The sequence below is a fragment of the Nerophis lumbriciformis genome, linkage group LG25 (genome assembly GCF_033978685.3).
Source record: "Nerophis lumbriciformis linkage group LG25, RoL_Nlum_v2.1, whole genome shotgun sequence".
Taxonomy (NCBI): domain Eukaryota; kingdom Metazoa; phylum Chordata; class Actinopteri; order Syngnathiformes; family Syngnathidae; genus Nerophis; species Nerophis lumbriciformis.
The window spans coordinates 13,905,863-14,050,041 of record NC_084572.2 but is presented as its reverse complement, the minus strand read 5'-3'; the positions used below and the strand labels follow the sequence as shown (position 1 = coordinate 14,050,041).

Below are 144,179 nucleotides of genomic sequence, written 5' to 3'. Positions count from 1 at the left end.
ACCACACTTTATGTGTGTGTGACAATCATTGGTACTTTAACTTTTTAACTTAACTTTAATTTAGTCCTGCCTTTTCGCCTCACTCATTCTGGTGCTTTTATTTGCTCTCATGCAGGCCGATACAGGCCGATATTATCGGCCGATAAATGCATTAAAATGTAATATCGGAAATTATCAATATCGTTTTTTTTATTATCGGTATCGGGTTTTTGGGTTGTTGTTTTTTATTAAATCAACATAAAAAACACAAGGTACACTTACAATTAGTGCACCAACCCAAAAAACCTCCCTCCCCCATTTACACTCATTCACACAAAAGGGTTGTTTCTTTGTGTTATTAATATTCTGGTTCCTACATTATATATCAATATATATCAATACAGTCTGCAAGGGATACAGTCCGTAAGCACACATGATTGTGCGTGCTGCTGGTCCACTAATAGTACTAACCTTTAACAGTTAATTTTACTCATTTTCATTAATTACTAGTTTCTATGTAACTGTTTTTATATTGTTTTACTTTCTTATTCAAGAAAATGTTTTTAATTTATTCATCTTATTTATTAATTTTTTTTTTTAAAGTACCTTATCTTCACCATACCTGGTTGTCTAAATTAGGCATAATAATGTGTTGATTCCACGACTGTATATATCGGTTGATATCGGTATTGGTTGATATCGGTATCGGTAATTAAAGAGTTGGACAATATCGGAATATCGGATATCGGCAAAAAGCCATTATCGGACATCCCTAGTTACGGTTATTCCTTGTGTTTCTTGCACTAAGTTCCGCCTTAGTTTTTCCTCTGTAGCTATCCCGTTAGCTTCCAGTGCTATATGCACGCTTATTTTGTTTGTTTTCTTGTGTTTGTTTGTTCCGGCCTGATTTATGACAATAAATCACACACGCCGTTTCCTGTCGTTCCGTCTGCGCCATGGAAGAACAATCCGCGCATCACCATGCGACCCACCCGTTACAACTTTCTGTATAACGCCATTTTGAAGAGGCGGGCCACCGACATCGCATCCTGTTTATGTTTTGCTCGAGGTACTAGCCTTGCAGTGCCACCAATGAGATATGGATTGGCTCACATGTATGGCAAAAACAAGTCGACATTTGCAACCGTTATCAAAAGGGACGTTAAAATGGTTGCTGGCTTTGTCGAAGGAGTTAAATAACGCAAGGACGGAGAGAATGCGCAAGACAATGTACAAAACACAAAACCAGTGAAGTTAGTAAATAAGAATACAATAATTTAATGATAAATCCCTTTCAACCTATTTTCAATTGAATAGACTGCAAAGACAAGATAATTAACGTTCAAACTGGTAAACGTTGTTATTTTTTGCAAATATTAGCTCATTTGGAATTTGATGCCTGCAACATGTTTAAAAAAAGACTGATAAAGTTGAGGAATGCTCATCAAACACTTATTTGGAACATCCCACAGGTGAACACGCAAATTGGGAACAGTTGGGTGCCATGATTGGGTATAAAAGCAGCTTCCATGAAATGCTCAGTCATTCACAAACAAGGATGGGGCGAGGGTCACCACTTTGTGAGCAAATGCGTGAGCAAATTGTCGAACAGTTTCAGGACAACATTTCTCAACGAGCTATTGCACGGAATTTAAGGATTTTACCATCTACGGTCCGTAATATCATCAAAAGTTTCAGAGAATCTGGAGTTTAGCAGCATGCCCATGACCTTCGATCCCTCAGGCATTACTGCATCAACAAGCGACATCAGGAACACTTCAGAAAACCACTGTCAGTAACTACAGTTCGTCGTTACATCTGCAAGTGAAAGTTAAAACTCTACTATGCAAAGCCAAAGCCATTCATCAACAACACCTAGAAACGCCGCCGGCTTCGCTCGGCCCGAGCTCATCTAAGATGGACTGATGCAAAATGGAAAAGTGTACTTTGGTCTGACGAGTCCACATTTCAAATTGTTTTTGGAAACTGTGGACGTCGTGTCCTCCGGACCAAAAGAGGAAAAGAACCATCCGGACTGTTATAGGCGCAAAGTTGAAAAGCCAGCATCTGTAATGGTATGGGGGTGTATTAGTGCCCAAGACATGGGTAACTTACACATCTGTGAAGGCACCATTAATACATACAGGTTTTGGAGCAACATATGTTGCCATCCAAGCAATGTTATCATGGACGCCCCTGCTTATTTCAGCAAGACAATGCCAAGCCACGTGTTACAACACTGTGGCTTTATAGTAAAAGAGTGCGGGTACTAGACTGGCCTGCCTGTAGTCCAGACGTGTCTCCCAATTAAAAATTTGTGGCGCATTATGAAGCGTAAAATACGACAACGGAGACCCCCGGACTGTTGAACAACTTAAGCTGTACATCAAGCAAGAATGGGAAAGCATTCCACTTGAAAAGCTTCCAAAGTTGGTCTGCTCAGTTCCCAAACGTTTATTGAGTCTTGTTGAAAGGAAAGGCCATGTAACACAGTGGTAAAAATCCCCCTGTGCCAACTTTTTTGCAATGTGTTGCTGCCATTAAATTCCAAGTTAATGAATATTTGAAAAAAAAATTTAAGTTTCTCAGTTCCAACATTAAATATCTTGTCTTTGCAGTCTATTCAATTGAATACAAGTTGAAAAGGATTTGCAAATCGTTGTATTCTGTTTTTATTTACGATTTACACAACGTGCCAACTTCACTGGTTTTGGGTTTTGTAGATAAGCTGTTCCTAGTGCAGCTAAATGAGAAGCAGCTGGTCGGTGATAACATTTCCGAGGCTATCATTTGAGAGCATGTTTGCCATTTATGTGGCAACTTGATGTCCAAAAGTGAGCATGCTGGAACCAGCACGGAAGAACCAATCGAGGCGAGTTTGGGAAAGTTTCAAAAGCTCAGCCGGGTGCCGCATGCCCGCTAATGGCGAAGCTGCTCAGACAACTTAGATTTTATCGGCAAAGGGGGATATCTACCAATCTTTGAGGATAGTGATAAGACCGAACTTTTTGGAAAAATATGCCAAAGGGGATGTTAATTACAGCGAAGGAGAATGCAGTACCGATAGAAACTGCAGGTTTATGCTAACTCCAGCGGTGGTTGGAACATGTCCGGGGTGACACTATGCTTGTTTACCTCCCCCAGACTGTTCAACAAATGTTACAAATATACAAAGTGAAAGGATTTTCCTCTTTTGTTTTTTTATTGTACAAACGTAGAAACATGTTTGGTAACATTTTGAAGTGCCCCAAACGGGACTTGTGCGTGTGTGTGTGTGTGTGTGTGTGTGTGTGTGTGTGTGTGTGTGTGTGTGTGTGTGTGTGTGTGTGTGTGTGTGTGTTCTGGCAATGCTTTCTTAATGGAGACATCACTCTGTTTACACATGCAGTCACCCTTAGGGGACCTCTGACGGTATGGGGACAAAAAAACAGGTCCCCTAACGGGAAACCTTTTTAAATGATAGTCAGATCCATTCTGAAGATGCCCAAGTGATTTGTAAGCTTTGGCCCATAAAACATGTTTACTGGTTAGTTTGAGTGTGAGACATTATTACCTTAAAGTATGATTCACATTCAGAATTGTCCATCCTTCTATATATGGTAGTTGGAGTTGCAGACAACTTCATTACTGCTAAATAGCAGTTTTCAGTAATGTCACAGAAGATGCAGGAGTTGCTTTAACATTTAAGTGGTGAAACTTCCTATAAGAGGACAGCTGTAGTGCTGTATTCTGAGGATCATGTCATATTTAATTTGAACTTTTTTTTTTTAATGGTTCTCAGTAGTCACGTACAAATTTGTGTGAATTATGCAAAATTATTTAAATTTGGTCCCCATGAACCATATTAACTCTTTTCCCCCAGGGTGCCCAGTAAGAATGATCAGCACATTACTTCATCAATCCAGAGAAAATTAAGACGTGCATGAGCTAACCTTTTAGAACCTTTTAAAACATCTATTGGTGTCCGCCAAGGCTGTCTCCTCTCCCCTGTCCTATTTAATGTCTTCCTGGAGAACATTATGGAAAAAGCACTCCAAGAATTCCACGCCTCCGTTACCATCGGAGGAAGACCCGTCTCCAACCTTCGCTTTGCGGATGACATCGACCTTATGGGGAAAAGTGAGGCTGAACTCCAGGAACTGACCACCAGACTGGAGGAGGCGGCGAGAGCTTATGGAATGGAGATAAGTGCAGAGAAGAGCAAGATCCTGGTCAACAGTCACAATCACTTACCACCACCGAACATCACATTGAATGGACAAACCCTGGAGGAAGTAAAGGACTTAAAGTACCTCGGGTCCTTTGTGAGTGAAGATGGCAGCGCCACAAAAGAGATCAGAGCAAGAATCGGCATAGCAACATCAGCCATGACAAGACTGACCAGTATCTGGAAAAGCAATACCATCAGCTTCCAGGTGAAGGTCAGACTCTACAAGTCACTTGTTCTTTCCACCCTACTCTATGGTTGTGAGAGCTAGACGCTGACAGCGGACACTGAGCGCAGGATACAGTCCTTTGAAAGCAAGTGTTACAGAAGAATGCTACATATATCATACAGTGAACACCGGACAAATGATTATGTTAGACAGCTAGTTACCACCCATGCTGGCGAACAGGAACCTCTACTCTCAACAGTTAAACGTCGCAAGCTGACCTGGTTTGGTCATGTCACAAGGCACACCTCCCTGTCAAAGACCATCCTGCAGGGAACAGTAGAGGGGAAGCGGAGACGAGGCAGGCAGAGAAAGGCCTGGATGGACAACATCAAAGAATGGACTGGCTGCAGCTTCCAAACCCTGCTATGAACAGCAGAAGATTGTGAGCGCTGGAGATCCCTGACTGCCCAAGCATCCACCATGACACCCCTACGGCCTCCTAGGCCATGGGATGAGTGAGAGTGAGTGAGAGATGAGCTAACTGGGCAGTGGCCATTTTACCTCATTTTTTTATGCCTCCACAACCTGTAGAAAGAGTGGTCCCCAAAAGTGATGATCAAAAACTTGGTCCCCAATCCAAATGATAACCAGTATGTGTGTGTGTGTGTGTGTGTGTGTGTGTGTGTGTGTGTGTGTGTGTGTGTGTGTGTGTGTGTGTGTGTGTGTGTGTGTGTGTGTGTGAAATTGTATTTCTTCTCAAATTTGGTGGGTGCTTCTTAAATACTGGTGCGCTTTATAGCTCGGAAAATACGGTATCCTTGAATAATTTCTGGACGTAATGCGGGTTTTGCATGACTTAGTTTTCCCCGAAGAATTTTCAGGTTTCCTTTCGCTCATTCATGTTTGAGGGTTATGATGCAGAAGCGGAAATAACACACCAAAAAACTAATAAAATGCACATTTACAAAGTTAATCCTTAATCTTGCAAGATTTGAGGACATCATGCATGTTTTTTTTCCAGAAAATGTTAACATCTTTATGGTTGTCGACTTTGGAGGTTCCGCTGAAAAAAACACCAAAAAGTTTTAAAAAAATAATCCGGTAAATTTTGTTTAACTTTGAGGCATTTTCCGCCCAGAAAATGTTCTAATGTTAATCAGGTTGTTGGAGCTCTTGGAGCAGTGGTTCTTAACCTGGGTTCGATGGAACCCTAGGGGTTCGGTGAGTCGGGCTCAGGGGTTCGGCGGAGGTCAAAACACACCCGACTCATCGTGTAAATAAAAACTTCTCCCTATCGGCGTATTACGGATACGGCAACAGCAGAAGTCAGACTGATTTGCAGGTGTGTAATATGTTGTGAGTTTATGCACTGTGTTGGTTATGTTACAGCTAGAATTCACCAAGTCAAGTATTTCATATACACATATATATATATATATTAGAGATGCGCGGATAGGCAATTATTTCATCCGCAACCGCATCAGAAAGTCGTCAACCATCCGCAATCCACCCGATCTAACATTTGATCAGAACCGCATCCGCCCGCATCCGCCCGGTGTTATATATCTAATATAGACGATGCAAGGCATTAGTGAGGTTATAAAGCTTTTGCCTGTTAAAGAAAGGAGACTGATCCAATGCAGCACAGACATTCGCGTGCCACGCTGTCACGACCCAGACGCACACCAGTGCGCAATCATATGGGAGCCGCGCTGAGCGCACCTCCAAGCGCGTCTCGCTGCAGGCGACGGCCGGGTATATGGGCCCGACGCTCCAGCGCCATCCATTTTCAGGGCTAGTTGATTCGGCAGGTGGGTTGTTACACACTCCTTAGCGGGTTCCAACTTCCATGGCCACCGTCCTAGCTGCTGTCTATATCAACCAGGGTGAGCCCCACCCCTTTCGTGAGCGCACTGCGCGCGGAGTGACCCCTGTTACGCGCCCCCGGCAACAGGGGTGGCGGGCAGGTAAGCTGCGCGGGCGGAGCGCGCGGAGTGACCCCTGTTACGAGCCCCCGGCCACGGGGGTGGCGGGCAGGTAAGCTGCTTACCTGCTGCGCGTGACGCCGGCCGCGGCGACGGCGGACGAGGGGAGGTGTCGGTGCGGTGGACGCTGTGGTGACCCTGGACGTGCGTCGGGCCCTTCTCGCAGATCGCCTCAGCTACGGCTCCCGGTGGGGCCCTCTCGGGGGAAGGGGCCTCGGTCCTGGACCCCGGCGAGGCGTCCCTTCTCCGCTCCGTAAAAGTGTCCATCTCTTCTTTTTTTGTTCTTCTTTTGTGGCATATGCTGCAGGTGCCTGCTCGTTTTTCGTATGTGGGTAACAACATTTAACTATGTATATATATTTCCGAATTGGTTTAACTGCCACCCGCCTGAATCTATTTAAAATCTAATTTTTTTTTAACCACCCGACCCGACCCGACCCGCGGATAAAATCTAATTTTTTTAAATTTCATCCGCCCGATCCACGGATAATCCGTGGACTCCGCGTTTGTGCCCGCAAACCGCGCATCTCTAATATATATATATATATATATATATATATATATATATATAAGAAATACTTGACTTGACTTGAATTCTAGCTATGTATATATATATATATATATATATATATATGTATAAAATAAATACTTGAATTTCAGTGTTCATTTATTTACACATATACACACACATAACACTCATCTACTCATTGTTGAGTTAAGGGTTGAATTGTCCATCCTTATTCTATTCTCTGTCACTATTTTTCGAACCATGCTGAACAGTCTCTGGTGATGCATTGCTGTGTGGCACGCACAAAAGTGTTTTCATCAAATGCACTAGATGGCAGTATTGTCCTGTTTAAGAGTGTCACAACATTGCTGTTTACGGCAGACGAACTGCTTTACGGTAGACAAAAACGTGACTGCTGTTGTTGTGTGATGTTAATGAAACTGCCTAACAATAAACCCACATAAGAAACCAAGAACTCGCCCTCCATCATTCTACAGTTATAACGTGATTGGGCAGGTACGCTGAGGACCTGAGTCCGCCTGAATTTCGGGAGATTTTCGGGAGAAAATTTGTCCCGGGAGGTTTTCGGGAGAGGCGCTGAATTTCGGGAGTCTCCCGGAAAATCCGGGAGGGTTGGCAAGTATGTGCACGGTTCATTTTGTGCACCAGTAAAAAAACATGGTAACACTTTAGTATGGGCAACATATTCACCATTAATTAGTTGCTTATTAACATGAAAATTAGTAACATATTGGCTCTTAACTAATCATTATTAAGTACTTATTAATGCCTTATTCGCCATGGCCTTATTATAACCCTAACCCTCTAACCCTGGCCCTAACCCTCTAACCCTGGCCCTAACCCTCTAACCCTAACCCTAAACAAATAACTCTAAATTAAGTCTTTGTTACTTAGAATATGTTCCCCATACTAAAGTGTTACCAAAAACATATAACTTTGTTTTGAATTTGAAAAAAAACAACATTTTATTTTTCACTAAAGAAGGGTTCGGTGAATGCACATATGAAACTGGTGGGGTTCGGTACCTCCAACAAGGTTAAGAACCACTGTCTTGGAGCTTCAATTCTGCAATCAAGATTCGTACAGTAAATATGGTGTTTACTGTACGTGTTTCCTCCAATCAGGTCATTGGATGAAAGTGGGAAAGTAACTGTCGGGTGTAAAACTTCACCCCCTCTGTTACAGCTCCAGACAGACATTTGCCAAGACGACTTAAAATCCCAAATTCTGTGTTGGTTTGGGTGCGACTGGATGAAAAAAACGCAAAAGAAATGCCGGTTTTTACAGGATGTGTAAAAGAGGCTTAACCCCTCCAGCCCCAACATTAGTGACCTGTGATCTCACAAATAGTCTTCCAGATGAATGGACACAAATTCCCACAGTCAGACTCTGATATATGTGTCCTATGATTAACTGGCTCGCCTTTTTTGCCTGAAGTCAGCTGGTAGGCTCCGTCACCCTAATGATGCAAGAACGTGCAAAGCAATGATACAATTGGGCGGATGACAGTAAACTTGTATCTAAATGACATGAAATGTTTGTTAAACAGGCGTCGCTACACACCTTGAAAAAAAAACTTATGACCAGTGTGAATTTTATCATTTTTTGATCTTCCGCAAATAGGCCGGGAATATTTGTCTATCTATGTTGGCCCTGCGATGAGGTGGCGATTTGTGCAGCTGGGATAGGCTCCAGCACCCCCCGCAATCCCATAAGGGACAAGGTGTAGAAAATGGATGGATGGATGTTTTGAGTTGGAGGAGCGCTCTGCTGTTTCCAAGGACGTACTGCAAAAATTCGAGTCTCTCACAAGTTTTTTTTAACTGAACTCTCGGGCCTCCAGTTGAATGGCGCAAATAATGAAAAAGAGAGGACCTAAAACAGACCTTGAGGAACACCACTAGTAAAACTAAAGAAGTTAAACAAATGATAATTGACTGCATCTGAGGCAAACGGGATACAGCAACACCCGAGTCACATAAATCACAATATGAAAAACATGTGTAACTGCCAAAAAGAAGAGGACTTAAAGGGGTGCCTTGAGGAACGCCTCAGTTATGTAAATCACAAGTTTGGACCCCGGGATTCTATGTTTGCTAGCAAGGTTAAAATGTCAATGGAATAATCTAGCGATGTTTTCACAGTAGGCTCAATATTCGGTACTACACCACCTCTGAAAAGTACCGGTCCACACCCTCCTCAGGAAATACTGTATGTCTCTGGACACATGAGGACTTTGAATATGACCAATGTATGATCCTGTAACGACTTGGTATCAGATTGATACCCAAATTTGTGGTATCATCCAAAACTAATGTAAAGCATCCAAACAAAAGAAGAATAAGTGATTGTTACATTTTAACAGAAGTGTAGCTAGAACATGTTGAAAGAGAAAGTAAGCAGATATTAACAGTAAATGAACAAGTAGATTAATAATGCATTTTCTACCACTTGTCCTTAATAATTTTGACAAAATAATAGAATGGAAAATGACACAATATGTTACTGCATATGTCAGCAGCTAAATTAGGAGACTTTGTTTGCTTACTTATTAATAAAAGACAAGTTGTCTTGTATGTTTACTATTTTATTTAAGGACAAACTTGCAATAAGAAACATATGTTTAATGTACCGTAAGATTTTTTGTTAAAATAAAGCCAGTAATGCAATTTTTTGTGGTCCCCTTTATTTAGAAAAGTACTGAAAAGTGCCGAAAAGTATCGAAATAATTTTGGTATCGGGACAACACTAGTTCACAGTGATCCAAGTTCCTCTATACGACAGAAGCACTCTAGTGTTTTTAGGAATTTGCTGCAAACATGTTTGTATCCCAAGTGAACCTGGGGGCCAGTATGGTGTCATTCCCGAGCCAGATTTGGCCCCGGGTTTGCCAGTTGAATAGCCCTGTATTAATGTCGAGACAGCGTGACGCAAGAGTACACACCAGGCTTTAGGCTAACCTAGCATACTGTTTAATGTGATTGACCCCAAAAGGGACAAGCGGTAGAAAATGGATGGATGGATGGATGGATGTACTGTTAGCGCTGCCGTGTTAGTGTTGCTAACGTTTCTCTCAATTTAATGGTTATTCAGGTCTGCTATTGTCCACACCAAAGAATTTTGGATTTAAGTGATAGGCCCCCAAAGCCCCCCCGCACCCTCCCTTGCAGCAGACAGTGTGGGGGCGGAAGGGGCTTTTATGAAGGACGCACCCAAGAGCAGGAAAAAGACTTGTGTCTGACCTTTAGAGTCACCCAGTATGATGCAAGCAGGCTGCAACCTGCTGCCGTCACTGCGTGAAAACTTCCCAGAATGCAGAGGCAGCTCCCATCTCTACCAGCAGCACAACAACATCAGGTAGGTTGAATTGCATCCACACAGAATAAAGCCGCTCTGCCTCTTAGAGTCCTCAAAAGCGCTAAAGTCCGAGTGACATGCCAACTTGGAGGGACAACAAGGAGTCGTGGTTGGTGTTGAGTGAACTTCTGGGAATTGAGGCCTTAAAGTTGAGGGCGGGGTGAAAGTAAAGGTCTTGTTTTAACAACGTTTTAAAATAGTGAGAGGTTGCACACAGTACCTTTATTCCAGCCAGTTTTGCAGGTAGTAACTAACTGAATATATTCATTCAACGACACAACAGCAAACACCAAAATCAAACATGATCTTGTCCCATTTCCATCATCATCATCATCATCATCATCGCAGATATATTTATTTTGAAAAGGTAAGAAAAAAAAGCAAATCCTATATATTTATATATAAAGTTAAAAAGTTACAGTACCCATGATTGTCACACACACACTAGGTCTGGCGAAATTATTCTCTGTATTTGACCCATCACCCTTGATCACCCCCTGGGAGGTGAGGGGAGTAGTGAGCAGCAGCGGTGGCCGTGTCTTATAATAACATATTGGCTGTTGTCGGGCTTGTGATCAAGTAGTTTGGCTAAATATATATTGTGGGTGCTGGAGCCTATGCAAAAATGTGCATAGGGACCCATTGCCTCCCTGCTTGGCACTCAGCATCAAGGATTGGAATTGGGAGTTAAATCACCAAAAATGATTCCCGGTGATTTAACTCCCAATTCCAATCCTTGATGCTGAGTGCCAAGCAGGGAGGCAATGGGTCCCTATGCACATTTTTGCATAGGCTCCAGCACCCACAATATATATTTAGCCAAACTACTTGATCACAAGCCCGACAACAGCCAATATGTTATTATAAGATGTCTATTAATAAATATATATGAAAGATAGAATACAAATTAATAAATGTATATATGGTTGTTTTTTTTTTATCCAGAATTCAATATTTTAAAGGCATAAAATAGTGTTTCAAAATACTGATTCATTACTTTAAATATATACATAATCATATGTAATATATATATATATATTTATGTATATATATTATACATACATATATAGGTATATATACACTATACATATATAAAATAAAAACAAAAATATCAAAATATACATATTATATGCATATCAAGTATACTTATATAATTTATTTTGTATATTTTCATTTATTTATATATATATATATATATATATATATATATATATATATATATATATATATATATATATATACTATATATATATATATATATATATATAGATATTATATATATATGTGGGTGTGTATATATATATATATATTTATATATGTATGTATATATATGTATATATACACTATACATATATATTTTACATACATACTTATATGTGTGTGTGTAATATATATATATATATATATATGTATATTCTAATTTAATTTCAAAATATACAAATCATATGCAATATATTTTGTATATTTCCATGTATGCATATACTGTGTATATATACAGTATATAATATTGTAAAATGTAAAATTGTGGGTTTTATTGTGTTAATGAATACAAATATGAATAACTATTAACTATATATATATATATATATATATATATATATATATATATATATATGTATATATATGTGTGTGTATATATATATATGTATATTATTTATAATATAAGGCTTTTATTCATGAAATGACAACGTGCAAGATTATTTTTAAATTTTATTTTAATATTACATTTAATTTAAAAAGTTCCCAAAAAATGTATATTTCTATTATGTATATTAAGCATGCATAAAACATCAACATTTTTGTATTATTATCATTGTTTAATTTAAACAGTAAACATGTATTTAATATATGGCATAAGCCAGAGTTCAAGGTGGTGATTAATTGCTATACACTCAGGTTATGAAACATCATTACTTAAACTATTTAAAAAAGTAAAACATAACATTAGTAGTAGTAGTAGTATTGTAAATATTGTTATTATTATACAAACGTTATTGGGACACAGCTGTTTAGTTCCACCACCTGAATCGTATACACCAAGAGGGGAAGATGACACCTTTTTGTTCATATGGTGAATATGTTACAATATTTTATGAATGTGATGATACTCTATATGTTAACCTGGTAATAGTAATATGAAATGAGACGTGTATTATAAGACACATGTGAGTGATGAGGTCTTGTTTGTTTTTTACCTCCAAAACGTCAGCTTCTCCTAGCAGACAGCCTCCTCTGAAGATGCTTCCAACGACACAACAGCGAAAAACACCAAAATCAAACGTGATCTTGTCCCATTTCCATCATCATCATCATCATCATCATCATCATCATCATCATCATCATCGCGGATATATTTATTTTGAAAAGGTAAGGGAAAAAAGCAGATCCTTCCGCGGAGGACTCGTTGATGATGAGAAATACTACTTAAGCGAGGAGTTTTCACGAAAGAAAACCTTGTCCAGGAGATGATTTATGTCAAAGAAGCAAAAGTCAATGCCGATGAAAAAAAAAGCGAGGTGAGGAGGAGGAGAAGAATTTAAAAAAAAGAATAATCTTCCCCGCGGAGGAGCGACGCTCAGTTGCGACGCTGGTCAACTGAGCGTGTAGGGGCGGTGATGAGGGAAGAGGCTGCCTGGGTGGAGACTGACGCTCCAAATTATAATGTTTTTTTTACATTTTGAATGAGGTGACGTCCCACAAAAGTGTAAACGAATTGTGTTGTCCAAAACTAAGTATAGATCGGTAGTCCCCAAACTATACAGCCTGCGGGACATCCTAAGTTTTTATGTTTTTTTTGTTTTTTATTCATCTGTCCTGTCCTGTCCTGTCACTCATGCAAATCATATTGTTGATGTCTATGCCCATATCTGCTGTATAGATATACTTTAGAAAAGAAAAATGTGGGATACTTCTCTTGTCGCCTTTTTTTGTATTTGACTTTATTAAATGTTTGAATATATTTAGTGTTTGGCTAGTAGGGGATAGAAAGAAGAAAAAATAAAGAGAGGGGGAGATTGTGGGGACCTTTTTTGTATGTATATATATATATATATATGTATGTTTATATGTATATATGTATACATGTATTTATAAATATATATATATATATGTATATACATATATATAAATATATATATGTATATACATATATATATATATATACATATACACATATATATATATATGTATAGATATATATATATACATATATACACATACAGTATATACATATATATGTATATATATGTGAATATGTATGTATATACATATATATATATTTATATATGTACATATATATGTATATATGTGTATATATCTATACATATGGGGGGCAAAAAAGTATTTAGCCAGCCACCGATTGTGCAAGTTATCCCACTTAAAATGATGACAGAGGTCTGTAATTTTCATCATAGGTACACTTCAACTGTGAGAGACAGAATGTGAAAAAAAATCCAGGAATTCACATTGTAGGAATTTTAAATAATGTATTTGTAAATTATGGTGGAAAATAAGTTTGGTCACTTCAAACAAGGAAGATCTCTGGCTCTCACAGACCTGTAACTTCTTCTTTAAGAAGCTCTTCTGTCCTCCACTCGTTACCTGTATTAATGGCACCTGTTTGAACTCATTATCTGTATAAAAGACACCTGTCCACAGCCTCAAACTGTCAGACTCCAAACTCCACTATGGCCAAGACCAAAGAGCTGTCAAAGGACACCAGGAAAAGAATTGTAGACCTGCACCAGACTGTGAAGAGTGAATCTACAATAGGCAAGCAGCTTGGTGTGAAAAAATCAACTGTGGGAGCAATTATCAGAAAATGGAAGACATACAAGACCACTGATAATCTCCCTCGATCTGGGGCTCCACGCAAGATCTCATCCCGTGGGGTCAAAATGATCATGAGAACGGTGAGCAAAAATCCCAGAACCACACGGGGGGACCTGGTGAATGACCTGCAGAGAGCTGGGACCAAATTAACAAAGGTTACCATCAGTAACACACTACGCCGGCAGGGAATCAAATCCTGCAGTGCCAGACGTGTCCCCCTGCTTAAGCCAGTGCATGTCCAGGCCCGTCTGAAGTTTGCCAGAGAGCACGTGGATGATACGGCAGAGGATTGGGAGAATGTCATGTGGTCAGATGAAACCAAAATAGAACTTTTTCGTATAAACTCAACTCGTCGTGTTTGGAGGAAGAAGAATACTGAGTTGCATCCCAAGAACACCATACCTACTGTGAAGCATGGGGGTGGAAACATCATGCTTTGGGGCTGTTTTTCTGCTAAGGGGACAGGCCGACTGATCCGTGTTAAGGAAAGAATGAATGGGGCCATGTATTGTGAGATTTTGAGCCAAAACCTCCTTCCATCAGTGAGAGCTTTGAAGATGAAACGTGGCTGGGTCTTCCAGCATGACAATGATCCCAAACACACAGCCCGGGCAATGAAGGAGTGGCTCCGTAAGAAGCATTTGAAAGTCCTGGAGTGGCCTAGCCAGTCTCCAGACATCAACCCCATAGAAAATCCTTGGAGGGAGTTGAAAGTCCGTGTTGCTCGGCGACAGCCCCAAAACATCACTGCTCTCGAGAAGATCTGCATGGAGGAATGGGCCAAAATACCAGTTACTGTGTGTGCAAACCTGGTAAACACCTATAGTAATCGTTTGACCTCTGTTATTGCCAAAAAGGTTATGTTACAAAGTATTGAGTTGAATTTTTGTTATTGACCAAATACTTATTTTCCACCATAATTTACAATTAAATTATTTAAAAATCCTACAATGTGAATTCATGGATTTTTTTTCACATTCTGTCTCTCACAGTTGAAGTGTACCTATGATGAAAATTACAGACCTCTGTCATCATTTTAAGTGGGAGAACTTGCACAATTGGTGGCTGACTAAATACTTTTTTGCCCCACTGTCTGTGTATATGTATATATATATGTACTGTATATACATGTATATTTATACATACGTATATATGTATATGTATGTATACATATACAAACCCCGTTTCCATATGAGTTGGGAAATTGTGTTAGATGTAAATATAAACGGAATACAATGATTTGCAAATCATTTTCAACCCATATTCAGTTGAATATGCTACAAAGACAACATATTTGATGTTCAAACTGATAACGTTTTTTTTTGTTGCAAATAATCATTAACTTTAGAATTTGATGCCAGCAACACGTGACAAAGAAATTGGGAAAGGTGGCAATAAATACTGATAAAGTTGAGCAATGCTCATCAAACACTTATTTGGAACATCCCACAGGTGAACAGGGAAATTGGGAATAGGTGGGTGACATGATTGGGTATAAAAGTAGATTCAATTAAATGCTCAGTCATTCACAAACAAGGATGGGGCGAGGGTCACCACTTTGTCAACAAATGCGTGAGCAAATTGTTGAACAGTTTAAGAAAAACCTTTCTCAACGAGCTATTGCAAGGAATTTAGGGATTTCACCATCTACGGTCAGTAATATCATGAAAGGGTTCAGAGAATCTGGAGAAATCACTGCACGTAAGCAGCTAAGCCCGTGACCTTCGATCCCTCAGGCTGTACTGCATCAACAAGCGACATCAGTGTGTAAAGGATATCACCACATGGGCTCAGGAACACTTCAGAAACCCACTGTCAGTAACTACAGTTGGTCGCTACATCTGTAAGCGCAAGTTAAAACTCTCCTATGCAAGGCGAAAACCGTTTATCAACAACACCCAGAAACGCCGTCGGCTTCGCTGGGCCTGAGCTCATCTAAGATGGACTGATACAAAGTGGAAAAGAGTTCTGTGGTCTGACGAGTCCACATTTCAAATTGTTTTTGGAAACTGTGGACGTCGTGTCCTCCGGACCAAAGAGCAAAAGAACCATCCGGATTGTTATAGGCGCAAAGTGTAAAAGCCAGCATCTGTGATGGTATAGGGGTGTATTAGTGCCCAAGACAAGGGTAACTTACACATCTGTGAAGGCGCCATTAATGCTAAAAGGTACATACAGGTTTTGGTGCAACATATGTTGCCATCCAAGCTACGTTACCATGGACGCCCCTGCTTATTTCAGCAAGACAATGCCAAGCCATGTGTTACATCAACGTGGCTTCATAGTACAAGAGTGCAGGTACTAGACTGGCCTGCCTGTAGTCCAGACCTGTCTCCCATTGAAACTGTGTGGCGCATTGTGAAGCCTAAAATACCACAATGGAGACCCCCGGACTGTTGAACAACTTAAGCTGTACATCAAGCAAGAATGGGAAAGAATTCCACCTGAGAAGCTTAAAAAATGTGTCTCCTCAGTTCCCAAATGTTTACTGAGTGTTGTTAAAAGGAAAGGCCATGTAACACAGTGGTGAACATGCCCTTTCCCAACTACTTTGGCACGTGTTGCAGCCATGAAATTCTAAGTTAATTATTATTTGCAAAAAAAAAATTAAGTTTATGAGTTTGAACATCAAATATCTTGTCTTTGTAGTGCATTCAATTGAATATTGGTTGAAAATGATTTGCAAATCACTGTATTCCGTTTATATTTACATCTAACACAATTTCCCAACTCATATGGAAACGGGGTTTGTATATATACATATATATATATATATATATATATATACATATATATGTATATACATGTATATATATACATATACAGTATATATCTGTATACATATATACATGTACAGTATATATGTGCATATATATGTATGTATAGATATATATGTGTATATATATATATATATACATTTACATATATATATATATATATATATATATATATATATATATATATATATATATATATATATATATATATATATATATATATATATATATATATAAAATTTTGTGGTCTCCTTTATTTAGAAAAGTACCGAAAAATATCGAAATAATGCATACCAATACACTAATATATATATATATATATATATATATATGTCCGCTTTGAGATCGGTAGGTCATGAGTTCAAACCGCGGCCGAGTCATACCAAAGATTATATAAATGGGACCCATTGCCTCCCTCCTTGGCACTCAGCATCAAGGGTTGAAATTGGGAGTTAAATCGCCAAAAATGATTCCCGGGCACGGCCACCTCTGCTGCTCACTACTCCCCTCACTTCCCAGGGGGTGATCAAGGGTGATGGGTCAAATACAGAGAATAATTTCGCCAGACCTAGTGTGTGTGTGACAATCATGGGTACTGTAACTTTTTAACTTTATATATAAATATATAGGATTTGCTTTTTTTTCTTACCTTTTCAAAATAAATATATCTGCGATGATGATGATGATGATGATGATGGAAATGGGACAAGATCATGTTTGATTTTGGTGTTTGCTATTGTGTCGTTGGAAGCATCTTCAGAGGAGGCTGTCTGCTAGGAGAAACTGACGTTTTGGAGATACACAAAAAACAAAACCCCATCACTCACATGTGTCTTTTAATAAACGTCTCATTTCACATTACTATTAACAGGTTAACATATAGATTATCATCACATTCATAATATATTGTAACATATTCACCATATGAACAAAAAGGTGTCATCTTCCCCTCTTGGTGTATAAGATTCAGGTGGTGGAACTAAACAGCTGTGTCCCAATAACGATTGTAGTGTGTATATAATAATAACTGTATAATAACAATATTAACAATACTACTACTACCAAATGTTATGTTTTACTTTTTAAATAGTTCAAGTAATGATGTTTCATAACCTGAGTGTCTAGCAATTAATCACCACATTGAACTCTGGCTTATGCCATTATGTTTACCAGTACCAAAATTATTTCGATAGTTTTCGGTACTTTTTTAAATAAAAGGAACCATAAAAATATTGCATTATTGGCTTTATTTTAACAAGAAATCTTACGGTACATCAAATATATGTTTCTTATTGCAAGTTTGTCCTTAAACAAAATAGTGAACATTCAAGACAACTTGTCTTTTATTAGTAAGTAAGCAAACAAAGGCTCATAATTTAGCTGCTGACATATGCAGTAACATATTGGGTCATTTTCCATTCTTTTATTTTGTCAATATTATTAAGGACAAGTGGTAGAAAATGAATTATTAATCTACTTGTTCATTTACTTTTAATATCTGCTTACTTTCTCCTTTAACATGCTCTATCTACACTTCTGTTAAAATGTAATAATCACTTGTTCTTCTGTTGTTTGGATGCTTTACATTAGTTTTGGATGATACCACAAATTTGGGTATCAATCCGATACCAAGTAGTTACAGGATCATACATTGGTCATATTCAAAGTCCTCATGTGTCCAGAGACATATTTCCTGAGTTTATAAACATAATATACATTTTAAAAAAGCAAAAGATGTTGTGATGCCAAAAACTACTTTTAAGAGGCGATATATATATATATATATATATATATATATATATATATATATATATATATATATATATATATATATATATATATATATATATATATATATATATATATATATATATATATATATATATTATAGGCCAAAAATTTGGACACACCTTCTCCTCAGTCAATGCGTTTTCTTTATTTGCATGACTACTTACATTGTAGATTGTCACTGAAGGCATCAAAACTATGAATGCACACATGTGGAGTTATGTACTTAACAAAAAAAAAGGTGAAATAACTGAAAACAGTATATTCTTGTTTCTTCAAAATAGCCACCCTTTGCTCTGATTACTGCTTTGCACACTCTTGGCATTCTCTCCATGAGCTTCAAGCACACCTGGGAAGTGAAAACCATTCCAGGTGACTACCTCTTGAAGCTCAGCAACTGCCCAATCACAGGCAAGATAAGGTGGGTCATCAAAACCAGTAAGCAAATTCTTAACAGCCACAAACTCATGTCACATGACGACGAGGGAGTCAGAGACAGAGGGACGCTTCAAGCTGACAACTCAAAAAAAAAATTTAAAATGGATGAGATTAGATAAGATTTTCCCTTTAGTGATGAAGATGACATGCAGGAAACCCACAATAATGCGTGTCATTGGCCATGTTTAGGCATATGTATCGTTTAGAGAAAACAATGCCCAAAACCTTAGTTCTTAGTTGTTTACTCTGTAAATCAAAAGCATAACTGCTGTCTTCATCCAAGACGTCCAACACAAATTTAGGAACACACATTGAGGTGAGTTGAATTCATGAAAAGTTTTACGACTTTCCGCTCGGGGTGGTCTCCTGCTGGCCCCACTATAGACTGGACTCTCACTATTATGTTAGATCCACTATGGACTGGACTCTCACAATATTATGCTATATCCACTCGACGTCCATTGCACCGGTCGCCCTAAGGGGGGAGGATCCCCACATCTGCGGTCCTCTCCAAGGTTTCTCATTGTCCCATTGGGTTGAGTTTTTCCTTGCCCTGATGTGGGATTTGAACCAAGGATGTCGTTGTGGCTTGTGCAGCCCTTTGAGACACTCGTGATTTAGGGCTATATAAATAAACATTGATTTATTGTTTGATACTGCACATAGCCATTACCAACTGTTCCAAAACAACACACAAGTCATTTTTTTAGTCAAGATATAGATAGATGCTGGGTTTTTTTTTTACTATAGATAGAGAAAATCAATAACAATGTAGGAGTGGGCCAAAGAAAAGGCAAACTAGATAAATACATACAGTGGGATGCGGGGACTCCTAGAGGTAGTTGTAGGGTGTCCATCCATCCATTTTCTACCGCTTGTTCCTTTTGGGGTCGCGGGGGGAGCTGGAGCCTATCTCAGCTGCATTCGGGCGGAAGGCGTGGTACCCCCTGGACAAGTCGTCACCTCATCGCAGGGCCATAATTGTAGGGTGTCCCCAGCTAAATGACAGATAGTTAATAGTATGGACCCTTAGTTACATTAATATTGATACTATACATGTGGGTTCAAAATGTAGCTTTGCTTTAGCAAGCTACTTTGGCTGTGTAGCTTGTAGTGTAGCTTAGCTACATCTAATCGAGAGTAGCTTGTAGCTGAGCTTACTACATTTTGCCAGTAGGTTGCCCATCACTGCATGCATCCTTCCATACATACATACATACATACATACATACATACATACATACATACATACAAATTGGTAGCTCGGCACCCAGCCAAATTCTTTTAACCTAATGTGGCCTTCGAGTCAAAAAGTTTGGGGACATGCTGAAATTTAGACAAATTATAGTTTGTAATAAAAAATAATAATAAATAGTGGTTAATAAAAAAATAGTTGTTGTTTTTCAAGAAAGCACTACTGGGAACACTTCCTGTTGTGTGTGTGTAGCTTTAATGCACAATAGCTGGAGACAGTGTCCATAAACGAACTGCTATAGAATTCCCTATTTAAAAAAAAAAAAAAAAATGTTGCTCCCCCATTGGCATCTGTTGCTGTTTTACCTATTTTTTTAATTTTGGAATCATTTTTTAAATTGAACATTTAACACTGAGTTGTGCTGTTCAGTTGTTATATATTGTTTCCTTAAACATGTGGTTAATTTTTCAGTATCATATAGTAAACGTTGCCAGCAGTTGCAATTCCTAAACATTAGATGGCAGTAGTGCATAGACAATGTTGTGTTGTCTTGGCTAGAAAGTAGTCTGTGCCATTACCGTAAGTTGAACATGCCAGTCTTTTGTTGTTGTTGAGCCCTCGGCAAGGCAAGGCAAATGTATTTATAGAGCACAATTTGTACTCAATGCAATTCAAAGTGCTTTTCATCCATCCATCCATCCATTTTCTACCGCTTAGTCCCTTCGGGGTCGCGGGGGGCGCTGGAGCCTATCTCAGCTACAATCGGGCGGAAGGCGGGGTACACCCTGGACAAGTCGCCACCTCATCGCAGGGCCAACACAGATAGACAGACAACATTCACACTCACATTCACACACTAGGGCCAATTTAGTGTTGCCAATCAACCTATCCCCAGGTGCATGTCTTTGGAGGTAGGGGGAAGCCGGAGTACCCGGAGGGAACCCACGCAGTCACGGGAGGACATGCAAACTCCACACAGAAAGATCCCGAGGCCGGGATTGAACTCACGACTACCCAGGACCTTCGTATTGTGAGGCAGACGCACTAACCCCTCTTCCACCGTGCTACCCCAAAGTGCTTTTCAGAAAATTAAAAATATTTCCAATTAAATTTAGAAAATACAATCATAATAATTAAAATTAAAATCAATCAGTGTAGATAAAATACTTTCAGTTGTCATATGCACAATTCAATAAAAGTATTTTATTAGTGATTCCCAGAGCCCAAAAAAAAGTCTGCGGGCTATAGAGCGTTTTCTATTCGGGCTCCAGTACTATGGAATGCCCTCCCGGTAACAGTTAGAGATGCTACCTCAGTAGAAGCATTTAAGTCCCATCTTAAAACTCATTTGTATACTCTAGCCTTTAAATAGACCGCCTTTTTTAGACCAGTTGATCTGCCGTTTCTTTTCTTTTCTCCTCTGCTTTCCCCTATCCCTTGTGGAGGGGGAGACACACAGGTCCGGTGGCCATGGATGAAGTGCTGGCTGTCCAGAGTCGGGACCCGGGGTGGACCGCTCGCCTGTGCATCGGTTGGGAACATTTCTGCGCTGCTGACCTGTCTCCGCTCGGGATTGTTTCCTGCTGACCCCACTATGGACTGGACTCTTACTATTATGTTGGATCCACTATGGACTGGACTCTCACAATATTATGTCAGACCCACTCGACATCCATTGCATTCGGTCTCCCCTAGAGGGGGGGGGTTACCCACATATGCCGTCCTCTCCAAGGTTTCTCATAGTCATTCACATCGACGTCCCACTGGGGTGAGTTTTTCCTTGCCCTTATGTGGGCTCTGTACCGAGGATGTCGTTGTGGCTTGTGCAGCCCTTTGAGACACTTGTGATTTAGGGCTATATGAATAAACATTGATTGATTGATTGATTGATTGATATTTTCAGCCTGGATTTGAACATTACCAATGTTGAAGCCTGTCTTACATTTTAAGGAAGACTATTCCAGATTTCAGGAGCATAAAACTGAAACAGAGTTTCACCATGTTTGATCCTGACTCTAAATGGCACCAGCAGAAGATCCCACCCTGAGGTTCTCAGAGCTCGAGATGGTTCATATGGCTCTAACATGTCAAATATGTACTTTGGCGCAAGACCATGAAAAGACTTGTACCCAAGGAGAGCTGTTTGAAAATAAAGAAGTATTTAAACAGTAAGTATTGTATTATTACACACCAGCTGTTTGATTATAACATGTACCTTAGTTATAGTTTTCCTGTGTGAAGTTGCTATTGCTAATCTTTAGCGTGTCTATGGCAAATCTAATGTAAATTCGCATCGAGCTTGCGCATTTTGAAAAGTGGAAACTTACTGTACTTTTAAGCGCCTTTGTCTCATTTTGTTGTAACGGAAACTTGTAACATTACAGAGAGGCAGTCCGACTGAGTCCGCTGTGAGTGCTTGACCGCTTGTTTCCCAGCCAAATGTTTGAGTTGGTGCAGAGTTTGCGACTGGACGTGACGTCACAAGCAACAAAGACTTAGACTTCCTTTACAGTACAGATAAGAACAACATTTCGTTGCATTAGCTTGTTGTAGTGCAGGATAAAAAATCAATAAGGTGCAGATATAAATAAATAGATAACTGTACAGATAAATATATCGCACTTTTGCATATGCATCCACGTTAATGGATGTATGTTATATTGTCTTTATATTCCAGCGAGTTAATCCATTTTTGGGGGGGATTGAGAGGGATTATTATGATGCGTTCAAGAGTCTTACGGCCTGAGGGAAGAAGCTGTTACAGAACCTGGAGGTTCTGCTACGGAGGCTGCGGAATCTCTTTCTAGAGTCCATGTTATGGTTGGACTAAGGGGAGGTGACGGCAAACAGACACCAGGGGGAAGTATATACAATTATTTATTATATATATATATATATATATATATATATATATATATATATATATATATATATATATATATAGTCAACATATATATATATATATATATATATATAAACAACAATAAACAATACTACTAAACTAAGGAAATGGAGTGTGAACTAGAATACAAGAGTGTGTGGTGTAAGACTATGTGTGTAGTTAACTGAAGTGCGTGTTACCAACGTGTTGAACGAGATACGAGGAAGTCCATGGGGCAGGCAGGTTATCCGGGGCGAGAGAGAGGCGTCGGAATCCAGGGGCGAGCAAGAGGTCGAGGAACGAAGGAAGCAGTCAGAGTCCAGAGGGAGATCCAGGGGAAAATGAGACGCACAGCTCACTTTCCAGGCGACGGAGGGTACTGCGGGGACACGGGAGAAGACAAGGGACAAATCAAGGCACGGAGAGGAAACACGAATATAGCATAAAGCTTGTTGCTTACGGTACACCATGAGAAAGCTAAGTTCCCGCCACGATCCTTGGGTCCACTGGTCCTTTATTGATCTCGCCCTCATCAGTCGCAGGTGTGCAGGCTTGTCGCTGCGTGGGCGTGCTGCGTGGGCGTGCTGCGCTCAACGCGAGCAGGGGCGTGTCCGAACGCGCTGTCAACGGCTCCTCCAAGTGCTCCCGCAGAGGAGGGAGAAGTAGACTGCGCGTGTGCCGTAACAGTATCCCCCCCCTATGGACAGATTCCAGATGTCCAACATACTCACGAAACAAGGGAGGGTGGAGGGGAGAACTGGTGGTGGGTCGCCGGCCCCAGTGTCCCCGAATCCACCGAGGACGAGTCTGATGGCGGCGGCGAGAAGAACGCCGCTGAAGCCGGCGAGGCGGGCGACCAAGGGACGGCCACCATCTTGGCCGTCGGGAAGGCGGACGTGATTGGCGCCATGGTGCGTCTCGCCGGAAACGAGGATAAGACGTCGGCGGCGGCGTGGAAGCGGCAGACGTCGGCGGCGCCGTGGAGGAAGACGTCATCGGCGGCGTGGAAGCGGCAGACGTCATCGGCGGCGTGGAAGCGGCAGACGTCATCGGCGGCGTGGAAGCGGCAGACGTCAAAGGCGTGGAAGCAGCGGACGTCAAAGCCGGAGACGAGGAGGGCAGCTGAGGAGCTGGCCGAGGTGCTGAAGTCGGCGGAGCAGGCCGAGGTGCTGGAGTCGGCGGAGCCGGCAGAGGTGCTGGAGTCGGCGGAGCCGGCAGAGGTGCTGGAGTCGGCGGAGCCGGCAGAGGTGCTGGAGTCGGCGGAGCCGGCAGAGGGGCAGAGGTCGAGGCCAGCCTGGGAGCTGGTGGAGACGTGGGGGCCAGCCTGGGAGCTGGTGGAGACGTGGGGGCCAGCCTGGGAGCTGGTGCTAGCTCAGAGGCTAGCCTGGGGACTGGTGCTAGCTCAGAGGCTAGCCTGGGGACTGGTGCTAGCTCGGAGGCTAGCCGAGGGGCTGGTGCTAGCTTGGAGACTAGCCGAGGGGTTGGTGCTAGCTCGGAGACTAGCCGAGGGGTTGGTGCTAGCTCGGAGGCTAGCCGAGGGGCTGGTGCTAGCTTGGAGACTAGCCGAGGGGTTGGTGCTAGCTCGGAGGCTAGCCGAGGGGCTGGTGCTAGCTCGGACGCTAGCCGAGGGGCTGGTGCTAGCTCGGACGCTAGCCGAGGGACTGGTGCTAGCTCGGGCGCTAGCCGAGGGACTGGTGCTAGCTCGGCCGCTAGCCGAGGGACAGGTGCTAGCTCGGACGCTAGCCGAGGGACAGGTGCTAGCTCGGACGCTAGCCGAGGGACAGGTGCTAGCTCGGACGCTAGCCGAGGGACAGGTGCTAGCTCGGACGCTAGCCGAGGGACAGGTGCTAGCTCGGACGCTAGCCGAGGGACAGGTGCTAGCTCGGACGCTAGCCGAGGGACAGGTGCTAGCTCGGACGCTAGCCGAGGGACAGGTGCTATCTCGGACGCTAGCCGAGGGACAGGTGCTAGCTCGGACGCTAGCCGAGGGACAGGTGCTAGCTCGGACGCTAGCTCGGGGACAAGTGCTAGCTCGGACGCTAGCTCGGGGACAAGTGCTAGCTCGGACGCTAGCTCGGGGACAAGTGCTAGCTCGGACGCTAGCTCGGGGACAAGTGCTAGCTCGGACGCTAGCTCGGGGACAAGTGCTAGCTCAAACGCTAGCTCGGGGACAGGTGCTAGCTCAGACGCTAGCCAGGGGACAGGTGGTTGCGGCTGGGAAAAGCGGAAGACAGGTGGAATTAGTCTGGCAGAGGGTAGCCTGTCTTGGTGCAGCTGCGCCACCCCATCAGCACAGCCACCAGTACTACCCCCCCTCTCCGAAAGCGGATGCCAGACGCTTCTTTCTGGCTGAGGAACAGTCACTATGGGTGGGAGGAGGGTGTCCAGGCGACGGGTAAATTCCTCCTTGCTCACATCACTGCTAAACATGCCTTTCCACAACAGTTTGGCAGGACAAGACAACTCCTCCAGTGTGGAGCGAAAAAAAGAAAAAGACATGGTGAATGGGGCAAGAGGCAGAGAAAAAAAAAAAAAATTGTCACAGGGGGCGGAACGAAAGTCACTAGGGGCGGGGCTAAGGAACTGTGCCGTCAGGTCCTTAATAATTTTGGCGGGAACTTACTGTTATGGTTGGACTAAGGGGAGGTGACGGCAAACAGACACTAGGGGGCAGTATATACAATTATTTATTTTATATATATATAGTCAACATATATATATATATATATATATATATAAACAACAATAAACAATACTACTAAACTAAGGAAATGGAGTGTGAACTAGAATACAAGAGTGTGTGGTGTAAGACTATGTGTGTAGTTAACTGAAGTGAGTGTTACCAACGTGTTGAACGAGATACGAGGAAGTCCATGGGGCAGGCAGGTTATCCGGGGCGAGAGAGAGGCGTCGGAATCCAGGGGCGAGCAAGAGGTCGAGGAACGAAGGAAGCAGTCAGAGTCCAGAGGGAGATCCAGGGGAAAGTGAGACGCACAGCTCACTTTCCAGGCGACGGAGGGTACTGCGGGCACACGGGAGAAGACAAGGGACAAATCAAGGCACGGAGAGGAAACACGAATATAGCATAAAGCTTGTTGCTTACGGTACACCATGAGAAATCTAAGTTCCCGCCACGATCCTTGGGTCCACTGGTCCTTTATTGATCTCGCCCTCATCAGTCGCAGGTGTGCAGGCTTGTCGCTGCGTGGGCGTGCTGCGTGGGCGTGCTGCGCTCAACGCGAGCAGGGGCGTGTCCAAACGCGCTGTCAACGGCTCCTCCAAGTGCTCCCGCAGAGGAGGGAGAAGTAGACTGCGCGTGTGCCGTAACAGTCCAGCAGTGAAAACAGTCCTTGGTGGCCGTGAGAGGAGTCTCTGCAGATTTTCTGAGCCCTGGTCGCGGCTTTTTGCGATCTCCTGGTTTCACTTTAATCAGTCCCCGGTAGTACCGACACACTTCGGTCGGTACCTATAAAAGCACAGAATTCGATACCCATCCCAAAGGGCACCCCTGCGGAGAGGCCTCATTGAACTGCGATACGTCAGCATGTCTTCCAAATTATGCTATTGTTAAATGATTTTTCTAAAGAAAAATGATTAAACGTACAGCTCCCACGTTTGCAGCTCCAGGGTTTATTTTATGATGCGTAGCGAAGCCTGCTCAAAGTTACATGTCATGGAAGCCATCTTACTTAGCTGTGCTATAGTAGCCATAATTTTTTCTACTGTGCTTGACTCTCGGTCCTTGTGTGGTCGTAGGTTCCAAACCCAGGTGTATGCAGAGCTGGGTAATGTGGTATGACCACTGTTACGTCTGCCATTACGTCACTAAAATTTCAAAAGCAAGCATGGTTAGAGTGTCCGGCCGAGTCATACCAAAGACTATAAAAATGGGACCCATTACCTCCCTGCTTGGCACTCAGCGTCAAGGGTTGGAATTGGGGGTTAAATCACCAAAAATGATTCCCTCACCTCCCAGGGGGCGAACCAGGGGATGGGTCAAATGCAAGTGTGTGTGTGACAATCATTGGTACTTTAACTTTAATATAAGTGACTCTTCTCTCAAAAGTGAGGGCGATGATAGATGTTTCTCAAAAAATCTGAACACTCTGTTATAAGTGAGTCTCTGTCGCCCCCAAAAGGCCAAACAAACTACTGCATTACCTAAACAGGAAACTGCATTTATGACGTCAAACCCACCCAAACATGAGTTTTTCTATATTTGTATTATTTTCTAATATGTTATATCACGTATTAGGCATTCTGGGATAACTAACTAACTAAAGACAGTTTACTTTTTTTAGACACGCTCCTGCGCAGAAAGATATTTGGGCCACAGTCCTCCCTTCTCTCATGTGACGTCACAAAGCTCTCGTCACCTGCGTTGCCAAACGTACGATCAATAATTGTATTTGTACGATAATCACCCTGCTGAAAATAATTACAAAAAAACAAAATTATATACGATACATGGCCATTAGCAAACAAACACTATACATCCATATTGTGCATTGTTTAACGTGAACCTTTTTGCCAACAGTGCTGTTTATTCGAGTGAAACTGCATTGTAAACTACACTATATATAGTCTGGAGTAATTTATTTTCGTATTTTACTGCATCAGATAGTCTCGGGAAACGTTCAATCGTGTATGTACGATATTGTTCTAAAAAAAAGCTTCTGATTACGATAATTTGTAGTTTCCCGTTTGGCAACGCGTGGTCGTCGCCATAGTCACGTGACTACCAGAGTCTACCGTTGTGTAGGAGGACGAAGAAGACGACGGTCGCCTTCATTTTAGCTCGTATTCGCAGGATTGTTGAGCTAAAACGCTAAAAAAAAACAATGGATGGAAGAAATTATGGCTCAGGTGAATATACATTGTACTTATTTTCATAGTGTATTGTGCATGAATTTCTGCTTTCAGTTAGCTTTCTAGTTAGCAACATGCTAAGTACTACGCCCGTCGCAGCGCGTGAGCTAGCTAGCTAGCTAATTTGAAAGTCAAATTCATGTTAAGTGAAATACACCAAATAAAACAACATCGACTGCATGTGTTGTATTTTAATGCAACGGTGGGCTAATCAGTCAATTTAATTGTTTTTTAGATCCTTCGTCATCAAGCTAATGCTAAGCTAACTCACCGGGATGGGGGGGGGGGGGGGGGGGGGCGGTTCATTGTTAGCTTAGCTAACACTTTGATTAGCTATCAGATTATTTATGAAATGAATTACGCAATAGTATCAAATAGTAAGGTTTGGTTGGATATTAAAATGGCTGCCCGGACAAAATGTCTCCACCATTTACCTGCATGAAGAACGTATATTTTAACGAGATCGTTCGTTTTGATTTTTTTCTCCCTTCCAAGCACGTACTTTATATCTTAAATTGCGATTCTTGAACCACGATTGATTGCAATATGTTTATATTTGTACATAATTGGGTACTCATTTCTTGCATTTTGTAGGTTTTTCCAATTGGGGGGGAGGCGGCGGAGGAGGGGGGTCTGGAAATAGAGGTAAGCATCCATCCATCCATCCATTTTTTTTACCGCTTGTCCCTTTCGGGGTCGCGGGGGTGCTGTAGCCTATCTCAGCTGCATTTGGGCGGAAGGCGGGGTACACCCTGGACAAGTCGCCACCTCATCGCAGGGCCAACACAGATAGACAGACAACATTCACACTCTAGGGCCAATTTAGTGTTGCCAATCAACCTATCCCCAGGTGCATGTCTTTGGAGGTGGGAGGAAGCCGGAGTACCCAGAGGGAACCCAAGCAGTCACAGGGAGAACATGCAAACTCCACACAGCAATGCGTCTTTAAATCCAAAACGGCATTATGTTTACACAAAGCCAGTTCATTTGGACCAGGGATTCTCAAACTTTTGTTCACCAAGTATAACCTCAGAAAACACTTGGTTCTCTAAGGCTATGGCTACACTAAGCCGGATAACCCCTTAAACGAATAATTATTTAGCCTAAGCCCCGTTTCAGCCATACTAAACTATCGTTTAAGGCAACCCTCCTCGGATAATTTTGTACACGGGTAAGTGCACCGTGTATTTCTTGAATCTCCCGCTCTTAGCTTTGTATGGACTCACTGATCGTTTACAAACTGAGTTTGGAAGTGACGTCAGAAAGAACGCGCCACAGCCAGCTTCATAACAACCGGAGCTAACCACTGGAAAGATGGAGGCTAGTCATCCAGACATGCCCGTGTTTCTCCTTCTACTACATGTACAGAAGCTTGTGAAAATCACACATGAATACCTTAAGAGAAAGTGATTGCAGATATTTCGGCTACAACACTTCTCAGACGGCAAGAGAACTTTCAAATGTCCAGGTCAACTGTGATTCTACTTACCGAAAAATGTTGTCCATTTGTCGAAGGAGAGACAACGAGAATGCGAGTTCCCGTGAATGTAATAAAAATAAAAAAAGGTACCGTGTGCTTTGTATTACCTGGCGTCGAGGGAAGACTATGGAAAACGGCAAATGCATTTGGACTGGCAAAGCAGACTGTATCAGTTATTGTCCGCCATGTATGTCGCGGACTCAACATTTAGGTCCAGAGTATATAAAGTCACAAAAAAAGGAATGGACAATGAAGGTGAAGGCAAAAGAGTGAGTGTCCTGACCAGATATCTAGATCCCTGGTTTGATTGATGTAAATGTTCTTTATCACATTGTTTACATGTTCATTAAAGATGTGATTAATTTATGATGTCTCAGGTGTGATTCACTACAATAGGGCCCCACGGCGCACTGGATTCCAGTTAATTGAAATACCACAACACTGGATATTGTTCAGATAAGTTCAATTTAAGAACTTGCACATAAAGCAACACTGGAGGTGACTATGACGTGCGCATTTTCCACGCATGCGTATTAGGTCGCGTTGCGCCGGCGGACGGAGGGGGAGAGGGTCTTAAACAGTGGCATTGTTGTGTGTGGACACGGATATGGTTAAGTGGGATTTACCCTGGATAACCTTATCTGGCTTAGTGTAAACGCGGCCTAAGTACCATCAGAATGACCAACATTAAAATACAGTAGCATAGTAGGCCTAAGTGTTCATTAAAAACAATGTCGAAGTTTAAATTAACAAGCATATTTCCTACTTTTGCCCATTGTAACATAACCCCTAGTTTGAACAGCAACACTGTGTTTGAATATAGGAAAATAAAAACATGGTACTTAAATAATGAATAAAATCCTTGGCGTTCCATCTAGTGTACCACAGTTTGAGAATCACCAATCAGGGCTCTCTAAAACATATAATTAATTGTCCTGCATAAGGGTCATATCCAGGTAATATACCCACACTATACAAAGTATAAGATATGGTGATGATTATGGCCAAAATAATAATTATTATTTTTAACAATATTGAAATCATGGTTATTAGTGAAGTGAAGTGAATTATATTTATATAGCGCTTTTCTCTAGTGACTCAAAGCGCTTTACATTGTGAAACCCAATATCTAAGTTACATTTAAACCAGTGTGGGTGGCACTGGGAGCAGGTGGGGTAAAGTGTCTTGCCCAAGGACACAACAGCAGTGACTAGGTTGGCAGAAGCGCGGATCGAACCTGCAACCCTCAAGTTGCTGGCACGGCCACTCTACCAACCGAGCTATACCGCCCCAATATGAATCACTATTATTGAATATGTGATGTAAAACATGTTTTATTGCACTTTCTAATTTAAACGAACAGTATGCAGGGTTTTTCCTGGCTCAAATTGAGGCAGAGGTGGTACAATCTTGACCATGCGGCAGAATTTTTAGACAAAAAAATGGTAGTTTTTTTTCAATTTACAGTAATATGCTGTAATGAAACACCGTAAAATGTCTTGTCATTTTTAACTAGAAATAAATATGACATTGCAAAATGTGATCAGACAGTGCAAAAAAAGTGGAAAGAATAGATTATGCACATACTAAGAACAGTGTACTGCTCACAGTATAGGACACATGTCGAAAATCATTTGTTTAAATATTTGTGGAATTGTTGAACACTTGGGGAGTTTCAAAGTGATAAACGAGCTCTGGCTTCACAGTCCCTGTTAGTGTTATGAGTGAGGCGATCCATCCATCCATTTTCTAACGCTTGTCCCTTTTGGGGTTGCGGGGGTGCTGGAGCCTATCCCAGCTGCATTCGGGCGGTGGGTTGGGTACACCCTGGACAAGTCGCCACCTCATCGCTGTAATGTGTCATTTTTTTAGTCTCATCACAACTAAAGACTAACTAAACTAAATCCTTGAATTGAAGGAGCCACAAGCCGCAGGCTAAATACCTCAAACGCGAGCTCAAAGCCGTTGTCTAGCACCCAAAGATATTCAGCGAGACTGTTTGCACATTTAAAGCGTTTCTGATCACACAAAGTGATTTTTAAGACAAGTTGACACAGCTTTGACCGGCGCAAGTTACAACAATTGTGGAAATAAACACGTCACAATTGCAGCTCGCCGTCAAAGCTCTTTGAAATGGCCGTGCTATTGCGTACAGGATGTGACATAGGGGCCTGGCCTCTTTAAAATTTTAATGCCCGCGTGTACAGGAAGTAATGTAATCAAAATGGCACCCCCCCCGTTGGTTTCAAGCGGCATGCAAAATTAATGACTGAATGAAATGTTTCGTATGCCGAGACATGGTTCGCACACAGAGGCATATTTGGCGCGACGGAAAGGTTCGTAAACCGAAAAGGACGCACATACAGGCGTTTGTAAATCAGGTTCCACTGTTAGTCATTTGCTAAGCATGGTTTATGATCCCGGCGCCTAAGTTTTGTGTTGTTGCCGAGAGCATGTCGTGCAGTGATTTGCCGGAACACTAGAGGTGGTGTTGTCCTGTGAGTCAATTCTGTGGGAAACCACGACACTCATGGATGGTTTAGCTCAGGTGTGTCAAACTCATTTTAGCTCAGGGGCCACATATATGAAAATCTATACCCAAGTGGGCCGGACTGGGAAATTCATGGCAGGATAACTTAAAAATAAAGACAACCTCAGATTGTTTTCTTTTTTTTTAATAGAGCAGCACATTCTGAAAATGTACAAATCACAATGTTGTTGTTGTTGTTTTTTTACACTAACCTATTGCAGTATTAAGTATTCTATTTTGTCCAGGGTGTATCCTGCCTTTCGCCCGAATGCAGCTGAGATAGGCTCCAGCACCCCCCGCGACCCCAAAAGGGACACGCGGTAGAAAGTGGATGGATGGATGGATCTTCATTTGTTGTTATTTATACTTTCTGAATAAATGCTGTGATGATAATGTTAATCAGTCAAATAGGTGGAATTGAGTGTGGCAGAGTTTTAAAATGCTCTCATTGTTGTTAATTTTTCAATATCAGAAGATGGATGGATGGATGGAAATAAGTAATATAACATCCTGGTAATTTGATTTTGAATGTAATTTAGTCATTTTCCTTAACCAATGTACTCGCACAATGATAATGCAGTTTATTCTGTACACATTTAGCATCATCCACAACAAAGCTTGTGAATTAGAACTCATTTCATTAATCACACATGAAGTTAGAAAGGGATACATACTGTATTTCAGCATTCCGTATTTTTCGGACTATAAGGCACACTTGAAATCCTTTCATTTTCTCAAAATGTGATGGTGCGGCTAATGTACAGATTAATTCTGTTTGTGCTTACTGACCTCAAAGCAATTTTATTTGGTACATGTTGTAATGATAAGTGGCAGTCACACATAAGAGATACATGTGCACTGCAAGATGACGTCAACAAGCAAGCCCAAAACTTTATAAGGACCCCAAAATGTCACCAATTAGGAGACATCAACTGGTGTTTTGTTTCGCAATGTTATGCAAAACCAACTTTTCTTACTTATTGGTTCCTGTTGATGTGTATTTGAGATATGCTGTCCCGAAAATTTGCGCGCATCCACCACTGTTGTCCACACTGACACCATGGTCAATAAGCTCCTTTTTCTCCATCCTCTTGTTGTGGGGCATTCATCCTCTGCTGTTGCCATTTATGATATAAAGTAGCATACAGTTTTAGCTTATATCGTTCAGTAGTTTGCTATGGAAGCGCTAAATACTACTGGTATAGTGCGTTTACATATAATTCACCTAAGGAATATTAGTTATTTTTATAGAATTCCGGTCGGACGGTTTTTCACAGGACACATTTCCGGTGTTGTTGTTGTTGCACTAGTGATCCACGGATGATGAAATACTGCTCCATTGTTAGTTTAAGCAAAGTCCGAAAATCATTTAAACAGTTTAATTCCATCTTTTTATCATCATTTACGTGCTAAATAATATGTTGTGATATATACTGTTGTCGCAGGGGGCTGCCATATACATCGCAATAAAGATTTTGATCCCTAGTGTAAAGCTGCCTAATATGACATTTCAAATTGTTTTAATAAATGTGTATGAGAGAATGGTGTTAAACTTGCAGTTTCATGTTTCTAATAGGCTCTGGGAACTTTGATCTGTTTGGTGGAAATTATAAGAACTCCATGTCGGGGTTTGGCGGCTTCGGAGACAGCAACTCCAAGAGGAGGCTCTCGGGGTCCTCTCTCCTCCAACAAAAGGGAAACCACGCAGACGAAGTCATCGCCAAGATTAATCAGCGCTTGGACATGCTCACACAATTGGAGGGGGGTATGAAAGGGGGCCGCGGTGACAGGTAAGCTGTTTTATATTAAAATTTGTCCTTGTTTTTGCGAAAGCATAAATCAAGATTATAATTATTAAGAGAGGGTGATTTTGGGGGGTTCAGATTTGTACAATTCGCCATAAACGTTTGTTTTGTTGGCCATGTTATTGGTCATAAAGTATGCTCCCACTTCTTTTTATATTAGATTGAATCAGCTGTTTTTTATACTGGGATGTTGCCCCATTTAAAAAAAAAAACAGCCCACGATTTTCTTTCTGAGACAAAAGGGACAAGTTGAATGCCACGACACCACAGGTCGTTTTATTACACCCCACTTAGCATCCTCTGGGTTTGTTAGTGAAGCAGTTTCGGCACAACAGACCATAATTTGTGTTGTTTATCTGGTTTGCATTCTAGTATGTTACCTCGCTTCTTTAATGCTGTCCATTATTTAGCTTTTTAAAATGTACACACACACATACACACATTCTCATCATGTGACCTAACCTTGCACTCTGGTTTTAGGTTTCACAAAAATGATGAGTTTTTAGAGGCGTTGACCTTTCAGTACTACAAGTTGTTAATCATTGAATGCTGTCTGCTGTACCTATAAAGATAACGCCCACAACTTGTTTGTACTTGCCACAATCAAAGTATCATTGGCTTGTTTGGTCTGCTGAAGTGCTCACAGCTCATCCTTAATAAATATGTAAATAGTGGGAATACTCTGTGAGCTCCAACTGAAAAATGTAGTTGGAAGAGTTACTGATAATATATTGTCACAGCTGATTCCTCTGTTTTACTGTAAGATGCTGCAAGCAGACTCTAGTCTTGTTTTGGTCTTTTCTGGCCTTGTGAGCTGACAAGAAAACTGAGACTATGGAGGCGAAAGAATATCAGGTGGAGAAATCCAAACCTGGCTGCCCTCCTTGCCTCCTCCCTCGCTCTCTGCTCTTCTCTATCAACCATCCTCTCCCTCCATCCCGCAGGTTTGGCCAGTTCGAGTCTTTCGACTCGCTCTCCTCCTCCCGAGATCTCTACAGATCGGGTGGCAGTAGCTATGGTTGTGGCGATGGCCGCGGTGACAACATGCTGTTGGGCCAGCGAGGAGGCTCCGGCTTCGGAGGGGGTATGGGGCTAGGAGGGGGAGGCAGCTTCAACAGCCTCTCCTCTTCCTATGGAGTCGCTAAAATGCGACAGAATATGAGGGAGTCCTTCACCAGTGGCTCTAATGGTGGGGGATGGGCCGGAGCGGGCCGACGTTCCCCCAGAAGGGGTGGAGGTGCTGGGGGTCGAGGATCTGGAGGAGGGTTTGGGAGCTTCAGGTCAGACCCCATGCCACTAGGGGGAGGTGGTGGGCGGGGAGGCGGCCACTCTCAAGGAGGTGGTAGAGGCAAGCTCCCATCCCTCCTGTCCAACCGCATGTACTGTGACGGTGGAGGTTTCCATCAGGGTCCCTCCCAAGGTCCCCACGACTTTCCTGGGAGGCATTTTGGAGGGGGCCCACGAGCTGGCCGCCAGCGAGGCCGCAAGAGACCCCTCAACAAAGTAAGTACCTCCTGCCAAACTTGGAAGCCCTCCTCAGATACTGGGCAAGAGCCCATTCTGATTCCCACCTTTCTCTATGATAAACTGGCAAGCCAGCCTGTCACACTGCCATCACGTTTAAAACATAACCTGCTCCCAAACACACTGCCCAGTCTTTGTTACATTTAACATAATGACAAGTTCCTCATGGAACACTACTGCCCTTCTTAAAGGTTAAAGAGGAACTGCACTTTTTTTGGAATTTACCCTATCAATCACAATCCTAATGGGCGACAAGACAAAAGTTTGGTTTTTTTTGCATTCTAATTTGTAAAATTGGTCTCGTTATTGATGGCTGGCAATTCTACCGCTAAATCGCTTTAAAAATGCATCCAAAAACCACCAACAATACTTAATTTGCGCTCAATAATTTGTACAATAACCAAGCTGTAGCAAAATTGTTATTGGAAGAGTAAACATTGAGGAACTCTTTTTTTATTTTTATTTTTATTATTTTATTTTTTCTGCGTAGTAAGACGTCGTCTTGGGGCGGCATGCTAAGGCATTAGTCGTAAGCTAGCTACGGAAAGAGATGAGCCAGCTTTTGATTCAGCAGCTGAATCGCTTTTGAGTTTGTAATACACACAATGCGATAGCACACCAATTTGTATTGACTGAAAAACATCAATCAATCAATCAATCAATCTTTATTTATATAGCCCTAAATCACAAGTGTCTCAAAGGGCTGCACAAGCCACAACGACATCCTCGGTACAAAGCCCACATACGGGCAAGGAAAAACTCACCCCAGTGGGACGTCGATGTGAATGACTATGAGAAACCTTGGAGAGGACCGCATATGTGGGTAACCCCCCCCCCCCTCTAGGGGAGACCGAAAGCAATGGATGTCGAGTGGGTCTGACATAATATTGTGAGAGTCCAGTCCATAGTGGATCCAACATAATAGTAAGAGTCCAGTCCATAGTGGGGCCAGCAGGACACCATCCCGAGCGGAGACGGGTCAGCAGCGTAGAGATGTTCCCAGCCGATGCACAGGCGAGCGGTCCACCCCGGGTCCCGACTCTGGACAGCCAGCACTTCATCCATGGCCACCGGACCTGTGCCCCCCCCCCCTTTAAGGAAAAGGGGAGCAGAGGAGAAAAGAAAAGAAACGGCAGATCAACTGGTCTAACAGGGGGGCTATTTAAAGGCTAGAGTATACAAATGAGTTTTAAGATGGGACTTAAATGCTTCTACTGAGGTAGCATCTCTAATTGTTACCGGGAGGGCATTCCATAGTACTGGAGCCCGAATAGAAAACGCTCTATAGCCCGCAGACTTTTTTTGGGCTCTGGGAATCACTAATAAGCCGGAGTTCTTTGAACGCAGATTTCTTGCCGGGACATATGGTACAATGCAATCGACAAGATAGGACGGAGCTAGACCGTGTAGTATTTTATACGTAAGTAGTAAAACCTTAAAGTCACTTCTTAAGTGCACAGGAAGCCAGTGCAGGTGAGCCAGTATAGGCGTAATATGATCAAACTTTCTTGTTGAATAATTATATTACAGTATTTGTGAATTATTACACACATTTAATGTTTTGTTTGTACACCGCTAGCTTGACAGTGTATGTAGTTGTAATTACAGGCATGTTGTGCTGCGTGTATCATGATCAATATTATAGTGACTCACTTGATGGACAGTTGTCTGTTTGGTCCCGCTGGCCGGGGAAGTTTTTTCAAGTTGACTTTAAGTAAGCACGCCTTATATGTCCGCATAGCTTGGCTCCAAGTTCCACATTTATACCCTCAAGTCACATAGACCTCTCTTTCGCTCTGCTTCGGTCTGCTCCAAACGTTGCTGTTCGTGCTCCCTTCTATAAGCAGCAGTCCATCCTCCGTATATTCAGGTTAAAAAAGATAAGTTTGTGATTCCCCATTTGTCCAAAAATAGTCTGCTTGGTTGTCTGTTACCACATCTGCCATGATTACAATACACTCGCGTTTGTTTCCCCAAAGTAGGAACACACATTTGTTGCCGAAAGTCGGAAGTGTGCTGCTATGGAAACGGAAATAAATGCACCGAGGAAATAAATTGCGGCCATGCATAAAATGACCAAAATACGGTAAATATTAAACATATTACACATATTGTTATGAACGTTGTTGTTAGTACATTATATACCGGTATATACTTGCAGTGTGTATACGAAACGTTGATCGAGGGTTTTGATTAGTTGTTTTATAGAGCTTTAAAGGCTACAACAGTGACTCCCATTATCCGCATTTATAAGCGTTTTTTATCATCTTTAGAATCCTAAAAAATGTGTTCTTCTGTCTTAAAATGATTGAACAAAAATTTCCCCAAAAAGTGCAGTTCCCCTTTGAGTCAGTATTTTCTTCTTTAGATTTTCTACGTTTTCATCTACAGGTTTTTGAATTCATACAAAACATGTCTACATAAAGGCACTAAATCGAAGTTATTAGAACAAAAATGTCCTGACGTGGCCCCTTTTAATATATCAATAGAGTGGAAAAACAAGTTAACTCAATATGCTTAATTGTGTTTTGTTGTGTCCAGTAAACCATATCCAATTGTATTTACAATCCGCAATGTATGTGGGAACACCGTCCAAACATCACAAAATGTCACAAATTCAGTCAGCCATTTTGAATATTCCGCTTCGAATATCTTCGGTTATTTCCGGAGATTGATGTCACTGGAGTAACGCTTCTGCACTTTGACCATGTTATCAGTTCAGTCATACTGGAAATACATTAGAAATAGAAAGAGATGTGCTGTATCATTTACAATCCCTATGTAAGACATGAACACATAAGTTTTGCTTTTTTATGGGTTCCAAGTCATAAATAAATACATAAAAAATCCGCCAATGGCGGCTCTCTATACCACCCACAACCCTCTAAATAACCAACCAAATTCCGCCAACAATCTATATACATATCATGACCTGAATATTAACCAAATATTAGCGATATTATTATAAGCGCCAACGTAGACCAACCCTTTTTTTAGCGGCGCTTTGATAACACACAGGTAAGTAGCCCTCCCTGCTGCTCCTGCATCATCGCATCTCGGCTTGTTAAAGTTATTCTAGATTATAAATCTTTCCTCTCATCTGGATATTATGAAGATTTAGCCATAAATCCAGACGTTGTTCATCTGACATTTAATTTCTGGAGAAAAACACGCACAACCGAAGAAAGTGTCTGCAGGGAGAGTTTTCCTTGTTAACCCTTCGTGTGAATCATGATTAATTCTTCATATAAACGGGAAGATATGGACATCTTATCAGTCGTCAACAAAGTACGGTAATGTTTGTTGTTTGTTTTTCTTTTTTAGCACTCAGCAATACTGCTACATAATGCTTAGAGTTTCACTAAAGCTGGATTTGTTTAGCAGAACTTGTAGATCATTCTCATTATATTCAGGATCAACAATGTAAGATTCTGGACCATCATTTGTCCCAAAGTAGTCGTTGGCTCTCACAAAGTTTGCATGATTAGCATTGTTTTTGGTGGGGTAGGGATCTGCGGTTCTTACCTCTACGTCACGCATAGATGTGTCTGGCTCGTCATCATCTTTCAAAATGGCTTGGGAATCTCTGTGAGATTGATACTATTTTGATCATATCTCTTTACTTGCAAACTTTTTAAGTCTTTCGATGTCATACATCAGATATATCTTATAGCAACAATATAGAGGCAACCTGTTTTTCCACTCTAGTGGTACTTTACCACATTAACGTTTCAACAACCCATCCGCCTGTTTTAATGATGAAACTGGGGTTTGTTGCCACCCCCTTTTGGCGTGGCTATGCATATTATACCTCCTTTGAAAAGCTTATTTTGATAAACATCATTCTAAAATACAATAATAACTGCAGGCTCGATAAACAATAATGTTAGACCCGTCACAAACATAAAACTATATCTAACAATAACAATGAAGCCTCAGTGTTCCAAATGCAAACAAATCACTGACAAAAATGGTCCCTTTGACGTCAATGAGCCAGTAAATATACTTCAGCAAAATCTTTAGTCCACAAGTAGCCTTATGATTTTTGTCAAATGTGCTTATATTCCACTTATTGCTGATCAAAAGCATGCATGATTTAGCCACACAGTGCCCCCTCCCAAAACAACTCTGAACTGTGATTGACACCTGGTCGAACTAATACAAAACTGTTTACTTCATTTTCTGTGGAACAATCGCCAATAGCTGCCGTGCCCCAAAATGTACAATCCACTGTTCTAATGTAAATAACTCAAACCAAATACATCCAATTTTCATTAAAATACATCCAATCTTGATGAAGATTGACACATTAAACAGCCATTGAAATGGTAAACACACCGTTATGTTGCTTTATGGTTGACAAAATAGCTTTAGAACTCGTGCCTAACTAGAGCAAAGCACAACATGGACTGTGCATTAATGTTGTGCCTTTTAAAGTCTTTATTTTGCAACCAATCATGACAAAAGTGTGTTGAAAGACAGGATAGTGTGTCAGGAAGCCATGGAGTTTTGTTTTTATATAATATAGTTAGTAAAGACTTTGAGCAACTGTGACTAAGTGTCTCCAAAACGAACACTTTTGCAACGCCTGATCCTAACTTTAGAAAAACCTACCTGAAATACTCTTTTTTTCTGTATAATCCTTGTCAAATTTGAAATAGGATTTGGTAAGGACTCAGTCTTTGGCTGTCAAGTTCAGGGTAGTTATTTTGAAATCATATATTTCAGAAAAAGATAAAGACGATCCTTCTTAATGTATTCAAACTCCTATTCCTCAGTGGCAGTTACAGTAGACAAATTTGGACAGTTGGGGTTGAAAGTTAAATTTTGTTGCTTTCAAAAGAGCCTCAAACTATGCCCTTGCTCCAAATGGTTGAATGCCTTTTTTCTGCATTTCAACCAAAAACGTCCTGTAATGCTAAGGGGTTAAACGTGTCCAGTTGCAATTTTACTTGACTTAGTTTTAATGTGAAGTTGAACACAAGTATTTTCCTGCTGCGTGTTGACTACCATGCTGGTGTGCCAATGTTAAGATTATACTTGCTGAACAGGTAGTATTTTTGACGCTGTCTCAAGTTTGTTTTGGATGGACTTTAGCAGGCAAAACCACAAAACGATGGCCAAAAGAAGAGGAAGCAGATGATGACACCTGCTGATGAACCAGAGTCTAAAATGAACAAGACTGAGGGCAGCGAATCAGCAGCATCAAATGGTAACATTGTAACTATGCTGTGTTTGATCTTGTAGTCATTTTTATATTGTGGTCAACTTTTTAATACTTTTGTTTTCTACAGATCAACAAGAGAAAAATGGCAATAACAATGCAAGTTCTACAGATGTGGTAGTGAGTATTAAACCATGGCCACATGTTAACAGTAAACTGTTTCAAATGATGAATAACATTTATGTACTTTTCTTCCCAGAAGGCTGAGGGAGATTCCGGTAAGTTTACAGTTTTTTCCCCACTTGATACTTAAGTCCATGCGAGACATGATATAGCTACTGTATAACATTGCCCAAGTCACTTAGGATTGCGCGATATAGATGATAATTGATATCAATTTGGATAGAGCGTTTGATAATATCGTTAAATCATGATTATGCATATTGATGACTAGGGTTGGAATGTAATTCATCCACTACATCGATCTATGGATTTGTATTCCTAAGATTCAACTACATCTATATCAGGGGTGCTCACACTTTTTCTGCAGGCGAGCTACTTTTCAATTGATCAAGTCGTGGGGATCTACCTCATTCATATATATAATTTATATTTACTTATTTATGAAATATATGTTTTTGTTAATAAGTTAAAGGTGTTTAATGATAATGCAAGCATGTTTAACACATATAGTTAATATTGTTAATAAATTAAAGGTGTTTAATAATAATGCAATCATGTTTAACACATAGTTATTATTGTTAATAAATTAAAGGTGTTTAATGATAATACAAGAATGTTTAATACATATAGTTAATATTGTTAATAAATTAAAGGTGTTTAATGATAATACAAGTATGTTTAATACATAGAGTTAATATTGTTAACAAGTTAAAGGTGTTTAAAGATAATGCAAGCATGTTTAATACATATAATTAATATTGTTAACAAGTTAAAGGTGTTTAATGATAATACAAGCATGTTTAATACATATAGTTAATATTATTAATAAGTTAAAGGTGTTTAAAGATAATACAAGCATGTTTAACACATATAGTTAATATTGTTAACAAGTTAAAGGTGTTTAATGATAATACAAGCATGTTTAACACATATAGTTAATATTGTTAATAAGTTAAAGGTGTTTAAAGATAATGCAGGCATGTTTAACACATATAGTTAATATTGTTAACAAGTTAAGGTGTTTAAAGATAATACAAGCATGTTTAACACATATAGATTCCTTTCTTTCATGAAGACAAGAATATAAGTTGGTGTATTACCTGATTCTGATGACTTGCATTGATTGGAATCAGACAGTGGTGTTAAAAACGTCCGCATTTTCGAATGGAGGAGAAAAAAGTCCTCCTTTCTGTCCAATACCAGATGAAAGTGGTTGGTTTTTGGCATCTTATTTGTCCAGCTTCCGTACGCCTTTGTATACACTTTACAAGAAATACATTGTCGGCAAACTCCGTAGCTTGCTAGCTTGTGCACGCCAGCTTTCTGAGACTCGTTTTGTTAGCGCAACTGTGCAGTCGGTCTTTGGAGTTTTGACGACAGGTACGGCGCCAGAGTCTGTTGAAATAAAGTGTTTCTCGCCTTCCAGTCGGTAATTTTAATGAGCTGGCAGCAGCCAGCGTCATCTCAGAAGACCCTCGGGTGCCGTGAATGTCAATCAAGTGACGAAAGTGACGTCATAGTGAAGATTTATGATCGCTCATTTTTAGGACTATTTTTTTAATGCCTGGCTGATCGGCTGACACACCCTCCGAGATCGACCGGTAGCTCGCGATCGACGTAATGAGCACCCCTGATCTACATGCTCCGCAAGTTGGCCTCCTGTCTGTCTCTCTCTCTGGATTTGTGTGTGTGCGAGCGGTTTGCGTTTGTTAAGGTGCCTTTTTTTTTGGTATTGCAAATTGACACTGCTTTAAAACATACTTGAATTGATGTAGAGAACGTTTAGATGTCTGACTTTGGATAAAATGATAGTTATTTTTCACATAACTTTGTCTCACTCTTGTTAGCTAGCTAGCAAGGTAGAAGCTAACACTCTTAACGAGGTTGACACCGTGTCCGACATCATGCGTCCGCTCTAAATGCTCGTGTATCACAGATGAACTGCCATGAATCCCGGGCGCGGCCACCGCTGCTGCTCACTGCTCCCCTCACCTCCCAGGGGGTGATCAAGGGTGATGGGTCAAATGCAGAGGATAATTTCACCACACCTAGTGTGTGTGTGACAATCATTGGTACACACACATAAACAAGGTCTGCTTTACAAAATGAGCAAGTTATTCATGTTTTTAATAAGAATAAGGGGAAATATCCACAAACTTTGCATGTTAGCACTGGCGTTGTTTTGCGAGGGACCTACAGCCGCCCGGAAAAACACGACTATTGTCGACTGATTTTTGCAGCCCTGACTTTTACTGAACATTACCTGAATACTAAAAATTTAAACAGAAAAGGTTTCCTCTTGTTAATTCAACCTGAAGTGCTGGTTGCACATTATTCTTATTCAAGTAAGATGTGAATGCACTGGCCATTACTTGAATGTTTGTCTGATTAATTCATACCTAGTCCCCTTACAAGAAGTAACAAGAACATAGGAAACTTCACCTGCGGTATCCAGTATTTATTTAAAAAGTTACTGAATCGATTTCAACTCACTGAATCGTTCCGGATCTTTTTGTTCTAAGTAAACAAATATCGTATCGGCAACCACAAATTATGACTTGAATCAAATCGTTGCTAAAACGAATCGTTGCACCCTTATTGATGACATATTTTATCTATGTCCTGCAAATTCGACAGCGAAACAAACATACCCTAAACGCAATGTAGTATTCTTGCCAACGGCTAATGTCCCACCACAGTGCAAAGTCACTTCTCGTCAGCAATCTTCACCTTCATGGCGTAGATAAACTGTTTCTTACAAGTATTGCCCCTGGAGGACGAATAATAGCTAAACATGAGACACTACACATTGTAGAAAGATATGCTAACTGCAAGCTAGGCCTCTTCAATGTAGTGATACTAAGTAGTAAAGTTCCAAGTCGATACAGTGGTTAATACGACATGATTTACTATCACAAAATCTTTTGTTGTTTTGTTATTGTTTACACATAAAAAGGCCCTGGACACAGAAGGGCTGTAGGGCATAACCCGAAGGATTTAAAACCAGTAGGTCATAATTAAAAAATTAATCATTCAATGATCTTGAAAATTTAAGTATCAATATTAGCGTTGGTGTGCCCAATACTGCCCCTTTAACTACTTTGTATTGGATTGATACCCAAATGTGTAGTATTACCCAAAACTAATGTAAAGTATCCAAACAGAAGAAAAAGTACTTATTACTTTTTTAACAGAAGTGTACATAGTGACAACAGAAAGTAACCAGATATTAACTGTAATTCAATTACAATGATTTAAGTAGAATAATAGTTTTGAGAAAATAATACAACAGGAAATGGTGCAATATGTTACCACAACTAAATTAGGAACCTTCGTAACCCGTTTTCAAATGGTTCTATTATCATTTATCCACCAAATAGTATATTGGGATATAAATTGGTATTGCAGAAGGCTGCAGTATATTTCGCAATATAGATTTTAGGCCATATCGCCCATCTCAGTGTTGCTGGGTCTTGGCACAACTTAAAGTTCTGCACTTCCTCTCAGGTGCACCAAAACAGGAGAGTGCTGATGTGAATACAAATCCAGAGGACAAACAAACACCTTCTCGGTCCCAAACAAAAAGAAAAGCCAAAATGAAGAAAAAGAGGGGCTTCCAGGAAAGGTGAGTAGTTCATTATCTAGATATAAAGGGGAATATACATTTTTTTTTTCTGTAGTATTTAACATAACATAATGCTTGCTTTCAGGCTGTTTGAGTTGCCCATGTTGCCATTCCACTGTACAGACCACTTCAGGGTTTCCCCTTGATTGCCTAGATACCTGTGGTGGTGTGGCTAGGGGGGTGGTCAATGTGCAAATGTTTTCTTTAAAAAGGCAAAAAAAAGAGTATTTACATTTGAAACAAAACTGGTATTATTAATCATAGTATTAGCATATATTTTTTCCTACATATCGTTTTTCAATGATAGTAATAACATATTTTTTCCTACATATCGTTTTTCTCTATTTTTCAATTGTTTCTGCTTTTTGTACGATGTACTTTGTTGATGGAGACAGTGTATGTGCACCACTTGTTGGAATTGGCAATAAAAGCTAAAAGGAACGTCTGATTTTGTGTCTCTTCTGGACGCTATAATACATTATATTACTTTATTTTGTTTTTTTATGTAAAAACGCATATTTAAGGTGTGGCGGCTAAAATGTTGCTGTGGCGGCTGAAATGTTGCTGTGGCGCACAGCCACAATCAATTACATTAAGAGAAACCCCCTGCATTTTCATCTTTCCCACTTTTCCAGGGTGATGTTTGCATGCTCTATCTGCAAGTTTCGCTCATTCTACAAGGAGGAAATGGAAACTCATCTCGATAGTCGCTTCCACAAGGACCACTTCAAGTTCCTTTCCGGCCAGCTGTCTAAGCCGACCACCGACTTTCTCCAGGTGACTGACGACTTGCACCATCACACACAGCGCTAAATATATACAGAGCTTCTATATTTGCCGGACGCCGCAACAAATCTGTTCAGTTTAGCTAAAATCTGCTTGTGTGGGCCAGGAAATTATGCACAAACACAAAATATATTTTCCGGTTTACTTTCAAAGTAAAATACTCAGTTTTCAAGGCAGATCCTATTTTACACTTGGAAAAGTCCCAATGGGCGGCGACAAACAAAGTTAACTTGTGAAAGGTTTTTAGACTGTAATTTAAACCTTGTTTACACAAATGGATGGCGACGTGCTGCCCAAATTAAAGAATAATACACAGCCACTTCCCGGGCAGCTATAAAGGGATTTGGGGGGGTTGTGTCAAATAACAGCTGATACAGAGATCAGAAAAACAGGGGAGTGGTGTTTGTGACATAATCGCCAGGGATGATGTTACTGTTGTATAGTTGCTTGCCACAAAAAATAAAGTTGTTTATCAAGGTAAAACTGTCGTCTGTGTTGCCGTTCAGCACCTTTTATTAATGGCAGGACCGAGTTTATTTGCTTCTGCTTGTGGTTCGCTTTATTACAACTTCTATTATCACGTGATTACGGACGGATTCGCGGAATCTTGTAAAAGTCTGCGCTATTTTGCTGCCTTTCCGCATCCAGTGGAAATCTGTAGTAACTTCACAAGTTTGTTTATACTGTGCACAATATCAAAAGTACAGATTGATTCATGTATATTATAACTAAGAACAAAGTACCATTTAAAAACGTAATATTGGTAAACTGCCTTTTTTTAGGAAAAATGCATCCCCGGGAAGTAGGAGCCATTAATTATAAATCAAATATTTTCATAGCTAGAGCATAAAAAAACCTGTTTACTACATTTTCACCATAATATTTACCTTCTCGACATTAAATAACACCCTTTGGTCACCTTTTAAACTCTTTTTTTAATGCAATGTAGTCAGTCAAATCAGTAGCCACGATACTAATCAACGCACTCTGATTGGTTTGGTCTCATGTAGTGGCCAGTACTACTAGTGTTGATATTTCTAGTTCACTTAGTCATTTTTTATTCTTGAAAATGCTTAATTAGGGCAAAAATGTTGTAAAATTTGCTTTTAAAAAATTGGCAATGTGGTGGAGCCGCAATATTTAAAGTGTGTTGTGGTGAGGGACAACTGTACATGTCTTTCATCGCTTGATGCTTAATTTATTGATCCATCCAGATGTAAATAAAATATGTGCTTCCACACTTCTATTTCTTGCGAAAGTAGAAGGAAGTGGAAGCAGCCAGTTTGAAAAGTCCACTTCAGTGATGTTACATTTTGTACAAAGTAATTGTTCTTAGGAGTGTATGGATCCACTTTATCACTTTCTGCTATTTTTTCATGATCTGACTTGTATATTTCCTTTTAAGCCTTTTATAATATGCCCACAAAGTGCCAGTAGGCAGGTTGTAGTTAACTTGTACTATGATTGAAATCACCTTATGTTATGTTACAGCTGACATGGCATCTGTAAAGCCAAGGCGCATGAATGAACATGTAATTTACCTCCTAGGAATACTTGCTCAACAAGTTCGAGAAGACACAACAAATGGTAAGTCAGCTGGAGAACCACAGCGCAGCCATATGTCAGGTGTATCGAGACCAGGACCTCACCAAGGGTAAGCAGAATAAGCTGTGGGGGATGTCACACAATTGCTAATTGCATGTATATTTGATTTTATTTTTTTTATCCACTATGTTGCAGATATCGGTATGGAGCACTTCTTAAAGAAAGTGGAAGCTGCCCACTGCAGTGCATGTGATGTGTTTATTCCAATGGAGCTCCACATGATTCAGAAACACATCAAGTCCCATGACCATAACTACAACCGCAAGGTATGCTTTGTTGGTGATACCTTTTTGTTACGCAAAGCGGACTCCATGCCTGACTGGTCCTGTTTTGTGATCCAAGGGAATGATGGAGCAGGCCAAGAGAGGAAGCCTGTCTGTTGCTCGCAGCATCGTCAACCATAAGGTTATTGGAAAGAAGCTGGAAAGCTACCTCAAGGTACGTGGTGTCATGCAGCTCAAAATCTAGAGACCTCTTCTGAGCCCTAAACATTCGCCACATTTGAAACTATGCATTCACTGACAGCCTTGTTCCTTTTCTAGGGAGAAAACCCATTCACCAGAAACCAGGACGGCGAGGATGCCTCTGACATGATGGTGGTGGATGCAACAGATGACCAGACAACGTCGATTAAAGAAGAGACCGAATCGGAAGAGGTGCTCGTCCAGCAGCCAGCCGAGTTAGAAGCACCCAAGGAAATAACAATGGAAGAAGGAGGGAATGGGGATGAGCTAGTAGGGAATGAGGATGAGCCAGGCGTGGAAGGAACCGTGGAAGAAGGGAACCCGGAGAATGAGTTGGAAGAGGAAGGCTTTGAAGTTGAAGGAGAAGGAGAGGGAGAGGACGGATACGTCGCATACGTGGTCCATGATGAAGTGACCGAAGACGATGAATATGCGGTGGATTTTGAAGAGGATGAAGTTAAAGCGGCAAAGGCTGAGGAGGAAGCTGAGCAAAAAGAATGACTTTTATATGAGTCCCTTCCCATTTAAATTAAGCAGTATGAGAATAAAACCCCTTGCTTTTTCCCACTCTTTATTCTACCTTCTCAACTCGAAAGTTAGTGTATATGTTGTGGACCATGGAAAAATTTAACACAACCTCTAGGTTTATAGCAGTCCCTCAAACAAGTCACCATACAAGTTATTGCTTTTAGTTTTTTTTGTGTGCCTTTTGTTCAATGTATTCTTAAATTACATGTTTTATAGTTTGTTTTAAGGCATTTTGTGTGTTGTGTAGGTCAAGTTTTCCTGGGGTTCTACACAGCTTTTTTGTCCATTGCTGGTGTACATGAGTTAATTGACGGAGGAGTTGAATAGTTTTTTTTATTTTCTTTGTTCTTATGTCAAATTGATCAGTGATGTGTCTAAAGGGTCTCGATAATTACCATGGCTATGGAAGTTAACTGCTCTATTGTGAAATGAATAAACTTGACAAAACAACCTGTTTGTGGTGTTTGAAAAGCTTGACACAATGTACAGCAATTTAGGGGATTGTGGCAATCAACATACACTTTCTTAATAGGCCACAAGCACGTTTTGCTTATAATAGCATTTATTGTACAGCGTATGAACATTATGTACATTTGCACAACCTTGTACAGCGTATGAATATTAGGTACATTTGCACAATCTAAAATCCATTCACTTGAGTAGCTATCAAAAATACTTTATGTAAAACACCCATAATCTTGCTTTTGAGATTTAATTTCTGGGGTTTTAAAGCATAAAGTGGACCACAGGACTTTATGGGAGATGCTAACCATATTATAGTCCGTTCAATCATAGGGAACTCCTTGACACATTTAGAAATGTTAACCCCCAAGTTTTATTGTTGGATATAAGAATACATTTGTTTTGGGGTTTTTATTACCTAATTTTTACTCAACTGTTTTATTTTGTAAATTTTAGTCTGCAAATCAAAATATACTTGGTTTCTCGACCAACTATGATAACACGAATTCAAAAGAACACATCCAGTAGCAAATAATACTAATTTGATTAATATTAACATTGTATTATGTAACACAGAGATGCTACCTCAGTAGAATTGCTAGCTGTTCAAAGTCGGGCCCTGGGGTGGACCACTCATCTGTGCATCAGTTGATGACGTCTCTGCGCTGCTGACTTGTCTCCACTCAAGATGATCTCCTGCTGACCCCACTATGGACTGGACTCTCACACTATGAACTAGATCTACTCGACGTCCATTGCACCAGTCGCCTGGGGCTCTATTTATAGGCTAGAGTACACAAATGAGTTTTAAGATGGGACTTAAATGCTTCTACTGAGGTAGCATCTCTAACTGTTACCGGGAGGGCATTCCACAGTACTGGAGCCCGAATAGAAAAAGCTATATAGCCCGCAGACTTTTTTTGGGCTCTGGGAATCACTAATAAGCCGGAGTTCTTTGAACGCATACCAAAGACTATACAAACGGGACCCATTACCTCCCTGCTTGGCACTCAGCATCAAGGGTTGGAATTGGGGGTTAAATCACCAAGCATGATTCCTGGGCACGGCCACTGCTGCTGCTCACTGCTCCCCTCACCCACCAGGGGGGTGAGGGTGATGGGTCCAATGCAGAGGTCAATCTCACCACACCTAGTGTGTGTGACAATCATTGGTACTTTAACTTGCCCCGCTGCCTTGTGGGTTAGTCTGGGAAGACAAAAGGCTAGGGGAGCACACCCTGAGAGAAAAGCAAGTGCTGGTAGGCGGTCCTCCGACAGATCGGAGCTCCGGCAGCCTCCTGCAGCTGTGAGGAGGTGCCGGTCGTCCTGGGTTTCCCTTGCCACCGGATACAACTCCCCACAGTGAAGAAGTGACGTTGGAGTCTGCACGTCTCCCTTGTCGAAAAAGACCTCAACGGCGGAGTGGACGGATGATGGTTGCATAGAAGCTCCACAACGGTCACAAAGGCGGAAGAAGGCTGCAGCAAAGATGGGCCCCCAATTGTCTTGGTCTCCATGCCATTGGACCCTGGCCTTCTCTTTGCCAAGGACAGTGTGGTGGCTGTCTGTGCACCAGTCTCCCCACTTTAAAAGATTTCACGCACAGGCGTTCTCCTGAAGGAAATCCCACCAACAGGAGGACAATCATACTCGTTTCGAGTGATCGCCGACGACGAACTTTAACTAGATCCACTTGACGTCTATTACACCGGTCGCCCAGGGGTGGGAGTCCCACATCTGCGGTCCCCTCCAAGGTTTCTCATTGTATCCCTTTGGGTTGAGTTTTTTTCTTGCCCTGATGCATGTCGTTGTGGCTTGTGCAGCCATACTAGCCAACCTTGAGACCTCCGAATTCTGGAGATGGTAGCGGCGGTTAGTGATGGGTCCGGCAACACCGATGCATGGGCGCATGCGTCGAGCTCATAGAGCAAAACCCTGTGTCGGTGCGCGTACCGCTTTTAGAAAGTCACGTGACCGATCATGAGCTTTTTCGGTACCGATACGCGAACTGTGTCGCACTGACGCCTCCCCTGTGCTCTGTGAGCGGGTCTTTTCTACAGCCGGAGAAATAATAACGAAGAAGAGAAATCGTCTAAAATTGACTACATTGGAAAAACTGTTTTTTTTAAATAAAAATGTGTAAAAAAAATAATTAAAAAAATTCCCAGTCCACAAGCATCCTTATTCACGACACGTTCTCTTAGATGTCCATGTTATGATACATGATGTTCACATTATTTATTGACTGTATCTAAAAAAGATAAAAATATATTTTTATTTAAATGAAGGTATGAAATAATCCTAAATGAAATACAATGACTTGGATTATATTATTGTATATACTAGGTCATAAAATCAGTGTCAGTTGAGTCGGTCCATAGGTTGCCTGTAGGGATTTTTAATGTCCAGCAGATGTCAGTATTTAGTGACACAGTATCGACACAGTATCAATACAGTTTTGCAATGTGTCGAAACGCTTCATGACGGCTCATCAACCCATCACTAGCGGGGGTGTATATTGTAGCGTCCCGGAAAAGTTAGGGCTGCAAGGGGTTCTGGGTATTTGTTCTGTTGTATTTATGTTGTGCTACGGTGTGGATGTTCTCCCGAAATGTGTTTGTCATTCTTGTTTGGTGTGGGTTCACAGTGTGGCGCATATTTGTAACAGTGTTAAAGTTGTTTATACGGCCACCGTCAGTGTGACCTGTATGGCTGTTGATCAAGTATGCCTTGCTTTACCTTGTGTGTGTCTCATGTAAAAGTCGCATGTATTATCTGACTAGGCTGGCACGCTGTTAGTATGGAGGAAAAGCGGACACTAAAGGCAGTGCCGTTAAGGCACGCCCCTAATTTTATTGTCCGGGTGGAAATCGGGAGACATGGGCAGCACGGTGGTTAGTGCATGTGCCTCACAATACGAAGGTCCTGAGTAGTCCTGGGTTCAATCCCGGGCTCGGGATCTTTCTGTGTGGAGTTTGCATGTTCTCCCCGTGACTGCGTGGGTTCCCTTCGGGTACTCCAGCTTCCTCCCACCTCCAAAGACATGCACCTGGGGATAGGTTGACAATCAACCGTTGATTGGCAACACTAAATTGGCCCTAGTGTGTGAATGTTGTCTGTCTATCTGTGTTGGCCCTGCGAAGAGATGGCGACTTGTCCAGGGTGTACCCCGCCTTCCGCCCGAATGCAGCTGAGATAGGCTCCAGCACCCCCCGTGAACCCAAAAGGGAAAAGCGGTAGGAAATGGATGGATGGATGAAATCCGGAGACAATCGGGAGAAATGTTGCCCGAGGAGATTTTCGGGAAGGGGAAATAAAATTCGGGAGTCTCCCGGGAAAATCGGGAGGGTTGGCAAGTATGTGTGCAGCCCTTTGAGACACTCGTGATTTAGGGCTATATAAATAAACTTTGATTGATGATTGATTTAGCTGAAATTTGAAACAAAAAAAAGTTTTTAAATCTGTTTTATTGCTTCAGTTCGTTTGTTGTTGTTTTTTTTTTGGTTTTTTTTATAGATATAATTCATGTTTACATAACATTTTTTTTTGCGTTGAAATGATTGCAAATGATTGCGTAATATGGCCAGGAGAGAGAAGGGGCGCGGCTACGTCTGACACTGACAGCGTCGCTCCCGCCTCCCGTGCGTCTGACGTCACCGACGTCGAACGGGACTGTTTGTTCTGGATTTGGGGCGAGGAAGGTCCGCGAGCGCTGACAACCGACTCAGTTAGGTATAAATAAGCATTTACGTGCCGGCATGGGTGACACTGGCGTGTCAGGCCACTCCGTAAAGGCCGCGGGGGCTTTAATAAACGCTTTATAAGGCTTCATCGTCGGGGTTATTTCGCGCGCTGTCAGAGTGCGCCTCGGCATGAGCTGTCTGCGCGGGCCTTGCACCGGTGCGGCCACACTAGTATGAATGTCTCTATTAAAGCTAACATGGCGTTACTGCGCATATTGTTTATCGTCTCTCTACCGCTTCAAGCGTACGCTCAGCTTGTCTTGGAGCCATTTGTCAGTGTGTGTGTTAAGCCGCCGCTAGTGCTAAAAGCAGCTAGCTTCCTCGGCTGTTTGTTTGTAGCGTCTCTTCTCCCCTCCCGTAGGCCGTATTCGTGACATAACTTACGTACTCCAGACTGCGTAGCCGGGCATGGATGGCGCGGGGAGAACCGTGCGGAACCCGGCGTACTCGCTTTTCCTGAATACCAAACCTGGTCTTGGTTCGTATTCTGAAAGGCGCTTTACGTCCGGAGTTGACACTTGCTGAGGAAACATGGCGACGTGCTGTCATGGAAGGTTAGCAAAGGCATAATTGTATCACATTGCATGTTTTCATCGTCTTTTTTCGGCTGCTTGTTGGCTTACACAACTCAGTTACGGTATAGTAACCATTTCTAACTTCCCACGTTGGTTGTTTTGTTGTAAACGAAGGTGAAGTATAACCCAAGAGCTGCCATTAGCCACGACGGGTACATTAGCTTTCGGTTAAGTCTCTTTGATGTCTTTTTTTGAATAACGTCGCAAAGGGTGTCTGCGAGTAAAATATCAACACTTGTCACTATGACTTTAGGACAGACGGTTATTGTATGAGGTAATTTCTCAATGAACATGTATCTATGCAGTAATATTGTAGTAAAGCACCGGTATCCAAAGTCCGATCCGGGGGTCATTTACAGCTCACAGCTATCTGTTTTCCGGAGTCCAGACCAATAAAATGGGCTTTCAGCAACAAACTTGACTCTTTAGCAGTTCCACTTTCTATTTTCTTGGAGCAACATCATTGTGCCGGATGTAGACTCACAAAAAATCGCTTATTGAATCCAAACTAAACTTACTGTAGACTTTGGAAAATGTTCTGGTAACACTTTAGTATGGGGAACATATTCACCATTAATTAGTTGCTTATTAACATGCAATTTAGTAACATATTGGCTCTTAATTAGTCATTAAGTACTTATTAATGCCTTATTCTGTGTGGCCTTATTATACAATAATATTGAAGTCTTCCCTCAATAACCTCAGAATTATTGCTTATTAGTAACCCTAACCCTAACCTTTATAGGTTCCCTTAGTGTCCGATCCATCCATCTATTTTCTACCGCTTGTCCCTTTTTGGGGTCGCGGGGGGTGCTGGAGCCTATCTCAGCTGCATTCGGGCGGAAGGCGGGATACACCCTGGACAAGTCGCCACCTCATCACAGGGCCAACACAGATAGACAGACAACATTCACACTCACATTCACACTCTAGGCCAATTTAGTGTTGCCAATCAACCTATCTCCAGGTGCATGTCTTTGGAGTGTCCTAGTGTCCAAATAACTCTAAATTAAGTCTTTGTTACCTAGAATATGTTCCTCATACTGAAGTCTTACCAATGTTCTCAATGCGGATGGCGTGGTGGGTTTGGGAGAGTGGCCGTGTCAGCAACCTGAGGGTCCCTGGTTTGATCCCCAGGTTCTACCAACCTAGTCATGTCCGTTGTGTCCTTGAGCAAGACACTTCACCCTTGCTCCTGATGGGTCGTGGTTAGGGTCTTGCATGGCAGCTCCCGCCATCAGTGTGTGAATTTGGAAACAGTGTCAAAGCGTTTTGAGTACCTTGAAGGTAGAAAAGCGCTATACAAGTATAACCTATTTACCATTACAACATTATTTAGAATATTCCCTTTTGGCAACTTCGATAAACACAGCTGTTAATATGTAGTAACTAGGGATGTGACGATATAAAAATGTCACGGTTTGATATTTTCCTGCTATTAAGACCACGGTATGATGTTATTGCAGTATATGTCCAAATAAAGACTTAAAACACCATAATATGTAAAATAAAGTAGCAGGAATGTTTGGGATGAACACACTAATTGAACACAAACATAATGCTCAAATGTTCTAATCATATGGTAAATGGGTTATACTTGTATAGCGCTTTTCTACCTTAAAGGTACTCAAAGCGCTTTGACACTATTTCCACATTCACCCATTCACACACACATTCACACACTGATGGCGGGAGCTGCCATGCAAGGCACTAACCATGACCTATCAGGAGCAAGGGTGAAGTGTCTTGCTCAAGGACACAACGGACGTGACTAGGTTGGTAGAAGCTGGGGATCGAATGAGGAACCCTCAGGTTGTTTGCACGGCCACTCTCCCAGCCGCACCACGCCGTCCCCAACAACGACAAAAAGTAATGTTTAAGTGCAAAGAATAGTACAGAAACGGCCAATGTTACGAGCAAATATTTAAAAAAAACTTACATTTGAGTGTATTTAAACTGACAACGTAAACATTATGTGAAATAAGTGTTATCCAATACTGTTCAGTATAGCTTCTTTCAACTTTTATTTTCTGAGAAGCAGTGTATGCTTTGATATCCATCCATCCATCCATTTTCTTCCGCTTGTCCATTTTGGGGTCGCGGGGGGTGCTGGAGCTTTTGGTATCAATTTGGAAAATGCAGTTTTTCAGAGAAGTTACCTCACAATTTAACTTTTTTAATGTAAATGCATCACAAATTGTTGTTAAGCCTCGCTGGCTCCAAATTTATTTTCCCTCGCCACGGTGTGCCGTGACCGAGTCTGTTTTAGCTTGGAATGCTCAAGACTTACTGCCTCCGCCAAAGAGGATATGTTTTCACCAGGGTTTGTTTGTCTGTCTGTTCGTATTACGGTATTGCGTCGTGGTCTAGTCTAAAATGTACGCGTAACATAAAAAAACTAACTCTTTGGACTTACTTATTTACAAAAGGAATATTAGTACAAGTTACAGTGTTGCTAATACAGCCAGTTTTGGCAACATACGCGGGTGCCGGACTGGCAATCCTGCGCAGAGGATTCTGGGAGACGTTTATTTCAGACCAGCAAACGCAAAAGCACCAGGAAAAACTACACTCACCAAGTTTTTGTTTGACACCGTCACAGCATTATTGTGAAGATGTGGAGAGGCAATAACGCAGTATCTACAATACCGTTACATACCTAGTAGTAACGAATAAATGTTGTGTTAGATTGCAGTACTTGTTCTTGGAAGTAATATGAGTATTAACAAAGGGACAAAAAGAAAGGTAGTCAAGTTTTATTGATTTAACTGTTATACTTCTACCCTGAGTTAGAGTGGATCGTGTTCTCGGCTGAGATGTAGGCTTTTCCTGAAAGTATATGTACCTGTTAAACTACTGTGGGTTGACATAGTGTCTTGTTTGTTAGATACATACTTAAGAATTAGGTTACGTTCACACTGCAGGGTGATTCATGTTTTTTTGTCAAATCCGATATTTTTAGTGGCTGTTCACATTACAAAAAAAAAAAAAGTGATCGGCAACACTAAATTGTCCCTAGTGTGTGAATGTGAGTGTGAATGTTTGTCTGTCTATCTGTGTTGGCCCTGTGATGAGGTGGCAACTTGTCCAGGGTGTATACCACCTTCCGCCCAAGTGTATCTGGAATAGGCTCCAGCACCCCCGCGGCCCCGAGAGGAACAAGCGGTAGAAAATGGATGGAGGGATTTCTAATGTGAATGCAATCTGACCCACATGCGAACATGACGTCATGACGTTACACGCACTGCATGAAGTAAAAATGGCTTCAGCTCTAGTCGGTCTCAGTACTGGTGCATTTTTGGCAATTTCAAGGATTTTGTGCAATCAAAGTCAACATTTTCTGAACCAAATTATTGTTCGTAGAGGATTAGGAAGGAAGAGGAAACGCATTTTGGCTCTTGCAGTTTTACGGGATAATTTGCTTCGGTGTCTGCTTGAAGAGCGTGCGTGTCTGTGGGCGAGGATTGGTGGAACTTTCACGAGAGTTCCGAAAACATTATTTTCACCTGTTTTCTGATCCATTGTCAACTATTTATTTTGTAACTGTTTATTTTGGCGAATAATTATGACACTTATTGCTTTTTGATGACGTCCTGGTCGGATGAATGCAACCTGAGCGTGGGAGCGTTCACATAAGGATGCATCGCATATTTATCTGATTTATATCCACATACGAAAGAGGCCCGAGTCGGATATTGAACATTCAGAATTGCACTGTTCACACGGATACAGGTCGCATATGAGCAAAAAAATTTGAATTGACCTGCAGTGTGAACAAGGCCCTAGTCAAGAGTTCAGGCCACCTTGAGTCAAGCTGATACAAGGAACTAAACATCAAGAAAAACAACACATTTATTTGTAACATTTAGTATTATTTGTTATAGATTAACTTGTCTTCATTTCCTTTCACCCTTTTGTCTGTTAGGGTGACTTCCCACTCACTGTTGTGGTTTTCACCTCCCCAGTGAGCGTGTTGCTGCCTCCTCAAATACGACATGACCACACAAGAGATTTAACGGCAGAAACGGCAACAAACATGTAAGTTTCCAGGAACTTTTTCTTCATTTAAAAATTCCTTTGCCAAAAATCATCCATATTGAAAAAGCCATATTTCCTGGTTTGCTGTTTAGTAACTGAAGTGCAGAACGTTTCAGGCTTTGTTTGTGTAAAGGTGGAAGGTAGACATGCCATAGTCTTACGTATAACTGCCCCACATAAGCAGCTTCCATTGTGTTCTTTTTATTGTAAGTTTCTGTGTAATAATGCTGTGCAGCAAAATTACCTTTCTTCAGGCAATGGTAGTTGTTAACCCACAGGGTAAGTTTGAGGCCATACTATAAGGCGTAGGCATTACATTTGCCATGCTGATGTCTATTTTGTTTGTTGTATTTTCTAGAGCTGTCCCGATATGAATCGTGGGTTAGGATCAGGGAAGATATTTGCAATTTTTAATTGGTCAGCGATAGGGCTGGGCGATATATCGAATATACTCGATATATCGTGGGTTTGTCTCTGTGCGATGTAGAAAATGACTATTTCGTGAGTATTCAAGTACCGTATTTTTCGGACTATAAGTCGCAGTTTTTTTCATAGTTTGGCCGGGGGTGCGACTTATACTCAGGAGCGACTTATGTGTGAAATTATTAACACATTACCGTAAAATATCAAATAATATTATTTAGCTCATTCACGTAAGAGACTAGACGTATAAGATTTCATTGGATTTAGCGATTAGGAGTGACAGATTGTTTGGTAAACGTATAGCATGTTCTATATGTTATAGTTATTTGAATGACTCTTAACATAATATGTTACGTTAACATACCAGGCACGTTCTCAGTTGGTTATTTATGCGTCATATAACGTACACTTATTCAGCCTTTATAGCGGAAAGATGTTGAACAGACAACCGTAATAGGTAAAGTATGCGGCAAAAGCGTTGCTACAAAAAGTACCAGCTCTACTAATTTGTAGCATCATTTGAAAAGTCACCCGCTAGACAATAAGTAGTGCTTGAAACTCTGCATGTTAACATCTACGGCCGGTGCCACACCCAACAAAATGCCGAAACAACCAGCACTGACCCAATTGAGCCTGGCGTCTTCCATTTCCAGATCAACACCGTATGACAAAAATAGTCAACAACAGAAGGAGATAACGTCCGCAGTAACCTACCACATAGCGAAGGACATACACAATTTGATTTCTTATCCATCCATCCATCCATCCATTTTCTACCGCTTGTCCCTTTTGCGGTCACGGGGGGTGCTGGAGCCTATCTCAGCTGCATTCAATATGCAGCTAATTTTTATTTTACAGTTTTTGAAATATCTTGTGTGACATTATTTGTTTTAAAATACTGTAGTGACATTCTGTACAAAAAGTGCACTTTAATTTAGTGTTTTTTTGATATGTCATCTTAGTCACATCATGCACAAAAGTGCACTAATAAATGAAATGAAGTGAATTATATTTACATAGCGCTTTTCTCTAGTGACTCAAAGCGTTTTACATAGTGAAACCCAATATCTAAGTTACATTTAAACCAGTGTGGGTGGCACTGGGAGCAGGTGGGTAAAGTGTCTTGCCCAAGGACACAACGGCAGCGACTAGGATGGCGGAAGCGGGAATTGAAACTGCAACCCTCAAGTTGCTGGCACAGTCGCTCTACCAACCAAGCTATATCGCCCCGACCGAGCTATACCGCCCCTAATAGCTTGTTTTAAAATGTCTCTGACAATCTTGCACTTTCTGTTTTGAAATGACATGAATATTTGTGCCACTGCTTAATAACTGTTTAATAAATACAGTTTTGGTAAATTGACTTAGTTGTGACTTCCCTCTCTGCATGAATGTTTAAAATGAGCATATATTCATGCAGTATGAACAAGAATGTTTTAATGTAGACACATAGAATCATCATACTGCTGTGATTATATGCATCAAGTGTTCATTCAAGGCTAAGGCAAAATATCGAGATATATATCGTGTATCGTGACATGGCCTAAAAATATCGAGATATTAATGAAAGGCCATATCGCCCAGCCCTAGTCAGCGATCTTCACTGCAGCTGTATCTCAGTGGATACATGGCTATAAAATGTACTCGCGTGAAACATTCCTTGAAAAGAGATGAACACTCAGTGAGACATTTCCAAATTCATTGTTACACATACAAGAGTTGCATGAATTCCAGGATTGTGCTTGTCTCGTCAGAAGACTTGCTTAAGATAGTGTAATGCTTCCAAGATACTAATCCTTGCCACCATGGCGGAAAATGAACTAAGTTTCTTTCATGTACATTATCACTAGAGGAGTAGAGGAAAAGGAATGGCTAAGCAAGCTGTAAAGGTACACACTGCAGGACGACACAAGAAGCTAACCGCTAAATCTTGTATGTAAAGTAGTGGTGATGGATCCAGATGTCAATACTATCGATACCCAGTATGATTAAATGTTGTAAACAATATTAAAACGATTTCATTGATTTGTTTTTAATTATTATTTAAAAAAAGAAAGTAAAAAAAGAATAAGTCTCTGAATACAGAAAGACTTTAAGGGGAAAACCCAACTGAATTAAAGGGGACCCAATTAGGGATGCTCCCATCTGTGTTTTATGTTGTTGATTCAGATAACGATCATCCGAGATTGGCTGATGCCAATACCGATAACATGTATTAACAGTAAAAAAAACATGTCTTTATTTATGGTGAGAGCTTGACTATTCTGGCAAAAATAATATTCACCAGTGTTTTAATTGGTATTGAAATCACGATTAATAACACAATTATTCATTAATTTGAAAACATGAGTATTTATTGTACCACCAAAACTCAACTTAAAATATGATTTAAAAGAACAACAAATATAAATTAGTAACAAACAAGCATGTAAAATAATAATAATATTCCAGCCATTTATCATCTTCCGCTTATCTGAGGTCGGTTCGCGGGCCAGCAGCCTCCCAGACTTTTGTCCCCATCCACTTTGTCTCGCTTATCCTGGGGGATCCCGAAGCGTTCCCAGGCCAGCTGGGAGACAGTCTCCCCCATGAAATATAATAATAATAATAGTAACAACATTAAATTAAAATAACAGCAATAAGAATAAACAATAAAATTCAGTTTTGCTGTTTACATTTTTTAAATTCCGTTTTTTTCCTTTTACACTTTTTTTTTACCACAATTGAGTGGGCACTTTTTGTGGGGGGGGTCACCCATATCTGCGGTCCTCTCCAAGGTTTCTCATAGTCATTCACATTGACATCCCACTGGGTTGTGAGTATTTCCTTGCCCTTATTTGGGATCTGAACCGAGGATGTCGTTGTGGCTTGTGCAGCCCTTTGAGACACTTGTGATTTAGGGCTATATAAATAAACATTGATTGATTGATTGATTGATTGATTGATTGATTGATTGTGTCATAAATACAATTGTATCAAATGTTTTTCAATTATATGCAAAACTATTTACTATACAGTTTCGCCTCAAAGTTCTTTCGTTATTTTGCTTCTCATCACACATTTTATTCTGCAGTAAACAAGTGGTTTACTGAATACTATACTATACTTATTTTTAAGTTAACATTCACGAAACAACACTTTCAAATGGTAAATTATTATTTGTATTTTTTAATTATACAACCATGCTTCTCACCTATGGTTTGGTAAAGGGCAAGCGGTGACCCGGATTTTGAAGTTTTTTAAAACTCAAATGTTCTATCTTCTATTTGATAAAAAATACATTAAAAAAATACATATTGTGCCTGCCTGCAAGACCGCAATTCAGTGCAGGTTTACTGCGCACACCACATTGTGAGCTCAAGCAGTCAGTAAGACTAAGTCTGTCACTGAAGTTGCTGCTCCTTTTTAAATGTTGTGTGTAAACTTTTATGTTAGTGTTGGCTATATTTCTTTATTTTGTTCTTCTGGGCTGCACTTCCAGCTGTGTGAGGGGGCAGCGGCACACCGCTGATTGAACATTAATTATGTCGTGATGAGCCTGACTTTTGCGACGGTGGACAGGGACAGTTGCACACAGACACAAACGCATTCACACGCACGCCTACACAAACACACACACACATTCACAGACACACTCAGGATGACGGTCAATAAAGGCAGATTGTCCGGTGCAGGATTATACCGAGCACCATTGCTTCCCTACTGTTTACTACTGCGCTATCCTCTAACAAAAATTTCCGCCATGTTTGATCGAGGTAATTATGGAATCGCGTTCATTGACCGCCTTCATATAATCGCCCAGCCTTAACATATTCTTGTCTCAAGGTGCCCTACATTATAACAATTTGTAATAATCTACTTTCCAAAGCATTTGATTTTATGCAGACAGACTCAGAGATTTTGTCTACATCATGCTCTTAAACTGAAGAAATCATGCTCTTAAACTGTAGAAATAACTAGAGATGTCCGATAATGGCTTTTTTGCCGATATTCCGATATTGTCCAACTCTTAATTATCGATTCCGATATCAACCGATACCGATATATACAGTCGTGGAATTAACACATTATTATGCCTAATTTTGTTGTGATGCCCCGCTGGATGCATTAAACAATGTAACAAGGTTTTCCAAAATAAATCAACTCAAGTTATGGAAAAAATGCCAACATGGCACTGCCATATTTATTATTGAAGTCACAAAGTGCATTATTTTTTTTAACATGCCTCAAAACAGCAGTTTGGAATTTGGGACCCGTTCTCCCTGAAAGAGCATGAAGGAGGTTGAGGTGGGCGGGGTTGGACGGGGGGTTGGGAATAGCGGGGGGTGTATATTGTAGCGTCCCGGAAGAGTTAGTGCTGCAAGGAGCGGTTCTGGGTATTTGTGCTGTTGTGTTTATGTTGTGTTACAGTGCGGATGTTCTCCCGAAATGTGTTTGTCATTCTTGTTTGGTGTGGGTTCACAGTGTGGCGCATATTTGTAACAGTTTTGAAGTTGTTTATACGGCCACCCTCAGTCTGACCTGTATGGCTGTTGACCACTTGTGTGTGTGTGAAAAGCCGTAGATATTAGGTGATTGGGCCGGCCCGCAAAGGCAGTGCCTTTAAGGTTTATTGGCGCTCTGTACTTCTCTCTACGTCCGTGTACCACTCCGTACAGCGGCGTTTAAAAAAAGTCATACATTTTACTTTTTGAAACCGAAACCGATAATTTCCGATATTACATTTTATAGCATTTATCGGCCGAAAATATCGGCAGTCCGATATTGTCGGGCATCTCTAGAAATTACCGATAAAATTATACAGTGTTAATAATGTAATGTAATCATAATATACAATAATGCAAGTAATTATTTAAAAGGATATAAACTTTTATTTTTCATTACTATAAAATTGTTTATCATTGTACTGTAATTGGAAGGTAAATAACTTTGTTATCCTACATACCAAAAAGAGCACCGTACCAAATCAAAATCCTTGTGTGTTACATACTTGGCCAATAAAGATGCTTCTGATAAATAAACAATAAAATAAAATAGACTCTCCTTTCTGTAAGCAAACATTTAACTTAAATAAATATTGAACATCTTAAAGTGCATTCTTTAAAAAAAAATGTATTTGTTTTATTTTGCACTTTTCTTGTCCTTACTTTTAAATGGACAAAAGTTTAATAGTTATGAATTTTTTTGTAACAGCCTAATGAGCAGTAGAGTTACAGTATAAAAAACGAGTTAGTCCAGTCATCTTTTGCTGTTAGTAAGCACATGTCTAAAAATATCCCCAGCTGAATTTAAAAGTTGATTGCTAAATTAGAGCCACTGAATGTACGCTTTATAATCCGATTAATCTTTTAACTCGTCAATGACTAGTCGATAATCAAAATAATCATTAGTGGCAGCACTAATTTGGCAGATCCTTGCATTATTATTTTACATTACATTAGAGATTTTATTGCTATCGTTATATTGTGACAATGCATGTTGACACATTCTAGATGTGTCCGCATATTTGACAGCGACAAGTGAACAAACGCGTTCTCAACGCAATGTAGCATCCTAGCTAGCTGCTAATGTTTCTCCACAGTGCAAACACAGGAAAGAGTTCCTGGATACAGAAGGGCTTGGGGGCAAAAACCAAATGATTTAAATCAGAGCCAATAGTAGGTCATAAGTTAAATATTTAATTTATATTATCTTCATAGACGCCAGGATTTCCCCAAGATTGCTGCTATATGTGGCAGTGGAGGCGTGGCTAGGGGCGTGTTCAATATGACATCATGTATATGACATGATCATTTTAATTTGCAATGATTGAATATATTTTCTTTAAAAAGGCTAAACAAATGTTTTATGTATATATATAAAAACAAATATTAGTGTTGTTAGTTATTAATATTACAATTAATATTAATATTAACATTTGTTTCTATTTATTCTATGTATTATTCTGTAGATTTAACACAAGGAATTTGACTTGGAAGACTGTGTTCTCTTTGTTCATCCATCCATCCATTTTCAATGCAGTTTCAATCGTGGCTTATTGTAAAATGTAACACAGGCTACACTTTATTCTGCCCTGCCTAAATGTTGCAATATAATTTTCTAAATATGTAAACAGTCCTTTGAGTGAGATGGTTGATATTCTTCACAATGAAGTCACTGTAAAACAAGCCACACTAAATAAAGTACATTAAATATATATGTAGGAATCACGTTAGATTATTATCATTTGGAATAAACTGAAAAAGCAATACAATTATGCAGGATGAAGGTTGAGCTCTCATGTACTTAATGCTAGCGTAGAATGGACTAACTTATTGACAAGATAACTCAAATTAGCATGGCCAATCGCAGGGCACATATACTGTATATTATCAATCATCCACACTAGCATTCATATCTAAGGACACTGAAGCTAACGTGCATATTTTTGGAATGTGGGAGGAAACTGGAGTGACCGGAGAAAACCCACACACGCACGGGGACAAATGCACATTTCACATAGGGATGTACAAACGGAGGTTCAAAGACGCACACGGCGTAAAGTTAGATGTTATTGTCAGTAGTAATGTCAAAAATTTAGGGTAGTTTACACTTGCTTGAAGAAGAAATGCATTAATTAACTTAAAATACATTTCTCTTCGACTTTCTCTCCTTACTTTTGCCAGGTGTCAACTCGTTTAAGTGCGCGACCAGCTGATGCGCTTCTGACAGGGGATTTAGATGGACACCTTCTTTTTATTTTTATTTCCTTTTTTTTCCTAAATAAAGCATTGAGGAACGTTGTTATGATATTTGAGCGGTTTTTCAAACGTAGTATAACCAATTGTATGTAAATAGTAGACTATATACGGTATATCCATTCATACAATACATCACTTAAATTTGTTTTCATGTTTAAAAAAAGTGTTTAAAAAAAAAAAAAAAAACTTATTTTGAAGGTGTGCCGGGGGTAATCTTGCCGTGGTGCACCACGATCGTTTACATATAGGGGAAACCCTGAGCGCCTATCCCAACTGCAATCAGGTAGAAGGCCTGCACATTTTAGGGCCAACACGGATAGACAACAATCCACACTCACATAGGGGCGTGGTTATGGGCGTTGTCACCATGATGTCCTCAAGTAATTTTCGATTACATTTTTTTCTTTAAAAGGCTAAAAAAATATGTACGTACATTTAAAAACAAGTGTGTTAATATTAATTAGTATTAACATATATTTTTATTGTTTTGCCATATTTTCAATTGTTGCTGCTTATGTACTGCTTATGCAATGTACTTTGTTGAGATTTTTTCAAGTGTCTAGAGACTTTTAATGAGTTTTTTTATGGAAAAAAAAACTGTTGATGATGATAGATTTGTTGCCAGTTTTTTTGATAAAAAAACAAATCTATCATCATTTTCTGGTGTTATTATAAAATGTACTCGTGTATAGAGACTATTTACTTCTGTCCCTCGATCTCCCGACGAAAGAGGCGAGCTGCAGAGAGCATGACGTCACACTTGCATCGCGCTGTTGCTCCAGTAGGACTTTTTCTCCTTAAAAGCAGCCACTGTCCTCTTAATATTTGCACTTTTTGTAAATGGCTGTTTGCAGGTATATCTGACATTAATATTTTTGGAATGTGGGACGAAGCTGGATTACCCGGAGAAAACCCACACAAGCACAGGCGTTCTCCCACACAGGGATGTTCAAACTGAGGTTCGGAGACGCACACCGTGTAAAGTTAGACTATATTGTCGGAAGTAATATCTAAATTAGGGTAGTTTACACAGGTTTGAACAATAAATGCATTAATTAACTTGAAATACCTTTCTGTTCAACTTTCTCTCCTTACTTTTGCCGAGTGCCAACTCTGACAGCCGATTCAGATGTACATTTCTTTCTTTCTTTTTTTCAAAATAAAGCACAGAGGAAATGTGTTATGATATTCGGGATGTTTTTCAAATATATTATGGTTAATAGTACATAAAATAATAGACTATATACAATGAAGCTATTCATACAATATTATACCTAAATTTAAATTCATGTAAAAAAAATAATATATATATATTTTTAATTTAAGGTGCGCCACGGTCAATTAGATTTGGCAGAAATCTTGTAGTTGAATAGCTCTATGGTGGTGTTATATTTTGTTGTTGATAAATGTGTAATCGTGTGTCGATGACATACAGCACCCTAATAACCTTCAACACTTTCTTCTGATGACTAGAGAGTCAAGTGAGGAGTGGAATGGCCTGAGGGGGATAACCCCGGTCCCACCTGCCCCCGCCAGGTCCAATCTGCCTCCACTGACTGCTCGGCCGCTGCTAACCACCACGGTGATGGGGGACGGACTGGAGCCAGGCAGCAGCCACAACCCTCCTTTCACCCAGCAGCCTCTCCCCTTGATCCCTTTACCCCCTGAAATATCAGATTCCTCTAGACCCAAGCGGCAGACCAACCAGCTCCAGGTATTATTTTTATTGTTACTAGATTGTATAAATTCAGGACAGTGCACATTAATGAACAATCTGCTGTACAAACGATAAATGAGACAGATTATAGCACTATTTTCCACATGTAACACCTATCAAGTTTCCGGACGACGCCCTACTATCTGAGCCACGTCGCCCTTCTTGTGGAAATTTTGAGATCTAAATATGGTGGACTGCTTCTTATATATCTCTTCCCCCCACCCCCCTCTTTTTCAGTACCTGCTCAAAGTGGTGTTCAAGACCTTATGGAAACACCAGTTCGCATGGCCCTTTCAAGCTCCCGTTGATGCCATCAAACTCCAGTTACCTGTGAGTCTCATGTTCGGGGTATTTGAAGAGGTGTATTTCAAATGTAAACGTGTTTCTGAACTCCTCCACTTCCTCGGAGTCTTGTTCACGAGTGAGGGAAGAGTGGATCGTGAGATTGATAAGCGGATCGGTGCGGCGTCTTCAGTAATGCGGATGCTGTATCGATCCGTTGTGGTGAAGAAGGAGCTGAGCCGGAAGGCAAAGCTCTCAATTTACCGGTCGATCTACGTTCCCATCCTCACCTATGGTCATGAGCTTTGGGTTATGACCAAAAGGACAAGATCACGGGTACAAGCGGCCGAAATGAGTTTCCTCCGCCGGGTGGCGGGGCTCTCCCTTAGAGATAGGGTGAGAAGCTCTGCCATCCGGGGGGACCTCAAAGTAAAGCCGCTGCTCCTCCACATCGAGAGGAGCCAGATGAGGTGGTTCGGGCATCTGGTCAGGATGCCACCCGAACGCCTCCCTAGGGAGGTGTTTAGGGCACGTCCGACTGGTAGGAGGCCGCGGGGAAGACCCAGGACACCTTGGGAAGACTATGTCTCCCGGCTGGCCTGGGAACGCCTCGGGGTCCCACAGGAAGAGCTGGACGAAGTGGCTGGGGAGAGGGAAGTCTGGGCTTCCCTGCTTAGGCTGCTGCCCCCACGACCCGACCTTGGATAAGCGGAAGAAGATGGATGGATGGATGGACGTGTTTCTGAAAGAACCACGGATGGGACGGTTTATGAAAAAACACGTGTGTTGCTCGGATCATGGGTGTAGATGGCACTGGTGACGGGGGGTACATGTTCCTCAGATTCGTTGCGATACCGATCCTTTTCCTACAAAGGGAGACAAACCTCGCCGGTAAAAGAGGATTAATGTTTCGTTATTTAGAATACCGTAATTTATATCGCAGTGCACGCAAAGTCCAGCATTTGACACGAATGTCAAAAAAAAATTTGGGGTCCTAAAGAGTAACTGGTAGCTGTGATCAGGCCATTGTCTACTATTACCCGTTTGTGGACAAGGAGACACAGCCACAGAAGTCGCTTTATTAACTCGCGCTAATAATATGCAGTGAACACATACAGGAGCTGACGTCGGCAACACACTCCACGGAGTGCCAATGCTGAGATAACAGCTCATTCGGCACTCCCTCGCTGACGTCACATAGCACTTGGCAACAGGCATCGCCTTTTAAAAGGCACAAACGCACACACTTATCTCACAAAACAGCTCTAAATCATTCACGCTGATATTACTTTTTTACTTCTATATTATGCTTGCTTACTTCTGCTATTTCTCAAATTTCCTGTACAGTAGATATATGTAAATATATACATTTATAAATAAAAAATAAAAAATTTGGAATTGTATTTTTCCTACATGAAATAATGGAAGTATAAATAATCTGTTCCAGAGTCAAACTGTCACCATCATAAAACTTTATTAACTTGGATGGACAGTCAGTGATCTATTTGTGGTGCAATGGCAGGGGTGGGCAAGCCCCGACCCGTGAGCCACATGGGCCCCGCCAAACTTCCTTATCTGGCCTGCTGAATGTTGCTGAACTATATATTTTTTAAACAGCCAAGTAGCCATGAATTGATTAACGTGGACCCCGACTTAAACAAGTTGAGAAACTTATTCTGTGTTACCATTTAGTGGTCAATTGTACGGAATATGTACTGTACTGTGCAATCTACTAATAAAAGTTTCAATCAATCAATCAAAGCCAGCATGATGAATCACAATACTATTGTGGCCACCTCAAGTTGGATTGAAAATATACATAAACTATACATATACACGTAAAACCCTCTCCCCCACAGTGCACACAAGTCAAACACACCGGGCAATGTACGATAAACTATTGCTGATAAAACTGCAATAAAACTCCTAATAGTTAGTATTTCCATTTTTTAACTTAAAATATTGTAAATGTGTAATTAAGTACCACACTTTGATAAACTCAGGTGAATCTGTTCATTTACTGAAGAATCACGCTAGTATGCTAATGGCTGTTTAGTTAGCATAAATGCTAACATGAATACAAGATAAATTAACGTCTTTTCTCATTAAGAAGCGACATACCCTAATCTCAACACATCACTGGTGGAGCAACTAAGCTACTCAGTTGTGCACATTGAACTTGCAGGCTACTAGCACAGACTTATATGTAAGTACTTGTATGTAATTCATAAGTGTATTTGGAATAAATGTTAATAAAAGAGTTGCTGGTGATAAACCAATCTTATGACCTTGTTTGCTTACATACACTATGTATGCAAATGTTGTGAAATAGTGTGTACATAATCACAACTATGTATGCTAACCTGTGCAATGATACCTGCAGACATACATTCGTGTGTGCGAAATAAGTGCAATAGGGCAATGTGCAATTTACACTAGCACTTAACAAACATGTGAATTAGCTCTTTGTAACGTTCAATGTGCAATTTTCTTATTGTATTTCTTAACACTCAAACACTTAGCACCTGAGCACTTAATCACCCTTACACTTAAATCCAACTTTATATGGTTGTTTAATTGCTAGTCTTAGTAATTTGGTTTATTATTTCTTGTTTTTTTTGTCCTACTTTACTTTCTATTATTGTTTTATTGTTGTCTATGGCCTTGTTTTCCTGTTGTTTGGTTCAGTCCTGTTCTTATGTGTTTGGCATTAATTGCCACAAAGACAAAAGTTGGAAATTAGCCACTGGCTACAAAGTTGTATATTTACACTTGTGTGTTCATCAATATGTACTGTCCCTGTTTTAGAAATAAAGCCAAAGTCAATACTTGTGAAATGTTCTTAAATTATACTGTAAAAATTTAATTTTGCCCATATGGGATATATAAGGGGAGAATTTGCAGATAAAGCAGCTTTGGTTGCAGGTAACATGTCTTAGTGTCATTTAATTTCCATTTGTTTGTTTGTTTTGAATTGATATGTATTCACAAACACAATCTGATTTATTATGTACATGTAGCACATACAAGGGGGGCTTGTGTAAATATGACCTTGGGGAAATTTGTAGATTTCAAAACTTTTGATTGCCATTTTTAAAGGTGTTCCTCCACTATTGACGCTTTTCAGTTATTTTTGTGTTTCCCAGATCACATCCCTGATCACAAGTAAGTATGCTTCTATGGTGGCATGAGGCGTCACCAAAAAAACAAGGACTTGGATGCTCACAGAGCTGAAGTCTTGCATGATATTGTAAAAACTTTACGTTGGACTGGCAGATTTTTGTTTTTCAACCTTTCGAGTGGTGTTTTCCTCCCGTTTTTAAGTTTGTTTAGTGGTTCTGAGAACAGTCTTGTCTGAGCTAACATGGCCATCTTAGACATCTGTTTTAAAAAGTTTTTGCTTCCTCATGTCTGTTTAGGACTACTATAAGATCATCAAAACCCCCATGGACATGGGCACCATAAAGAAGCGTCTGGAGAACCATTTCTACAAAAATGCCCAGGAGTGTATTCACGACTTCAACACGATGTTTACTAACTGCTACATCTACAATAAGGTCTGTAACTGGCGGCAGCGGCGACCAAGCATTTCTAAAAAATTTTAAAACAACTTTTTAATGTGCATTGTGCTATGTAGCCTTCTGATGACATCGTATTAATGGCCAAAGCCTTGGAAAAGCTCTTTCTCCAGAAGATCACGGAGATGCCACAGGAGGAGACGGAGATTGCTGTGATCTCTAAGGGACGCCGCGGCATCAAACGGGAGCCAGGTAAGATGTTAGGTCATGATTGGACAATTGTCGAAATACATGGTTTGGACTGCTTCAAATTGACTCTTTTTTATGTTTCAGCTCTGATCACCATGTCCGAGTCAAGCCAAGAGTTATCTCCCTCAAACACCACCCATACACGAGTCTTTTCAACTCCTTCGACTCTGTCACAGACCCATCACTCTCCAACCCCTCCTGTTCTGGCCCAGCCCCCACGCGTGCCTCCTACACCCACAGCTCACGCACCTCATCTAGGACCCCCGTACCCTCTCTCAACAGCAGGCGCCATGCCCCAGGGTACGACCTCTGTCCCCCCTCTGGCTATCACGCACCCAGGCCTCCATCCTGGCCAGATGCTGCAGAGTCCTGCACTTATTAAGGTACAGGACATAATTACTGACAAGCTGTAAGAGAATTATTTTCATTATTGTCATTATTTATTTAGTTTTTGTGATGATTCAATAGCAAAGGAAGAGCCAGAAGAGGAAAGCAGATACCACCACGCCCACAGCAAATGACCAGCTCAGCGAATCGTCGCCCATCTCGGTGGAGATTCGACCGCGCCGAGAGAACAGCCGCCCATCAAAGCAGCCTAAGCGAGACCCGTTGCAGCCGGACTCCCAGCACCACCCAGGCGGCGGGTTGGAGACGGGAGGCATGTTGACGCCCAAGCGGCAGGATCAGTTACATTCCTGTGCCCAGCTAGTCAAAGAGATGCTGTCAAAGAAGCACTTTGCATATGCTTGGCCCTTCTACTTGCCCGTCGACTCAAAAGCTCTTGGCCTTCACGACTACCACGACATCATCAAGCACCCCATGGACCTGAGCACCGTCAAGGTGACTCTTAATTGGCCTTTGAGTTTTTATTACTATTAAGGATTAGTACAGGGCAAGGTATATATATATATATATATATATATATATATATTTTGTATATTTCTGTTTATCCTCCGATTTGTTCGAAATTAGAACAAAATTGTCCCAAAAGAATAAAATAAAAGTGCAGACCTCCCTGTTAGGCCACCTCAAAAAAGTCCTGAACCAGAAGGTAATGCAGATCAGCTCCAAAATGTAATCACTTGTTCCCTATCCCATTTCCTGAAAGGTAGATGAAAGCCCGACCATATATTTTTGAGCTATTAACAGTAGAATGAAAGAAACCGTGAATCCTCTTGTCAGCAAGGCCGCTAGCATACACACACAGAAATTCAACCTCATAACGTTGTAGAAATGATCCGGATCAGGCTTAAAATCTGGTTAAAGTTCCAGGAAATACTCTCTATAACTTTTTCAGTTATTTTATTAACTAACTACACAGACAAACTCAGTGGCAAAGATTACATAATTGAAATCAAGCCTTCACCCTCATAAAACCTTGTATTACCTGTAAACGTGTTTAAGTGACGTGTAATGTTGATGTTGACTTGGTATTGCTTTACCCATAATGTACCTAACAGCTCGGACAGAAACATGGGCCACAAGTCACAAGTTCAATTTCTGGTTGTATGGTCATCTTCACACTTTTCCTCTGACATCGTTTTTTCAATGATGTCATGAAAAATGAAATGAACACTGATGCAACTGAATAATTATTTCTAGTTCCAAATTGTAAGACCTTAGGGACTTTTTGACTTCAGAGGGTTTCACTGTATGATACATTTGATGTATTTTACAATACTTACCAAGAAGATTACTGGTATTATAATTATAATTACACTTTCAATCAATGAGAGAATAATTTTCTGTTTTCTATACATTGTGCTGGCCCCTATCAGCACCTTTGGGGATTTAATAATGTTAAGTTTTTTCTGAAAATGACAAATAATGTAACATGGCTTTCAAAATGTTTTACCTCCTCCAGAAAAAACTGGACAACCGGCAGTACAGAGACCCTCAAGAGTTTGCAGCGGACGTGCGGGTGATGTTCTCCAACTGTTACAAATATAATCCACCAGGCCACGATGTGGTGGCGATGGCGCGCAAACTACAGGTGAGCTTTACTAACCTGATGTCAGATCAGATACATTTTAGTATTTTTTTTCTCCTGCTCATCCTCCAACTTTTGCCAGGACGTCTTTGAGATGCGTTTTGCCAAGATGCCCGATGAGCCGGAGGAGCCCGCCTCTGTTCCCACGCCGTCATCTGCTCTCCACCCCGCCCCCTCCACTCGGCAGGTACCGCCACCTCCTAATGTCTCGGAAGATGACAGCTCCAGTTTGTCTGAATCAGAGTCCTCAGTGGCAGACTCTGATCAAGAGAGGCAGCAGCGACTCGCTGTGTTGCAGGAACAGGTAAGATAATTTATTCGGAATGAGGTTTTTGAAATGTGATAAGTGGGTGATGACCACATTTTTTTTGTGTGTTTTTAGCTCAAGGCTGTCCACGAGCAGTTGGCCGCACTCTCTCAGCCTCAGGTCTGCAAGCCCAAGAAGAAAGAGCGAGACAAAAAGGAGAAGAAGAAGGAAAAGCACAAGAAGAAGATTGGAGCAGAGGAGCCCCCAGAGGCCGCCATTCTTCAGATTTCCAAGAAGAGCAAAAGCAACAAAGACCCGCTGGCTGCAAAAAAGGAGAGGAAAAGACCTGGGTCAGTCACACCATCGCTTACATATCGGAATGCATGAAAATAATCTATATGATATCAGGTTGAATACATTGTGGTCATCTGCAGGCTTGCATGACATTTCATGACATCTAGTGACTTCTACCTTTATGACATATGCATTTAGGCTGTTCAAAGGTAAATGATGCATTATCTCATCAGTTGATGTGTTTATGAATTGCAGTAAGAAAGAAGGCATCAAAAACAGTCGTCCTGCCGTGCCCCCTCAAACTGGGCCCACCCCTCTCGTCCCCTCAGCCTCCCTTGAAGCGGACGATGACATGGGTGTGTATTTGAGCTAATTAAGACTCTTAAGGTCATTTATTTAACAATGGCTTAGTGTCAGCCATCTCCTGCACCTCCTCAGATTTATTTGGGGGAGCGGCCGCTGTCGGGGGCAAGCCCATGTCGTACGAAGAGAAGCGCCAGCTAAGCCTGGACATCAACAAGTTGCCCGGTGACAAGCTGGGCCGCGTCGTGCACATAATTCAAACACGCGAGCCCTCCATGAAGAATTCCAACCCGGATGAGATCGAGATCGACTTTGAGACGCTTAAGCCTTCCACGCTGCGAGAGCTGGAGAAGTACGTCTCCAGCTGCCTCAAGAGGAAGAAGAAGTCGTCAGGTAGGATGTTTGATTAGACACTCAGAATAGTCAATGAGACTTCATCTTTACCTGCTTGTTGTGTGTTTAATACAAAGAGGTTCATTAGGCCTTCAAAAAATTATGCAATTTGTTATTCTTATAGCCAGACCTGTGTGTTTACTTCCGTACCTGACGGTTTCAGCTACAACTGTTGCCTTCCTCAGAGGTTGTCACGTGATGTTGTGTGTTTGTCGCAGTAGAAAAGCCTCTGGAAATGACAAACGTCACCAAGTTAAAGACAGGATCTTCATCCTCAGGCACCAGTGACTCCTCTGATAGTGACGACTCTGACAATGGTACCACACATAAATAGACGTTAACTTATATATATATATATTTTTTTAGATCAAATATAATATTCCTGTGTTTACCAGGGCTGGTTCCCAAACAGCAGAAGACTCTGTCAAACAAGGACACCAAGAGGCCGCAACAGCAGTCTGTCGCCAGCACCGCCAGCCCCGTCGCTCCGCAGCATCCAGTAGTCCAGACCAAACTGCCATTTGTCCCTCCTTCCCATGTTCCAGTCTCTGTCCCTGCTCTGGAGTCATCACAGTTGCTGACCGCTGGATTTGACCCTTTGGCCCACTTTATGAACCCTCACATGACACAGCCCAACACTGAGCCCAGTCCAGTCATTACCACCCCTTGCCCCACCCTCACCTCTGGTCTCCTCAACGTAAACACACCTACTGCGCCGACACCCACTGAGCCGCACCCGTTTTTAAATCAACATCCCGTCATACCTTCACCGGGTGAGTAAACCGTTGTGCCAGGAGTCGAGGTTATGTCAAATACGTGTCTATCATGTACTTATATTCCTTTATTTTACAGCCCTCCATAACGCTCTCCCCCAGCAACCAGCAAGACCTAGCAACCATGCCGCGCCACTTCCTCCTAAGAACTCTCAGCCACCGCCATCCACGCTCCCCCCTCTGCCTGTGTCCTCACATCAGCTTCAGAGCACTCTTCCTCTACCGCTTCTTCAGCCCGTTTCACGCCCCCGTGTACCTTCGCCTCCGTCGCATGGCATCTTGGGAACCCTCTCTGCTCAACCTCCGCAAGCCCTGCTGGAGGACGACGAAGAGCCGACACCCACCACCGACGACACGCCACACCTCAGCCAGGTCCAAAACTTCTTGCAGTCACTTCAACCGCGGTTATCTGTGCAGAACCAACCGCTGCACACGCACTCGCCTGTACAAAGCGCTCCTCATTTAGTGCCCTCGATGCACACGCAAGCTGTAATGTCGTCCGCCCCCGTGACGTTGCAGCGACACAGCTCTGGCCACATTCACGCTCAGCATTCCTTCCCGCATGCTTTCGCCACAGCGGTGCAGCAACAGAAGGGGGCGACGCTCCAGCAGAAGCTGCAGCAGCTGCAACAACATCAGCAGCAGCCCTCCCCACGCATCAAAGGCGAGCCTTTCTCTACAGGTAAGACAGGCACGTAAGCACCTGCAGCTGTCCAGGTTATTTATATTTCTTCTAGGCTGCAGCTATCAATTATTTTAGTAATACATTGCTTAGTTTGTTCAATTAATCAAGTAATTGGATAAAACACACTTTACAGCCTCAATGCGTTTTTCAGGGAAAATAATTAAATTCAACAATTTTTCTGGTAGCAATAACCTTCACCTTCTATTTAGCTATTTGTTTACCACTTTCTCTTTACCATTTTACCTTTTTTTTACCTTCTATTGCTTGTATTCAGACATTTGACTTCTTCCCGGAAGTGTGGAGAAAAGAAAGCGGTGGTCAACCAAGCCAAGAAGGCTATTGTGCAGCAAGCAACGTGCAAACTGAGTACGCAAGGAGCCTAGATTTTCCTGCAAAATGCAGATAAAAGCAAAAAGTCCAACTCTGCAGTGAAATAGATCCTTATACTTATCGCTATAGTAAAAAAAGTATTTTCGAGTTATAACAAGGATTATCCGTCAGTGGAGTTCCCAGATACATTGAACTATCGTGTGCTCCAACTTCATTCATTATACATGACAAAACAAATGGAAACTTGTAAAGGATGGAGGGCTACAACTTCTTTGTGTGTGGCTGGGTCAAAGAAATTGGTATCAAGACTCTCCCGGATAAATATGCATTGTTTTTGCTCGGGTAAGGTTGCATTTAATGATTCAACTTTCAACACCCGTGACTGCATATGCATTTTACCGAATTATTATCATATTTAATTTTTGCCCTGTTATCATATGTTATCCGACACATTTGTGTTTCTCTCTTGGTGGTCCATTGGATTCGATGACATCTCTTCTCCCATAATGGTGATTAGTGTAGCTTAATTGTTAGGGTTGTGAATAGATAAGTGGCGAGTGTGAGGTCAAGTGGCGAGTGTGAGATCAGGTTAGAGGGCTCCGGTGACTTCTTTCTTTGATGGCTCCAAAGTCTGAGGCACACCTTTTCCCACATGTGGGGCATAATGCGCTCTCGCTTGGAAAAAGAGGAGTTTTATTCATGCGCTCGCGACGCCAATGGCGGTGTTCTTCACGGGCTTGCACCAAGGATACCTCAAGTCCTCTACAGCACAGTGACAAGTTGACATCCAGGAGTCTTGGTCCTTAGCAAGGTGCTCCAAGTTGGAAGGATCCACCCCACCCTTCTTTAAGATGATCTTTGAGGCGTTTCTTTTGCCCTCCTACACTACGGCGACCAGTGGGAAGTTCTTAGTCGAGAAAAGTGCGGGGGAGTCTGTTTTCTTCCATGCGATAAACAAGGCCGACCCATATGAGCTGGCGCTGGATGATCAGGGCTTCGACACTTATGCAGCTAGTGCACTGGAGAATGGTGACATGTGGAACGCGGTCTGCCCAGGTGATCCCAATGATCCGCTGAAGACATCTCATATGAAAGGCTTCAAGATTCTTCATGTGGGCCCTGTATAAGGTCCAGGCCTCACAGCTGTACAGGAGGGCAGAGATACACACAGCCTTGTAAACAGCAGTCTTGGTGGGGATGGTAATGTTTCGATTTCTGAAAGCGTGATTTGAAAGACGACCAAAGGTACTTGTCACCCGTAACTGTATATCCATTTAACAAACGACAATTACTGAATCGTCACCATATTTAATTTTTGTCCTCTTATCATATGTACTCTGACACATTTGTGTACAAAATAAACAAGAGGGAAGACGTAGAATTAACTTTTCTGACAAAGTATTATTGACTCTTGATTTTCTGGTTTCTGTTTTTTTAAAGATTAAAATACAAATGATATCACCATTATACTTCAATGGGAAATGCTGAACAAGTAAAGTACATTAAAAGTATATCAAACAAACCTTTAACAAAGTGGTCACTGCAAACTTGTGCGTTCTTTGGCTGCTCTCTTGTACTAGAGTGCATGCCACTTTTGTTGTCGTCTTTTGTAAAATCTTGCACTCCTCCACCTTTCTTGATTACCTCTTGAGGAACTCTGAAGAAACGTTGATCTTTTTTGCAATTTGAATGGCTCGTATTGTCGACTACAACACAAGCATAGGGCCATTTTTCTTCGAGAAAGGCTAAATGGCACATAGAACCATTAAGAGCAGACACTGCTTGACCACCACGCATATTCAATGAGGCAGACGTGTCCTGGACATGATGTCATTAAAATGTACTTTCTTTTATCTTCTGTTTACCATATTTTACCTTCTGTTTACAATGTTTGCCTTTTATTTACCATATTTTATTTAACATATTGCCCTTTGCTGCTTTACAGCTGTGTTGCTTGAACATTTCCAATGCTTGCTACTGTTCCAGGTTGCCTGCGTGACAGCCCCTCGCCACTAATGATGCACTCTCCCCTGATGCCTCACTTCCAAACAGGATCTCCCTCACAGATCAAGAAAAATGTCAGTAATTCGCCTTGGGACATTACATCAAGAGTGTATAATCAAATAAGTGTGTTTGAATGTAATAATTATTGGACTGTTTGTATAGGATCAGAGATCTAACTTGGTGGGGGTCAGAGAGGAGAAACCCTCCCACTCACCAGTGCTGCCCCCATCCCCGTTCAGCCCTGCCATGCGTCTCGACACACAAAAACCTGAGAGTAAACACAGTAAGTATGCTCCACAATTAAACCACCTAGTATTTGTTCTCTGCTAATGGGTTAATATAGGCCCCCCAAATCTGGTCATCTAAGTAAATGTTTTAATAAAAATGTCTTTGTTTGATTTGTAAAAGTAATTCCGGTTTTCTTGGCTCTCTTAAGAATCAGAAGTAAAGTCATCGGATGGTTCTCGCTCGGTTTCTCGCCTTCCTGACACCCTGGTGCAGCCTTGCCCTCAGCAAGACACTAAAGTTAAACAAGAGTCCAAAACGTCCGGCGGCCCCAAGAGGACACCGGTATGTTTGAGCGACAATTACTGCACAACACCTGACACTGTATTTACCTATCACAGGAAACATGCCATTCGTGTCTCACTGGAGTTCAATGTCTCACTGGAGTTCAATTATTTGCCTTCTCCATCCCAGGACGTGAAGTTAAAGAACATGGGCTCTTGGGCGAGCTTGGCCCAGAGGTCGCAGTCCACGCCGGCATCTGCAGTTCGCTCCTCCAGCGATAGCTTCGAGCAGTTTAGACGTGCTGCCAGGGAGAAGGAGGAGCGGGAGAGACAGCTGAAGGCTCAGGCAGAGCAGGCCAGGAGGGAGCAGGAGAAGCTGCGGTAAGCAACCACAGGACACTCATGTCTCATATTATTTCTATTTCAAGTCAGCATGCTTTTTCTTTTTCTTTTACAGCCGCGACGACGAAGACACTGTGGAGCACTCTCGCCGTACACAGGATGACGGCCGCCGTCGCCATGAACAGCTACAGCAACAGCAGCAACAGCAGCAATCACCACTTGCGGCCACGCCTCCGGCTTCTACCCCGCCCACTCAGTCCCCACAAGCTCCACCCATCCAGCCTCCGGCCCCACCTCCAACTTCCTCAGCTGCACAGAATGCCCTCGACCAACAGAGGGAGATGGCGCGCCGCCGTGAGCAGGAGCGTCGCAGGAGAGAGGCAGTATGTAATTTGGACTTGTCTCCACGGTTGTTCTTATTTTGTGTGTGTATGTACAAGCGGTAGAAAATGGATGGATGGATGTATATATGTATGTATGTATATACATATATGTGTATATGTGTATATATGTATGTACCGTATATTAGGGATGTCACGGTATGAACATTTCTTATCACGGTTATTGTGACCAAAATTACTATCGCGGTAATTGCTCCAAATTTTCAAAAACTACTTATACTGAAATCTTTTTTAACCAAGTTTTATTTTGAAAACCCCCCCACAAACAATACATTCAAAATGTATGCATGTACCTCAAGTAGAAAGTTGAAAGTAAACAAACTAACGATTTTATAAACAAGTTGTGACATTGTTCCCAACACATCGCCTGCTGCATGGTAACTCTGTCCCAGCAGCTGACAGAAGGACACTAGTTGAACTTTCAGAATGAAACCGCAGCATCAAATATTTTTCTCCTCCAATAGCATTGCGCTCTTAAACGCACAGTAGAAGCGATTGAAATGAAGTGAAACGGAGCGATCTACTCTGTTAACTCGGAGGGAACATTTTCAAAGCAAAGTCCGTGTAGTCGCCGCCGCCATGGTTTCTCGAGCGTAACAGTGCAAGTGCGCATGCGCTGCGGCGCTCCAGTTTTCAGGAAGTAAGCAGTGTTGCCTAAAATGCATTAATAAATTATGGTTTTTCTGTTGAAAATGTAAACGGTATTAGTAACCATGTGGAAATTTATCGCGGTTTATCGTTATACCGTTTACCGTTACATCCCTAATATATATATATATATATATATATATATATATATGTATGTATGTATGTTTATGTGTGTGTGTGTGTGTGTATACATATATATATATATATATATATATGTGTATATATATATATATATATATATATATATATATATATATATATATATATATATATATATGTGTATATATATATATATATATATATATATATATATATATATATATATATATATATATATATATATATATATATATATATATATATGTGTATATATGTATATATATATATATATATATATATATATATATATATATGTATGTATGTATATATATATGTATGTATATATGTGTATATAAGTATGTACCGTATTTTCCGGACTATAAGGCGCACTTAAAATCTTTTTTTTTTTTCTCAAAACGCGACAGTGCGCCTTATAACCCTGTGCGCCTAATGCCACCTCAAAGCTATTTTATTTGGTACATGGTGTAATAATAATAAGTGTGATGAGTAGATGGCAGTCAAACATAGGAGATAAGTGTAGGCTGCACTATGATGGCAATATGACTCAAGTAAACAACACCAACATTTTATATGTTCCATTGAAAATATAGAACATTACACACGGCGCTCAAAAATCTATCAAATGTTTTAGTACAACTTTGGTAAGCTATGAAGCCGCACAGCTTGATGTGCTTCAACATACGAGTATTATTATGGTGTGTGTATATAAGGTAAGACCCATTATCTGGTGTTTTGTTTCGTAATAATATGCAAAAGCAATTTTTCTTACCTTCTGGTACCTGCTGATCTGTATTTGGGATTTGCATAAATCCTGAAAAATTGTGCGTGTCTGCCTTTGACACTGTAGTCGATAAGCTTCGTCTTTTTCTCTATTTTCTTGTTATGGGACATTCATCCTCCGCTGTTGCCATTTCTTATATAAAGTAGTGTAAAGTTCTTACGTATATCTGTGAGTAAACTCGCCATGAAAGCGCTAAAACATACAAGTGAGTTTACATTATTAACCCAAGGAACTTTAGTTATTAGAGAGTTCCGGTCAGACTGTTTTTCACGGGACACATTCGTAGTTATTAGAGAGTTCCGGTCAGACGGTTTTTCACGGGACACATTTCCGGTGTTGTTTCCGGATGAGGAAATGCTGCTCCGTTATTGAGTTAAGTAAACTCTGAATGTCATTAAAACAGTTAGCTCCATCTTTTGACACTTCTTCCACAACCGTCCTTGCACGCTACACCGCTACAACAAAGAAGATGGGGAGAAGACGCTGCCGAAGGTGAGCCACGTAAATAAGACCACCCAATAAACGGCGTATCCTGAAGTGACTGTCAGAAAGCGACTTGAAGATGATCTGTAAAACATAATCTATGCAACATTTTGACCAAAGAACCACCATTACATGTTATGTAGACCACAAGGAAGTGTTTTCCCATTTAGAAAAAAAATCATAATATGACCCCTTTAATGCGCCTTATAATCCGTTGCGTCTTTTGTATGAAAAAAGACCCGACTAGACCCACTCTTTGGCAGTGTGCCTTATAATCCGGTGCGCCCTATGGTCCAAAAAATACAAAACAGATCCGACTGTGAAAGTGTATCGCAGCAACAACTTGTGAATGAATGGCGGTTGCGAGAATCCAGTCCAGGCGTCTATCCTCCAAAATGACAGCGATCCCAAACATCTAATATTGTCCAATAATACCATCCAATTGTCGCTTCAAGAAGTTTTATTTTGACAAAATAATGCGGTGTATAAATTGAAAAGTTCCTCCAAGTGTCACTGCAGGCTGACATTGATGCGTCAGACTGATTATATCTATTAGTGGTGTGTCTATTGACCACAAAACGGCGCATCCGGAAGCAACTGTGAGAAAGCGGCTTGAAGATGATCTGTAAAACATAATCTATGCAACATTTTGACCAAATAACCACCATTACATGTTATGTAGACCAGTGGTCCCCAACCTTTTTGTAACTGCGGATCGGTCAACGCTTGAAAATTTGTCCCACGGACCGGGGGGAGGTGGGGACGGGGTAATGTTTTTTGTTTTTTTTTTAAATAAAAAAATACAATCATGTGGGCTTACGGACTGTATCCCTGCTGACTGTATTGATTTATATTGATATATAATGTAGGAACCAGAAGTATTAATAACAGAAAGAAACAACCCTTTCGTGCGAATGAGTGTGAATGGGGGAGGGAGGTTTTTTGGGTTGGTGCACTAATTGTAAGTGTATCTTGTGTTTTTTATGTTGATTTAATAAAAATAATATATATATATATATATATATATATATATATATATATATATGTTTACAGCCCTGCCCAAAACTGTGATTGTTCCCATCCTCATGACGCTCCACTCTGCTCTCTTTTCTTCTGCAGACTGACACCATTGACATTAACTTCCAGAGCGACCTGATGGCCAGTTTTGAAGAGAATCTCTTTTAAGAGGTGATGGATGTGTAAGAAGGACCTTCACTCACACACATCCACTAACATCCATATATGGACTACATTGTTCCTGTCCTTTTTCTCACAGCTGGCTTGTGTCCGGTGATGGGGTGGACGACAGATTATATTGAATAAGCGTCTTTTCCTCCGAGCGCAGATACGTTTTGGTGTCTGACACGATGTTTATAGTTGTTGGACAACACGAAAAAAAAAAACAGAAAAAAAAAACAAGAGTTCGATGTTAATCTCAGAAATGAAGAAGACAAGCAGATGTTCCCTCTCATCAAATAGTGTTATTCCCACATGGAGTTTAGCTGCCCTCCACATTGGCTTGTTTTCTCAGGACACACAACGGAACGAAACACTTTACAAAGACATCTCTCCCTCCCCTCGTCTAACCCTCCTCCTTGCACGAGTTCACTTGAAACAAGACCGCGCTATGGCGCTTAAAAAAAAGAAAAAGAAAAAAAAAAAGTCCACGAGTGTGTCCTTTCTGCCTTAGCGCTCTGGCCTGTACTCTCTATGATCACGCCCTACAAATTATACATATTATATATAAATAGATACATGAATATATATTCTATACAAGGACAAGTCAATGCTGAAGAGAGGAATTTGGTTTGTGTGGCGGTCTGTGTCGATCTCTCGGAGCATTTGTTTTTTGTAGAATTACTGTAAAAAAGAAAAAAAAGAAACATTTTTTATGATTCTATTGAGGATTTTTTTTGTCTTTTTCCTCTTATTTTCCCTTCAACTCTATGCCAAAACTGGTTGCTAAAAGTCCATTCACATTTGTTTTTTATTCGCTTTACATGACAGGATGTTTTTACTGCTATTTAATTCACCCTCCTCGTCCTCTTTTAAATCAGCATTCTGCTCGCTATTACGGACGTCACAACTTTTCTATCCGCACTTATACTTTGCATCACGTTGTACATGTTTTAGGGCTTTTAGCCGCCTTCATCTTTTTCTTAACACCTCCTGCAGAGTTTATGTACATTTGTCACACTTTCTTGTAGATTTTTCTTTTGGTTGTGGGACATTGGTCGTGACTTTTGCTCTGTGTACACTGGCCTACAGTTTTGTTTTTTTTAACGTCCCTTAGTTGACTTGACTTTCTCTTCTTACTCCTTTTTTTTTAAGTTTGTTTGGACTTCTTATTTTGTTTCTTTTTCTTTCTTAGGCTCCTTCCTCCCCCCAATTAATTTTATCCAGAACAACCTTGTTGGTATGTTGACAAATGAGGCATTGAGGTCAATAGATTCATCTTCAGAATATGGACATGTTTTTTTTAAGAAAAGTATTAAAATAATATTTTAAAAAAAACCTTGATTTGTAGCGTGTTTGGCTGCTTTGCTACTGATTTACTGACAAGAATGTGGTATTGTTATTGTGAGATTCAACCAAAAGAGGGCGTCCTCGTGAAAATGTGGATGCTTCATTTAAGGTGTATTGAAAAATCAGCCTGTACTGACTGAGACACTATTACACAATAGAGAGCTATTCATTTATTTGTTTATTATTTTGGTATAATGCAGTGCAGTCGTACAATAATAAACCTTATTAGGTGTAAACTTTAAATAAAAATTAACACAGTTAAAAATGTTACCATTTTAACATAACTCATACTAGTTATATTATAGTTATACTATTTTTAAATAGTCTTAAATGTGTCTCAGAAGTCCTGCAATAGTGTGTCTTGGAAATGTGTTTCCCAAAATCTAGCCTTTATTTTGGAATTTAGAGACTATGCAAGCCCTACTGGCACACACCATGTTGTGTGTCTAGCTTTAATGCTAATGAATGTTTTTCTTCAAGGGCTATTATGCACTTCATCTAACTTTTTACACACATGTGATCCGTAGCATGTTGTAAAGGAGTGGGACAGGAGGATACAAACGCTAGCAACAATAGCAAAGCTATTCGCTACAGTGTTAACATTATATTCACATTTTAACAGCAACAGCATGCTATAATATAATAAATATGAAATCACCAGACTTGGAGGATGTTCATTCAGTTTCATTTTGTAGTAAAAATGTAGATAACAGACATGATTCAAACAATAGTCATATCAAATGGCAACGTTCTCGCTTTAAGAAAAACTAAATGAAATCATGACAAAAAATGGTTTCACACTGTAAGAAAGCGCCTAAAGTAAATGGGATTTAAATACAGAAAAGCTAAACGAAGCCGTCATTGACACATAAACAGGAAAAAACAAAGGGGAAAGCAATGGTGAACGAGGGATGACTACTCACATCCAGTGATGAATCACAAATCTGCATAGGTAAATGTGATGATGGTGAACTCTTAAGTTTGGTGCTGTTCCAATGAGCTTTATAAAGACGACTGCCTGAAGAAAACATGAAGATTTCCACATTTATTAATGATTCCCTAATTCTTTCCAGAGATTGTAGTTGACAGGGCTTTTAAGATGTATAGCGAGGCCTGCTTATTCCCCCCTCCCCCAAAGTCCGGGAAGGCTCATGTAGCTAGAGGTGGGTCAAAGGTTTTGGTATGTCCATGAGGAAGGTCTTTCCCCTTTATTAAACTTCAAAAACAAGTGTTCAAGCCCCTCTTCTCTCAAAGTGGAGCAAACGAGTGAGGGAGTCGATCGATTTTTCTCACACATTACTGTCAGAACATCGATAAAAAGTCATTTTTGCATCGTGACCTTTAAGAAACAACTGTGTTTGCCTCTTGTTGAGTCTCTCTCACACGTGTGACTGAGAGACCAAGTAGTTCAAGATGAAACAAGAAGTTGAAACATGTGTGGAATCTCACTGAAGGAAGAGAGAATAGCTTTAGGAACTGGACCGCTGTGCAGGATATTCTTTTACAACCCAGGAGAGGATGTTGTGGCCAGGACCAGTTGAAACCAGCCAGGGGATATTCAAAACCATCTCCTCAAGGGATGGGAGGTGACGGTGAGCGCTCCAACACCAAGCTGAGACGTGCAGAGACATGGAAGCGTAAAAGCAAGAAGTGACACGTTCAATGTTTGCAGTGTGCGCGAACGAGAGCTTAAACAGTGCATGTGCACGAGCTGTCATGTGACTTTTCTAAAAATTTAATGCGGTGGACAATTCCTGGAAACACTTCTGTACTGTCAGTGCTCTGAAGTTTTTTGTTTTAGAGGGAAATGTATTTACAAGGCATCTGTGGTTATTTTACAACAGCTGGCTCACACGGCCCTCCTCTGCACACAGCGGTTAAATCATCTGACAACAAGCAAAAACAAAAAGGACTTAAGTTATTTATTACCAGTTCGTGTCACTTTATAATAGATATAATGATACTTTTTAAATGTATGCTATTTCCCTTTACATGATGTTATGCAGTCTTACTATATTTTAGTTATTTTTTTGTTGCGACTTGTCCAGGGTGTACCCCCGCCTTCCACCCGAATGCAGCTGAGATAGGCTCCAGCTTGGGGTCGCGGGGGTATGTTACATATGTTACATATGTATATGTTAGCTAACGAGACAATCAGATGGACAGTGGCTATACAGTATTATACAAGTCTAAATTTAATCTAGCTTTCCAAAACAATTTTGTGTAGCCCACCTTCGTGAAATGTGTGGGACTTTTATCCAAAGCATCATCAAATACATATAAAACAATCACTGTAAACATGATCATTTAAGGGAAGAATGTAATACAAAATATCAATAGAAAGTGTCAAGACAGAATAAACTCTCTGCTGCTGCAGCAACAGAGATACATTCTATAGGTCCTTAAGATATATAGATAACTAATGTATTCATACATTGTTTATGTAGGATATACGCATGTATATATAACCTAATCATATTGTTTCTTCAACTTAAAAATAGCTGACCGTTTTTTTCCCCCTTCTCTGGGATTATATTCCCAGTTTTGATCTCGGACGTCTGGTCACTAATAGCATATAAGAATATTCTATTACTGTTGAGCAAACTATGAATAATAAAACATGTGTCCTTTATCATAGCTACACGTATGACAAAAAACTGTGAAAATCAGTGGTATTCAGTGAGGTAAAATTAATTAAATGCGCTGACAGTTCATTGCTCCTGCCAAATGAATTGCACTGAGTGGAGCGGATCACCACTGCACGACGGCGGCCCCGCGTCTCGTCAGCGCCAGTAGGCAGTAGCGGTCGATGCTGCATCTACTTATAAGATGTCTGTGATTGTATCCTCCTACAGTGTGCAGTGAAGCATGTTCAGCTGTTCCTCATCTTGCAGGGATGATACTAGCTAAAGCACTACTGACTGCAGATGGACGTTAGCCGCTAGCTAGCTAATGGCCAACAAGAGTCAGAGCCAAGCTCCTCTTGCAGAGCAGCGCTTCAGTGTTTATAGTTTGAACTTTATGTTAGTTTTTATGCCAAAATGCGTCCATTCTCCCATTTCTATCTCCAGTGTTTCTGCTTGTAAGTACTCCGTGCATTGCCTAAGATGCGCCTCTGCTCATTTTACCAGCAATGTCACAACGTGACGATGGCGCGTCATGTCCGGAAAAAAAAAGAGTACCTGTATTTTTAAGAAGCAGTATAGTAACATTTTAAATTTCTTAGTACCACAGTTTGCATGTTCTCCCCGTGACTGTGTGGGTTCCCTCTGGGTACTCCGGCTTCCTCCCACCTCCAAAGACATGCACCTGGGGATAGGGATGATGTTCGAAACCGGTTCTCCCGGTTGTTCGATAAGAAAAGAACCGATTCCATGGACTCGAATCCCTTTTTGAGAACCGGTTCCCGTTATCGAGGCCACTATAATAAAGAAAAAGAGTTGGTTCTTTATTCGAATCACTGGGAACGAATCCCATCCCACAGGAAATGCCCTGTGGGACATCACAGGAAATGACGTAGCTCAGTCATTAGGTGGCAGATACAGAAAGCAGCAAAAATAATGGACCGGAAAAAACGCCTTAAGACATGGCTTCATTTTACAAAAAAATACGACGAGGAAACGACAATATGCAATTATTGCCAGGCTTCGCTCTCATGTAAGGGGGAAGTACAACAAGCATGTTGAAACATGTTCAAGCCGTACATAACTTGAACGTTCGAGAACCGTAGCGTGTCTTCGACACTTGGAGAAGCAGCGACAGAGATGACGAAGCAGCCCCTCTTCCTCTGCTTCAACCTACAGCTCCAGTGATAGTGGCGGTGAGTAACTAACGTTAACTGTTGCCGGTTAATTTTCATATTTGCTCACTTGTGGCCTTTAGGCTAAAATAAGGTTCCCTTTTTATGTCAACCAGGACTGCAGTAATGTTAGCTAGACTAACGTTACCTAAGCATAGTCAGTGGCTAACGGTAACCTTTTTGTATGCGTCTGATAACGTTAACGGTATCTTGTAGCCTACACCACTCCAGAGTTTGCAGGTCTGTCTAATAAACTAGTGCTTTCTTTCTTTTTTTAGTTTATTTCGTACATGAACACACGTACAGCATAACACATCCCAGTTTCATATCATTTCTCTCTACATAATGTCCGAAAAGGAGTAGGAAGAAGTAAAGCTTATTTAATCCTACCCCTTTCCCACTTCAGAGCGTTTACAAATATATACATCATTTACTCACCTTTTTATAATAAAATAACATCTGTGAATTAGTATATACAACAGTTTTGTAATATGTTATTAATTCAGTCATTATTAATATACTGAGATGAAGAAGGTTGAAAGTATTTCTCATAATTCTTCTTTGTACTTTGTAAGCACATTTGAACAACCTCTTAAAGTGGATCATATCAGTACAATGTTTCACTTATTTACTTAATACATTCCATCATTTAATTCCACATACTAATGCTAAAGACTTAATAACAGACACCCTTGTCTTCACATTCAGCTAATTTCCCCCCTAATTCTAATCCAATCCAATCCACTTTATTTATATAGCACATTTAAACAACAAAATGTTTCCAAAGTGTTGCATTACAATATTAAAAACAATATTCAAATAGTATCCTTAGCTCCACCAATGACTGAATAAAAACAAAAAATAAATACAAATAAAACCAATATAAAAAAACAATGATTAAAAACTATTTTAAAGGGTAAAACCAATTAAAACAGTAAATAGAAATCAACATTTTTAAAAACACAGAGGATAACAGAGGACCACACAACTCACGTAGTGTTAAAAGCCAGAGAATAAAAGTGGGTCTTAAGACGAGACTTAAAACACTCCACTGTGGGAGCAGTTCGAACATGGAGGGGCAGAGTGTTCCAGAGCTTAGGGCCGACCACAGAGAAGGCCCTGTCTCCCCTGGTTTTAAGTCTGGTCTTGGGCACCACGAGCTGGAGCTGGCTCTCGGACCTCAGAGCGTGCGCAGGATTGTAAATTTGGATGAGGTCCGAGATATACTAAGGTGCTAGTCCATGTAAAGCTTTAAAAACAAACAGCAAGGTTTTAAAATCAATTCTAAGATGATCAGGGAGCCAGTGCAAACTCTCAAGAATTGGGGTCTATGCTGTGTCTGTCCCTCATTTTCCCTCCAGGACAAGGACGTGGAGTCATTCCTGGAGGAGGCCACACTGATGGCCCCCAGAAGGTTTAGATACAGACTGGAGGAGGATGTCGTCAAACCTATCTGTGTCCAAGCTAGTTCCACGCCAAGTGAACATGTTTTTTCCACCTTTGGCGACACGATTAGCGAAGAGCGGGTCAGACTTGATCCTGAAAAAGCAGACATGCAAATTTTTTTGGAAGAAGAATTGTTGATTGATGACTGTGGCGTTCTTAGTGTCATAGTGTGTGTGTAGTTAGTATGTTCTAATAGCAGCGGAAGTGCACTTTTTGGAGAGCTGTATTATTTTCAGTTTTGTGCCCAAGGGACTGATTTTATTGAACACTTTATGATTTTTGTGAACACAGAGACAGGTTGTTTTTGTGTTACTGTATATATTTTATTTATATATATATATATATATATATATATATATATATATATATATATATATATATATATATATATATATATATGTATATATATGTGTATATATATATATATATATATATAAGTATATATATGTGTATATATATATATATATATATATACGTATATATATATATATATATATATATATATACCTATATATCCATCCATCCATCCATTTTCTACCGCTTATTCCCTTTGGGGTCGCGGGGGGCGCTGGAGCCTATCTCAGCTACAATCGGGCGGAAGGCGGGGTACACCCTGGACAAGTCGCCACCTCATCGCAGGGCCAACACAATATATATATATATATATATATATATATATATATATATATATATATGTGTATATATAGGTTGATTGGCAACACTAAATGGTCCCTAGTGTGTAAATGTGAGTGTGAATGTTGTCTGTCTATCTGTGTTGGCCCTGCTGTTGTACTCTGTCTCAAATTGTTAACATGTGCTCAATGTTTCCTTACCATTATTGCTATGTTGTCTATTACCATTGTTGGTATTTTGTCTATTACCATTGTTGGTATATAGGGATGTCCGATAATGGCTTTTTGCCGATATCCGATATTCCAATATTGTCTAACTCTTTACTTACCGATACCGATGTCAACCGATATATATAGTCGTGGAATTAACACATTATTATGCCTAATTTGGACAACCAGGTGAAGATAAGGTACTTTTTAAAAAAATTAATAAAATAAGATAAATTAAAAAACATTTCTTGAATAAAAAAGAAAGTAAAACAATATAAAAACAGTTACATTGAAACTAGTAATTAATGAAAATTTGTAAAATTAACTGTTAAAGGTTAGTACTATTAGTGGACCAGCAGCACACACAATAGTGTGCTTACGGACTGTATCCCTTGCAGACTGTATTCATATATATTGATATATAATGTAGGAGCCAGAATATTAATAACAGAAAGAAACAACCCTTTTGTGTAAATGAGTGTAAATGGGGGAGGTTTTTTTGGGGGGTTGGTGCACTATTTGTAAGTGTATCTTGTGTTTTTTATGTTGATTTAATAAAAAAAACAAAAAACGATACCGATAATAAAGAAAACCCCGATACCGATAATTTCCGATATTACATTTCAACGCATTTATCGGCCGATAATATCGGCAGGCCGATATTATCGGACATCTCTATTGGTATATTCATTATTCCTACATTGGTGATACAGATTATTGTTACAGTGTAATAATTATTGTTACCTGTGGTAATGCCACTATGATACAACATCTGTATTATAATCCTTAAACAAAGTAAGAGTGAAACTCATGTGAATAATCACTGAATGGAGAACTGGGGGTGGGATTAAATAAATGATCTTCTTCCCACTCCCTTTCAGGCAATACTGGACAATCATGCATTGCATTCTATACATTACCTTTTGCACTATATTCATTTATATTATTATGTGTTGTTAACTTTGTACTTTTTTATGTCATTGCCTGAAATAAATAAATAAATGAAAAATGAAAATGAATGAATGAGGTGGCGACTTGTCCAGGGTGTACCCCGCTTTCCGCCCGAATGCAGCTTGGCTCCAGCGACCCCCCGCGACCCCAAAGGGGACAAGAGGTAGAAAATGGATAAATGGATGGATGTATATATTTGCTTTTCTGAAAAATCCCACTTAATATACTTTGGGTAACAACAGTCAATATTTATTTATTTTATTTTATTTTTTTAGGGGGGTAACAACAGTCAATATTTATTTATTTATTTAATTTTATTTTTTCTTATAAAATAAAAGTGAGCTTTTGTTAAACCAAATATTGTGTTTTTTTCCCCATATACAACAACCTATCTGGATTCGATAAGAGAATCGATAAGGAATCGGTTCGATAAGAGGATTAGATAATGGGCTCGAACTCGATAATTTCTTATCAAACATCATCCCTACCTGGGGATAGGTTGATTGGCAACACTAAATGGTCCCTCGTGTGTGAATGGGAGTGTGAATGTTGTCTGTCTATCTGTGCTGGCCCTGTAATGAGGTGGTGACTTGTCCAGGGTGTACCCCGCCTTCCACCCGAATGCAGCTGAGATAGGCTCCAGCACTCCCCGCAGCCCCAAATGGGACAAGCGGTAGAGAATGGATGGGATGGATAGTACCGCAGTACTTTATTAGTGCCATTATCGTCCAACCCTACTCCACGCACAAATCCATTTTTGTCTAAAACGGTGTCCACAGCTCTTCCTGTAATCCATGCTTCTTCTGCCACGTTTGCCACAAACTACTGGTAGTACAAAGATTCCCTCCAGACTCCGACTCCTTGCTTCGGATAAGGTTTTGAGTTCTTTCTAGTGGTCAACAAACTGGGACAGTCTCTGCTGGTCCTCCTCTTGGCCAAATGTGTTGTCATCAAGAGTTTCTTTCCAGTGTCCGGCACCGACTTTATGGTTGGCTTGTGGGCTCCCAGCTCAGCTTAAAGCCGTTTATCTCTTCCTGAGGTTCTGCGCTCCAATCATGTCATGTCTATAATCCTCTAAATTTACGACCGCCTCTTTCTCCTTGATCCAAGACTCTCCCTTTTCTAGGTCTCTGAAGAATTGATGCTGGGGTTGAGACTCATTGAGCTTCGCATGACGGTTGGCCGTCTTACTTTTAATTTTGATGAAACAGCCATTGTCGGTGTTGCACTTGTCCTTCACTTGATGGGGATTCAAGGTCACAAGACTCTGCAGCTTCCTCTTTTTAGAATGATATACACTGTGGTGAGGTACATACCACACCCTACAATCACAATGGTCTTGCTGGTCAGCTGTTGTCAAGCATTCCAGACATGAATCAGACATAATCAATACAGAACGATGGGTCTTTATTAGGTCTTTCTTTTAAACTCGTTCTTGAGGTTGCATTGTCTTAATGGCAATCCAATAATTGCAATGACTGTTGACCATTTTGGATGTCTAGACTACATCCATGAAGTGCTTATCCTCCATTAAGAGTTCAACTTGTTCATTCTGTGCAGTTTCAGTGAAGTCCACTTTGAGCTGCCTCTCTCTAAGATCATCAAGTCTGGCCACAGAAATACGATTTACAGTTAAATCTGGCCTCAAACACTAATGTGGCAATCTCCTCCGAGAAGACCATTGAGTGTTCAACGCAGTCTGTACAGAATACGAGCCTCCATTACGGTGCAAACCACTTCCTGTGGCTCTAATGCTTGAGGAACATTAGTGCCAATTAGAAGGTTAACATCTGCATTAATCTCTGGATTTTTTTAAAGGGGAACATTATCACCAAACCTATGTTAGCGTCAATATATACCTTGATGTTGCAGAAAAAAGATCATATATTTTTTTAACCGATTTCCGAACTCTAAATGGGTGAATTTTGGCGAATTAAACGCCTTTCTAATATTCGCTCTTCCAGTGATGACGTCACAACGTGGCGTCACATCGGGAAGCAATCCGCCATTTTCTCAAACACCGAGTCAAATCAGCTCTGTTATTTTCTGTTTTTTCGACTGTTTTCCGTACCTTGGAGACATCATGCCTCGTCGGTGTGTTGTCGTAGGGTGTAACAACACGAACAGGGACGGATTCAAGTTGCACCAGTGGCCCAAAGATGCAAAAGTGGCAAGAAATTGGACGTTTGTTCCGCACACTTTACCGACGAAAGCTATGCTACGACAGAGATGGCAAGAATTTGTGGATATCCTGCAACACTCAAAGCAGATGCATTTCCAACGATAAAGTCAAAGAAATCTGCCGTCAGACCCCCATTGAATCTGCCGGAGTGTGTGAGCAATTCAGGGACAAAGGCCCTCGCTAGCACGGCAAGCAATGGCGGCAGTTTGTTCCCGCAGACGAGCGAGCTAAATCCCCTGGATGTCTTGGCTCACACCGTCAAGAGAATAATATCGACCCTAGCTTCCCTGGCCTGCTGACATGAGGGTATGTCTACAGAATATATTAATTGATGAAAATTGGGCTGTCTGCACTCTCAAAGTGCATGTTGTTGCCAAATGTATTTCATATGCTGTAAACCTGGTTCATAGTTGTTAGTTTCCTTTATTGCCAAACAAACACATACCAATCGTTGGTTAGAAGGCAATCGACGAATTCGTCCTCGCTTTCTCCCGTGTTGCTGGCTGTCGTGTCGTTTTCGTCGGTTTCGCTTGCATACAGTTCAAACCGATATGGCTCCATAGCTTCAGTTTCTTCTTCAATTTCGTTTTCGCTACCTGCCTCCACACTACAACCATCCGTTTTAATACATTCGTAATCTGTTGAATCGCTTAAGCCGCTGAAATCCGAGTCTGAATCCGAGCTAATGTCGCTATAGCTTGCTGTTCTTTCCGGCATGTTTGTTTGTGTTGGCATCACTATGTGACGTCAGAGGAAAATGGACGGGTGTTTATAACGATGGTTAAAATCAGGCACTTTGAAGCTTTTTTTAGGGATATTGCATGATGGGTAAAATTTTGAAAAAAACTTTGAAAAATATAATAGGCCACTGGGAACTGATTTTTAATGGTTTTAACAATTCTGAAATTGTGATAAGGTTCCCCTTAAATGTCTCATGGGATTTCTGATATGAGGGATATTGCCTGATGAACTGGCATGCTCTGCCGCTTCCAAGTCTAATATCGGGTTTCTGTCAACTACTCTCTTCTGTTCCATTGTTCTGAGATCTATTCCTACTATTCATCAGCCGTTAATTACAAAGCGAGGCTGTACTTCCCAGGTCCAAAAATGCGTCTGTAACAAGTATTTAGATTCTCTTCTTGGACTTGACTTGTAAAGGCAATATAAAAAGTGTTGTTAGCACTAGACTCCGGTCATTTTCTGAGCTTGTATTAGCCTATATCCAACTTGTTTTCTTGTCTTTAGAGTTGATATCTAGCAAAGTGGGGTGCCTCCAATTGCACACCTCACATACAAGACGCCTTCTGAACTCTTTGCCAAAACACAAATAGCCAAAGCACACATGATTGTCTTTCAGACAATACATTTTCTCCTTGTGTGCCCTTTCCTCCAATAGAAGACACGCATCCAAGGAATGTCCAGCTGCACAAAGCTCTCAGGTTTGTGCATACTTTTTTGTTACGAAGGCATTTTGTGTATCTCCAAACAAAGTGATCTTCACTTGTTTCTCCACAAACTCTTTGAATGTTACTCTTCTAATACATTTCTCCATCCGTCCTTAAAGGGGAACATTATCACAATTTCAGAAGGGTTAAAGCCATTAAAAATCAGTTCCCAGTGGCTTATTTTATTTTTCGAAGTTTTTTTCAAAATTTTACCCATCACGCAATATCCCTAAAAAAAGCTTCAAAGTGCCTGATTTTAACCATCGTTATAAACACCCGTCCATTTTCCTGTGACGTCACATAGTGATGCCAACACAAACAAACATGGCACATAGAACAGCAAGCTATAGCGGCATTAGCTCGGATTCAGACTCGGATTTCAGCGGCTTAAGCGATTCAACAGATTACGCATGTATTGAAACCGATGGTTGTAGTGTGGAGGCAGGTAGCGAAAACGAAATTGAAGAAGAAACTGAAGCTATGGAGCCATATCGGTTTGAACCGTATGCAAGCGAAACCGACGAAAACGACACGACAGCCAGCGACACGGGAGAAAGCGAGGACGAATTCGGCGATCGCCTTCTAACCAACGATTGGTATGTGTTTGTTTGGCATTAAAGGAAACTAACAACTATGAACTAGGTTTACAGAATATGAAATTCATTTGGCAACAACATGCACTTTGAGAGTGCAGACAGCCCAGTTTTCATCAATTAATATATTCTGTAGACATACCCTCATCCGCTCTCTTTTCCTGAAAGCTGATCTGTCCAGTCCAGTTGGAAATGCATCTGCTTTGAGTGTCGCAGGATATCCACACATTCTTGCCATCTCTGTCGTAGCACAGCTTTCGTCGGTAAAGTGTGCGGAACAAACGTCCAATTTCTTGCCACTTTCGCATCTTTGGGCCACTGGTGCAACTTGAATCCGTCCCTGTTCGTGTTGTTACACCCTCCGACAACACACCGACGAGGCATGATGTCTCCAAGGTACGGAAAACAGTCGAAAAAACGGAAAATAACAGAGCTGATTTGACTCGGTGTTTGTAATATGTTTGAGAAAATGGCGGATTGCTTCCCGATGTGACGTCACGTTGTATAGAGCGAATATAAGAAAGGCGTTTAATTCATCAAAATTCACCCATTTAGAGTTCGGAAATCGGTTAAAAAAATATATGGTCTTTTTTCTGCAACATCAAGGTATATATTGACGCTTACATAGGTCTGGTGATAATGTTCCCCTTTAAGTTTAAACCAGGGGTGTCAAACGTACGGCCCAAAAAGGTTTTACCGGCCCGCGGGATGAGTTTGCTAAGTATAAAAATGAGCCAAAATGTATGAATGAAAGAAACAGTTCTTCTAAATGTGTCCACTAGAGGCCACAATAGCAATTCTTTGTATCTTTAGAGATTATGCTAGATATGTAATAAAACCCCCAAAAAACACATGATGTTAGTGCACCAGTCGAGGAAAATGATCCAACTACATAAATAACATTCTGTAATTGGATTTTGATGTAATTTTTTTTATCTTGATGGATTGAAAATTAACACCAATGAGTTGACTGATGAACATTGTCACATCATTTATTCAGAAAGTATAAATAACGACAGATAATGTTATGTATTGTCAAAGGGAAGGAGGCGACACCAAGGCAGAACTGCGGTTTAGAAGGTTTATTTAAACCTTTGATGAATGTGTGGGGTGTGTATGCTACCACTAGTGAATGAATGCGGACGATGTGTAGAATTAACAATGTGATATTTACCAGTGGGTGTTGTCAATGCGTGTTGAGTGAATCTTTCACCAAGTCCAAAGGGGAAGGCAAAGAGGCAGTCAGCGGGGAGGCAAGCAGTCGAGGGCAGGAGAGAGGCAACGATGTCAATATCCAGGCAGTGGTCAAGGATCGAGGAAGGCAAGCAAGGATCCGGGAGGGAGTCGTGAGGCAAGACACGAACTCGTGTAACAGGGAAGACACAAAGGACATCAATAAGGAACGAGGCAGAGCACAAAGAAGGCGAGCAAGGAACGAGGGAGGGGTGCCAGACGTGATGCTTACTCAGGGGAGATTGGCTAGGTTCTGGCAAAGGTCTCCTGGGTCCGCTGGCTTTTATGCCGCTCCCTCTCGTCAAGTCCGGGTGTGCTGATGCACAATTGTTTGCGGCCTTGTTGCTGCGTGAGTGGGCCGCGCCCAGGGGCGTGTCCAGACGAGCAGCCCGAGGAGGAACTCTGACAAACAGTTGCAGGAGGAATGCGGGAGCGAGTCCGCGCCGTGACAGATAAGATAGAATACTCTTAACCGCAACATGTAAGTGTAAAAAAACTCCATTATTATTTGTATATTTTCAGAATGTGCTTGTTCTATTTTTAAACAAAGAAAACAGTCTGAAGTTTTCTTTGTTTTTAAATTATCGTGCTGTGATTTTACCAGTCCGGCCCACTTGGGAGTAGATTTTTCGACCGAAAAGGAGTTTTTGACACCCCTGGTTTAAACGCTAGTTTCTTTACAACCGTTTGCATGTTAACAGGAACGTTTAGGTCACACAGCGAATCCTCCATAGACTGGCAACACAAAAAAACTGTCATGTCTGTTGATCATGTTTTTGTTTTAGTCATGTTCGGTTTTGTTTTTGGACTCTTTGTGCACTCTTGTTTGTTTTGTCACCATAGCAACCCATCGGTTTTCACCTGTCATGTCACGCACCTGTCTCACGCTTTGCACTCGCACACCTGTCACTAATCATGTCACTGCTATTTAAGACTGTCTTTTTCTGCTGATCGGTCTGGCGACATCACTCTGCTTCATGCCATGTTTACGGTTTCATGCATAGTTCACGCTGCTTGTTTCATAGTCCATGCTGCCCTGTTCACGTCATCGCAAGTAAGTTTTGTTTATTAATGCCACAGTTAGTGTTTTTGTTTCATGTTCATAGTTAATTGCCTATGTGCTAGTCTTTGGTTTCATTAGTCAAGTTTGTTCTCCGCCATTGTGCGCGCCTTTTGTTTGCTTCTTTTTTTGTAGTTATAGTGTTAAAATAAAAGATGTCATTACCTTCCCGCCATGTCCGGTCCAAGTTCACTTGCATCTCGGGAAAACAACCACCCCATAGTCCACGTCCTGACAAAAACGATATGATTGCAAAGCCTTGTAGTCTTCTGACCTCATCACTGGCCAAGAGAATACCTTCTCCAATAAGCTGATGATATTTTAAGCGTGATGAGTTTTCCAAGTATAAAAATTTGCTTTTTTTTTTTTTTTTTTTTTTTTTTTTTTTTTTTTACGAAAGAAACTGCTGTTCTGAATGTGTCCACTGGATGTCACAATAGCAATTCTGTTAGGCAAGCAAACGGTTTATACCAGGGCCAAGCAAGAGGTACAAAGTAAAGGGGGACTGCGGCTCCCCCTCCTCGACCCAAATGAAACTTAAAACCTGCCGTTTTATGTCTTCTGCTTGGAACACATGGTCATTTGGCACCCTCGTTGCCCCAAAATGTATCCGTCAAACACAAGAAAAGCAAACTTAACCCTTTGAATAGTTCTTAGCTCTGTTTCTTACGGTTTGTTGAGTTAGCATTGGATCAATACGTGGACATGACAAAGAAGGTATTTGATACTTAGAAGAGTTTGTTTATTCCCAGAAACTGTGACTTAAAGTTTAAAGGCCTACTGAAATGCGATTTTCTTATTTAAACGGTAATAGCAGGTCCATTCTATGTGTCATACTTGATCATTTCGCGATATTGCCATATTTTTGCTGAAAGGATTTAGTAGAGAACATCGACGATAAAGTTCGCAACTTTCGGTCGCTGATAAAAAAGCCTTGCCTGTACCGGAAGTAGCAGACGATATACACGTGACGTCACAGGTTATGGAGCTCCTCACATCCGCACATTGTTTACAATCATGGCCACCAGCAGCGAGAGCGATTCGGACCGAGAAAGCGACGATTTCCCCATTAATTTGAGCGAGGATGAAAGATTCGTGGATGAGGAAAGTGAGAGTGAAGGACTAGAGGGCAGTGGGAGCGATTCAGATAGGGAAGATGCTGTGAGAGGCGGGTGGGACCTGATATTCAGTTGGGAATGACTAAAACAGTAAATAAACACAAGACATATATATACTCTATTATCCACAACACAACCAGGCTTATATTTAATATGCCACAAATTAATCCTGCATAACAAATCCCCCCCCCCCCCTGTCCATATAACCCGCCAATACAACTCAAACACCTGCACAACACACTCAATCCCACAGCCCAAAGTACCGTTCACCTCCCCAAAGTTCATACAGCACATATATTTCCCCAAAGTCCCCAAAGTTACGTACGTGACATGCACATAGCGGCACGCACGTACGGGCAAGCGATCAAATGTTTGGAAGCCGCAGCTGCATGCGTACTCACAGTACCGCGTCTGCGTATCCAACTCAAAGTCCTCCTGGTAAGAGTCTCTGTTGTCCCAGTTCTCCACAGGCCAATGGTAAAGCTTGACTGTCATCTTTCGGGAATGTAAACAATGAAACACCGGCTGTGTTATCCGGCACAACAGTCAGGGGGTGCATTCTACGGCGGGGGTGCGTTATCCGGCACAACACCTGCCGCAATACACCGCTTCCCACCTACAGCTTTCTTCTTTGCTGTCTCTATTGTTCATTGAACAAATTGCAAAAGATTCACCAACACAGATGTCCAGAATACTGTGGAATTTTGCGATGAAAACAGACGACTTAATAGCTGGCCACCATGCTGTCCCAAAATGTCCTCTACAATCCGTGACGTCACGCGCAGGCGTCATCATACCGAGACGTTTTCAGCAGGATATTTCGCGCAAACATTAAAATTGCACTTTAGTAAGCTAACCCGGCCGTATTGGCATGTGTTGCAATGTTAAGATTTCATCATTGATATATAAACTATCAGACTGCGTGGTCGGTAGTAGTGGGTTTCAGTAGGCCTTCAATCCTGGCTTTGTAGATACACGGAGACCAAGTCTAAACTCACTGTGTTTTTGAAGCTGCACCAATTTCCTCAGAATTTTCAACAAACTTGAAGTGTCTTGTCCAGAGGATTAGTGGTGATTTGTACGTTTTCATAACGTGCTTGTTCTATTTTTGGCCAAAGTAAAACAAAGAAAACAACCTGGAGTTGTCTTTATTTTTAAGTTATCATGCCATGATTTTACCATTACGGCCCACTTGGGAATAGATTTTTCTCCATGCGGCCCCTGAGCTAAAATGAGTTTCACACACCTGTTTTAAGTAGATCTCCAAAATTCTGTTTGAGGAATGGTTTTGCTTTATTGTATCCAAATGGATTTGGCATGTATTGACAGTTTCTAATAAGATCTCTGGGTTGCCTTTTGGAATACTGTTCAAGATATTAACATATTTTCTGGACTGTAAGCCCCTACTTTTTTCCTGCGCTTTGCATCTTGCGGCTTATAAAACGGTGCGGCTAATTTGATAGATTTTATTTTACTAACAGCCATAATGTTTTGTATTCAACAAACAGTTTTCATAGAACACCGACAGAGACACTGAAAAGGTGTGTTATTGTTTGTGCTATGACGCCATCTTTTTGGATGAGTTTGCTCACTGCCAGTTGAAAATGCACTTCCTGTTTTTTTTTTCTTGAACCGGAATTTTTCATCCGTAGCGTTTCTGCTTGAAAGGATTCTTCATTCATCACCCTAAGCAATGTTTGTAAGTTTTACAATATAACTAAGATAATTCATACTTACTAAACCGTCCCATGTGCGAAGTCTATAGGAGTGTTTTCATGCACATTTGTATGTGCTATCGTATTGTAATCAAGCTAGCGTTGTTAGCATTAGAAAATATTTCATACAATTAGAAATGTCTGTGTTAGTATTATTAACTTAAAATGGCATTCTTTTTGTTCTTTTGTAAATTCACTTTCAGTTACTGAGTCTGTTTAGCTGATTGGAGAGCTAACTTCCGCAGGTAGTGGGTTCATGACGAGGACTTCTGTTTTGTTTGATCAGCCATTTTACTGCCCTCACGTGACAGGCACATTTTGTAATCAATTATCAATAAGCATTCTTTTTGTTCTTTTGTAAATTCACCAAAGCGTCACCGTGGAGTTACTGAGTCCGTTTAGCTGATTGGAGAGCTGGCTTCCGCAGCTCGTGGGTCCATGACGAGAACTTCTGTTTTGTTTGATCACCCGTTTTACTGCCCTCACGTGACAGGCACCGTTTGGAATCAATTAAGGTATATAAATAAACATTTACAAAATCTTTCATACAGTATATACTGAATCTGCGGCTTATAGTCCGATGCGGTTAATATGTGTAAAATATTTATTCCTTCTAAAATTTTGTGGTTGCGGCTTAAATACAGATGCACTCTATAGTCCGTAAAATAAGGTATTTACAGTCTTAAAGGTTTGGTGTTCTTTTTTTCAATATTATGTTCAAAAGTTGTACAAACGCCTAAACGTTTTTCTATCAAAAATTTGCGAATCTTGTTTAGGTAAATGTAAAAAGCGATTGTTGTTCCACCAATAAAGATGTGATTGTATTTATTTATTTACAGACAGACATAGTTTTGCCTTTCAATATTGTTTCTTTTGTTGATATCAGAGTCCGTTCTGCAGAAAGGTCATGCCTAGAAGCACACGGCTTATGGACAGGGACGCAAAGTTAAAATATACCTCATCATATAATATACAAACTACAGTACAAATCTACCCACCAAATACCCATTTCCAATTTCATTCATAAATAAAAAAGGAATCTTTAAATCCACCAAATCAGTCTCAATATCCTTTCATTCAAATTTGATTAAAAGGTTGCATCTTGAAGATCTGCGATAATCTCATCATGCAGACAGAGGTCAAGACCAAAATTATGCGACTAATGTGAATTCCTCAACCATGAGGGGTGTGCTAGATCAGTGTTTTTCAACCTTTTCTGAGCCAAGGCACATTTTTTTCATTGAAAAACTCCCTAGGCACACCACCAGCAGAAAACATAAATAAATGAAACTCAGCGGCCGATATTGACAGTAAAAAGTCGTTCTCGCAATTGTTGGATATGATTTCAAACCATAACCAACCATGCATCACTATAGCTCTTGTCTCAAAGTAGGTGTACTGTCACCACCTGTCACATCACGCCCTGACTTATTTGGATTTTTCGGGTGTTTTCCTGTGTGTAGTGTTTTAGTTCTAGTCTTGCGCTCCTATTTTGGTGTCATGGCATGTACGGATGTACTTTGTGGACGCCGTCTGCTCCACACACAGTAAGTCTTTGCTGTCGTCCAGCATTCTGTTTTTGTTTACTTTGCAGCCAGTTCAGTTTTAGCTTCGTTTTGCTGCAATGCCTTTTCTTGGCGGCACTCGCCTTTTGTTTATTTTTGGTTTAAGCGTTAGATACCTTTTTACCTGCAAACCATCGTCGACGTTCCCAACATCTACAAAGCAACACCACTGATATGGAAGAGTATTACACGGTTCCTCTGCCGAGCTCTAGACACTACAGACACTCAACAACGGCACATTTGCGGATTATAATTACTGGTTTGTAAAAAATATTTTTAACCCAATTAGGTGAAATTACATAATCTCTCATGGCACACCAGACTGTATCTCACGGCACACCGTGACACAGTGGTTGAAAAACACTGTGCTAGATATACTAAGCATAGCGTCGCAATAGATTTAGCCTAAAACGCTTTTTAAAAATGTTTAAAGAATGTGATTCTTTTATAGAGCTATCAATCTCATTCCAGATCATCGGGCCTCTACAGCAGTGTTTTTCAACATTTTTTGAGCCAAGGCACACTTTTTGCGCTGAAAAAATGCGGAGGCACACCACCAGCAGAAATCATTAAAAAACGAAACTCAGTTGACAGTAAAAAGTCGTTGTCGAAATTGTTGGATTTGACTTTAAACCATAACCAACCATGCATCACTATAGCTCTTGTCTCAAAGTAGGTGTACTGTCACCACCTGTCACATCACACTCTGACATATTTTGAGTTTGTTGCTGTTTTTATATGTGTAGTGTTTAAGTTCTTGTCTTGTGCTCCTATTTTGGTGGCTTTTTCCCTTTTTTAAGGTATTTTCCTGTAGCAGTTTCATGTCTTCCTTTGAGCGATATTTCCCGCATCTTCTTTGTTGTAGCAATCAAGAATATTTCAGTTGTTTTTATCCTTCTTTGTGGGGACATTGTTGATTGTCATGTCATGTTCGGATGCACATTGTGGACGCCGTCTTTGCTCCACAGTAAGTCTTTGCTGTCGTCCAGCATTCTGTTTTTGTTTACATTGTAGCCAGTTCAGTTTTAGTTTCGTTCTGCATAGCCTTCCCTAAGCTTCAATGCCTTTTCTTAGGGACACTCACCTTTTGTTTATTTTTGGTTTAAGCATTAGACACTTTTTTACCTGCACGCTGCCTCCCGCTCTACAAATCAATTAGCTACCGGCTGCCACCTAGTGATATGGAAGAGTATTACACGGTTACTCTGCCGAGCTCTAGACAGCACCGACACTCAACAACACATAATTTGCAGACTATAATTACTGGTTTGCAAAAAATATTTTTAACCCAAATAAGTGAAATTAGATAATCTTCCACGGCACACCAGACTGTATCTCACGGCACACTAGTGTGCCGCGGCACAGTGGTTGAAAAACACTGCTCTACAGGCTTTAAAGTTAAAGTACCAATGATTGTCACACACACACTAGGTGTGGTGAAATTATTCTCTGCATTTGACCCATCACCCTTGATCACCCCCTGGGAGGTGAGGGGAGCAATGAGCAGCAGCGGTGGCCGCGCCGGGGAATACTTTTTGGTGATTTAACCCCCAATTGCAACCCTTGATACTGAGTGCCAAGCAGGGAGGTAATGGGTCCCATTTTTTTAGTCTTTGGTATGACTCGGCCGGGGTTTGAACTCACGACCTACCGATCTCAGGGCGGTCACTCTAACCACATTACTAAAGCTTGTACACTTTAGATGACAATTATTCCCTCTTAATAAAGGTGTGCCTTTCCAAAACTGTAATCGTTGATCTGAGCTGTTACGAGTACTACGTGCAGTGGGCACAAGTTTGCTCCTCAACTCCTTCACCCTAACGCCAACATGGTTTAAACACAAGACAATGTCCACAGGGGCCTCTCAAAGACGTATGTCTTGTGTACATTGGAACTTTTCTTTTTGTCTGTTATGCTTTTATATATGACAATGTTTATATTTTAGTGCTCTCTGTTGCCTGTGTTGGTGAGCCAAAGACAATTTTCCACCTTGGTGGACAAAGATGTATTCTAATAGGCTCAGCATCAGAATTTAATAATGTTTTTGGTAACACTTTAGTATGGGGAACATATTCACCATTAATTAGTTGCTTATTAAAGTAACAAAGACTTAATTTAGAGTTATTTGGACACTAGGGGAACATATAAGGGTTAGGGTTAGGGTTACTAATAAGCAATAATTCTGAGGTTATTAAGGGAAGACACTTAGTTAATGGCTTACTGGTTGTATGATAAGGCCATGCAAAATATGGCATTAATAAGTACTTAATAATGACTAATTAAGAGCCAATATGTTTCTCATTTGCATGTTAATAAGCAACTAATTAATGGTAAATATGTGTTCCCCATACTAAAGTGTTACCTTGTAGTTTTTTTCTTTTCTATGATGAATTCATGCCATCAGATTTAGCAGAAATATACAACACTGTCAATACGTGGACCTTGGAGTTTGTTTTCCCGGAACGCAAAGGAAAGTTGGCGCGGGCAAGGCGTGAATGTAAGTACATGATTTATTAAAACACTAACAAACTACAAAAAAAAGGAAGCAAACAAAAGGCGCGCACAATGGCGGAGAACAAACTTGACTAATGAAACCAAAAGACTAGCACAAAGGCAATTAACTATGAACATGAAACAAAAACACTTACTGTGGCATGAAGCATGAACTGTAGTAAACAGGAATATCATGTGTAGCAGTAGCATGGATGGATAGATAAATGTCACCAGGACGAACAACAGAAACAGACCGGCTTAAATAGCAGTGACATGATCAGTGAAAACAGGTGCGTGACTCAAAACGTGAAACAGGTGCGTGACATGACAGGTGAAAACGAATGAGTTGCTATGGTGACAAAACAAACAAAAGTGCACAAAGAGTCCAAAAACAAAACTGAACATGACTAAAACAAAACATGATCACACAGCCAGGGATCCTTCTGCAGTTCTTAACACATAGACTTTTTTTTTTTTGCCTTAGAAGCAACCGACTCCGTGTCCAAGGTCCAGCTCTTCCCTCGTCCTCCTTAAAAGCTCCCGTACTGGTCTAAACTAGCATGTCTCCCCTTTAGTCGCTCTTTGTCATAACCAGAATAGCAGCTGCTTCAGCCTCAGCTTTAATTATTGCTGTTGAAGTAGAGGATCCACTTACTACTCAGCTTTGTTTCTTTGACTTTCTGGATGTTCAATTTGTTTCATTCTAGTACTTTTATTTAACCGGTAGGAACTTCAGGTTTGAAGCAAAATCAGTTCAAAGACACAACATCAATTACACGCACAAACATTAGATATAAAACATGCAACAGGTCTGTTGGAAGCTAAAATGTCAAGAACTTGAGTCAATATTGCTAAAATACCATGAGTTAAAAATATAACAAATGCACAGTTGATCCATAAAAGATGAACTAAAATGCTAATAATGATTGCTTTTTATGAGTTTAACATAGTTACTTCTTAGTTGTGAATGTAATTGACCTGTTCTGTACAGAACACCTTCAATTACATTATAAAGTACCACTGATAGTCACACACACACACACACACACACTAAGTGTGGTGAAATTACCCTCTGCATTTGACCAATTCCCTTGTTCCATCCCCTGCGAGGTGAGGGGAGCAGTGAGCAGCAGTGGTGCTCGGGAATAATTTTTGTTGATTTAACCCCCAATTCCAACCCTTGATGCTGAGTGCCAAGCAGGGAGGTAATGGGTCCCATTTTTATTGTCTTTGGTTATGACTCGGCCGGGGTTTGAACTCGCGACCAACCGATCTCAGGGTGGACACTCTAACCACAAAGCCACTGAGCAGGTTATACCTCCTTAAATTCCATGAAATGCCTGCAGTGTTGTCATTCATGGCCACTTCCACACATGATGCACTCTGTGGCAGCTTGCACTTTTTTGACCAGTCTGCAAAATCCGTTTCTTAGCATCTTCCACAAAAAAGCAGCTTTGTGTTGATGGACACTGTCAACCCAAACATTGTGTTTTCTCCTCTTCACCATCAGGAAGCATAGAAACCACAACATTATGCAAACGACTTGCTTCTTAAAAACCAACTGAATATATTTTCCAGACCTAACTTATTTTTCCAACATCAGCAGCATTTTCCATCTGCTCCTTCATTCCTCCTATTGCTCCTTTTAATCTTCTCCACTTTCGCTTCACGTTCTCTTTGGATCTTATTTTCAAAAGCCTTAACAGCGAGTTTTGTTTGTTTGTGTTTTCTCCTTTCTTTCATTTGCAACACCTGAACTGGTATCATTCCACTCCATTTTCACTCACAACAACCTCCAAAAATATCCAAACCCACATCCATCCATCCATCCATTTTCTACCGCTTATCCCTTTCGGGGTCGCGGGGGGTGATGGAGCCTATCTCAGCTACAATCGGGCGGAAGGCGGGGTACACCCTGGACAAGTCGCCACCTCATCGCAGGGCCAACATAGATAGACGCACTTAAAACAGTGTGTGGAGGACCTCTTTCCTCCGGGTTCCTAGGACCACCAATGAGAGACATGACTGGAGAAGTTTTGTCACTTTGTTTATTAATTCAATAAACCTCAGTGCAGGTCGGGTCGCTTTTCAGCTCTTCCTCTTCCAACTGCTCGCTCTTCCGGTCGCTTTTCAGCCGTCCCCGGCACCACTGGCTCTCCGGCTCCTTCTGCCCCTCCTTCTGGCCTCGCTGCAGGTCCACCGGCCACGCCTCCTCGCAACCATCTCGGAGTCGGCCCCGGCGCGCCCTGTCTCGCTGCAGGTCCGCCGGCCACGCCTCCTCACACAGCGTTTTATTATTGTCTTTTTTTTCTTCCTTTTTTAACAAGGTGTGTTTCATTGCTTTTCTTATTCCCCCCAAAATTTTAACGGGACATAACCAAACTCACCCTCGTCTTCCGTGCATACCAGCGGTAGGAAATGATGTGCCTAAATACCAATAGTGTGGCACCAGACTACAGACAAAACATAAACACCATTTCAACCCCAACACACACCGCCTTGGCCATTGCGGTGCTCCACGCCATCGTCTGCTGGGTTGAGGAGGGCAGCACGACCAGAGACCGGAACAGACCCAACAACGCAATCAGGAGAGCCAACGCCATCCTAGGCTGCCCACTAGCTCTCGGCCAATATCCAGTCTGCGCGGATGATTGAGAATCCGTCCAGGGAGACCAATGTGACCGATCCGCATCTTCTCCAGTCTCTCCCTGCAAACTCCAGTGTAGCAGAGAGCCAGTTCAGTTCAGTTCAGTTCAGTTCAGTTCAGTTTATTTGGAACATGCATACGATACAATGTAATACATCACAAAATTCCAGTTGTTTCATTACAGCACGTCCGAAAAGGAGTAGTAAGAAGCAGAGCTTTTTTAATCTGACCCCTTTTCATACCATAGCAATTTTATCCAATTTCCTTGTTCTCTGTAACAGAACAGTGAGCAAATAAATAATAACTGAATACTATACCATAGTAAGTAAACAAATATTAAATAATCTTTATCTCAAAAGAAAAAAAAAAAGGTTCAAGATGTTCATCATAATTTTTATTCTGTGTACTTTGTGAACACTTGTAGTTTGAACAGTCTCTTACCCTATATCATATTGGTGCTTTATTTGATTTCTTTGCTTTATCCATTCCATAATGTAATTCCACATACAGATATGCTAAAGGTTTTAAGTGTTGTACAAGCATACAAATGTTTTAAATTAGATTTTCCTCTAAGGTTATATTTCTTGTCTTTTGTTGAGAAGAATTGTTGTACATTCTTGGGTAGCAGGTTATAGTTTGCTTTGTACATCATTTTTGCTGTTTGCAAATGCACCAAATCGTTGAATTTCAATATTTGTGATTCAATAAATAAAGGGTTTGTATGTTCTCTATATCCAACATTATGTTTTTGTCAGAATAATTTGTGTTTCCATGAGTTCCCGGCGAGAGGACAAAAGCTGTCTTCGATCTTACCAAGCAAAAGGCTTGTAAAACTCCACTGTGTAGGATGGGAAGCGACATGAAGGTGTCAGTTTCTTTGATCTATTGTAATCCACAGGAAGATCTTGTCTTGACCCGAGATCTACAAAGCAGAGAGGAAGCAGGACCTGACGAAAGCTCCAGGCATCTTTTCTTTGAACTGTTTTGTGACCAAGGGCGACGGCTGTTTACGACCCCTTCTCCCCTTAGAAACAGCTGTTGCCATGTAATCAGGGAAAGTCCAAATAAAGGAGGAGGCGTGCAATCCTGTCGTGAGAGCGTGGTGGAAGATTGTACAGCCCAGACGTTTCTCCTCAATGAGCTAAATTGAATTCTGTCTCTGTTTAATTCCTTGCTTCTTGTCTGTTTAATAGATGTCATCGGTGTTTGAACCTGACAGTTTTATTATTATTGTCAGGCTTGTCCCTGACAGTTTGACTATGTCTTAGTTTTTCCTCTGCGTTTGTCTTTGTTTCCTGTCAGCACTCTTATTTTGGTTATTATCTGAGTGCTTTTCCCCCCAGCTGTGGCTGATTGGCATCGGGCCACACCTGGTGTCAATCAGCCAGCTACTATTTAAACCTGCTTTGTCCTCCACTCGGTGTTGGAGTATTGTCGTGTTGTGTCGTTGTTTGCTGTATGCTGTCGTTGCTAGCTGTGTGCGTTAAGCTATTCCCTGGATCCTGACTCCTGTTCCTGCTTCCTGGTTTCTGGTTCGTGTTTTCCTTTTCTTATTTTTGAACATTAAAACCATGTTTTCCTGTACCAAGCCTGTCGCCATCTCTGCATCTTGGGGTTCGTCAACAACAACACCTTGTGACAGAATATTCCAACCAAATTCAAACCCCGCAGAGATGTCCATGGCGGAGAGGCTTAACAAAGTTTTGGAATTGATGACTAAATTGAGGAAAAGCTTTGCCTCGTTTTGTGATCCCTCCCACCCATCCCTGTCCTATGTTGGCTTCTCGGGGGAAGTCTGGGATCCGTCCCTTGAGAGGGGGGCTATGAGTATCTGTGCAGCTGGGGAGGCACAGCTACTTCTCGCCCCAGTGATGGCGCCATCATCTCAGAGGGGTCTGCAACAGACGGCGCCATCTCCGAAGGGTCTGCAACAGACGGCGCCATCTCCGAGGGTTCTGCAAAAGACGGCGCCATCCTCTCCGGTGGGCCAGCAGAGGGCGCCGCCATCCTCTCCGGTGGGCCAGCAGAGGGCGCCGCCATCCTCTCCGGTGGGCCAGCAGAGGGCGCCGCCATCCTCTCCGGTGGGCCAGCAAAGGGCGCCACCATCGTCTCCGGTGGGCCAGCAGAGGGCGCCACCATCGTCTCCGGTGGGCCAGCAGAGGGCGCCACCATCGTCTCCGGTGGGCCAGCAGAGGATGCCACCAACCTCTCGTCGGCCACAGATTTGGTCGTTTCATGGGCAACCGCCTCACCAATTGCAGCGGCGTTCAACTCGCCGTCGCCACCTGACTCTTCCCCGCTGGTTGCGGGGACACTTGGCCTGGCGGCCCACCTCCTTGTCCTCCCTCCACCCTCCTGTGACTTTGGACTGTTATTTTTTTGGGGGGGTGGGTTTTCTAGAACGTCTGGTATCCGTTATGGGAAGGGGGGCTACTGTCAGGCTTGTCCCTGACAGTTTGACTTCGTCTTAGTTTTTCCTCTGCGTTTGTCTTTGTTTCCTGTCTTTGTTTCCTGTCTGCACTCTTATTTTGGTTATTTCCTGATTGTCTCCCTGAATGCTTTTTCCCCTCAGCTGTGGCTGATTGGCACCGGGCCACACCTGGTGTCAATCAGCCAGCTGCTATTTAAACCTGCTTTGTCCTCCACTCTGTGTTGGAGTATTGTCGTGTCGTTGTTTGCTGTATGCTGTCGTTCCTAGCTGTGTGCGTTAAGCTATTCCCTGGATCCTGACTCCTGTTCCTGCTTCCTGGTTTCTGGTTCGTGTTTTCCTTTTCTTATTTTTGAACATTAAAACCATGTTTTCCTGTACCAAGCCTGCCGCCATCTCTGCATCTTAAGGTTCGTCAACAACAACACCTTGTGACAATTATTATTTTATTATTATTGTAACACAGTTAGTGAATGAAGCGCACATTTATTGTTATTTCGCCATATTTCTTCACAATAACTCAGATATGGTAACACTAGCGAGCAGTAGAGAATATGAAGTGATTTTTGGTCTAAAACATCCATCCATCCATCCATTTTCTTCCGCTTATCTGAGGTTGGGTCGCGGGGGCAGCAGCCTAAGCAGGGAAGCCCAGACTTCCCTCTCCCTAGCCACTTCGTCCAGCTCTTCCCCGGGGATCCCGAGGCGTTCCCAGGCCAGCCGGGAGACATAGTCTTCCCAATGTGTCCTGGGTCTTCCCCGTGGTCTCCTGCTGGTCGGACGTGCCCTAAAGACCTCCCGAGGGAGGCGATCGGGTGGCATCCTGACCAGATGCCCGAACCACCTCATCTGGCTCCTCTCGATGTGGAGGAGCAGCGGCTTTACTCTAAACTCCTCCCGGATGACAGAGCTTCTCACCCTATCTCTAAGGGAGAGCACCGCCACACAAAGTAGGAAACTAATTTCGGCCGCTTGTACCCGTGATCTTGTCCTTTCGGTCATAACCCAAAGCTCATGACCATAGGTGAGGATGGGAACGTAGATCGACCGGTAAATTGAGAGCTTTGCCTTCCGGCTCAGCTCCTTTTTAACCACAACGGATCGATACAGCGTCCGCATTACTGAAGACGCCGCACCGATCTGGCTGTCGCTCTCACGATCCACTCTTCTCTTACTCGTGAACAAGACTCCGAGGTACTTGAACTCCTCCACTTGGGGCAAGATCTATGGTCTAAAACAGGGGTGTCAAACTCAAATACAGAGTGGGCCAAAATTTAAAACTGAACAAAGCCGCGGGCCAAGGTTGAACAAATTAACCTTTTAATAGGGACCAAAACAAGTTTTGCATTGAAAATATTGAACAAGCAAGGCTTATATAACTTTATAGTGACATGCAAAATCGAGTTTCTAATAATAATAATAAAAAAATATCAATGGCATATCAAATACAATTTAAATGAAAATTGATTGCCTCTTTTCTATTTGCAGCCTTCTGAGGTAAATATCAACATTAACTTTTTCCACAGGCTAATAAATTTGAAAATAAAATAACAATGAATAAACCAACCATTCAGGACTTAAAACTGCTCAGTTTGCAACACACTGGTCTAATCGGATGTGCCCAAGTCAGATACCTGGCATCTTTTCTTGGATGCTAGTTCATTAATGTCGGGGCTCAGGCTTTGAGCTGAGGCAACCTTCATTATCAAACGAAGGTGTTCATTGGTCATTATATCTCGTAGTCCATCCGTCTTGGGGGCGTGCCTTAAAGGCACTGCCTTTAACGTCCTCTACGAGCTGACGTCACGTCCGCTTTTCATCCATTCTAACAACGTGCCGGCCCAGTCACAAGATATGTGCGGCTTCTGTACGCACACACACGTGAATGCAACTCATACTTGATCAACAGGGATACAGGTTACACTGAGGCTGGCCGTATAAACAACTTTAACACTATTGGAAATATACGCCACACTGTGAATCCACACCAAACAAGAATGACAAACACATTTCGGGAGAACATCCACACCGTAACACAACATAAACACAACAGAAAAAATACCCAGAACCCTTTGCAGCATTAACTCTTCCGGGACGCTACAAAATACACCCCCCGCTACCACCAAACCCCCCGACAACACACCTTGTAGTGTCCCGGAAGAGCTGCAAAGGGTTCTGGGTATTTGTTCTGTTGTGTTTATGGTGTGTTACGGTGCGAATGCTCTACCGAAATGTGTGTGTCATTCTTGTGTGGTGTGAGTTCACAGTGTGGCGTATATTTCTAACAGTGTTAAAGTTGTTTATATGGCCTGCCTCAGTGTAACCTGTATCGCTGTTGCTCAAGTATGCGTTGAATTCACTTGTGTGTGCGTGCAGAAGCCGCACATATTATGTGACTGGGCCAGCACTCGTTGGACTGGATGAAAAGCGGACGTGACGATTTTCGGGAGGGGCACTGACATTTGTGAGTCTCCCGGGAGGGTTGGCAAGTATAAGAATTAGCGGTTAATGCGGTGTTACCGCGGCACCGCCGCTGTATATAATCGGCGGGCCAGCTCTACTGTTAATTTGATTTCGCCTCAAGGGCCAAGTGAAATTACACGGCGGGCCAAATTTGGCCCACGGGCCAGAGTTTGACACCCATGGTCTAAAACATGTTTTGCTTTATTCATTATTGACATGTTTCTTACTACTTTATGTTGTATATTTTTTACATGAGATTTCCAATTCATTTTATCATCTATTATTACACCCAAAAATGTGTTTTCTTTTACCTTTTCAATATTTACTCCATCTATCTGTATTTGTGTTTGACTTTCCCTTCTACTGTTACCAAATAGCATTATTTTAGTCTTACTGAGATTCAAAGATAGTCTGTTTTTGTCAAACCATCTTTTAAATTTGTTCATTGGTTGGTCTCGAGTGCAGACATAGTCATGGCTCCCATGGGCAGATCCAAAAGTTCACCAAAAAGCAGAGCGGGAGCCACAAAAGTCCCACCCCTAGTTGCGCAATGGCCCAATCCAAAAGGGAAACATCAAGAACACAAGCGGAGAAACACAAGAGAACAGAGCTCCTGCAAGAAGCAGCCACTACAGAGGCTTCCTCTAATGCAGTGGTTCTTAACCTGGGTTCGATCGAACCGTAGAGGTTTGGTGAGTCGGCCTCAGGGGTTCGGCGGTAAAGACACATCCGACTTATCGTGTAAATAAAAACTTCTCCCTATCGGCGTATTATGGATACCCCCAAACAATGTTCCCTCTAATTTTCCATCTGATTTGCAGGTTGTTTGATTGATCGATTGAAACTTTTACTAGCAGATTGCAAAGGAACAGAATACATTATATGAAACAGTACAGTTTACACAGTGAAGTACATATTCCGTACAATTGACCACTAAATGGTAACACCCGAATAAGTTTTTCAACTTGTTTAAGTCGGGGTCCACGTAAATCAATTCATGGTAATGTGTGTAAGGTGTGTAATTTGTTGTGAGTTCATGCACTGTGTTGGTTTTGTTCTTTGAACAAGGTGATGTTCATGCACGGTTCATTTTGTGCACCAGTAAAAAAAACATATACCGTAACTTTTTCTTGAATTTGAAAAAAAAAAAAAAACATTTTATTTTTCACTAAAGAAGGGTTCGGTGAATGCGAATATGAAACTGGTGGGGTTCGGTGCCTCCAACAAGGTTAAGAACCACTGCTCTAATGAAAACACCACGCCCCCAGTGTGACCCACAACTAATCACATACATCAGGGGTGTCAAACGTACGGCCCGCGGGTTGGATCAAAGGTTTTTTGAATGAAAGAAACTGCTGTTCTAAATGTGTCCACGAGATGTCGCAATAGCAATTATTTGTATCTTTGTAGATGATGCTGTATATGTACAAAAAACAAACCACATGATGTTAGTGCACCAGTCGAGGAAAATGAGCAAACTACATAAATAACATCCTGTAATTTGATTTTGATAAATTTTTTTTATCTTGATCGATTGAAAATTAACACCAATGAGTTGACTGATGAACATTATCACATCATTTATTCAGAAAATATAAATAACGACAAATAAAGGTAGAATACTATTAACCGCAACATGTGAGTGTAAAAAAAGCACAACAACATTATGATTTGTACATTTTCAGAATGTGCTTGTTCTATTTTTAAACAAAGAAAACAATCTGAAGTTGTCTTTATTTTTAAGTTATCGTGCCGTGATTTTACCAGTCCGGCCCACTTGGGAGTAGATTTTTCTCTATGTGGGTCCCGATCTAAAATGAGTTTGACACCCCTGACATACAGGATTCAGGATTCAGGATGCTTTGTTGTTGTCCATTCTTTAACATGTACAAGACATATAAGAATTGAAATGACATTTTCGGCAAAGTCCCACTAAGAGCAGACATACGTTACAGGGAGACAAGAACAGGAACGCCAACGGATCAGCCACTTACGATGCTCTTTAAAAAAGGTGGGGAAAAGGTGATATTGGGAAAGGGGGGAAGAGTAAAAAATATCAGTCAAAGACTGGACCCTCGGCAGGGGGTCCAGACTGAGTCCAAGGGAAAAAACCTCATTTGTCATAGCACACATAAACAAGTTACATATAGTCACAGCGATGGTGAAGGCGTTGGGTGGAGGTGGAGTGTGTGTTTGTGTATATATTTTTTTTAGATCTAGATTTATTGGTCCCTGTTGGGGAAATTCATTTTCACTGCTGTACATTTAAACAATAGACATTACACATCACGAAGCAAAAATAACAAAAAGACATCATACATGACCAACACATTTACAGGCTTGTCAGACAGGTCGGCCGGGCCTGCTGTTAAGGGCGGCTATAGCTGCAGGGATAAGGCTTTTCCTGAGGCAGACATTCAAGTACCTCGGAAGCACAGTGACAGAAAATGCCAAGCTTGATGATGAGATCAAATTGAGGATGGGGAGAGCGAGTGCTGTGTTTGGGAAATTAAGGGAAAGACTCTGGAACAACAGGCATGTCTCTATTTGCGTCAAGTGCAAGGTGTACAGAGCAACTGTGCTAGCTACACTTTTGTACGGTGCTGAAACTTGGACCCTCTACAGCAGGGGTGCTCATTACGTCGATCGCGATCTACCGGGCGATCTCGGAGGGTGTGTCAGTCGATCACCAGCCAGGCATTAAAAAAATAGTCCTAAAAATGAGCGATCATAAATCTTCACTATGACGTCACTTTCGTCACTTGATTGACATTCACGGCACCCGAGGGTCTTCTGAGATGACGCTGGCTGCTGCCAGCTCATTAAAATTACCGACTGGAAGGCGAGAAACACTTTATTTCAACAGACTCTGGCGCCGTACCTGTCGTCAAAACTCCAAAGACCGACTGCACAGTTGCACAATAAAAGCTCTGCTTCATCCTGCCTGCGCTACCAAAATAAGAGTCTCAGAAAGCTGGCGTGCACAAGCTAGCAAGCTACGGAGTTTGCCGACAATGGATTTCTTGTAAAGTGTATACAAAGGAGTACGGAAGCTGGACAAATAAGATGCCAAAAACCAACCACTTTCAGGTGGTATTGGACAGAAAGGAGGACTTTTTTTCTCCTCCATTCGAAAATGCGGACGTTATCATCACCACTGTCTGATTCCAATCAATGCAAGTCATCACAATCAGGTAATACACCAACTTATATTCTTGTCTTCATGAAAGAAAGGAATCTATATGTGTTAAACATGCTTGTATTATCTTTAACCACCTTTAACTTGTTAACAATATTAACTATATGTGTTAAACATGCTTGTATTATCTTTAACCACCTTTAAGTTGTTAACAATATTAACTATATGTGTTAAACATGCTTGTTTTATCTTTAACCACCTTTAAGTTGTTAACAATATTAACTATTTGTGTTAAACATGCTTGTATTATTTTTAACCACCTTTAACTTGTTAACAATATTAACTATATGTGTTAAACATACTTGCATTATCTTTAAACACCTTTAACTTGTTAACAATATTAACTATATGTATTAAACATACTTGTATTATCATTAAACACCTGTAATGTATTAACAATATTAACTATATGTGTTAAACATGCTTGCATTATCATTAAACACCTTTAACTTGTTAACAAAAACATATATTTCATAAATAAGTAAATATAAATTATATATATGAATGAGGTAGATCCCCACGACTTGATCAATTGAAAAGTAGCTCACCTGCAGAAAAAGTGTGAGCACCCCTGCTCTACAGGTTGCAAGTCAGAAAACTTCACGCCTACATGATGCGCCACCTTAGGACCATCATGGACATCTCCTGGAGAGACAAAATCCCGAATACAGAGGTCCTAAGTCGTGCCGGACTGCCATCGATGGATGACATTTTAACCCAAACGAACCTGAGATGGGTCGGGCATGTCGAGAGAATGAGTCACGAGCGGCTCCCTCGGCATCTGCTCTACTCACAGCTGGAGGAAGGGAAACGAAACCGAGGGAGGCCAAGGCTACGGTACAAGGACACTGTTAAACGGAATTTGAGGGAACTGAAGATCGACACTGGCAGCTGAAGGCAAAAGACCGGGCTGAGTGGAGGACTATGATCCGACCGAAATGAAACAGTCATTGTCGCGCCCGACAGACTGCTATGATGATGATGATGACATTTAAACAATACACATTACACATCAAGAAACAAAAATAACAAAAAGACATCATACATGACCAACACATTTACAGGCTTGTCAGACAGGTCAGCAGGGGAACATTATCACCAGACCTATGTAAGCGTCAATTTATACCTTGATGTTGCAGAAAAAAGACCATATATTTTTTTAACCGATTTTCGAACTCTAAATGGGTGAATTTTGGCGAATTAAACGCCTTTCTATTATTCGCTCTCGATGTGACGTCACATCGGGAAGCAATCCGCCATTTTCTCAAACACATTACAAACACCGAGTCAAATCAGCTCTGTTATTTTCCGTTTTTTCGACTGTTTTCCGTACCTTGGAGACATCATGCCTCGTCTGTGTGTTGTCGGAGGGTGTAACAACACGAACAGGGACGGATTCAAGTTGCACCAGTGGCCCAAAGATGCGAAAGTGGCAAGAAATTGGACGTTTGTTCCGCACACTTCACCGACGAAAGCTATGCTACGACAGAGATGGCAAGAATGTGTGGATATCCTGCGACACTAAAAGCAGATGCATTTCCAACTGGACTGGACAGATCAGCTTTCAGGAAAAGAGAGCGGGTGAGGGTATGTCTACAGAATATATTAATTGATGAAAACTAGGCTGTCTGCACTCTCAAAGTGCATGTTGTTGCCAAATGTATTTCATATGCTGTAAACCAAGTTCATAGTTGTTAGTTTCCTTTAATGCCAAACAAACACATACCAATCGTTGGTTAGAAGACGATCGCCGAATTCGTCCTCGCTTTCTCCCGTGTCGCTGGCTGTTGTGTCGTTTTCGTCGGTTTCGCTTGCATACGGTTCAAACCGATATGGCTCAATAGCTTCAGTTTCTTCTTCAATTTCATTTTCGCTACCTGCCTCAATACATGCGTAATCTGTTGAATCGCTTAAGCCGCTAAAATCCGAGTCTGAATCCGAGCTAATGTCGCTATATCTTGCTGTTCTAACCGCCATGTTTGTTTGTATTGGCATCACTGTGTGACGTCACAGGAAAATGGACGGGTGTATATAACGATGGTTAAAATCAGGCACTTTGAAGCTTTTTTTAGGGATATTGCGTGATGAGTAAAATTTTGAAAAAAACTTCGAAAAATAAAATAAGCCACTGGGAACTGATTTTTAATGGTTTTAACCCTTCTGAAATTGTGATAATGTTCCCCTTTAAGGGCGGTTATAGCTGCAGGGATAAGGCTTTTCCTGAGGCGGGCTCTCCGGAATTTGATGGTTCTGTACCTGCGCCCTGATGGTAGTGGGATGGTGTATTGGTGTAGTGGGTGAGTGATATCCTGGACTATCGTGTTTGCCAGTCGAATGATGGACCTGTGGTTTAAATCTGAAATGTTGGGTGTGGGTTGGCCGATGATTTTAGCTGCTATGTTTGTAATGTGTGTGAGTTTGGTCCGGTTGGTTACAGAAAGCATGGTGAAAAAACATGTGGAACAGTACATAAGGATGGGCTCAACAATGCTTTGGTGAAGTAATAACAGGAGGTGAAGTGCAACGTATAGTCCTTTAAGTTTACGGATGGCTGACAGTCTTTGTTGACTTCTTTTTTGAATGTCCGTGGTGTGCTGATCAAAGATGAGTTTATTGTCCAAGGTTACGCCCAGGTATTTAAAAGTGTCAACTGTTTTAACTGTTTGTGTGTTTATGACGATGGGGTGTTGAGGTGAGGGGGGGTTGAACAAATATATCTTCCGTTTTATTGACATTGATTTCCAGATAACTGGCTGTGCATGACTTTATGAAATGTTTGACTGTATTATGATAGTCCAGGATGGATTGACTGTTGGAGAGGAGTGCAAGAATGGCTGTGTCATCTGAGTGTTTTAAGTATGTTGTGGTGGGTGAAATCCTACGGCAGTCATTGGTGTAGAGCAGGGGTCTCAGACACGCGGCCCGCGAGACATTATTTTGCGGCCCCCACCTTAATATGAAAGTTTAATGTTAGTGCGGCCCGCGAGTTTTAAATGAATGGCACTTGACAGCGTTGTGTGCGGAGCTGAAGGAATCTACCAATCACGGTGAGGTATATGGCTCTCGACAATATTGAGGGCGTGCTGTGATGGCACTGCCTTTAGTTTACTCTAGACCCTGTCATCGCGCCGTCTTTTTCTCCATACAGACAGCGTGCCGGCCCAGCCACATGTTGTATGCGGCTTCTGCAGGCATTCACAAGTGACTGCAAGACATACTTGAGCAACAGCCATACAGGTCACACTGAGGGTGGCCATATAAACAACTTTCACACTGTTACAAATATGCGCCACACTGTGAATCTACACCAAACAAGAATGACAAACACATTTCGGGAGAACATCCGCACCGTAACACAACATAAACACAACAAAACAAATACCCAGAATCCTTTGCAGCCCTAACTCCTCCGGGCTACAAAAACACCCCCGCTACTCCCAACACCGCCTCCATCCAACCCCCCCCCCACCCCCCCAGCCCCCCCCCCCCCCCCCCCCACCACACACACACACACACCTCAAATTCCCCCCCGCCCCCATCTCCTGAATTCGGAGGTCTCAAGGTTGGCAAGTATATGCATTGACGTCACTTGCGTGATGCAAGCAGAGAAACATTTTGCCGCTTTTCCAAGACACCCGCACACGCTCTTCCTCCCTCCCTCCCTGCCTCCCTCGCTCGCCCGCCTGCTCGCTCCCGCTGTAAACAGTCCGGGCGGGGAAGACGAGCGGTCCGGTAGCTTCCGAAGCACTGCGCCGAAGGAGCGAGCGACAATACAAAACTGTGGTGCACTGGACCCCAGCGCTGATACTCCGACAGAGAGTCGCTGGGCGAATTGGACGTGTAACACGTTAGTCGTGATGTTAGCCCGTTCGGGGCTAATTGTGCTACCGTAACTGTAAACTCCACGGCGAGGGTTAGTTGCGGTGCACAAGGAATACAATTTGAAAAGTCATTATACAACTAGACATGCTGAGGAGTATGCAAAATACCAGGGAGATGAGAGAGTGAACCGGGTTGCAAATTTTAAAACCAGTCTACTGAGGCAACAAGATTTCTTCAAGAAAGCAACCGAAAAGAGCGATGCAGCAGTCAAAGCTAGCTACATGGTGAGTGAGATGGTTGCTAGGGCGGGAAAGCCATTCAAAGAAGGTGAATTCATTAAAAAGTGCATGTTAGATTTTTTTTAAGAAATCTTTTCTTGCGGCACAGCCTCACCCAGTTTCTGCATCCAGTGGCCCCCAGGTAAATTGAGTTTGAGACCCCTGGTTTCGAGTATGTACAGGAAAGGGCTCAACACACATCCCTGTGGGACTCCGGTGTTGATGGTAAGCATCGGGGATGTGTTTGAGCCCACCCTTACTGCTTGCATTGTCTTTGGGTGTAGTGGTGTTGTGTCCATAGGCCCGGGGCCGCTCTGCATGCGCAAGCAAAGTTCGACTTCCAGGTGTCGTTACGTTTGGATTTGGAGGACAGCGCAAAGAAAGAGGCTTCAAAAAAAGGGTAGACAAGACAAGACAAAGAGAGCAAGCAGGGAGAAGACGGGAGGAGAAAAAAATGTGAGCGCCTTCACCAGAGGCAAGACAGAAAGATGCACGTGCACAACTTCAGAGAATAGCAAGTGTTGCTCCTACATGTTACATTTAGGGATGTCCGATACTATCAGGTGGTCGATATTTTCGGATGTTATGTTATGTTGGGTTCCTCTGAGGGCTATACCCTGATACCGGCCGACCGATATCTTGGTATGATATTGGCATCAAAATGTGTTATCGGATCAGTCTTGTTTTTTCTGCTGATAATATCGAGAAAAAAAAGGAATTAATTCCAGGTTTCACCTACGGATTGGTAATATCAGTGTCTGTGATATGAAAACCCATTATCGAGCATCTGTAGTCGTGTTAGGTTATGTGTTAACTTTTTATGTAGCAAAGCGAAAATGTTGTCTTTCCTAAGGTAATACTGCTTCATTCCAGTTGGCGGTGTCAGGGAGATGTTACATTATTATTGTGGTTTGCAGTGTTGTACAAATGCACTGCATCACACTGACAATGCACGGCAGGGGTCCCCAAACTACGGCCCGCGGGCCGGATCCGGCCCCCCAGCATCCAAAATCCGGCCCACAGGAAGTTCCATGTTAAATTTTTTTTATTTTTTTATTTTTTTATTTTTAAAAATCTTTCCTTTCTAATCCATTTTCTACCGCTTGTTACTCTTGGTGTCTCCTAGCCGCTCAGGCAAATCATATTGTCTAAAAATGAATTTTCCCATCAATAACGTGACAATGTTAAATGTTGATGAACATCAATGTTAATTGATGTTAAATGACAAAACGGATTATAAAGACAATGTATATATGTATATATATATATATATATATATATATATATATATGTGTCTTAATAAGATTATCCAAAAAATAGTGCTCGATACCGTGGTAGAGCGCAATATATGTATGTGTGGGAAAAAATCACAAGACTACTTCATCTCTACAGGCCTGTTTCATGAGGGGTCCCTCAATCATCAGGAGATTTTAATAGAAGCTTTCACATACCATGGTTTATATAGGGCACAGAGTGGGTAGGTACAGGCTGGCGTAGGGGCGTGGTGATTGGCTCATGTGTTACCTAGGAGGTGTTTCCGTCTGTGCCGTCCGGCATGCTGATACAATTTCGCTGCGCTTGTTGAGGGATGACAGGTCTGGACGGTATATAATAAACAGTTTCTCTTTCAAGCATAGGTTGCATCTTTTATTACCACTATTGTAAGGTGTGCTGGATGCAAGAATTTGCCATGTTATTGAATATTCAACATTATTGTCTTTGTCATTTGGGACCTCAAAGACAATAATGTTGAATATTCAATAACATGGCAAATTCTTGCATCCAGCACACCTTACAATAGTGGTAATAAAAGATGCAACCTATGCTTGAAAGAGAAACTGTTTATTATATACTGTCCAGACCTGTCATCCCTCAACAAGCGCAGCGAAATTGTATCAGCATGCCGTCACAGACGGAAACACCTCCTAGGTAACACATGAGCCAATCACCACGCCCCTACGCCAGCCTGTACCTACCCACTCTGTGCCCTACATAAACCATGGTATGTGAATGCTTCTATTAAAATCTCCTGATGATTGAGAGAACCCCTCATGAAACAGGCCTGTAGAGATGAAGTAGTCTTGTGATTTTTCCCCACACATGTATGTATGTATGTATGTATGTATGTATGTATGTATATATATATATATATATATATATATATATATATATACATACATATACCTGGCCCCCGGCCAAATTTTTTTAACCCAATGCGGCCCCCGAGTCAAAATGTTTGGGGACCCCTGATGCACGGCATCAAACAGTAACCTGAAGTCCTCTCTGGCGGTGTCAATTAGAGCTGAGCTTAGGGTTGTACGGTATACCGGTATTAGTATAGTACCGCAATACTAATGAATCATTTTCGGTACTATACCGCCTCTGAAAAGTACTGGTCCACCACCCCCCGTGTCCCTGTCGTCGTGTCATTGCTGGTTTACGAGCAGACGAGCATGTTCGGCAGCGCACAATCACAGAGTACTTACAAGCAGACACAGTGTGTAGACAGAAAAGAGGGAACGGACACATTTTGGCTTAAAAACTGAAGATAAAGGTGAAGTTATAACACTGAAACGCCCACTGGAAGAGGTGCTTTAAGTCCATTTGCAGTCTACAGTGTTGTAGCTACTTCTAAATCACTAATCCTGGCCTCCATGGCGACAAATAAAGTGAGTTTCTTACAAGTATCATCCCTGCAGGACGAAGAATAGCTAAACATGCTTCACTACACCCCGTAGCTCACCGGCGTCAAAATGTAAACAAACGCCATTGGTGGATCTACACCTGACATCCACTGTAATGATACCAAGTACAGGAACGTATCGAGTCGATACTACTATAATTTTGTCGATATTTTTTGGCATCTCAATATCTTCTTTGTTTTTTTGTTTTTTTTATATTATGTTTCTAAACTCAGGAAATATGTCCCTGGACACATGAGGACTTTGAATATGACCAATGTATGATCCTGTAACTACTTGGTATCGGATTGATACCCAAATTTGTGGTATCATCCAAAACTAAACAACAGAAGAATTAGTGATTATTACATTTTAACAGAAGTGTAGATAGAACATGTTAAAAGAGAAAGTAAGCAGATATTAACAGTAAATGAACTAGTAGATGAATCATTCATTTTCTACCACTTGTCCTTTATAATGTTGACAAAATAATAGAATGATAAAATGACACAATATGTTACTGCATATGTCAGCAGACTAAATTAGGAGCCTTTGTTTGCTTACTTACTACAAAAAGACAAGTTGTCTTGTATGTTCACTACTTTATTTAAGGACAAAATTGCAATAAAAACATATGTTTAATGTACCTTAAGATTTTTTTGTTAAAATAAAGCCAATAATGCAATTTTTGTGGCGCCCTTTATTTAGAAAAGTATCGAAAAGTACAGAAAAGTAATTTTGGTACCGGTACAACACTAGCTGAGCTGTATTGTTTGTTTTTTTAAAGACAGCCTTTTTCAATCCAGCTCTGATATCAGAATGTCAGACCGGATCACAAACATGATGCTTGTCTTCTTCATCGCCCTCATTGCTCCATCAACCACAGGAGGCCTGCATCCATTCAACAGTCTTTGGAGACGTGTGATGTCATCTCTAAAGAGTGAAAAGTATGCACCAGTGTGTGTGTGTGCGTGTGTGTGTGTGTGTGTGTGTGTGTGTGTGTGTGTGTGTGAGTTTGCGGGGGTTCACACATGTCAAGAACCACATGAGCAGAACTAAGAAGGGCGCCACTTCTCTAGTTGATGCCATCATGAGGTCAATGATGAGGGGCCGGCGGTCGCAAGAACATCAAGACTGTCGCTAAAATCTTTTCCAGATGACGATAAAGCAGCTCCGCATGCGATCCACACACACACACAAACACACTCATATACACGCACGAGTCACACATTGCACAAGAGTTAGTTTTATTCTAGAAAAGAAGGGAAAAAAGATGCTTGCTGTCACGCAACTTTCATCAGGCCTTCTTCCGTCACACTTTTGTTTCTCCTCTATGATGGAGGCTCAACATCAACTCAGGCTCCTCATCCTTTGTTTTGTAGTTGTTGTTAGCTACAAAATTTAGATTTTGAGGCTCTGTGCTGACAGGTTGTCAAGGGCAGGGCAGAACAACAAAACAAAAACGTGGAAGTTGTACGAGTTGCAGGACCATAGTGATTCAGCTAAATCTAGCGGGGAATACAAGTTTGCCAACATATCTGTTAGTATGTCTTTAAGTAGAGCGCAGATCTCCACCAAGGTATTTTTTTTTGTTGATTTGAATAATTCAATATTTTATTTTATGTTATTTTTCCGTAATTTATTTTTACATTGTTACCTTACGTTTTACTGAATTTACCTTAAAACAATTTAAAATTGTACCTAATTTTTGCATATGTTTATTTTATACAATATTGCCTTACTTTAGTTTATGCTGCATTGCGTTATTGTACTATTTTATAAAATATTGCAATGTATTTTTGTTTTATTCCATGTTTAGTTCATGTAATATTTTAATATTATATTTTATGTATTATATTTATAATGTTTTGCATTTTATTGATGTGGAATTATTCTTATACTTTTTAAATCAAACTTGAATTTAATTTGATGGATGTTTTGTACTAAAACGAAAAGAAAAAGTAAAATATTTGTATTTTTGTGCAAAACAAATTTAACAAATTAAAATTATTTTATTCGATTTAATTAATATTATATATCAGTGGCAGGCCGTGGGTTTCCCACCTGGGCCTTCAGTAATGTCCGACTTCAATGATTATCTCTCAAAATACCTTAATTTATGTCACCACATGACCATAGCTGGAGAAATACTATACAGGAACACATTTACGCACTACCGGGCATTGACACACCTCAACAGTGTACAAAACGGGTTATTTTCCGGCGCATTAAAAAAATCAATAAGCCCGCATCAGCAATTAAAATATATTTTATGTGGTACTGCCAAAATTAAAATGGCAAAAAACTTATTAGACGTAAAAAAATTAAGAAATAAAATATTTGAACATACAATCTGTAGAACCCATTCGAGCTTGCGGGGTTGGCCGACATGGTCTCACAAGATGTAGTTTCTCTTTAAATGTCCTTCTTGATAATGGTCTTGCAAATATGTGTTGTCTTGTCTAATCATAAAAGATGCAGACGAGGCGTGTTGGCTGACTTTTTAAAGTTTACTCCACAGCGTGCTCCTCAAAAACATCCAGCTGCCGCCATGTCTACATTCAACAACCTAAACGGGGCGACTGCGCATGCTCTTCGCTACTGTGGCATGCTGGGTAATGGAGTTCTTATGTTACCTAGCTCATAACATCATATTATATACCTGCCTTACCCCAGGTAAAAGGCCTTATTGACAACAACTCGTGATCTGATTGGCTATCGCAACTGTCTGTCAAATGTTTGTGTCCGTTCACTTATAGTGCACAGATAGGCATTGTTGATTCTGAAGGCCTCGGGCAGATTTGGTACAGCATGGCAACATAAGCTCACTGAATTCTGATTGGATAACAACTCTATAACCTAAAAACAACAGCGCTGGAAGGAGCATAATATGACATATGAATGCTTTTAGATATTTAGGGAAAGTAAATTAAAAAATGCATTTATCTTTAATTATGATCATGATTTCTGGTTATGTTAGGCCAGCAGAGAAGGCCTTGCTGGCCCTGACGGCACACCACTGATATAAACATAATATGTACTTATTATATGATAAATGAATACATATATAATCAATAAATACATATAATACAATAACATAATACATATATGCATACATATGTACATAGTATACAATAATTTATTTAATTAAAACTACAAATTCTAATTCAATTTAAAACATACACATCTCTAAATGGGACTAGAACCTGGCACGACAGCTTGTAAGCCAGGCACTACGCATTGCGCCACGCAAATAATGTCGGAAAATGTGTTACATTTATTTCGGTAACGTAGCAGGAAGGGGCTAAGAATAGGTTTGCACTAAGATTTCATATAAATCGCTTGATCAATTATTTACATTTTACATGCACTTCTTGACGCCCCACCCCCACCCCCACCCATGGCGGGTCCTAACAATGGTGTGATCTGCTGATAGGGAGGGGCGGCCCTGCATGCATTATGTTATGTTGCATTCCATTAGGTTATGTTTTGTTTTTTTGTTTGTAATGCACAATAATTCTACTGCACAGTGTCAACCATGCACAACTGTTCAAATCTGCTGCTGCTCAGGTGCTGACGAGAACTAGGAGACAAGCTTGTCTCTGCGTTAAATTCCATCTCACCTGTTGCCATAGGGACAGCCCAGGCAGCTGTACAGGAAACACACGTGGAAAGTATGATGTCTGCGTCGTTCACCACATAAGCGAAGTATACAGTGCAGGGGTGGGAGAATAAACACAATCATCGCATCTGTTACATCTCACACTAACCGCAGCGCATTGAGCTGGCGTAAACAGGAAGTTGTAACTGCTTTTTGTCCCTGGCTTGTGGTGGTATTTCCTCCCTGTGTTGACCCTGCCTTTGTCATCATGAGACAAACTGTTCAAATAAATGAAAACTGCTTAAGTTAAATGGAAGCTTTATGTAATGTGGTGCCCCTAATATATTCAATGCTTATTAACATTTTCCTATTAATTGTAACCAGACTTTTTTTTGCATTAAATAATTGTCTGAAACAATATACCACATTATTTATCTATATTTTGTCACACAATATATTTTTTTATGCAATATCCTTAAGTGTATACAGTCTACTACTGACATTTCTAAAATAAATCAAAACACTATTCTACTTTGTAAAGCAGTTTTTGTATTTAATTTTCATACTTTCATTGGACCTCAAATTCATCTATATATATATATATATATATATATATATATATATATATATATATATATATATATATATATATATATATATATATATATATATATATATATATATATATTCCACACATACCACATATACATACTACATCTAACCAGCTCAGTGGCCTTGTGGTTAGAGCGTCCGCCCTGAGACTGGGGGGTTGTGAGTTCAAACCCCGGCCAAGTCATACCAAAGACTACAAAAAATGCACTCAGCATCAAGGGTTGGAATTGGGGGATAAATCACCAAATGTTTCTCGAGCGCGGCGCACGCTCACTGCTCCCCTCACCTCCCAGGGGGTGAAAATGGGGATGGGTCAAATGTCACCACACCCAGTGTGTGTATGACAATCTTTGGTACTTTAACTTTAATATATATATGTATATATACATACATATATGTATGTATACATACATATATGTATATATGTATACATTAAATAAATGATAAATGGGTTGTACTTGTATAGCGCTTTTCTACCTTCAAGGTACTCAAAGCGCTTTGACACTACTTCCACATTTACCCATTCACACACTGATGGAGGGAGCTGCCATGCAAGGCGCTAACCAGCACCCATCAGGAGCAAGGGTGAAGTGTCTTGCTCAGGACACAACGGACATGACGAGGTTGGTACTAGGTGGGGATTGAACCAGGGACCCTCGGGTTGCGCACGGCCACTGCGCCAGGTGTAACGGTACACAAAAATTTCGGTTCGGTACGTACCTCAGTTTAGAGGTCACGGTTCGGTTCATTTTCAGTACAGTAAGAAAACAACAAAATATACATTTTTGGGTTATTTATTTAACAAATTTGCAAAATCTTCCACCAAAAATATTTTTCTTAGTGGAATATTTGATGTGAAATAATAGGAACCTTGGATAGGTCAATAATTCATAATAACATTGATTTTGATTCAATATTATGTTTTGAGCAATGACAGTTTGAAAAAAAAAAAAACAGCTTTGTTTTATTAGTCAACATTGCAACTTTTTCTAAATCACATTTAACCTTTAAGCTTTTTTATTTCACTTTTGTTATGTTTTTGTTTATTTTAATAGTATTTTTAGAATGTACCGTGGGCCTTTAAAACATTAGCTGTGGGCCGCAAATGGCCTCCGGGGCACACTTTTGACACCCCTGCTATAGATAATAAAAAAATAAGTCTGATAAATCTATGGATAAAAAGCAGAGCCTGGCGACGCATGCGCGTTTATCATAACTCTCTTGCTCTCTCTGTCTCTGCCCCTCCCTCACGAACGCTGCTGCGCGCACAATTTGTTTTGTTTTTAACCCCTTCTTAACCCTGAACGTACATTGAAAATACACGTAATCCTAACCCAAAAGGCCGGACATTGGAGGCATTTAAGAAACTCCGTCCTGACAGCTACGCAAAAGAGAACATGTCCGGTGAAAAGAGGACGTATGGTCAGTCTATCGTAGCCCGTTAGCTGCTAGCATGCCGTGTGTTGTGCCTCGGTGTGCATTGTTTACACAACGTGCGTTACGCTACTTAATATGTCCGTGTGGAAACTCGTTCTGTACACCTCCGAACCGAACCGGAACCCCCGTACTGAAACGGTTCAATACAAATACACGTACCGCTACACCCCTAGTAAACATACATATATGTATATATGTATACATACATATATGTATATATGTATACATACATATATGTATATATATGTCTATCTGTGTTGGCCCTGCGATGAGCTGGCGACTTTTACAGGGTGTACCCCGCCTTTTGCCCGATTGTAGCTGAGATAGGCTCCAGCGACCCCCGCAACCCCAAAAGGGACAAGCGGTAGAAAATGGATGGATGGATGGATATATATATATATATATATATATATATATATATATATATATATATATATATATATATATATACTGTATATATATGTATGTATGTATATATATATATGTATATATATATATATATATGTATATATATATATATATATATATATATATATATATATATATATATATATATATATATATAGGGCCAACACAGATAGACAGACAACATTCACACGGAGGAGACTTGTCAAGGGTGTACACCGCCTTCCGCCCGATTGTAGCTGAGATAGGCTCCAGCGCCACCCGCAACCCCAAAGGGAATACGCTGTACAAAATGGATGGATGGATGGATATATATATATATATATAAACGTTCAGCAAAGTTAATATCCCATATGATTTGTGGCTTTATTATTTTGTAAAACGGATCAAACTCGCCACAAAATTAACTACAACAAGATTAATTTTTCTAAAATTGTTTTAAAGATTGAAAGTTGCCATCAATCCCACGTGGGTGCTCGGGCCCCGAATGACCCACGAGATCGGCGCCTATGTATATATATATATAAATATATATATATATATATATATATAGATATATATATATATATATATATATATATATATATATATATATATATATATGTCTTAATAAGGTTATCCAAAAAATAGTGCTCGATACCGTAGTAGGGCGCAATATATGTATGTGTGGGAAACATTTTTCAAATCTCCTGATGATTGAGGGTACCCCCCCTCATGAAACAGGCCTGTAGAGATGAAATAGTCTTGTGATTTTTTTCCCCACACATACATATATATATATATATATATATATATATATATATATATATATATATGTATATATATATATATATATATATATATGTCACAAAAACAACTGTAGACAAGAAGTAGCACACAAACAAACGGTTGAATGGATGATGAACCTTTAACCCCCATAGCAGATGTTGCAATAATACCCCATTGAAGACCATGTACTAAACACAAAAAATACCCTAAAAACGACAGTTTGGAAGGAATATAAATAATTTCAGAATTATTAATTATTAATGTATTATTTTTTTACATGTCTGGAGCTCACAGTTTTGACCTCGTGGTCGCGCATTAGTGATTCACCTTTTACGGTTCTAACTGTCAATCAAGCCATCCTCGCTCTGCAATTGGCTGGCGGGGTCGCAACTCTTGAGCCAATAGAGACAAGCATGGGCGGGACCAAGAGCACCGGCCAAGGAGCTGTCGCACCGCGCCCTTTCGGCTCAACCCAGCCAGAGACAGCCGAACTCCGCCGACAGGTAACGACAAAGAACACTCCAAAAAGTCCCGGAAGAAGTCAGCGGTTCGCCTGAGGACATTGCGGCTTTGTTCCAAGTTGTGTGCTGGAACGGAGCCTCGCTGAAATCCCAACTTTCTTTTGTTTGTGCCTCTTTTTTTTTTTTTGGGTTTGTTTTCCGGATTGTTCACCTTTTGGGCGTCTTCGCGGGAGGTGACCTCAGGTACCACACTTGCTCTGCTAGCTCGACGCTTTCTGTGGATTTACTACACAAACCAGCTCAAATTGTCCACAGAAGGTGAGTACATTATTTTTTTTCTTAAGTGTGGTTCTTTAGGAGCATAATTGGGTGAAATTTGCGCTATTTTTTTTTAACCTTTAAGATCTCTTCAGCTAAATAGTTCAAGTAGCAATATTATCACAACGCTAAGAACCTGACATCTTCCTTTTGTTTTTGTTTTTGTGTGAATTTTCAATGCAAGACTCGGTTATATCTTCAAACTTCACTCAATGACATTCATGCCAAAAAATTGTACTTGAACATTAGTCAAATATCTTATATAGGACAGGTTAGGGATGCCGATAAATGCGTTAAAATGTAATATCGGAAATTATCGGTATCGTTTTATTAATTATCGGTATCGTTTTTTTAATTTTTTTGTTTTTTTTATGAAATCAACATAAAAAACACAAGATACACTTACAATTAGTGCACCAACCCAAAAAACATCCCTCACCCATTTACACTCATTCACACAAAAGGGTTGTTTCTTTCTGTTATTAATATTCTGGTTCCTACATTATATATCAATATATATCAATACAGTCTGCAAGGGATACAGTTGCTGATCCACTAATAGTACTAACCTTTAACAGTTAATTTTACTAATTTTCATTAGTTACTAGTTTCTATGTAACTGTTTTTATATTGTTTTACTTTCTTTTTTTTATTCAAGAAAATGTTTTTAATTTATTTATCTTATTTTATTAATTTTTAAAAAAAGTACCTTATCTTCACCATACCTGGTTGTCCAAATTAGGCATAATAATGTGTTAATTCCACGACTGCATATATTGGTTGATATCGGTATCGGTTGATATCGGTTTCGGTAATTAAAGAGTTGGACAATATCGGAATATCGGATATCGGCAAAAAGCCATTATCGGACATCCCCAGACAGGATGCTTTTGCTGTTTTTAAGGACCTGCTGCAAAGACGCTAGTTAAACAAAGATCGTCTAAATTGATTACAGAAGCGCTCGGCTGTTTCAAGGACTAATACTACAAAAACACCTGTCAGTTATCTTATTGATGGAAATGTTCTGTTGTTTTTAAGGACCTGAAAAAGGTCTATTTAAAGAATCTCTCTTGACAGTAAGCAGGTGAACTCTGCTGTTTTCAAAGACAGACTGCAAAACTGGTAGTCAAAGATCAATCAATCAAAGTTTATTTATATAGCCCTGAATTACGAGTGTCTCAAAGGGCTGTACAAGCCACAACGACATCCTCCAAAATTTAAGCTCATTTTTATACTTAGTAAACCACATCAGGGCAAGAAAAAAACTCAACCCAATGGGATACAATGAGAAACCTTGGAGGGGACTGCAGATGTGGGGAGCCCCCTGGGCGACCGGTGCAATGGACGTCAAGTGGATCTAGTTAATAGTGTGAGAGTCCAGTCCATAGTGGGGCCAGCAGGGGGTCATCTTGAGTGGAGACAAGTCAGCAGCGCAGAGACGTCATCAACTGATGCACAGATGAGTGGTCCACCCCGGGTCCCGACTTTGAACAGCTAGCGCGTCATCTGTGGTTGTCAAACTTTTTTCCACCAAGCAGCACCTCAGAAAACACTTGGCTCTCCAAGTACCACAATAATGGCCAGCATTAAAATACAGTAGTCTAGTAAGTCTAAGTATTCATTAAAAAAGAGGCAGAGGTAGTATTTAACAAGTATATTAAATAGTTTTGGCCACTGTAACGTTACACCCAGTTTGAACAGTAACACTGTGTTTGAATATTTAGTTGATTCTTTGGCGTACCACGAGATGGAGGGGCTCCATCTAGTACTACAATGTGAGAATCACTGCTGTATAGGACTGAAGTGCTCTGCTGTTTTTCAGAATCGGCTGCAAAAAAGAAAATTAAATATATAAAAAGAGTGCTTTGATGTTTTTAATGACTGATTGCAAAAACGCTAGTCAAAGGTCCTCTAAATAAGGAGTGCACTGCAAAAAAACAAAAAAAACAACGCCTTGCAAGTTCCTCTGACAGGTGCACGCATCATTTTTTAAGGGCCGATCACGAAACCATCCGTCAAAGATCTTCTACTGTATATGACGGGTGCTCTGTTTTTTAAAGACTGGCTGCAAAAACGCCAGTCATAGATGTACTATCTGACAAGATCACTCTGTCTGCTATTTTTCATGACTGACTGCAAAAATGTGAGTCAAAGATTCTCTGTGACAGGAGGGCTCTGCTGTTTGTAAGAATTCACTGCAAAACTGCTAGTCAAAGATCCTCTATAGTACATGACTACTCAGCTGTTTTAAGGACCTACTTTGCTGTGATAGAAGTGTTTTGCTGTTTTAAATGGTTAACTCAAAAACACTGGTCAAAGATCCTCTATATGACAGGGGGGCTCTGTTGTTTTTAACAATTTGACAGAGAGCACTCTGCTGTTTTTAGGAATCTGCTAAAAAAATAATGCTAGTCTCATCCAACTGTCTATATCAATGTCATTTGTTTCATCATATTTCATAGGTCAGGAGAAAACACAGAGGCTATTTCAACCCTACAAGCCTGTTTCGCAGGTTTTTCCTGACCTAATGCATATTCCGCTCTACCCCGGTATTGAGCAGGAGGAGCTCTTGTAATCTGTAACCTGTTTTGAAAAGGATTTATAATTTTTACACCAAATAATATATTGCCAAAATTTAATAAATCAAGAATCACTTTGACCGAAAGGACAAGATCACGGGTACTGGCGGCCGAAATGAGTTTCCTCCGCCGGGTGGCGGGGCTCTCCCTTAGAGATAGGGTGAGAAGCTCTGCCATCCGGGTGGAGCGCAAAGTAAAGCCGCTGCTCCTCCACATCGAGAGGAGCCAGATGAGGTGGTTCGGGCATCTGGTCAGGATGCTACCCGAACGCCTCCCTCGGGAGGTGTTTAGGGCACGTCCAACCGGTAGGAGGCCACGGGGAAGACCCAGGACACGTTGGGAAGACTTTGTCTCCCGGCTGGCCTGGGAACGCCTCGGGATCCCCCGGGAGGAGCTGGACAAAGTGGCTGGGGAGAGGAGAGTCTGGGCTTCCCTGCTTAGGCTGCTGTCCCCGCGACCCGACCTCGGATAAGCGGAAGAAGATGGATGGATGGAAGAATCACTTTGAATCGAGAATCGATTTTGAAATGAATCTTAATTAAATCGTGCGTCATCGTAAGATTCTCATCGTTAGTAGTTGAGGAGGTAAACATTGTGTTCTTCTTAAAGGAGAACATTATCACCAGACCTATGTAAGCGTCAATATATACCTTGATGTTGCAGAAAAAAGACCATATATTTTTTTAACCGATTTCCGAACTCTAAATGGGTGAATTTTGGCGAATTAAACGCCTTTCTATTATTCGCTCTCGGAGCGAAGACGTCACGTTGTGACGTCACATCGGGAAGCAATCCGCCATTTTCTCAAACACATTACAAACACCGAGTCAAATCAGCACTGTTATTTTCCGTTTTTTCGACTGTTTTCCGTACCTTGGAGACATCATGCCTCGTCGGTGTGTTGTCGGAGGGTGTAACAACACGAACAGGGACGGATTCAAGTTGCACCAGTGGCCCAAAGATGCGGAAGTGGCAAGAAATTGGACGTTTGTTCCGCACACTTTACCGACGAAAGCTATGCTACGACAGAGATGGCAAGAATGTGTGGATATCCTGCGACACTCAAAGCAGATGCATTTCCAACGATAAAGTCAAAGAAATCTGCCGCCAGACCCCCATTGAATCTGCCGGAGTGTGTGAGCAATTCAGAGACAAAGGGCCTCGGTAGCACGGCAAGCAATGGCGGCAGTTTGTTACCGCAGACGAGCGAGCTAAACCCCCTGGATGTCTTGGCTCACACCGCCCCTTATGCCACCGAAGATGATCAAGAGAAGAATATCGACCCTAGCTTCCCTGGCCTGCTGACATCAACTCCAAAACTGGACAGATCAGCTTTCAGGAAAAGAGAGCGGATGAGGGTATGTCTACAGAATATATTAATTGATGAAAATTGGGCTGTCTGCACTCTCAAAGTGCATGTTGTTGCCAAATGTATTTCATATGCTGTAAACCTAGTTCATAGTTGTTAGTTTCCTTTAATGCCAAACAAACACATACCAATCGTTGGTTAGAAGGCGATCGCCAAATTCGTCCTCGCTTTCTCCCGTGTTGCTGGCTGTCGTGTCGTTTTCGTTGGTTTCGCTTGCATCCGGTTCAAACCGATATGGCTCAATAGCTTCAGTTTCTTCTTCAATTTCGTTTTCGCTACCTGCCTCCACACTACAACCATCCGTTTCAATACATGCGTAACCTGTTGAATCGCTTAAGTCGCTGAAATCCGAGTCTGAATCCGAGCTAATGTCGCTATAGCTTGCTGTTCTATGCGCCATGTTTGTTTGTGTTGGCATCACTATGTGACGTCACAGGAAAATGGACGGGTGTTTATAACGATGGTTAGAATCAGGCACTTTGAAGCTTTTTTTAGGGATATTGCATGATGGGTAAAATTTTGAAAAAAACTTTGAAAAATAAAATAAGCCACTGGGAACTGATTTTTAATGGTTTTAACCCTTCTGAAATTGTGATAATGTTCCCCTTTAACTGTGTAGTTCAGGGGTAGGGAACCTATGGCTCTAGAACCAGATGTGGCTCTTTTGATGACTGCAACTGGCTCTCAAATAAATCCTAGCTGACATTGCTTAACACGATAAGTAATGAATAATTCCGCTGGTCATCACAGTGTTAAAAATAACCACGTATCAACCAGACTACAAAGCCATCAGAAAAAACATGCAGCATTAATGGTAAGAAGTATTTTATTTATTATTGGTTACCTTCAGAATAACAATGTTATTAAAAAGAAAAAAGAGACTTATTATACTCTAAAAATGTTGGTCTTACTTAAAAGTGCACGCATTTAGTTGTATTCAGAGTTAAAGAATATTATATGGCTCTCACGGAAATACATTTTAAAATATTTGTCTTTCATGGCCCTCTCAGCCAAAAAGGTTCCCGACCCCTGGTGTAGTTCCTTCCTTCGTAGGTGGGTAACGGTATTCATAACTTGATTATTTTTGGTACCAAACCATGGGTAGAGAGACCCGAGTTGTCACGCGGTACACATCAAGTACAGACAGGAAGTTTGACTGCCTTGCGTTATAGCAGGGGTGTCAAACTCATTTTAGATCGGGGGCCACATAGAGAAAAATCTACTCCCAAGTGGGCCATACTAGTAAAATCACAGCACGATAACTTAAAAAAAAAAAAGGCAACTTCAGATTGTTGTCTTTGTTTCAAAATAGAACAAGCACATTCTGAAAATGTACAAATCATAATGTTGTTGGGCTTTTTTTTTTTACACTTACATGTTGTGGTTAATAGTATTCTATCTTTATTTGTCGTTATTTATACTTTCTGAATAAATTATGTGATAATGTTCAACAGTCAACTCATTGGTGTTAGATTTCAATATATCAAGATAAAAAAATAATATCAAAATCAAATTACAGGATGTTATTTATGTAATTTGGTGCACTAACATCATGTGGTTTATTTTATTTTTTTACATATGTAGCATAATCTACAAAGATACAAAAGATTGCTATTGCGACATCTAGTGGACACATTTAAAACAGCGGTTTCTTTCATTAAAAAATTTCAGCTCATTTTTATACTGAGCAAACTCATACCGCGGGCTGGATAAAACCTGTTGGCGGACCTGATCCGGCCCGCAGGCCGTGCGTTTGACACCCCTGCGTAATAGTAACACATCTACAGTAATTTGTGAACTGGAGATATTCAACTGGCGGCCCAGGAATGACACCATACTGGCCAGCGAGTTCAGTTCTGAAACTTGGGAGACAAACATTTTTACAGCAAATTCCTAAAAACACTAGAGTGCTCCCATTGCATAGAGGAACTTGGACCACTGTTAACACATTGGCAGATCATTCCATTGACATTTTAACCTTGGTAGCAAACAAAAAACACAGCGGTCCAAACTTGTGATTTACAAAACTCTGGTTTTCCTCAAGTCCTGTCTTTAAAAAAAAAAATTAATAATGTGATTTATTATCACATTGTTATCATAATGTGATAATACCTATGGTGTTGCTGTATCTTGTTGAATTTAGATACAGTCGGTTGTCATTCGTTCAACTTATTTAGTTATACTAGTGGTGTTTCTCAATGTTCCTTTTTAGGACCTCTCTTTTTCAATATGTGGGCTATTCAACTTGTGGCCCGTGAGTTAATAAAAAAAAAAAAAAAAAGTAGTGAGAGACTCACATTTCTGCAACAGATTCTATTCACATTCTAACTAATGGATAGATACATAGTCATAAATAGACCAAAATCAAATGTATACTGTAGAGGGCGCCGGTTCTCCGGAATATACAAAATAAGACTGATAGTGAAGGGAGAACCCCGCCCCCCGGTCCTTAGCTTTCTGGAAATGTGGCCCCCAAAACAATTAATTTGAATATGTCTGCTGTAAACAAATACTGTGCAGCCAAGGAGAGGCCAGAACTTGAAAACCCCTTTCCATCCCTAACTCTTTTTAGGGGTCCAAAAATGGTAGACATTTCACAATTAAAACCCCCCAAAAAGGTGATGAAATAAATCTGTACCGCTTGTCAGTGACACAAACTCTGCTCATTATATTTACTTGTAACATATGACTTGCTTTACTTGACACAAGTTTAATGGCTTCACGGGAAAGTAGTTGTCGCTGATTTAGGAAAAAGAGGTAAAGCTCGACCTTTTGTTTTGAAGGTCAAAGTGGCCTGTCTTTAAGAAACAGAAAAAGTTCCAAATCAGTCAACCGCACTGGGTTTCCATCCCACCTGTTCGTGACGTGTCTGTGCATAAATGTTCCCTGCAGACGCTACTGCTTGTACTGTGTATGTGCCTCCTGCTCGCCTCTTCATTCCACACAGAAACCCGACCAAGAGATGAGCAGAACTTTCCTTTTTAAGATAGTTGAGCGTTTCTCTCTCCGGTTCTCGTGAAGTGTAAATCTTCCCTGCTGCTAAGAATCGCTGGCTTAAGAAAATAAAAAAAATTGTGTTTTGTTTTTCCCTTTTCTTCTAAGGAAGAGGAGTCTCGGGTGTGGCCGCCGTGCAAATGAGGGGTTCGCTTTGGAACTGCTGTTTACTGACGGCACTCCTTCACGCACAAATGAGTGCAAGCGACGCATAAAAACGCTTAGTTGTGTGTAGAGTGCGATCATGGCGGCCAGTATTTTCTTTCTCAGTGGAGGGATATTCCAATTTAAAATGTTTGTGCTTTTGTCAGAGAATTGGCTCAAAGTGCTAGCAAAAGCTGTGTTCCCACCAAGCAATACCGCTCAGTCAATGGTCATTGGTACGGTCTTTGGTATTATTTGGTATAAAAGTTATGATAAAACCGGTTACAGGTTACAAAAGCTCTCATTTGATGTATACACGCAGTGAGTAAGCGCTGATATTGGCCTAAAAACATTATATACATAGATGTGTGTGTGTGTGTGTATATATATATATATATATATATATATATATATATATATATAAATGTTTATATATGTATATTTACATTATGTATGTATACAGTATGTATATATGTATATAATATATGATTGGAGCACATACTTGTTGGTCACAACAAACATTTATGAAGTTTGGTTCTTTTATGAATTTATTATGGGTCTACTGAAAATGTGACCAAATCTGTTGGGTCAAAAGTATACATACAGCAATGTTAATATTTGGTTACATGTCCCTTGGCAAGTTTCACCGCAATAAGGCGCTTTTGGTAGCCATCCGCAAGCTTCTGGCAAGCTTTTTTGACCACTCCTCTTACCAAAATTGGCGCAGTTCAGCTAAATTTGTTGGTTTTCTGACATGGACTTGTTTTTCTTCAGCCTTGTCCACACGTTTAAATCAGGACTTTGGGAAGGCCATTCTAAAACCTTAATTCTAGCCTGATTTAGCCATTCCTTTACCACTTTTGACGTGTGTTTGGGGTCATTGTCCTGTTGGAACACCCAACTGCGCCCAAGACCCAACATCCGGGCTGATGATTTTAGGTTGTCTTGAAGAATATGGAGGTAATCCTCCTTTTTCATTGTCCCATTTACTCTCTGTAAAGCACCAGTTCCTTTGGCAGCAAAACAGGCTCAGGGCATAATACTACCACCACCATGCTTGACGGTAGGCATGGTGTTCCTATGATTTAAGGCCTCACCTTTTCTCCTCCAAACATATTACTGGGTATTGTGGCTACATTTTTGTTTCATCTGACATCACATGGACAAAGATAAGACCTTCTGGAGGAAAGTTCTGTGGTCAGATGAAACAAAAATTGAGCTGTTTGGCCACAATACCCAGCAATATGTTTGGAGGAGAATAGGTGAGGTGGCGACTTGTCCAGGGTATACCCCTCCTTCTGCCCAAATGCAACCGGGATAGACTCCAGCACCCCCGCGGCTCCGAGAGAGACAAGCGGTAAAATATGGATGGATGGAAGGATGGATTAATCGTTACAGCCCTACCTTTACCTTTTATTGAAGACTTTTGTTGATGAAAACAGTGATGAGCGGAGAGGGAAGAGCCACACTAATGCCACCTTCATAGTTTTTGTACGAGTTCTTTTTAAAAATTAAATAGTGTGTCTCACCTTCTTTATCAAAGTGCTTACACTCACAACATTCTTTGGCCACATGGTGGCTAATTTTGCCGTCGTACTCGACCAATAAAAAAGGTTGAAATTCGAATTCTACAAAAGTGGGTCGTTTCAAGTGTAACAGTTTACTACCTTTAAAGATGGTAGTGTGTACTGTGGTCCGAGTACTGGTGAATATAAGCAAGCTTCATCTATTGATATTATTATTAGAAATATGAGCACCATGGTAAAATACAGGTTGGCAAGTCAGTCAGAAGATCTAGGTGCGAATCTCTGTTAGAACGTATTTTCCATGTCTTTCTTGTGCCGGCATCCCAAAAACATGCATGTTAGGTTATTTGGACACTAATTTGTCCATGATGTCTATACAGTATGTGTCATGTGATTGACTGATGTGTGTGTGACTGTGTGTACATGCCACTTAGACAGGATGTGAAATCAAAGGTCAACTGTAGCGCAACAGGACATGATAGACTACTCGCTTCTGACAATGACGAATGTTTCCTGCCACCTGCGTGAAGCCTTGTTCTATTTCTGTGTGCAGTTCAGGTGCTTATTCGTGCAACACAAACCAAAACTGTAAAACAAAAAACATGTTCACCCACAAAGCACTTGAAACGCTACACTGCTGCGAGGAGAGTGGATGCACAGACTGTTGAGTCGATTTAAGCGAAGTGAAGTAAATTCTGTTTATTTAGAACTTTTTGTCTCGTGACTCAAAGTGCTTTACATTGAGAAACCCATGTTCTACATTTAAGCTGCATTTCTACCAGTGTCAGTGGCACTGGCAGAAATGTGGTTAAAGTGTCTTGCCCAGGGACACAACAGCAGTGACTTAGGCCCCGTTTACACTGCACACCAAATCAAAAATGTTTGTCCTCAAGTGACACAGACCTGATTTTTTTTGCCAGTCTAAACGCTCCAAAATGCTTCAAATCTGATCTTTTCGCATCATATTCAGGCCACCTCAGGAGGTAGCCCAATTCCGTTTGGAATCTGATCTTTTCAAATGTTACTTCAGTCTAAACGCCATGCGACCTAAATGCGACCCGTATGTGACTTTTTCGTAATTTTTTTGGGCGAGCTACGTCACTCGTGTGCGCCGCCGGGAAAGACACAGTCGCCAGTGGAAGTGGATATTTCATCACAACATCCAAAGTCTATCTAAGGCGACCAAATCTTCGGTGCATCACTTGTCAATTGTGCGCAAATAATAGGCTATATGTAATATATGAATACCGTATTTTTCGGACTATAAGTCACAGTTTTTTTCATAGTTTGGCCGGGTGCGACTTATACTTTGGAGCGACTTATGTGTGAAATTATTAACACATTACCGTAAAACATCAAATAATATTATTTAGCTCATTCACGTAAGAGACTAGACGTATAAGATTTCATGGGATTTAGCGATTAGGAGTGACAGATTGTTTGGTAAACGTATAGCATGTTCTATATGTTATAGTTATTTGAATGACTCTTACCATAACATACCAAGCACGTTCTCAGTTGGTTATTTATGCGTCATATAACGTACACTTATTCAGCCTGTTGTTCACTATTCTTTGTTTATTTAAAATTGCCTTTCAAATGTCTATTCTTGGTGTTGGGTTTCTATCAAATAAATTTCCCCCAAAAAATGCGACTTATACGCCAGTGCGACTTGTATATGTTTTTTCCTTCTTTATTATGTATTTTCGGCCGGTGCGACTTATACTCCGGAGCGACTTATACTCTGAAAAATACGGTATATATATTTTGATTCTGAAGAAATAGTGATTGTTGGACCGTAATTGACGCTGTGTCGCATCTGCTTTCATGTGAGTTGAAAAATATAGCTCCCGTAGATCCACGTTGATATCCGTGTCTTCTCTACTTGGCCTGGTGGTTAGAGTGTACGCCCCGAGATCGGTAGGTCGCGAGTTCAAACCCCGGCCAAGTCATACCAAAGACCATAAAAATGGGACCCATTACCTCCCTGCTTGGCACTCCGCATCAAGGGTTGGAATTGGGGGTTAAATCACCAAAAATGATTCCCGGGCACGGCCACCACTGCTGCTCACTACTCACATCACCTCCCAGGGGGTGAACAAGGGGATGGGTCAAATGCAGAGGACACATTTCACCACACCTAGTGTGTGTGGGTGTGACACGCATTGGTACTTTAACTTTAACTTTACTTTAACTTTAAAAGATTAGAACCCTCCCAAATATATTACACTATAAACATACATTATAATACTTTATTTTCATGTTGAAAAACACTCATTTTTTAGGTATGCCGACTGTATCTATGGTGGCGACTTTTCTTTCGTAGTTGTAGCGACTTATTCCCAGTGAACTTTTCTGTTTTCACTTTAGCGCATGCAAGTGACACCGAGGCCACATTGGGGCCACATGCATGTTTACACTGGAGCCTGATAAAAGTCAAATCAGATAGAGGGGAAAAAAAAAAAATCAGATTTGGGCCACTTTGGCCTGCAGTGTAAACGTAGTCTTGGATAGCAGAAGCTAGATTCAAACCAGGAAACCTCATGTTTCTGGTCTGCCGGTCTACCATCTGAGCCACACCGCCCCAAGAAAAAAAAGTAAAGAAAACATCAGCTGAAAACATGTTGACATACATCCAGTTTGTCTTTTCTGCTGCCGTTGACACAAGGAAGTGACTAATATCTGTTGACACAACCATAAAGCTGGGCAGGGGTATTCATTTTTTAAAAGCATTTTAAAATTGTCATTGTTTCTCAAATTGGTAAAAAAAAATTAAAGAAAATGGCAACGCTACACAAAAGTGTGACACATTTGTTCCTGTTGTCAACCATTGCAAACAGAACTTTTGACTCCATATTTATCTTTACATAAACTAATGCAATCCTTTTACATCATTAATCAATTTGCACTACTGGCTTTCAAGTTATTTTGTTTAAAATGCAATTTCAATGTTGATCGTGTGCATTTATTAGAAAAAAAGAATGAAGGATATGGCAATTTATTTACACTTTTCCCCCTACAATACGCATTGAGGGAAAAAGTGTGTTTTATTTGATTAATTGAACAAACTACTCGATTAATGGGAAACCCCAATAATCGATAGCTGCAGCCCTATTTATTTGTCCCCCAGATGGCACTATTTTCCTTACTTAAAGCATGCAGCAAAGTGTACAAATTAACTTGTTTAGAGTGGAAAAAATATCAATGTGTAGTATTTTTACAGTAGTTTTTTTTGAGGGAACTGACATTTTTTATCTTAAAGAACTCAAGTGTGATTTTTCTTTTTTTGTTTAAAAACCGACATTGTAAGGTTGGAAAAAAACAATGCATTAAAAAGAATGTTCCTGCCAATCACTGACCCATCACAGGGTCTCAATAATATTAATGAGCAAATACACGTTCAAATGCATTTCATTCACATGTTTTTGTATAATAAATTATATTTTTATATAGGCCTGGGCCAATATTCGATAAGTTAATTAACCCAACGATACATTTTTTATTTTCCAGCGTCAATAATCACCGTATGCATGCGTTAAGGGTTACAAGTAGGCATGTAACGGTTTCAAATCTCACGGTCCGATATTATCACGGTATTAAGGCCAGAGAACGATGTTGCCTTGGTAAAAATGCCATAGTGTGTAAAATGGAGTGGCAGGAATGTTTAGGATAAACACACTACTGTAATTGAATACAAACATAAATGTTAAAATGTTTTAGTCATATTTTTTTTTACAACAAACAAGTATTTCTCAGTGCAAATAATTGTGCAGGAACATCTACTGTTTTAAGCAAATATATATATATATATATATATATATATATATATATATATATATATATATATATACTGTATATATATATATATATAAAAAACCTTACAGTTAATGTCTTTAAAGTAACAATGTAATCGAGTGTAACAAGTGTAAAACAATAATGTACACTTTAGTGTCTTTCAATTTTTACATTATGGGAAGCAGTGTCCTCAACAGAGTTTAGAAAATTTTTCTCAAAAAAGTAAACTAACAATTAGGGCTGTCAACAATAACGCATGTGATTAATTAAATAAACTTATTGCGTTATCATTAATGAATCACAATTAATCACACCATTTGTTATGTAAACCGGGAAGCTGGCGCCTGTCTCACGGTGCAAAGATGAATGATTAGAGGAGGCCAATTTCACTTTAAAAGACAAGGCAGACTTTGTTGGCATGGCAGCGACAAGCATTCTTATCACCGGCGCACAACAAGTTTAAAATAGCATCTTAAAGCAATGCACATACCGAGTTTCTGTGGGGCATTAAAAAGCATTAAATGAATTTTGCGAAAATTAACGCCTTAAATGGCATTAAAAAGCATTGAATTCAATGTCCAGAAGCATTAAATTTTGTTTATAGAATTGAAAGACTGTGCTTGTGCTGATAGAGGTAAGTCAATCAATCAACCAGTAAATAAAAATTAACTCAATAACTTTGCTGTCATCGATAAATTGCTAGTCTGTCTTTTCTTCGGTTGCGGCTTTTAAACTGGTCTTGTAAGGTTTGAAAGTGTGATAAGCTCTGCCTCCATACGGCAAATGAAACGGTTCTGAGGGCCCAAAGTTAGGGGACCATATGAAATGAATTAGAGTTCCTTCAGCTGCCAGACACTTTATACATAACCTGCTGTACCCATTTTAAACAACTTATAGGGTGTAAAATACAATCTATTCAAGATGTTTAATCCTCAGCTTATATTTAATGCATCTAAAGAATGCAATTATCATTGTAAGATGTGTATTTCTTTTTTAAAGGAAGAGTAAATGCAGATGTAAATACTGCACAAACTACAGTTTACTATCTGTACCTTGTTTGCCTTTTTATTGCAAATGCTTTCAAAATGTGCTCTTAATTATTACTGTACTTACTGTCACCAAGTTTTAGGCAAATTATTGACTTGCAGTTAAGTAAAGCATTTAAAAGCGTACATGGGTACAATTCTGACAACAAAATTGCATTTCTGTTCAAATATTGGGGTATTTTCTTAAGCAAATTTTATATATGCAAGCTAGTAATAACCTGTGATAATTCCTTCACAGCTCAATAGTGTGATTAATCTGATTTAAAAAATAATGACTTGACATGCCTACTAACAATATAACTTCTAATAATGTAAACACCATACAAACTGATGTTTTGCTTTGCTTGCTTCAAATATCTGACGGTTTGAGGTGGCGACTTGTCCAGCCCTGCTTTCCACCCAAGTGCAGCTGGAATAGGCTCCAGCTCCCCTGTAACATCAACAGACAAGCAGTTCAAAAATAGATGGATGGATTGACAATGTATCAAGTAGCTTTTTAGTTTAATCTTATTTCCTGCGGTTAGGGTTAGGCCATGGGTGGGCAATTAATTTTTACCGGGGGCCGCATGAGCAACCCGAGCACTGCTGGAGGGCCACACCGACAATATTTCAATTAAATTTTGCTCAAATTATTTTTGATATACCGTAAGATAAATAATAATAATAATAATAATTTCATTTAACCTAACTTAACTTTATACAAAAGCAGATTGCTTTTGATGGTTGTATTTTTAACACTGTCTTCCTGATGTATAATACAATGCAACAATGTCAATTTCTGTCAGTTTATCCTGCAAACTCTTTAAAAGTCCAACATTTTTCTCCGTCAGATTTGGACAACCATCTGTTGTCACACCTGCCATCTTGTCCCATTTCAGTCCTAACATGTCCAAACACGCATTTACCTATGTGAACAAGTCATTATCTGTGGTTGTCTCTTTAATTGACTGCATGGCTGCCAGCTCCTACGTGATTTCAAAGTCTGCAGTTATCCCACGTAAGAAGATGAGCAGCTGGGCGGTGTCACGTACATCGCAGCTCTCATCCAAAGACAGCGAAAAATAGTCAAAGTCGGCCGTTCTGTTCTTCAGCTGAAGCTCCAAGTTTCCAGCGATGGTCTCAACCCGCCTCGTTACAGTGCGTCGGGAGAGTGACACGTTCTCAAATGCGCCCCTCTTCTCCGAAAATATCAGCGCAACAGAGTCCAATAAGCACTCCTTAATAAACTCTCCATCAGAAAACGCCTTACTTTTTCTGGCGATTTTGTGAGAAATTACGAAACTTGTCCTGACAGCTGCATCTCTGGGGGTGTGAAATTTGGCAAAAAGTCCTTGTTGGGTTTGCAGTTATACCATCAACGCATCAGCCTCTTTTGCGCGCGCTTCATCAGACAGATTCCGGTATTTTTCCTCGTGCTTCGTCGTGTAGTGGCGATTCAAATTATATTCTTTAAACACAGCAACCTATGTACCACAAATTAAGCATACGGTTTTACCTTTAATTTCTGTAAAGAAATACTTGGCAGTCCATGTCTTGTTGAAAACACGGCATTCATCATCAACTTTTCTCTTTTTAGCGTCTCGGGGGTAACGGTGCACCTTCACTCACAGGTTACACACGGACATACGCCCATAAATAACACTTTTCAAAATAAAAGCAGCACAGTTGTATTGCACGCACGACATAGATGTTTTTTATTTTTTTATTTTGTAATTTGTGATTGCTGCTGTTCACATTCACTCACAATCGCGCACGAGCATAGTCCACACGGAAGTAATACAAATAACATTGTATTGCACACTCGACATAGATACTTTTTAAAATGTATTTTGTAATTTATGATTGGCCTCACGCGGGCCGGACAGGGATGCACAAAGGGCCGGATGTGGCCCGCGGGCCGTAGAATGCCCAGGTCTGGGTTAGGCGATATGGACCAAAACTGATACCATGGTATTTTTAATCCGAATGGCGGTATATACCGGTATCTTAAATGCGCAAAGTGTTTAAGGTTGCCTAGTGTTGAGAGTACTCAGATTATTTTTGTTGCACAGTAAGTAGTAACGTAATGTGTTTATTCTTATAAAGTAATTAGTTAACAATTTTTGTTCATTACGTTGGGTTTATAGCCTCACTCTTGTGTGCGGGATTAGGCCATCGGCTGTTAAGTTAAGTTTAAAAGTACTTTTCAGCCAATCAGCCGCTATACTGCAGTAGCTTAGTCCGTGCAGTCTATGCCTGAGCTAGTGCGCGAGGTGGAGAAGTTCCGGCTAGATATAGTCGGACTCACTTCGACGCACAGCAAGGGCTCTGGAACCAGTTCTCTCGAGAGGGGCTGGACTCTCTTCCACTCTGGCGTTGCCAGCAGTGAGAGGCGACGGGCTGGGGTGGCAATTCTTGTTTCCCCCCGGCTCAGAGCCTGTACGTTGGAGTTCAACCCGGTGGACGAGAGGGTAGCTTCCCTCCGCCTTCGGGTGGGGGAACGGGTCCTGACTGTGGTTTGCGCTTACGCGCCAAACCGCAGCTCAGAGTACCCACCCTTTTTGGATTCACTCGAGGGAGTACTTGAGAGTGCTCCCCCGGGTGATTCCCTCGTTCTACTGGGGGACTTCAATGCTCATGTTGGCAGCGACAGTGAAACCTGGAGAGGCGTGATTGGTAAGAATGGCTGCCCGGATCTGAACCCGAGCGGTGTTTTGTTATTGGACTTTTGTGCCCGTCACAGATTGTCCATAACGAACACCATGTTCAAACATAAGGGTGTCCATATGTGCACTTGGCACCAGGACACCCTAGGCCGCAGTTCCATGATCGACTTTGTAGTTGTGTCATCGGATTTGCGACCTCATGTTTTGGACACTCGGGTGAAGAGAGGGGCGGAGCTTTCTACCGA

General features: G+C 40.9%; 4 protein-coding genes across 15 annotated transcripts in view; 3 read left to right on the top strand and 1 right to left on the bottom strand.

Moving 5' to 3' along the window:
* LOC133621633 (zinc finger protein GLIS2-like) overlaps positions 1-12,802 on the bottom strand; it is an 85,888-nt gene extending 73,086 nt beyond the window's left edge. For both annotated transcript variants that reach the window (XM_061983843.1, XM_061983844.1), the window contains exon 1: positions 12,422-12,802. The gene's annotated coding sequence lies outside the window, so the exon portion shown is untranslated. The remainder of the gene's footprint in view (positions 1-12,421) is intronic.
* Positions 12,803-27,848: 15,046 nt separating this feature from the next.
* Positions 27,849-48,149, top strand: akap8l (A kinase (PRKA) anchor protein 8-like). Of its 2 annotated transcripts, none has more exons than XM_072916061.1 (13): positions 27,849-28,002; positions 28,600-28,650; positions 33,592-33,805; positions 34,765-35,323; positions 40,442-40,556; positions 40,639-40,688; positions 40,771-40,786; positions 44,199-44,316; positions 44,952-45,093; positions 46,651-46,756; positions 46,843-46,973; positions 47,050-47,145; positions 47,250-48,149. In XM_072916061.1, the coding sequence occupies exons 1-13, from the start codon at positions 27,978-27,980 to the stop codon at positions 47,670-47,672; spliced, it is 2,046 nt and encodes a 681-aa protein (XP_072772162.1). In that variant the 5' UTR covers positions 27,849-27,977; the 3' UTR covers positions 47,673-48,149. The 2 variants fall into 2 exon arrangements, with proteins under 2 accessions (XP_072772162.1, XP_061839819.1); XM_061983835.1 differs by having other exon boundaries at positions 27,850-28,002; positions 40,768-40,786.
* Positions 48,150-51,775: 3,626 nt separating this feature from the next.
* Positions 51,776-82,262, top strand: LOC133621628 (bromodomain-containing protein 4-like). Of its 10 annotated transcripts, none has more exons than XM_061983826.1 (23): positions 52,200-52,457; positions 56,444-56,516; positions 65,153-65,393; positions 65,634-65,726; positions 69,098-69,235; positions 69,316-69,448; positions 69,530-69,828; positions 69,914-70,285; positions 71,310-71,438; positions 71,518-71,739; positions 71,818-72,032; positions 72,232-72,332; positions 72,388-72,672; positions 72,891-72,989; positions 73,068-73,445; positions 73,525-74,127; positions 76,447-76,538; positions 76,627-76,747; positions 76,901-77,034; positions 77,164-77,354; positions 77,431-77,698; positions 80,868-80,936; positions 81,025-82,262. In XM_061983826.1, exons 1-22 carry the CDS (start codon positions 52,451-52,453, stop codon positions 80,931-80,933), a joined length of 4,260 nt encoding a protein of 1,419 aa, XP_061839810.1. In that variant the 5' UTR covers positions 52,200-52,450; the 3' UTR covers positions 80,934-80,936; positions 81,025-82,262. The 10 variants fall into 10 exon arrangements, with proteins under 10 accessions (XP_061839814.1, XP_061839815.1, XP_061839810.1 ...); XM_061983825.2 differs by having other exon boundaries at positions 52,201-52,457; positions 80,868-80,947; XM_061983830.1 differs by lacking the exon at positions 52,200-52,457 and adding an exon at positions 51,776-51,892 and having other exon boundaries at positions 56,404-56,516; positions 80,868-82,262.
* A 45,240-nt stretch (positions 82,263-127,502) lies between these two features.
* lpar2b (lysophosphatidic acid receptor 2b) overlaps positions 127,503-144,179 on the top strand; it is a 46,835-nt gene continuing 30,158 nt past the window's right edge. Inside the window, exon 1 of the mRNA XM_061983822.2 lies at positions 127,503-127,836. The gene's annotated coding sequence lies outside the window, so the exon portion shown is untranslated. The remainder of the gene's footprint in view (positions 127,837-144,179) is intronic.

Bases quoted from the DNA above. Each gene is read 5' to 3' on its own strand.
- akap8l (XM_061983835.1), top strand. From the start codon at position 27,978: ATGGATGGAAGAAATTATGGCTCAG. The intron at 40,557-40,638 runs GTAACATTGTAA...TGTTTTCTACAG, and splicing joins CGAATCAGCAGCATCAAATG to ATCAACAAGAGAAAAATGGC. The intron at 44,317-44,951 runs GTGAGTAGTTCA...CCACTTTTCCAG, and splicing joins AAGAGGGGCTTCCAGGAAAG to GGTGATGTTTGCATGCTCTA.
- LOC133621628 (XM_061983826.1), top strand. The intron at 65,727-69,097 runs GTGAGTCTCATG...ATGTCTGTTTAG, and splicing joins CCATCAAACTCCAGTTACCT to GACTACTATAAGATCATCAA. The intron at 77,355-77,430 runs GTAAGCAACCAC...TTTCTTTTACAG, and splicing joins AGGGAGCAGGAGAAGCTGCG to CCGCGACGACGAAGACACTG.